Consider the following 144,179-nt stretch of genomic DNA (forward strand, 5'->3'; position numbering starts at 1 on the left):
TGTGTCCGAATTCAAAAGGGCCTGGGATAGGCACATGGAATCTCTCGAAGAGAGAAAGAGATAATGGTTACTGCGGATGGGCAGCTCTATGACCTCACAATGCAGGTGCACAGAGCCTTAGCCTTTAGGAAGAGGAGATGCAAATGTTAAGAGCCTTAGCCAATAGGGAGAGGAGGAGATAGTGGATGCTGCGGATGGGGAGACTGGATGGGCCATTTGGCCTTTATCTGCCATCATGTTTCTATGTTTTCATATACACTCCTGTCTTTTTGTCCCTTGGTGGAGACACTAGGTCCACGAAAGTCACTGTATCCTGAAGAAGAGTGTGTTGGATGACTGGGTGAAGTCAGTTTGAGAAATTTAAAGAGGCATGGAGAATTGCCTATGGAATTCCCTTAGCAAGAAAGGACTTGGGCCCTGATTCTTTGAAGTCCGCCTAATGTTAGGTGCTGATATCTAAGATGCCCTAATAGAATCATGCTTGGGCAGTGCTCAACATCATAACATATAGTCATCCCCAATTTATGCCAGGGTTTTCTATACCTAAAATTGGGTGCAGCTGTCAGAGCCTAGCGGCACCTGATTCACAAGGAGGTGCCTAACTTGAAAATACGCCCATGATCTGATCCCCACTATGCCCACTTTTAGGAACTTACTTTTTATAGAATCAATATTTTCAAGTTAGGCGCTTAACTTTTTTAAGTACCTTCTTACTTCTCATTTATAATCTTAATGTATATTTTCTTCAAACCGCTTAGAACCTAACGGATGTAGCGGTATATAAGAAATAAATTACATTACATTACATTAACTTTTTAATCAATTTTTTTTCATATTTTTAATGGTCTGTTCTTTATGAATTCATTTATTTTATTGTTTTGATTTGTGTATGTATCCTGTTAACCCACCTAAATCTTTGGATAGTGTGGACTATAAGTATAGTAAATAAATAACTTTTTAATCAAGTCCAATTAAAGCTGATTGTGAGCTGTTGAGTGTCAATATCAATACTGACTAAGCCTATTGCTCAACTGAATTAGGTGCAGATATCAGGGCCTAACTTTAGGCGGCCTTTATAGAATCAGGGCCTTATGTTAATCAGGTTTTCTATTCTGCCTTTGCCTATTCAGTTCAGTTACCAGATGCTAGGGTACACCTTGGGGGTTAGTGCCCAAGGAAAGGATCTGGGTATTACTGTAGACAATACGATGGAACCGTCTGCCCAATGTGCGGCGGCGGCCAAAAAAGCAAACAGGATGCTGGGAATTATCAAAAAAGGGATGGTTAACAAGACTAAGAATATCATAATGCCCCTGTATCGCTCCATGGTGCGACCTCATCTGGAGTATTGCGTTCAATTCTAATCTCCTTATCAAGAAAGATATAGTGGCACTAGAACAGGTTCAAAGAACAACGACCAAGATGGTAAAGGGAATGAACTCCTCTTGTATGAGGAAAGACTAAAACGGTTAGGGCTCTTCAGCTTGGAAAAAAGACAGCTGAGGGGAGATATGATTGAAGTCTACAAAATCCTGAGCGGAGTAGAACAAAATTACAAAGACTAGGGGGCCACTTGAAGTTATAGGGAAATACTTTTAAAACCAACAGGAGGAAATTTTTTCCACTCAGAATAGTTAAGCTCTGGAATGCGTTGCCAGAGGATGTGGTAAGAGCGGATAGCGTAACTGGTTTTAAGAAGGGTTTGGACAAGTTCCTGGAGGAAAAGTCCATAGTATGTTACTGAGAGACATGGGGGAAGCCACTGCTTGCCTGGTTTTGGTAGCATGGAATATTGCTACACCTTGGGTTTTGGCCAGGTACTTGTGACCTGGATTGGCCACTGTGAGAACAAGTTACTGGGCTTGATGGACCATGGGTCTGATCCAGTAAGGCTATTCTTATGTTCTTATGTCAGATTACATTAAAAGAGGTTGGGTCAATTACCCAGGAAGTTACAATGGACAGTTTGGCACAGGCATTCAATATGGTTGCTAGTACAGTTAGATCAGTACAACTATTAGGTTGTAGTTATAAATATGTAGTTGCAAGCAGGTTATCGTTGGCTCTTCGTTTTGTCCCAGGAGTTGCATTAGACAGTTAATGCAAGAGCCTCCTAAATAAGCAGTGGTAAAGGATCCAGCATTAACTTTTTTTAAATGTCCACCTGTTAATGGTGACATTGGCATACGAAAGACCCACAGAAGGGCACACCTAAGCCCATTTCTTGTCACTTCTTAGTAAGAATCCCCAAATCACTTAACAAGAGTAGAATCAAACCTCGGTTTGCGAGTAACCTGGTTTGCGAGTAACCCAGTTTGCGAGTGTTTTGCAAGACGAGCAAAACATTCTTACAAAACTTGTCTCGCAAACCGAGTGTTGACTTGATTTGCGAGCACACCCCCCCCCCCCGAGAACCGTCATCACTCCCCTCCCCCCGCTCGCAATGCACCCCCTGCTTGAACCGGCACTCCCCCCCCCCCCACGCGCGAACCAGCACCCCTTGACTGAACAACTTGAACTTACCCCCCTGTCTGGCACCGGCACGCAGCCCACAGGATGAAGATCTTCCTGCCTCTGCCGGGCCTTGAGCATGCATCTGTGCATGCTCAATGCCTTCTAATTCTCCCTCTTGCCGAGGCCCGGCAGAGGCAGGAAGATCTTCAAGCGGCACCGGCACATCCTGTGGGCTGCGTGCTGGTGCCAGACGGGGGGGGGGGGGGGGGGGGGGGGGTTATGTTCAAGTTGTTCGGGTGGGGGGGCCTTTGGGGGGGGGGGAAGCAGCGCCGCTGGCCTTGGGGGGGGGGGATGGGACATATCAAAGCGAGTTTCCATTATTTCCTATGGGGAAACTCGCTTTGATATATGAGTATTTTGGTTTACGAGCATGCTTCTGGAACGAATTATGCTCGTAAACGAAGGTTCCACTGTATATCAGAAATTTAAGGCAGTCTTGAAGACAACTTTATTTGTAGAGGCTTTTTTGAATGATTGTTTGATGAACTTTTATGAATCTGAACTATATTTTATATCTCTTTTTTGTTTGATAACTATGTATGTATTCATGTAAACCGCTTATGTGTAAGTAGGCTAAATAATTTTTAAATAAAAAAAATACACCAAAGACTCCTCCTAAAGATGTTTTATATAGTTTACATTAAAGCTCATTTCTTGTAAGCACTGAAAAGCTTAATCAAGTGAGGTTTGAGTACTGTACTTGTATATTGACATACAATGTGAACCTGTAAATTCTATCACTTACAATCCATGGAAAAAACTTGGAACTCTCTTGTTGATCTCTTTGGTTAATTGTGGATAGATGTAGTGTTGTATAATCTGTACCTGTGAACAGTCACCCAACTTCTTTGCAAATATTCTCTGGTATAAGCCAGCATATATTAGTAATTTATTTGTTCTGTATGCAAAACAAATAAAAAAAATTGACCTTTTAAAAAAATCAGGTTTTGTTACTGTTTATTTTACCTTCTTTGTGGAAACATCAGCACCTATATATTGCAAGCTAAGACAAACTAATAGCCTCGCGCTAGTGATCAGATAAGAGAAAAAAAATGGCAAAAAAAGATCAGGTGGTCCCAAGTCTTGCCAAGTTTGACATTTCAAAGTTCGCACAACACAAGTAAGTTTCCCAAAGGTATAATAGTTCATTCATTTCTTTGGTTACAGCATTCATTTAATTAACAAGCTATTATAATAATTTTACTTGAAAAATACAAGCACAAACTGGTGATAACAATGTGCATGGCATATTCAATTCATTTTGAAGTATGATGTTAGCCAAACCTTCTCTTAGAAGGCTCAGTAGAAAGAGTCCATATTTTTAGCACAGTATAATGTGTTTGCATATTTTCTAGAAATGCTTGATCCAGCATATGCAAATTATCAGAATGTATTAATTATCATTAGTTATTCTTTCACAAAACTAAGAAAGGCTAAGCTGGAGCAAATTGAGGTACATCAGCTTTAAATTGTCAGCTTGTCAAACAGATGTCTATTTTCAAAGCTCTTCTGGCAAAAATACTTTTTTTCTTTAATCGATGGATTTAACTCCTTTAGATTCTATTAAAACTATGCAGTGTGACATTGCTAGTTTCAGCGTAGGGAAAGCAAGATATTAGAACTGCTTCAACATACGATTCAAAGCAGCTATAGTGAACTTGTGACTTCATTGAAAAAGCCTGGGAAGACAGCAGCTGACACTCATCAATCCAAAGGAAGGAAAACTTTACAAAACAACATCATAAGACCCGATTTAAATGCTGCCCCCTTGGGGTCACTTGATACAGTGAGGACAGGAAAGATGTATGCTTGCTCCACATTGAAGGATACCCATCTCCATCAAACACTATTTAATGATGCAAATTAGGATATAAGAAAAAGGATTCAACCCCCACTTCCCGGAAAAAAATGTGTCAATCGGAAGTAGAAGACTCCTGGGGAAGGCTTTAATAGCCAAAACACAGAGTCTGTCGAGTCTGGATCTACAGACTTTGCTCCAAAGTCACCCATATTGTGGACCTATTACCTTGTTATGCAATACTGCACAACTCTGAACTATTTATCTTACTACTTTGTTGTTGTCAATGGTGTTATATTGCTTTTAATTTTCAAGTTGGAATTGAATCGGTCTCCTTTACTTTCTTCTGTTCAATGATTCAAATTGCCATCTTAGCTTTCTAGAAGTACAAGAAACCTTCATCACTTCTTGGGAGGCTGAGCATGATAGCTTTATTCCAGTTGACAGTTAGAAATAAGCTTTCTTACAGATGAGTGATCTAATGGAAAATGATTATCTTATTTTACTTGGGACAATTTAAATAATGTCCAGGACCAGATCAGAGATAATTCAGCAGATTTAAAAGGAAAGTGATGCAACAAGACTAGTGGAGACCCATTAATAGGCCATAGGTTTATCCTTCTTTATATGTGGAGAACCCTATACCCTGCTGAAATTTTTTATTCATTTCTTGAATGTGCATGAATCCTTATCTAGAATATATTGTAGTAGTGGGTCAGATGTTTTCCCAAATTCCTTTCTTTGAAAATAGAGCCATTGGACAATGCATTAGTCTGGGTGAATCTACAAGGAAAGACCTAGAGAAGTAGTCGCCAACCATGTTCATGGAAGGGGCTGTAATGTAAATATGAGAAAGCTCCGAAGGCCAACAAAAGATTTTAAGCATTCACATACTACAAATTTTATAAACCACCTTAACCTGCTTGTTAAGACTGGATATTAAACATTAAAAATTAATATTGATTCTACAGCACTTCCCAGTATACAGCATATTTTAAAAACTTGCTTTATTTTGAATTATCAATAGTAGTAAATTCCATAAATGAGACCCCTGAGTAACATACCTAAGATATCATTGGCAGTTACTATATCAAATGGACAAGATTGAAATTAACACATGTGCAGGATTTGAAGAACATTTTAGTCAACTGACTGCTGCAATTGAGGACTGTGGGGAGGGGGGGGAGGCTGCATGTTGAAGACCACCAGCCTTTAGTCAGATCCTGGAGATTTCCTCAATATTTTAATCAGCAACAAAGATTTCAGGTGTTAAATGTTTTTCAGAAAAAAATGAATTACAACTGGATAAATCCTTGGTAAATGTTGAGGGAAAGAAGATAAAAACATTCACAGCCAAACACAAAAATGATATCTACTTAGACTGGAGAAGCAGGTTCACAAGGCAAGAGGCAGCCTTTGTCAAGAAGCCCTTCTTTGGAGGTTAAAGCTGCAGGTAGCACATGCACTCTAAATACATTATTTCATCACTGCTCTATCAAAACAAACAAACTGTTACACACCTGCAGCAGGTATTATCCGAGGACAGCAGGCAAATATTCTCACATATGGGTGACATCATCCATGGAACCCGGCACAGTCAAAAAGTGTACTGCCACTTTAAATCATTAAGACTGCCCATGCCACACGCATGCTGGTGCCTTCCTGCCCAATTTCAACTTCTGGGACCATTATTTCAGTAAGAAAGCTAAAAAGGAAGGTGGTAGGGTTGTGAGAATATCTGCCTGCTGTCCTCATATAACACCTGCTACAGGTGAGTAACTGTGCTTTAACTGAGAACAAGCAGACAGCATATCCTCATATATAGGACTCCCTAGCTGCCAGGATCATACCTCTGAGAAGAGGGTTATTGATAACTACCATGAGCCTGGCAAAACCAAAAGGGTTGGAGGGAAGTTGGAATTGAAGTGGAGAATACATATTGAAGAACTGCTTGGCTAAACTGACTATCTCATCTGGAATGATTATTGTGTCGATGTGTGATGACTAGTGTGTGATGTGAAGGTATGAATTGACATACCTGAATTGACATAGGTGGTTGCTTTACAGGTGTCCTTAATGGGAACTGAAGTCACCTTTGCTCAAACTTTATATGCAGTAACACAGCCTTCAAGTGTCAGACCAGACTGAGAATAGCAAATTTAGAAATTAGAGGATGAACAGACGATGGCTTTTTGTCTAGTGATGTATAAAACTACTTCAGTCAGAGTTCACCTCAGTGCTAAGACCAGAGCTGGAAGGTGCAGGAGATAGTCACTGATGGTAGAGGGCATGTGATTAGATCCAGTGAGTGATGATTACACCAGACTGTGAAGTGTGTCCACTTGAAATGAAAGCAGAATTATGGAAGGTTTTCTAGAAGCTTCAATGATAGCTGACACGTGCAGATAGTGGGAACGCAATCTACTTGTTGGGAGAGAGCTACCATGCTGTGAGTGCTAACATAGATTAGGATGGAGTAGAGAGCCCTTATTCTGTGTCAACAAGGTTGGAAAGATTTGTAATGTGATGGGTTCCCTTTTGTTGAGTTATAGGAGAGGGAACCACGATTGACGTGGCCACTGAGGTGCTATGATAATCATGGTGGCCCATTCCTGGCAAAATCTGAATAGAGTTTTCCCAATCAGAGGAACTGGAGGAAAAGTGTAATGAAACATGTCCTTCCAGTCGAGAAAGAAGGCAACTGACTCCAGGCACTCTGGAGTGTAGATTCTGGAACAAAAAGTTGGAATTTTATGGTTATGGGAGGATGCAAAAAGGTCCACTTTAGGCTAATTCTGAGAATATCTGACATACCAAGGTTGAGTTGAGTGACTATTCGTGATGTTGCAAGAGTCTGCTCAACCTGTCCGCGGACATTTTGCTTTCCTGTTAAACTGCTTTTAAAAAATATGTTGTGAGAGATCACCCAGAACAAGATTTGGATCGCTTCTTGGCAAAGTGAGTGAAACCCTGTGCCTCCCTATTTGTCCATGTAGTGCACAGCTACCTGGTTGTCTGTTTGAATGGGGACATGATTAAAGGAGGCAATCTTGAAAGGTATAGAATGCACTGCAGATTGCTCAACGCTCTAGATTGATGTGGAGAGCTTTCTCATGTGGACCAGGTGCCTTGAGTATGGAGGCCATCGAGATGTGCTCCCCAGCTGAGCATGGAAGCATTGGTTATTAGTGTATTTTTTTGATGTGGTGGAGTATGGAAAAGACGGCCCCTGGAATGATTGGCCAGTGCTAACCACCACTGAAGAGATTGACAAAAGCTTGAAGTTACTTGTAGTTGTTAGGATACTTGTCCCATAACTTCAGGCCTTTGGGTCACATGTCCATTGAGGTATCCTGAGATGTAAATGGGCAAATGGAGTCACGTGAACTGTAGATGCCATGTTGCTGAGCAGATGCATCATTCTGTGGGTAGAGTTCGGGCTGGAGAGAGGAGACTTTCTGGTAGATTTGGATCAGAGTGTTGAGTCTGTATTGTAGGAGAAAGGCACAAGCTTGAGCTGTGTCCAGAACTGCTCCAATGAACTGCAAAGTTGGAGTGGGTTGGGGATAGGATTTCTCGTAATTGCAAATCCAAGAATTTCTAGGAGACATACTGTTGAAATCGTGGCTTGAGCTTCCGAGATGGAGCTTTGATCAACCAATTGTCTAGATAAGGGAACACTTAAAAGCTATGACAAACAAAGGACTGCAGCTACTACTACTTAACATTTTGGCCCGAATTCTATAAATGGCACCAGCAGTGGTAGCCACCTAAGAAACAGCCGTTGAATGTTTCTCAATCATACAACAGCGCTGTTTATAGAATCATGACTTCATGAAAGGTAGGTAAATACCAGAAATGTAGGCCAGAATTTTCAATGGGCCACAAACAAAGCCAAAAATATACTATGAACAGCTTAAAAGTCAATCTAAAAAGAATGGTAAGTGTCCCTTCAAGATCTTTGACTCTCTGACATCAACAGAAGCCATCTTAGGAGGCCCAGTCTAACACCAACTGGATGAAATGCAATTGGTGCACTACTTCCAGGAAAAGATCAGGGCAATGAGGGAGTCCTTCACTCATACCATAGAAGACAACATTGTACTAGCTCCAGCATGCCCCAATGAAGAGGAAGGTATACCAGCTGACAGAAGCTGGCTGAACTTCAACCCAGTTACCTCAAAGGTCTCAAATTGCTGGAGACTCTAAAATAAATTCCTAGATATATGTCCAGTTGCCTGGATATATGTCCCGCTAAAGTGCTGGGCCACGCTCCTCTGACTTCCTCCTATAGCTGACAGATCTTATCAATACATGCTCGAGCAAAGGAATATACCCTAAAGCCCTATTGACAATCATGCCGACAGCAATACCAAAAGCCCCAGGCCTCGATCTAACCAAGGTCAAGGGCTTCAGACCCTGGCCTGCAAAGTTGTTAGAATTCTGCATAAATGCACAACTAGCCAACTAGAGAATGACACAGAGACAAATTTTTCCCCTTCCTATCCCGTGTTTTATCACCGTCCCTGTCCGTTTCCTGTAAGCTCTGCTTTAATTGCACAAGCCTCAAATACTTATCATTTTATAAAGTGTTTGAGGCTTGTGATCAGAACGTGTTACAGGTTACATATACAGTTAACAGGTTACGATTTGCACTGGATTTATCCTAATTTGACACATACTAGGAATCTAATACCAATGTACATAGTATACAGTTTACAGGTTAAAATTTGCCTTAGTTCCAGTGCAAGTTTCTTCAATATAAGTTTTATTCTACTTGATACATACAAGGGATAAATTTGATAGTTACAGTGCAAGATTTATCAATATAAGCTTTTATCCTAATGTGATACATAATCAACACACATTAATATTTCTTTGTAATCTATCGGCCTTAAGCAGGGGAGTTAGGTGAAAAGATTTTTTTTATTGCTTTTCTAAAGTGATGAGTCCTTTTAAGGGATTTGAACTGTGAGGGCAGTTGATTCCAGTGACTCAGTATAAAGTGTAGTAGGAACTTTGGCTGTTTGCAGTTGAAGGGCACAACCAGGTGGCATTTTGGGCATATTCCATCCAGGGAGCAGTGGATCTTGTTTGGCACTTATGGAGGAAACTTAATCATCATGTAGCCCGGGGCCATGTCATACAAGGTTTTGAACGCTAGTATCAAGCCCTTGAATACACAATGTTTGGCTACAGGTAGCCAGTGAGTAGACAATCAGAAACTGGGAGACAGGGTTACGGGCTCAGATTTTTTTAGAAGTCCAATTGCCGTGTTTTTTACATGCTGGAGATGTATGTTCTTCACTGTGAAACAGTTGAATAGAGCGTTGCAATAGTCCATGCAGGAGAGGACTAAGGCATAGAGTAGTTGGGTGAAATCGAACTCAAAAAAGTAGTTCCTTATCTTTTGGAGTTGACGTAGGTAGTAAAATGAGGAAGATACCACCCGAGAGATATGGTTGGAAAGCGACAGGTTGGAGTCCAGGAATATTCCTAGGCTAAGTGCTTGGTCCTTCGCAGTTAACGTAGACGAGGCCCAGCATAGCGAGGGATGGACGTGGTTGCAGCATTCTTTGTGGATCCAAAGGAGTTCCATTTTGGAGGCGTTTAGTTGCAATTTGTTGGTCATCCAGTTTTTTTAAAAAAATATTCTGAGAAGCATTTTAGGAGTTTTGTGATCTGGACATCACGGGTTTCTCCTAACGGTAGGCATAGTTGGATGTCTTCACACCCAAGTTCCGCTCTTCTGTCGTGCACATAAACTCTTTACCCCCAAATCTGTACCGTTCCCTCAGGTTTTTGCAGCCCAAATGCATGACCTTGCATTTCTTCGTATTAAATTTTAGCTGCCAAATTTCAGATCATTCTTCAATATTCACACCATCCATTCACACCAATCTTTTGCAGATTTTGGTATCATTCACAAAGGGGCAAATCTTACCTGACAGCCCTTCAGCAATATTGTTTATAAAAATGTAAAAAAGAACAGGCCCAAGAACAGAACCTTGAGCCACACTACTGGTAACATCCCTTTCCTCAGAGCGATCTCCATTGATCACTACCCTCTGTCACCTTCCGCTCAACCAGTTCTTGACCCAGCCCATCACTTTGGGACCCATCCCGAGGGCACTGTTTATTTATTAGATGTCTGTGTGGAACACTGTCAAAGGCTTTGCTAAAATCTAAATACATCACATGTAGCGCATATCCTCTATTCAATTCTCTGATCACCCAGCGCAAACTTCAACCGCAACGATAACACACTGTGTAATGAAAAAACTGGCAGTTCACAAAATTTCTCATGACATGCTTACAGTCCTGCTTTATCTCAGAAGACTGCGGTTGAAGTTTGATTTAAAAAAAAAAAGAAAAAAAAGCAATGTTTAGCAGCACAGTCAATCCCTGATGAAGCTAGTATAGTGAAACAGATTGGGCAGATTCAAGCTAAGTGTTGGTTGATTTATGTTCTATGAATTTGGAGTGGCAATGAGTATAATTTTCTTTAAAAAAAAAATTTTTCTGAAAATCAGCACAAAAAAAGAGTAAATAAAACAGGTATTTTTATGCAAAATAATAGGTGTATTTAATTAATGAAAGAGATTAGAGCCCCAGTAAGACTCTTTACAAAGGAGTGTTTGGGTGTCTGAGGTCTTTTTATATTGTGGTATTGGTTTTGGGGTTTTTTTTTTTTTTTTAAACTTTGGCTCATAAGGATGCATTTGTGTTCACACATATTAAGTACAAATGTTTCTTGTCAATTATTATGTTATGGATATATGACAAGTTACTGCCCTTTAATACACATAAGGGGCAAACACACAGTCACAATAGATGTTAATAACCTCCTTCATATAACATTTCAGTGATAATTAAAAAAAATTAAATAAACCTAATAGCCTGTGTGCAGGGCTCTCTTATGGGGTCACGCTCTAAAACAGTGTCTCTGAATCTATGTGCCCCAAAGAGGTTCCGGATGTGCAACGAGATTCCAGAGTTTTACTTTATTTAAAAAAATGCCCTTCATACATATACACTAGATCAATGTTCTTCAACTGCCGGTCTGCAGAAATTTTCTGCTGGTCCACAGGGCCGGCGCCTCCATTGGGTCTAAGACAGGGTTTTGCAGCTGCTGGTCCACGGTGCGGCTGGTGCAGCATCTTCAGGCCGGCTCCCTGAGTGCTGCAGTGCACGGGGCCGTGGGAAAAAGTACCTGCGCGCGTCCTCCACCTGGACCGGAAGCCTTCTCTCTGACATCGCAAGGAAGGCTTCCAGATGAGGCGCGGGACGTGCACGAGAAGCCGCTGCCCATGGCCCCGTGCACTGCAGCACTCCTGTGAAGTTTGCACCAGCTTTCAAAACAAAGGTGCATTTATGCTTTCATAATCCTCTGTTCTTGCATTTCATGTGGAAATTTGCAGTGGGTGCAAAGACGCATGTGGGTGTTTGCACTTCCTTTGTGTACACGATTTCCTCTTGGGAAATATACACATGTAGAGTTGAAAATGCAACCCAAACCTGTTGTTTTCCTGTACATTTGACTGCACCGAGAGAGAACAGCTTTCAGTAAACAAGTTGATGCGTCACATAAATGCCTTTGAAAAGCACCTCGTTAATATAATTGTCTCTGGAGCTCTACTGTTCGCATTCTGTACTAGAATCTCTTGATGCGGTGAAGACCTCTTGACGAGGCCACTTGACGCAACATGTAGAGTTTGATCTATTATTTAAATGAAATTCTTACTCTGAATAAACGCCTTGTTATCCTGATTAACTTACTGCAGATCATATTAATGAAAACAAAGATTAACCAAAATTGTATCCTGACGTTCTGTCTTCTGATTACAAATGCATGAAACCTTTGGTGACAGTTCTATCATGTATAAGCATTATAAAGTCAAGCATGTATCCTTCTCTATGGTGTGTAGTAGACCTAGGAACTCTTTTATGAAAGTGTGATAAGGTTTTGCAGGGGACATGCCAGGCATTTGCTACACAGGGTAGACACTTAACCACACAGCACCGTATTGGACAGACTTGCACGGTCTGTGTCCCATTTGTGGTGATTTGGTGTAGGATGGGCTGGGGAGGGCATCAGTAGGGAACTCCACTAACTTGGAACATTAGGATGTTACTGGACAGACTTTATGGTAGATATCCTGCAAACAGGATGGTTGGACAGGCTGCAGCGAGCTTGGATGGCAACTTCAGCATTTGGAACCTAGGACAATATCAGGTGGACTCAGAAATATCAAAGAGACAAGTTAATTTAATCATGTATTTCTAATGGGTATAACTAATGGGCAGACTGGATGGACCGTTCAGGTCTTTATCTACCGTCATGTACTATGATACTCAGGGAGCTGGCCTGAGGATGCCACGTTGATTGCACCATGGACTGGCCCAAAGAGAACACTGGGGGGCAGGCCAGAAGGCAAGACACAGCATGGAGGGAGAGAGACAACGGTAGGGAGGATGCTTTTATTTTTTTATTTACTGATTGATTTACTTCTGCTGTCTGTTCAGGAAGAAATGCATTTGTTTCTTTTCCTCTGGGGTTGTACTGCTTGCAGAGTCTTGCATCTTAGGGTTTGTTTGTAAATATTAGTACTTTTAGTTTTTGATCCTGCATTTGTTTGGGGTTATCTGTTTTCTGGTAGGAATGAATGTTGAAAAGCATACCGTGTGCTTTGTGTATTTTAATTTTGTGGTTAACCATTATGTTTTGTTAATACAATTATATTGTGTGTATATATGGAAAAAATGGTATTACAATTAGTACTATTATGGGGGTGGGGTCTGGAGCAGAGATGGGCACGACTTAGGCCAGTGTTCTTCAATTGCTGGTCCACGGACCTGTGCCGGTCCACAAAATAAATTATTTTATTTCTGCCAGTCCATAGGTGTCAAAAGGTTGAAGAACACTGCACTAGGATGACATGTACGCTGCATAAGCAAGATCCTGTCAATGTTATTGAGTATCTGTGTATGTAAGGACACAACCAACCAGACAAGCATCATTCTTTGCCGTGATTGGTTCTTGAAAACTACCGTCAAGTAATTTTATTTTAATTTCTTTTATGAAAGTTATCCTAACTTGAGCAACAAAACAATCAAGGAGAAAGTTACCATTTGGATCTTATCTTTGTGAACTTGGATTTTCAGCTCTGACAGAAATCGAATTGAAAAAAAGAGATTGACTGCAGACGGTGGATAATGAAATGTGTGTTTGATTGGCAACTATCGAGCCACGTTTTGAGTTCATTTGTACTCAAAAACAAGCACATCCATTGCATTGATTAGCAATTTTATCTACTTTAGTTTCAATATTGTTACAATTACCCATACATAGCTTAAAGAAATTTAAATAAATAACTCAAAAAAATTTAATTTTTTGTTGGTTTTGCAATTTTATAATTTCAATTATAATGTGCCGAAAAACACATTTGCTCCGTTCAGTGTGCCGGAGCTAAAAAAAAGTTTGAGAGACACTGCTCTAAAATGCTGAGAGATAAAAATGAAGCTGTATACAGTACATATACCGACTGATTTTACTTTAGGAAAACTTTGTATGTGATTTTAAAGAAAAATCTGCTAAAAATTAGTACACTTGCTTCAACATACAGCAACATTTCAAGCGCTTCTCAAAAAGCTAATACCTTTTAAAATGTGATATACAGCTCTTCCTCCGTATTCACGGGGGTTAGATACAGAGCCAGCCTGCAATTTGAGCTGGCTCTGACCCATCCCACCTCCCTCCTGCGTCCCCGGACTTTACCTGGTGGTCTAGCGGTGACGCGGGGCAGAAGCGATCTTCCTATGCTCCTGCCCCATGCAGAGCCGTCATCAAAATGGCTGCCATGAGTTCCCATTGTAGTTTCAAGACTACAACAGGAACTCACGGCAGCCATTTTGATGATGGGGGGCAGGAGCATGGGAAGATCGCTCCTGCCCCATGTCACTGATAGACCACTAGGTAAGGTCCGAGGAGGTTTGGGCAGCCTGCAACTAGAAGGAAAAATAGAAGATAAAAAAATTGCAAATAATCGAATTTGCAAATAGGGAAACCGCAAATACTGAGGGAGAGCTGTATATGAAATAAAAACTATGCATAGTAAACAAAGATTTCATTGAGTGTAGCTTTTCCTACTTGTAAAATGAAGACTTATACAAATGTTTATATCACATAAATTAGTATGATATTTTTTGTACAAATTGCTACTAAGCTATATACATCTTCAAAGCAGAATCCTTATGCTTTCCATGATTAAATTACAGGTCAAGCACATTAAAAATATATATATATATATATATATCAGCAGTATGTTCAAGCCAGGTTCTGTGCAATAGTGCTGCAGGCTGAAACAGCAAATGAAACCTGCTAAGTACACAACAGATATTTAATTTTAATAGTCTACATGGCAGATTTTGCCATGTTTTTAAGAGAACAGTTTTTATATAGCTCATTTTGACGACCTCTTGCAAGATCCTTCACTTCTTTCCTATTCAACATATGCTCAATAAAAATCTATAGCAAACTGTAAAATTTCTCTGTAAACATTTAGTTTAGCAAATTCCTTATTAATAACTTTTCTGTTGTCTATAGGAAGTGTCCTAGTCCAAACTCTTGCTTCTCAGTTAAGTAAGAAAAAAAAATGTCCATATGAAACATGCACAGAAAAATGGATAGACTTCATTTAGGTTTCCGTCTTGCAGAAAACAATATCCACAGAAGCTTATCTCAATGAGAGATAGCTAAATATTCCCTGAGCTAGTCTTTTTATTTTTTGTTGCAAATCTGCATCATCACAGGATAAAGTTTCCAGATATTTAGTAATTTACAGGACTTAAGAATTAACAGATTTTTGCTTGATAAAAGACAGAAAAATCAAGTTTAACAGTTTGCTTTGGATACTTGTGACTATCAGCACTAAACGAGATAATTTACACATTGCTTGATTCATGTTCAACTTAAACAAATCCCAAACCTGAAATATTCCATATTACATATTAGGGAAACACAAAACTCTGCAATGAAGTAAATTGGAACATACTGATTTAACAGAAAGTCCTAAATTTTGTTTTGCCTGCAGAACTTACAAGGAATCACAAGTCTATTCTCCAAACACCCCAATGTGCCCCCTTCTCCCAAGCAAGGTTTTTAAGATATCTATAATGAATCATTATGAGAATGTTTCATGCCTAATCAATCTGGATATCCCAAAAACATGACAGGTAGGGAATCTCTGCTTTAATAAAAGGGCCAGTTTGATAACAATGCAGTACTGCTGCAAAAAGGCCACTTGGATGGCAACTCAGTGCCTTTATTTCTGTCTTGTCAGGACCAGGAGCTCTCAATAGAACATAACCCAAAAAGCAAGCCCAAAATTTGTCTTTGCAAGGACACAATATTAAAAATCCTTCAGAGAATCAGTAGCTGCAGCAAAGTTCATTGTACAGTGTCAGGAGGAAACAGCCAAACCCTATAGCAGTCAAAAGAAGTAGGGATAGATAAATGGTCTTCCAAAAAGGCTCAAACAGCAATTTTAGTGTCCCTTTTACAAAGCTGTGGCAGTGATGCTACCAAGGTAAATACACTGAAATCCATTTAATTCCTACGGGCTTCAGTGCATTTACCAAGGCAGCTTCGGCAGCCTTTTTGAATAGCAAACATTAAGGGTTGGATTCTGCATAGGACGCCCGGTCTCAGAAGTCGCCTAAGTGGCTTTTGAGAATTGCACACGGGCATCCTATAAAAAAAATCGCATCTATCCTAATGGACAGATGCCTAACCACCCCGATTCTCTAACTGGTGTCCGTGTCACAGGCGCCAGTTAGAGAATCGCATTGCTGCTGAGCTGATCTTGGCAAGGAAATCTCTCCGTCGCGATCAGTTTACGGCTGCAGTAGGAAGCCCATCCATCCCCCCACTGTAAAGACAACTGACAGAAAGGATGCCCACTCCCTCCTGCCGGAACCCCTGAAGCCCCCCCATGCCACCCCCCCATCCGAGACATCCCCTTGCAGAAGGAATGCCTGCTCTCTCCTGCCAGAAAACCCACCAACCCCACAGAGCCATCCCCCCAGCAGGAGGGATTCTCTGTCCCTTCTGCCGGAACTCCCCCTAGGATCACTGGCAGGAGAGATACGCAGTCCATCCTACCAGAACCCCCTCCCCCTCGAAGGCATGCCCCCCAACTTCACCAGTATCTATTTTTCATTGGCCAGCCGGAAGGATGCTTACTCCCTCCGGCTGGCAGGCCCACTTCCACAGAATGGAATACACAGGGGAGGACACACCGGGGAGGGGCCTAAGATCCTGATTGGCACAGGTGCCTAAGGCATCTCTCCCAGTGTATTCTGAGATGCACTGGGAGGCCTAAGATTCCAGTTGGCCCAGGCACCTAAGGCCCCTCCTTTGGGAGGGACCTTAGGCGCATAAGCCAATCAGGGCTTTTGCCCCCTCCCTGGTGCATCCCACGATGCATCGGGAAGTGGAAGGACCCCCATTCAGGCACCTAAGGCCTCTCTCAGTGTATTATGGGATGCACTGGGAGGCCTAAGATTCCAGTTGGCCCAGGCAATTAAGGCCCCTTCTTAGACACCTGAGCCAATCAGGGCCTTCATTCCCCCATCCCAGAGCATCCCACGATGCATTGGGAAGGGGAAGGATCGCCCGCCATTCTGTGGAAGTGGGCTTGATGGCTGGAGGGAGTAAGCATCTCTCTGGCTGGCCAATGAAAAATAGGTACTGGTGGGGTCTGGATGGACTTAAGATTGAGGCCACTTTCAAGCGAAACCACACCCTCACCCAGCCTTGGGTGAGCTTAGGCAGCTCTACGCGCCTCCCTAGGCTCACGAAAACGTCTACAGTGTAGGCTGCCTGCCTCTGGGTGTTTTTTTTTTTTTATGTGCATCCTGATTGGTTGGTTAGACAGTGGTAGGATGCCTACTGCCGCCTACAATCAGGACACCGTAGGATGCCTACCAACATCTACAATCGGAACGCCATTTATATAATTTCTCCTTAAAAACTCTCAGCTGTACCCTATAAAGATATGACAACACGGTCGTGCTTCAGGGCTCAAAAGCCTGCATCGGAAGTCATGATCTTATGATAAATGTGAAACCATATAATATAAAAGGAGAGCAAGTAGTCTGGAAACAAGGCACAGATCTTTATGGCTGCAGCGTCTGTAACTGCTGCTCCAGAGCTCCTTCAGACTAGAGCAGCAGTTATTGACACTGCAGCCACAATGCCTTGTTTGTGTTTACCAAATTGTGTGGTCTCATTTTGTATTATATCATTTATCACAAGATTAGAACTCCTGATTCGGGCCTTTGAGTGCTGAAACATGGCCCTGTGCCAAGTCACACCTTTACATAGTGTGCCTAGAGTGCTTTTTATATTGGCTATTCAATAAAATTGTCATTTGATTTTTTTCCATCCCTACTAATTTTGACTGTAGTCCAATGGGGGCCATGATTGAGGCGGTCAGAAAAAACTTCATAAAGCAATCATACTTGTATGCAATATGACATTATTATTTCTAAATAACTACATATATGTCACAATATTGTGAATTTTATAATATTCTTTAAAATATTCTTTTAAATAGTGCTCAGACCCACAACCTTCAGTGTTTGAGTGTATAAAACGAAACACAGGCTGCCATCAGACCATCATATGTTAAAATAAAGCAATCTTGTGACTAATATCTTTAAGAACTTATCTTTTCTGGTGGTAATATCACACAGGATGGTCACGTGACAGGCAGCTAAGCGTTATAAAGTGCTCATGCTTTCTTTAAAATAGCTCCTGGAAGCCCAGAAACACAAGTCCTCCCATAAATGGTACCAAGATGGTCTGATGGCATATAAAGTCTGGCCAGCAGCGTGCCAGACTTTAAGAATAAATGGGATACCTATGTGGGATCCCTACGAGGGTCGAGTTAAGGAATTGGGTCATTAGGGCATAGACTTAAGGGTCAGTAGAGTGAGCAGACTTGATGGGCTATAGCCCTTTTCTGCCATCATCTTTCTATGTTTCTATATGTAGTTATTTAGTATATTATCACAATTATAGAATATTTATGTTCCCTATTAGTAGAAAATTATTATTTCTAAAACACAGACTCAAAATATTTTTTAAACATTAAATATATATCCTGCCAAAGATGAAACATAACATATTGTAACCATTATAATGAAATGTGTCGTTACTGGCAAGATCATTTTATTTTCTCTGGATGTACCACTATAGATTTTTTTTTTTTTTGCTGTAAACAATGCTATGAAATACTAAAAATTACACTGAACATTCATTTCAGAGCAGAGAACTGGCCCACATGAAACATTACAGAATTCAATCATTGTACATTATGCAGAATTTCAGTATCATCCACAATGCATGTACATTTGCAGCTTAAATGCCAGAGAAAAATTAACTATTCTTATACCCGATGGTTTTATTTCATCGTTAATGCACATTTTTCCTCTGCATAAGCCAAAAATACTCATTAACCCAGGTTGAAAGGCTGTAATACTCTTAGTTTTTCATCCATTTTTGCATTTATGAATGACAATAAATTGTTTCACACAAAAACAAAGCAAAACAAAAAAATAAAAATGAATCTTGCCTAACTAAAAATTTATTTAAGAGATTAAATGCTCAGTTATGTGTAACTCAGCAAAACAATGCCACATGAATGGTTTGCCTAGCTTACAAAAACTATGCAATAGAAAGTGCATATTTAGAGGTCTTGTTTTGGTTGGCCGAATAATAAAATTTACATTTGGTCATCATTATTATTTTTTCTAATCTATGTCAAAAGATTAGATGGGACATATTATAAGTTTATATTATAAATAAAACATATAAGAATGCTGAATATTCTTTCACATTGAAATCTGAACCAGCTCCACAATTTTTCCACTTAAAATGGTGTGAATTAATAGCAGACTGCAGAGACACCCTGATAACATTTTGTGTTTCTTTTCAAAGTTTGTTATGTTTGATATACATACAAATAAGTTTCAAAAATCATACTTACAAAAAATAAAAATATATAATAAAAATAAAAAAAGAAATATTAAAAAACACAAAAATATGTATATATTTATAGTTTTCTTCTGGGCCCAAACAATGCATATTCACCCAACTAAGAAAAAATAAGTTAAGTTCCTAAGGGTTTACTGCCACAACATGCAGCATCCTTTCAGAGTAAAACAGTCTTGCTAAATCTGGCCTGGGAGTTGTTGTTAATGCCTCAGAACTCAAGTGTTTGTCACGAGAAGCCACATGGAAACTTCCCAGTTCACTTAGGACAACAACTCTGTTTCTGAAGACTCAGTGGAATATATATCCCCTTTCACTTCCACCCCGATAAAACAAAACAAACAAGAATTAACATTTTCAGTTATAATGTTACTGCATTATTGAGCTAGTGCAATCCTGCATAGCCTAGTCAAGATGACAAGGCACAATTTGAAACAAAGCTGACAAAGACTACACAACCTAAATGAGTCTTTGAAGGTAAATTTTAAGGCCATTCAGTGAGTTAGAGTGATCAGTTGAATTTAAAGCCAAGGACTAAATCACAGGTTATCCACCTGAAGAACAACCAATAGGCTTTTTTTCAGCTTCTGTTTTGTGGACAGAACTAAAAGAAAAAAAATAACCCTGCTGTATTGTTTTGTATAGAAAAACATCTCTCCACGCTGAGGAGTAAAGTCAATTATAATGTGCCTAAAATTCATAGAAGAAAATCAGGACTGCTTTAGTCGTTTCCGTGGAATACCAAATGGCGGATATTGTGCAGATGCTAATGCTCGAAAGGCTTCTGCTACTAAATGGGGATGGGAATGAATCATGGACTTCCAGCCTGCTGTTTCCATTATATCTGTTGCTTGACTGAAAAGAAATAAAATAAACATGTCATGCTAACCAGCTCATAAAGAATAAGTTACAAAATAAGAGACATTTCAAAGCAGAATTTTGGAAAGCAAAAATTAATCCACCAATCCATAATTAGCACTATCTTAAAATCAATTTTTACACCAAATTTTGGGGGTCTTTTACTAAGGCCCGCTAGCCGATTTAGCGCATGGTAAATCGGCTACAGCGCCTTAGTAAAAGACCCCCTTTATGAGGACACTAGAGATGGCAAATGGTTATGCTTAATATGCCACTATATTTTAAAATGACAAGAAATGTGCCCGTTTGGGGCCTTCTTTTAACTCTTTCATTTAACTTGTCTTTATGTTTTATCTTAGCTATTTCTGGTCCTTATTAGTCAAGCAGGGCAGCAATTGCTTGTGGCCATAAGCTCACTTTGAAATTCATTCCTGGCACTATCATTTTACTGACATGGTCCTTGGCTCTCCGTACACCAAGGGCTGAGGAAAAAAAAAAGAAAGCTAGTTTAATCTTCTGAAAAAAGGAGGAATCGGCATCAGTCTAAAAGACTCCTTTTGTTCTATTTAGTAGGATGTCATTAAGATTCATAGATTTTGTTTGCCTATAACTGACTGAATACAAACTTTTAATCTAAAAAATTATTTAGGCATTGTATTTCCAATACAGGATTCAAATATTTGTTAAAGAAACTGCTATTATTGCATGGACACTATCTAATATAATAAAACGGTAAGCCGCGCATGCGCACTTCCTATGCGTGCGTCCGTTTTCCGTGAGCTGTAGCACACATAGGAAGTGCGCATGCGCGGCTTACAGTCTGGCCTCACGCGAGGCAAGATAAGTGGCATGCGCGCCCTTCCCTGCTCTCCACCGCTGCCGGCCGCTAGCACCCCTGCCCTCACCGTCGCCTCCCGGCTCCAGCGGCATAGGCAGCACTATAAACACGCTGCTTCGCGCCCTTCTCTGCCGATTTCCTCTGCCGCGTCTCTGAAGACATCATCGGAGACAGACGCGGCAGAGGAAATCGCCAGTAGAAGGCCGCGAAGCATCGTGTTTAAAGTGCTGCCTACGCGGCTGGAGTCCCGAGCTTTGTCGGCAGTGGGAGGGTCAGGAGCAGGCCGGATCGACAACGGCAGTAAAAGAAGGGGGAGGGGCCGAACGGAGCAGGGAAGATAAGGGAAGAAAAGGGAAAGGGCGAGTGGGGGAAAATGCTGCTACTGCTTCTACACAGGAAAGGGGGGGTAGGAGGGAAATGCTATTGCTGCTGCATAGGGAAGTGTGGAAAAATGACTGACAGACAGACAGCGGGAGGGAGGGAGACAGAAAGAAAAAGACACAGGGCCAGGGAGAGGGACAGAAAGATAGACAGAGAAAGGGGGCCAGAGAGAGAGTCAGCGGGAGAGGGAAAGGGGGCTGCTTTGGGGGGAGGGGTGTGCTTGGGGGAGGGGTGTGCTTGGGGCAAACAGTTTTGCTCTGGGGGAAGACAGAAGGGGCCATGGAGAGACAGGGAGAGGGATAGGGGGCTGCTTTGGGGGAGGGGTGTGCTGGGGGGGAGACAGAAGGGGCCATGGAGATATAGGGAAAGGGGACAGACAGCTTTGCTCTGGGGGGAAGACAGAAGAGGGCCATGGAGAGACATTTGGGGGGGAGGTGGGTGCTGGGGGCAGACAGCTTTGCTCGGGGGGGTGGGGGGGGAGGGGGAGACAGAAGGATACAGACAGCGGCCAAGGAGAGAGAGATAAAGAAACACAGACAGACAGACACATCTATTCTAGCACCTGTTAATGTAACGGGCTTAAAGACCAGTCTTAGTATATGAATTTAAGAGCAAGTATAAAGAAAAAAAAATTAGCCATCATCTTTAATGTGATAATAAAGTTGTTGTTTTTTCTTCCAATAACCCACCTTCCTTCCTACACCCTATAAAAAGGAACTGAAGTAGTACCAACAGCTCATGTAATACAACAAAAGGGAATAAAAACTGAGGGACAAACCAGAGAAAGGGATTTCTTGACTGCACAATAAATGAATCCCAAAATAAGGGTCTCGCACACAAAAATTATAATCAATTGAAACCCTGATTTTAAAACCCTTTAAAGCACAGTTACTTACCGTAACAGGTGTTATCCAGGGACAGCAGGCAGATATTCTTGACTGATGGGTGACGGCACCGACGGAGCCCCGGTACGGACAATTTTAGAGTGATTGCACTCTAAGAACTTGGAAAGTTCTGGCATGCCGCACCGCGCACGCGTGAGTGCCTTCCCGCCCGACAGAGGCGCGCGGTCCCCAGTTATGATAAGCCAGCTAAGAAGCCAACCCGGGGAGGTGGGTGGGACGCAAGAATATCTGCCTGCTGTCCCTGGATAACACCTGTTACGGTAAGTAACTGTGCTTTATCCCAGGACAAGCAGGCAGCATATTCTTGACTGATGGGTGACCTCCAAGCTAACAAAAAGAGGGATGGAGGGAAGGTTGGCCATTAGGAAAACAAATTTTGCAAAACAGATTAGCCGAAGTGTCCATCCCGTCTGGAGAATGCATCCAGACAATAATGAGATGTAAAAGTATGAACTGAGGACCAAGTAGCAGCCTTGCAGATTTCCTCAATAGGAGTGGAACGGAGAAAAGCTACAGATGCTGCCATTGCTCGGACTCTATGGGCCGTGACAGAACCTTCCAGTGTCAGTCCGGTCTGAGCATAACAGAATGAAATGCACGCTGCCAGCCAATTAGACAACGTACGTTTAGAAACAGGACGTCCCAATTTATTCGGATCAAAGGACAGAAAGAGTTGGGGAACTGATCTGTGGGGTTTCGTACGCTCTAGATAGTAAGCTAGAGCCCTTTTACAATCCAAAGTATGCAGAGCTTGTTCCCCAGAATGAGAATGAGGTTTTGGAAAGAAAACAGGTAGAACAATGGATTGGTTGAGATGGAATTCAGAGACAACCTTAGGGAGAAACTTTGGATGTGTACGCAGAACCACCTTGTCATGGTGAAAAACCGTAAAAGGTGGATCTGCAACCAGTGCATGAAGCTCACTGACCCTCCTGGCAGAGGTAAGAGCAATAAGGAAAAGTACCTTCCAAGTGAGAAACTTGAAAGGAGAGGTAGCCAAAGGTTCAAATGGAGGCTTCATTAAGGCAGAAAGAACCACATTGAGATCCCAGATAACAGGAGGGGCTTTAAGAGGTGGTTTCACATTGAAAAGACCTCGCATGAACCTGGACACCAGGGGATGAGCTGAGAGAAGTTTTCCATGGACCGGCTCATGAAAAGCAGCAATAGCACTGAGGTGGACTCTGATGGAAGAAGACTTAAGGCCAGAGTCAGACAAGGAAAGCAAATAATCCAACAACGTCTCCACTGCTAGGGAAGTGGGATCAAGATGATGAAGAAGACACCAGGAAGAAAATCTCATCCACTTCTGATGGTAACATTGCAGAGTGGCTGGTTTCCTGGAGGCATCTAGAATGGAACGAACAGGCTGAGATAAAAGAGTATCATGAGATGTCAGCCCGAGAGATACCAAGCTGTCAGGTGCAGAGACTGTAGGTTGGGATGTAGAAGGGTCTCCTGATGCTGCGTAAGCAGAGAAGGAAACAGAGGAAGAAGAAAAGGTTCCCTGGAACTGAGTTGAAGTAGAAGGGAGAACCAATGTTGCCTGGGCCACCTCGGAGCAATCAGAATCATGGTGGCTCGTTCCCTCTTGAGCTTGAACAAGGTTCTCAACATGAGAGGCAGAGGAGGGAAGGCGTACAGGAACAGATTTGACCAGTCGAGGAGAAAAGCATCCGCTGCCAGACGGTGAGGAGAGTAGAGTCTGGAGCAGAATAGGGGCAGCTGGTGATTGTGAGGAGCTGCAAAGAGGTCTATCTGAGGAGTGCCCCATTGAGTGAAGATAGACTGTAGAGTTACAGGATCGAGTGTCCACTCATGAGGCTGGAGAATTCTGCTGAGTTTGTCCGCTAAGGAATTCTGCTCTCCCTGAATGTAGATAGCTTTCAGAAAGAGATGGTGAGCTATGGCCCAAGTCCAGATCTTTTGGGCTTCTTGGCATAAAAGGCGAGAGCCTGTCCCACCCTGTTTGTTGATGTAGTACATCGCAACCTGATTGTCTGTGCACAGCAGAAGGACCTGAGGAAAGAGAAGATGTTGGAAGGCCTTGAGGGCATAAAACACCGCTCTGAGTTCCAGGAAATTGATGTGATGCTTCTTTTCCTGGGCTGTCCAAAGGCCTTGAGTTTGGAACTCGTTCAAATGAGCTCCCCATGCATAAGGCGAAGCGTCGGTGGTGTTGACTAGTTGATGAGGAGGTTGATGGAACAGAAGACCTCTGGATAGATTTGAGGATACCAACCACCATCGTAGAGACTGACGAAGAGATGATGTCACAGATATGTGTCGCGAGCAAGGATCCGTCGCTTGGGACCACTGAGTAGCAAGGGTCCATTGAGGTGTGCGCAGGTGAAGACGTGCGAGGGGTGTGACATGAACTGTGGATGCCATGTGACCCAAGAGAACCATCATTTGTCTGGCTGAGATGGAATGTTGTGGAAGCACCTGCTGACATAGAGACTGAAGGGTCTGAAGACGATTGGATGGTAGGAATGCTCTCATGAGGAGTGTGTCCAGCATCGCTCCAATGAATTGAAGTCTCTGAGTGGGGATGAGATGAGATTTGGGTAGATTGATCTCGAACCCCAGTATTCGTAGAAACAGGATGGTTTGGTTGGTGGCCAGGAGAACTGCTTGAGCGGATGTGGCCTTGATTAACCAGTCGTCCAGGTAAGGAAATACCTGAAGGTGGTGAGAGCGTAGAAATGCAGCTACCACAATAAGACATTTGGTGAACACCCTTGGAGAGGAGGCAAGACCGAAGGGCAGCACCTTGTATTGGTAATGACAATGATTGATCATGAATCGGAGATACTGTCTTGAGGTTACATTGATCGGTATGTGAGTGTATGCCTCTTTGAGATCGAGGGAGCATAGCCAGTCGTCTTGATTGAGAAGAGGATAAAGGATGGCTAAGGAAAGCATCTTGAATTTTTCCTTTACCAGATGTTTGTTGAGATCGCGAAGATCTAAAATTGGTCTGAGATCTCCTGTTTTTTTGGGAACTAGAAAATAACGGGAGTAGAACCCCTGCCCCTTTTGATCTAAAGGAACTTCTTCTATAGCGTTCAGAAGGAGGAGGGATTGGACTTCCTGAATAAGGAGGGCAGATTGAGGACTGTTCAAAGCAGACTCTTTTGGCAGGTTTTGGGGCGGAAGAGTCTGAAAGTTGAGAGAGTAGCCGTGGCGGATGATGTTGAGGACCCATTGGTCCGAAGTTATAACTTCCCACCGGCTGAGGAACAGAGAGAGACGACCTCCTATAGGTTGAGGCAGGAGAGCAGATATAGGAGTACTGGCTATACTTTGGAGAAGTAAGTCAAAAGGGCTGTGTCTTCTGCTGTGGAGTTGGCTTTACAGGCTGCTGTTGCTGTTGTTGTCTGGGAGGCTGACGCTGTTGCTGCCGTTGACGCCTGGGTTGCTGAGCTGTTGTTGGCAATGGCCGAGCTGTGAAGCGGCGTTGATAGGCTGACTGTTGTCTAAAAGGCCTTGTTGGGGGAGGCTTTTTCTTATTTTTAAGAAGGGTATCCCAACGTGTCTCATGAGCAGACAGCTTTTGAGTAGTCGAGTCCATGGATTCCCCAAAAAGCTCATCCCCTAGGCATGGGGCGTTGGCTAACCGATCTTGATGGTTAACATCAAGTTCAGATACCCGAAGCCAGGCCAGGCGACGCATTGCCACAGACATTGCTGTCGCTCTGGATGTAAGTTCGAAGGTGTCGTAAATGGACCTAACCATGAACTTACGCAGCTGAAACAGAGATGACAAGCAATGGTGGAAAGATTGTTGTTTCCGTTGAGGAAGGTATTTCTCAAAGGAAGCCATGGTGGTAAGGAGATGTTTAAGGTAGAAAGAAAAATGAAAACCATAATTTCCAGCTCTATTTGCCAACATTGCATTTTGGTAGAGCCTCTTACCAAATTTGTCCATGGCTTTACCCTATCTGCCAGGAGGTACAGAAGCATATACACTGGCTCCTGAAGATTTTTTAAGGGTGGATTCGACAAGTAAAGATTCATGTGGAAGTTGCGGTTTGTCGAACCCAGGAATGGGAATTACTTTATATAGAGAGTCTAACTTACGTGGGGCCCCTGGAACCTTTAAGGGAGTCTCTAAATTCTTGTAGAAAGTCTCCCTCAAGATGTCGTGAAGAGGGAGCTTCAAAAATTCCTTTGGAGGTTGGTCAAAGTCAAGGGCATCCAAAAAAGCTTTAGACTTTTTGGACTCAGCCTCCAAAGGAATGGACAGAGAATCACACATATCTTTCAGGAAACTGGAGAAAGATGAAGTGTCATGCTTAGAGGACGGGTCATGTACAGCAGACTCCTCCTCATCTGAGGAACATTCTCCTTCAGAGAGAAAGGGTTCCTCTGAATCTCCCCACAGATCAGGATCCCTGACATGGGGAGAACGGTCCCGAGACTCTGGGGTAGATGGTTCTACATGCCGGGTTTTGCGCACCGATTTACCCGATCTCATCGATACCGACCCAGGCGATGTAATCGGTGGCACCGGAGCCGAAGTCTGCACCGACTGATGTTGAGCTCTCGGCTCCGGCGCAAGGACTGGCATCGATACCGATGAGGTGGAGTGAATCGGTACCGAGGGAGTGGATACCGACAGCAGAGGTTGTTCCACTATCGGTACCGGCTCAGTGCGGACCGGCACCGGAAGGTTCGGTGCCAGGATAGCTGGAAGGAGCTGTTGTAATTGCTCCTTGAGCTGTGCCTGGAGAATGGCCGTAATACGGTCATCAAGGGATGGCACCGGTACCGCTTTTTTCTTCTGCGGTACCTGCGGTGCCGCTCGACGCCCCGGAGATGAGGAGCCCGATGTCGAGGGACTCACCTCGATAGGGGCGGAGCGCTTCCGCTGGCGCCTCACAGTCGGCAGGATTGGACTCACTGCACTCGAGACCGGAGGACGCTCCAGCGGGGAAGGCTTCTTAGCCGGCTTACCTGCATGTTGGGATGTCGGTGCGGTGTCACGCGGCGTCGAAGAAGAGGGTGCTGATTGAACTGGTGCCGAAGTCGGAGTCGATGGAACGGGATCGGACATCTCGGCACCGAACAATAATCGCTGTTGTATTTGGCGATTTTTTAATGTTCGTTTTTTAAGTGTGGCACAGCGGGTGCAGGTGGAGGCCTGATGCTCAGGACCCAAACACTGTAAGCACCAGTTGTGTGGGTCCGTGAGAGATATGGGCCGAGCACACCGCTGGCACTTTTTAAAACCTGGCTGAGGGGGCATGAACGTGAAGACCGCTTCAGCCAAATCGAAGGCCGAGGCCTCGATGGTGGCAGAAGGCCCCGCAGGGGAAAAGCCAAATTGAATCAAAAAAAGAAGATTTTTTTTTTTTACAAAAATAAAAGAAAAAAGAAACAGGCAAAAGCCAAAAAGGTTTACGCGAGCGGGAAGGCAAGTCAAAAAAATTTTCAACAGCCGTTGAAAAAACGCGTCTTCTTAGCTCCGCGGAAACTAAGAAACTGGGGACCGCGCGCCTCTGTCGGGAGGGAAGGCACTCGTGCGTGCGCGGTGCGGCATGCCAGAACTTTCCAAGTTCTTAGAGTGCAATCACTCTAAAATTGTCCGTACCGGGGCTCCGTCGGTGCCGTCACCCATCAGTCAAGAATATGCTGCCTGCTTGTCCTGGGATAACATACTTTTAACTTGAAATGTATTACATTGATCCTAAAAATGCAGTTGTTATTTTGCAAAAATATATTTTAAATAAAATTTTAACAGCTTGTAATTTCCAAAAATCAAGCCATATTCTTTTAACCTGGATAAATTAGTCATTCCCCTTACAGCAGGGGTGTCAAAGTCCCTCCTCGAGGGCCGCAATCCAGTCGGGTTTTCAGGATTTCCCCAATGAATATGCATGAGATCTATTTGCATGCACTGCTTTCATTGTATGCTAATAGATCTCTTGCATATTCATTGGGGAAATCCTGAAAATCTGACTGGATTGTGGCCCTCAAGGAGGGACTTTGACACCCCTGCCTTACAGAGTAAGCTGGCTGAAAAAAAACACAACTGCCCAGTGTTCTTTACTTATTCATCCAATTGTAAGCATGAATTTAACAGCAGACATGGATTTGGTTGATGGGAAATTCATAATTGCTTGGTTTACTCCATTTTAGATGGGTTTACTCTGTAGTAAAAGTCTCATCCAACTATAATTTGCCCTGGTTAAATTTTTAAGGTTACATGGTATTGTAAACATGGATATATTTCAATAATAAGCCAGCTATAGCTCTTGGGTGTTTGATGCATTTTGAAATTCAGATAAAACAAAGTTTGCAAAATACTGATGATTAACCAGGTATGATGGTATAGTATATTTGGACCATTAAACAACAGAATGATTGGGAAAAATTGAACTACCAAATCCATTTCTACTTACTTGCTGTTCCAGTTTTTCCCGTCTTTACACCCAAGTTGTCTAAGGACACTGCATCTGTGGTTAAAGAATTACAGCATTCATACGTATAAAATCAGGTGTAAGTACACTTCATATGTGTTCACAAAAAGAAAATTACCTCAAACCATTCTTACCTGTTAATAAAATCTATTGCTTGTGCTTTCAACTGTTCCGCACAGTGCAAATCTGCAAGAATAAGAACGTCGGCAACATTTTCTACTGACAGGTTACTACATAGAGCTTCCTCACACATGACCTTTAGTCGTTCCAGTGCATACTAAAATACAAGAAAGAGAAAAAACACAAGGGCAGCAAAGGACAGAGTTTCAGGATGTTCATAAACACATCATACAATGTAAATTATGCACCCTATCTAAGATAAGGAGAAAATTGGAATTGTACATACAGTGGTACCTCGGTTTGCGAGTGTTTTGCAAGACGACCAAAACATTCGCAAAATCGGCGCCTCGGAAACCGAGCGTGCCTTGATTTATGAGCGGCCCTCCCCCATGATCCGGCACTCTCCCCCCCCCGCGATCCGGCACCCTCTGCTCGTGTCGCACCCCTCCCCGACGCGATCCGGCATTAAAAAGGCACCCACCCACCCGATCACATTTCTTACCCCCCCATTTGGCACCGGCACCAGCACCAACGCACAGGACATGCCGGTGCCTGAAGATCTGCCTCCTTCGCGCTGGGCCTTGAGCATTCGCAGATGCTTAAGGCCCAGCTCAAGGAGGCAGATCTTCGAGTACCGGCACCGGCATGTCCTGTGTGTTGGTGCCGGTGCTGGTGCCAAATGGGGGCTAAGAAATGTGATCGGGTGGGTGGGTGCCTTCTTGATGCCGGATCGCGGCAGGAAGGGGGTGCGATGCGAGCGGAGGGTGCCGGATCGCGGAGGGGAGGGTGCCGGACCGTTGGGGGGGGGGGCGCCATGAGCGGGGGGGGAGGGGGCAAAACGAGTGGGGGGATGGCGGATAACATGGGGGGGGGCCTTCATGAGCGTGGGAGCAATGCTGGTTTTTTTGGTGGGGGGGTACAGCAGCGGTGGGAACGAATCAAGCAAGTTTCCCTTAGTTCCTATAGGGAAACTCGCTTTGATATACGAGTATTTTGGTTTACAAGCATGCTTCTGAAACAAATTATGCTCGTAAACCACTGTATTTCTTTTAAATTTGGATTTATTAAGGAGTGTGTTTTGATTAAAAATTGAAATTGTGATTAATTGCACAATTAAAAGATATGCCATTTATTCCCCCCCCCCCCATCACTGCAGCTCCTTGTGATTCTGGGCAGTAGAGGGATAAGCGACTTGCCCAAAGTTAAAAGAAGTTACTTGGGAGGGTGGGGGGGGGGGGCAATTATACACAATCACAATTAAAATTTAAATAGAAATGCAATCCTAATTATAACAAATACAAATTTATACGAATAAAGGCAAAATGCTGACCACAGGCAATGTATTTTAATTATTGTGGATTGAAAAAATAAAAATTACCAAAACAACTAAATTTTCACTCAAACGCATGGTGCTATAGAACCTGTCCCGACTTTGACTTGGGCTCAGGCAGATGCTGTAATGGAATGGATAGTGTGTAAGATATGCTTGTGGAGTGTTTTGTAGATTTTTCTACACATGAGATGCCTTCTTTTCATGTGAGTCTGGATAAATCTAGTTAGATGCATATGTGATAGTTAAGGCCAAGCCCAATAGAAACTTATGAAAAGTTGGTACACAAATATAAACAAATTGAATATGGATTGCGGCAAAGGCCAGAAAAATAACATTAGAGAATAACAGAAAAACGCTAGGGGTTACCAGGAGGGCTGGATTAAGCCAGATCATAGGGGAAATCTGACTCCATTTTGCTATCTTTCTTTCTTTGTCTAAAATACTAAAGGTTTCCCGCTTAAAAAAGGCATGGGTTTCTAGTGTTCTTTGTGTGGACTGTCATGCCCAGGGGATAGTAGAAACCTCATGGCCTGAGTGAAAACAGATGTCCCTGGCAAGAAAGCCTACAGTTCTAAAATATGCTCTAACAAAGCAATGGTGGGTAATGATCAATACAGCTACTCCGGGCACCACCTTAATTCCTTCAACTGCACACCAAGTACACCAGCACACACTCAAACCTCTCAAACACACTTCTAACCACAGTGTGTGCTGGTGAACTTGGTGTTAATTAGAGTCACTTTTTTATTTATAGTACCCCTCCTGAAGAAGCCAATGGGTGAAACCTAGGTTGGGGGGCCAGTAGAATGCATGTATGCAATTGAAGGAATTAAGGTGGTGCCCGGAGTAGCTGTATTGATCATTACTCACCATTGTAAGATAAGTTATTTCTTGTTTTATCCTTGTGTTTACATTGACGTATCATAAGTTTTGTTGTTAAGGTGGGTGAGACCGTGAGCAACTATGATGGTCTCTTTACACAGCTATTCCGTGATTTCACTGGGATAAAGTTGTGGGTCTGAGTGTTCACTAAGTGCTCCAGCTGAAAGTAGCATTCAGTTAATTTAATTTAATGTGATTGGAACTATAAGGTGATTAATGATAGTGATAATTCTTTGAATGCCAGACTCAAGTTGATTAACACCAGGAAAAAAAAGGTGGAAATAATGATGGGAAACAATTCAACTACCTCATACATTATCTCTCAGCTGGGAGCTCCAGGAACCTAGGAGAGAGGGATTAAAGGAGGAAGAGAATGGGAGAAGCTATAGGGATTCAGAAAAAAAAAAAAAAAAAGATGATACTGAAGGATGAAAGAAAACAGGACAAGGCAGAGAATAAGCTAGGTCAAGCTAAAGCCATAAGTGCAGATTACTCCATTACTCTGAGTAACCTTTGTTCTTAGTCATGAAGTTATTATGTACCCTGCTGTGGTTCATTACGCAACAGTAGAACTTGGAGCAATGCTGTGCTGCAGCTCTCTGCCACACTATTTGACAAGTATGCCCAGTATGATGCTGATAAATTAATTTGATGTATAATTAACATTTGATAAATAACTTTCCGCTTAGTGAATAGTTAGTTGATGTAGTCGTAATGGTAAGCATAAGCTAACAGAATGTCAAAATACTCCAGCTTACTACCACAAAGAAGGGTGGAAGAGTAAATAAGTAGAACAGATAAGTCCTTAATACAGAATGACAACTATCCTTTCGACTGCAAAGTCTTAAAAAAAAAAAAAATAGAGTATTTTAAAAATATTCTAAAATTATGCAACAACTCAAACACAAAATAATAAAGGAATGTAATATATGCACTTTATGGGGGTGGGGGTAATTTTGTAAACATTTTCCTTTGTGTTTTTACTGGAGCTAGACCAGGATGCCTATTTTATTAAAATAAAATAAAAAATGTGCATTAATGTAAGTTATGTACTTGGGAGATCATTTACTAGCAATTAGCAGGCTTACACACCTCTAAAAAATATCAACCTAGGACTAATTCCAGTAAAAAGCACTTGGGTAACTAAGGTTATCTTTATAGTAAAGGCATGTTTTTGAACTTCTCCCATGGGCATCTTGTTATAAGATTACCCCATACATGCATGGAGAGAGCAATTTTTCTGCTTCAAAAATTAAAACACTTACTTTATCTGCTGCTGCCAACAAATTGTCAGCCATTTTATCGAGATTTGGTGCTTTTCCTGTGTAAATGAATCTCATCATCTCTTTAAATACATCTGGATCAACATCATTAATTTCTACTCGGTTCTGGTAGGAACAGCGGAATGAAAAGAAGAAATACACAATAAAAAGATTTAAACAAAATTATAAAAATGCAATTCAAATACACACTTGAACTATACTCAAAGCACAGTACATGCCTAGACAGATGGATAGACAGACACAAAATTGGCTGTAGCCCTAGGGTTGACCAGTAAAACCTAAGGTTGGAAAACCTGTGTGAATTGATGTTTTCCCCATGAATTTTATTGTACTTGATCAGAAAATAATTTTTTTAAAAATTTTAAAGCCTATTCTGGGGTTGCTCCAAAATGAACAGTCATTTTACAAAATTGAAGCATCCAAATTATGAACACCAAAAATAACAGGGACAAGGATATCCGCCTGCCAGCATTTTTTTCCGAAAATGGCCAGTCACACAGGGACAGTCTTGTAATCAATCCAGTGGAGTGTAAACCTGAGCACCCAGGTACATATCCCTCTACAACTCTTATTTTAAATGCTGAGCCATCCAGAAACAAGAAAATACCTACTGTACACCACCTCAACTGCCTTTAGGATTGCAGGTGTGAAATGTTTAGGGAAAATAGGTACATGTCTGTTTCTGGAGGACTCACATTTTAAAGGAAAAAAAGAAAGGGGTGACGTGGGACTTGAACCTGGGTCCCCTGGTTTATAGTCTACGGTACTAACCATTAGGCCAATGGTTTCTCAACTTCTTCAAGCCAAGTACCCCCACCCAGGCTCTGCCCCAGACCCGCCCTCATAATAGTACTAATTGTAATACAATTTCTTCCATTTACTTTTCATATACAGTATAATCTTGTTAATACATAATGGTAACGACAAAATAAAACAAAACAAAACAAAGTACACTGTAGGGTCCTTTAACTAAGGTGCACTAGCCGTTTTAGCGTGTGCTAAAAGCTAATGCATCCATTATAGTCTATAGACACGTTAGTGTTTAGTGTGCTCTAATATTTAGCGTGCTCTAAAACAGCTAGTGCACCTTAGTAAAAGGACCACTGTACGCAGAGAAAATGTTAATCATCATTTATATTAGGGTTTTTTTCCCCCAAAGAAGTCAAGGCAGATGACTTTAAAATATGCAATGTCATCTCAGTTTAGGAATATAATTTTTTTTTTTTTTTAGGTGGATCATCTGCCCAATTGATAAATACTTTTATAAAAATTTACTTCTGAAGTAGGCACTAAGGACCTGATTCTGTAAATGGTGTCTAACTCCTAGGTGCCATTCAGCATGGTTGTCAATGCTAGGCACCATTTACAGAATCGTCCCTAACAGTGTCTAAGCCAGGGGTGCCCACATTTTTTGGGCTTGCGTGCTACTTTTAAAGTGACCAAGTCAAAAGGATCTACCAACAATAAAATTTAAAAAAACACAAAGCACACTTGGCAGAGAAAATGTTAATTATCATTTGTATTCGGGTTTTTTTTCAGAGGTCAAGGCAGATGACACTAAAATATGCAATGTCACCTCAGTAACTACTATACAAAAATAGATAAATATACCCCCTCCCCTTTTACTAAACCTTGATAGCGGTTTTTTTAACACAGGGAGTTGCGCTGAATGCCACTCACAGCTCCCGATGCTCATAGGCTCCCTGCGCTAAAAACCACTATCTCTGTTTAGTAAAAGGGGGCCATAGTGCAAAATATACACAGCAGATATAAATTCTCAAAATGGACACATTTTGATCACTACATTGAAAATAAAATCATTTTTCCTACCTTTTTATCTGGTGATTTCATGAGTCTCTGGTTGCACTTCCTTCTTCTGTAAATCCAATATTTCTTTCTTTCTGCCTTTCTTTTTTCTTCCCCCTCCCCTTTTCTTTCTGTCTCTCTTTCTTTCTCTCTCCCTCTGCACCCCCCAAGCCATCGCGCCAATTTCCGCTTCCCCGATTATTTCTCTCTCCCTGCGGCCGCCCCCCAACCAGCCACCTTGCCGATTTCTCTCTGCTTTCCCAGGCCTGGCGCATACAAACGCTGAGCCCACAACCCTTCACCTCCAACGTTAACTCAGACGTCGGAAAGAAAGTTCCAGGCTAGCCAGGCAGCTATTGGCTGGTCCAGAACTTCCTCTCCGACGTCAGAACTTCCTTTCTGACGTCTGAGGTGAAGGCTTGTGGGTCCGGCGCTTGTACGCGCCTGGCCTGGCTCGAGAGGCAGGAAGAACAAGATTGCAATGGCAACGCAATCAACTCGCGTTGCCTTTGTGATCTACTGGTTGATCATGATCGACCATTTGGCATCCCTGGTCTAAGCGGTCTTAGGCACCAGTAGGAGTTAAATCCATAGGTGCACTGCTCTTTTTAAGCCAGGGTTTTCTTGGCTTAAATGTGTGTGCCTACTGGTGCCTAACTCACACTGGGAACATCTGGAAGGAGTGAAAATACGGTGGGCAAAACGAAAAGGAGCAATTGTAAGGGCGACAAACCTTTTTGCGAGGCAAGTAAGTAAAAGTAAGAGGAAAAGAAACAGAAACATGATGGCAGATAAAGGCCAAATAGCCCATCTAGTCTGCCCATCCATAGTAACCATTAGCTTTTATAAACTACAAAAGATCTCAGAGGAAGACAGGCAAAAATATCTGGAAAAGTTAAGAGAGGCTGGTCATGTAGTCAGGAAAGCAAAGATGCAAATGGAAGAAAAAAATAGCTGACACGGTAAAACGGGGAGACAAGACATTTTTTTAGATATATTAGTGATAGGAAGAAATGCAAAAGTGGCATTCTGAGACTCAAAGGTGAAGGGGAGAAATATGTAGAAGCTGATAAAGAACATAAGAACATAGCACTGCCTCTGCCGGGTCAGAACAGGGGTCCATCGTGCCCGGCAGTCTGCTTCCGCTCCCACCCCCCAGAAAAGGCTGAATTGCTTAACAAATATTTCTGTGCTGTGTTCATGGCTGAACCGCCAGGAGCAGGACCGCAGAAGACAAACGTGAATAGGTATGGAGGAGTAATAGACCTTAATCGATTTTCAGAGGATTGTGTTCATGAGGAGCTAGCTAAAATAAAGTTAGACAAAGCGATGGGGCCGGATAGTGTACATCTGAGGGTGCTGAAGAAACTTAGGGAAGTTCTGGTGGCTCCGCTGACAGACCTTTTCAATGCCTCTCTAGAGTCGGGAGTGGTACTGGAGAAGGGATGATGTGGTCCCTCTCTACAAAAGTGGAAGTAAGGAAGAAGTAGGGAATTACAGGCCGGTAAGTCTGACTTCTGTGGTAAGCAAATTAATGGAAACGCTTTTAAAACAGAGAATAGTCAAGTTTCTGAAATCCTGTGGATTACAGGACTGGAGGCAACATGGATTCACTAGAGATAGGTCTTGTCAGACAAATCTGATCAATTTATTTGACTGGGTGGCCAGAGAATTGGAAAGAGGGAGTGCGATAGATGTGGTGTATTTAGTTTTTATCAAAACCTTTAACAGACACAGACGTCTAATAAATAAACTGAATGCCCTTGGGATAGGGCCCAAAGTGACGAACTGGGTCAGGAGCTGGTTGAGTGGAAGGCGACAGAGGATAGTGAACAATGGAGATCACTCTGAGGAAAGGGATGTTACCAGTGGTGTGCCTCAAGGTTCTGTTCTTGGGTCTGTTATTTTTAACATTTTTATAAATGATATTGCTGAATGGTTGTCGGGTAAGATTGTCTCTTTGCAAATGATACCAAAATCTGCAATAGAGTAGACATGCTAGATGGTGTGAATAACATGAAGAAAGACCTGGCAAAGCTTGAAGAATGGTCTGAAATTTGGCAGCTAAAATTTAATGCTAAGAAATGCAAAGTCATGCGTTTGGGCTGGAAAGACCCAGGGGAACAGTACAGATAAGGAGGTTAAGAATCTGCATGACAGAGGAGTGGGACTTGGGTGTGATTGTATGCGATGATCTTGAGGTGGCCAATCTTAAGGTGACGGCAAAAGCTAGAAGGATGCTAGGTTGCATAGGGAGAGGTATGGCAAGTAGGAAAAAGGAGGTATTGATGCTCCTCTATAAGACTTTGGTGCGACCTCATTTAGAATGCTGTGTACAATTCTGGAGGTCGCACCTTCAAAAATATATAAAAAGGATGGAGTCGGTCCAGAGGAAGGCATATGGGGACAGACTTAAAGATCTCGATCTGTGTACTTTGGAGGAAAGGCGGGAGAAGGGAGATATGATAGAGACGTTTAAATACCTACATAATGTAAATGCACATGAGTCGAGTCTCTTTAATTTGAAAGGAAGCTCTGGAATGAGAGGGCATAGGATGAAGTTAAGAGGCTCTGGAGTAATCTAAGGAAATACTTTTTACAGAAAGGGTGGTAGATGCATGGAACAGTCTCCCAGAAGAGGTGGTGGAGACAGACTCTGTCTGAATTAAAGAGGGCTTGGGATAGGCACATGTTTACTGTGGATGGGCAGACTAGATGGGCCATTTGGTCTTTATCTGCCATCATTTTTCTATGTTTCTATGAAACCAGGCTCAGTGCAAATCAGGGAAGAACTTTCTAATATGCATTAAAAATAAGAGCTGGACTGCCATAAATACAAATAACACCCACCAAGAATTGTTTTATCAGCAAGGGTGTGTCTGCCTAGCTCACTTCATATAAGATCATCGATTAGGCACACCTCTTGTTGGTCCACTGGAGTTCATGTTCTGGTCAAATGGGTTATGTTTACATTTAAGTGGCTTATGAGGATTAGCCACAAACTTCTAGTTTCTAGTACACAGGATCACGGGTTTAAATCTCAGAAATAAAATGATTTAAGTAAACATCTGTTTCAGGCAATGTGGGATAAATGATGGCTGGTATTGAAATCCCATCTGTCTCTACAGATGGGAACTGCTCAGATTTACAAAAAAAAAAACCCAAAACAACAAAACACTACACCACCTTTACTTTTTAAAGAAAAGTTGTACTTTCCCACTCTTAAGTACTCAATTGGTATATCTACACATTTCCTTTCAACTGCTGCATAAAGTTACTTTACCTTTTTGCTTTCTTCCATTTCATGTTCAAACATTGCATTAAACACTGGCGAGCGTGCTGTAACCAGAGAAAGAAACATTAGCGCACTTCCATTTAACCTTACCTGTCAATGAACTGATCATAAAGAAAGGTAATAGAATGATAAATAGTACCTGCAAGAATCGATTTATGAGCTTTGAATTCTTGTCCTCCTACATAAAGGCTACAATCTGTAAATCTTGACATTTCCCATAGACTTCCTAAATCTTCTGCCAGTTGGCACTCGGGTACCTTTAGAGTATATGTATTAGATTGTCCTGATATATTTACAGAGTCTTGGACCACACTTACCTAATGAAAAACAGAATGAAAAACTTTTGACACTCCAACATCAAAACCCATTCTTCTACTACAACTTTTTATGATTTTAAATGCTACATCTAGATATACAATGGGCTCCAAACTGAAGTAAAACATTCACAGGATAATCTCCACTTACATGATTATATAATTAGATTGTAAGCTCTTCTGAGCAGGGGCAGTCTTAATTAGATTGTAAGCTCTTCTGAGCAGGGGCAGTCTTAATTAGATTGTAAGCTCTTCTGAGCAGGGACCATCTCTTATGTGTACAATGTGCAGCGCTGCATGCACCTGGTAGCACTATAGAAATAATAAATAATTGTTGTTGTTATAAAACAAAATTGAAAGTACAGACACAAAGCAGCAATGTAAAGCCAGTAATTATTTATTTAAAAAGTCTGTAGAAAACAACCTTATAAACAGTGAAATTATTATTTAGTCCAAAACACTCAAAAACTAGTCCATCGGCACTTAGGCTCCGATTCTACAGTTAGGCACATAGATTGTGCACCTAGCCGATCTAGGTGTCTAACTTATTTTTTTTAATTGGTTTAATCAGCACTGATAATTGACAGAACCATTAAAAACCAATTAAACATTTCTTTTTAAAATCTAATTATTGAGGAATCTATCGGTACCTACAAAGCAAGTAGGCGTGGTTAGGAGTGGAGTTTGGGTGTGGATTGAGTTAGGCGCCAGTAGGCACCTTAGGCACACTCATTTAAGCCAAGAAAACCCTGGCTTAAAAAGAGCAGTGCACCTAAAGATTTAACGCCTACCAGTGCCTAAGACCGCTTAGACACTGCTAGGCACGATTCTATAAATGGCGCCTAGCAACTGACTGACAACCATGCTGAATGGCACCTAGGCGTTAGACACCATTTATAGAATCAGGTCCTTAGTGCCTACTTTAGAAGCAAATTTTTATAAAAGTATGTATCAATTGGACAGATGATCCATCTAAAAAAAATGAAAAGAAAAGATTTTTATATTACTAAACTAGCCATCTGTATTTAAACAATATATGGAGACATAATAAGGAGAAACACAGCACCTCATAAATATCTACACACCATATAAGACCTTTTACTTAGGCAGCCATCTATGTTTATTGAAAGCTTCTATACTGCTACTAATGACTTGGAAGTTAATTCAGAGCAGTTTACATGAGCTTCTGTAATGGTGTTACAATACAGAGTTAACGTTTTTTTGACATGGTTTTCAATTCATACACATTTATAGCATGATCAATCATCCTACATATATACACATATAATTTATTTTATTTATTTATTTAGATTTCTATCCCGTCCTCCCAGTAGCTCAGAACGGGTTACAAGCCAACATTCACAAAGGAAAACATTTTGGACAGTACAAGACTATACAGCAACTTAAGTACAGGAGAGTGCAGAAAGGAGGGAGAATATAAGGGGGTCAAGGGGTAGTTTGCAGTTAGAATTAATATTATTTATTATGCTCATACTAAATCCTACTTATTTGCACACATAATATCTGTACCATGTTCTATGTTGTGTTCCTAATGGGTACTAGCCAGCTATCTCCTCTATGTTGCTTTATTAGTTAAAGTAGTCTGTTAAGCGGATGGTCTTTATTAGGGTTACCATATGGCTCTAGAAAAAGGAGGATGGATTAAAATATCTGGATTTTACTTCCATTGCTTTCTTGAACTTTCTGGTGTCCTTTTCTAGTCTATGGCATTCATAAAGGTTATGCTCAGGGGTCTCCAGTCCTTATAAAACTAAGAAGAAAAAGCACAGTTACTTACCGTAACAGGTGTTATCCAGGGACAGCAGGAAGATATTCTCTACATGTGAGTGATGTCATCCATGGAGCCCCGTCGCGGACAGCTTTTCAAGCAAACTTGATTGAAGATCTTAAAGTTTGCTAGTGCTGCACCGCGCATGCGCCTTCCCGCTCAGCTAGGGGGCGCGTCTTCTCAGCGTGGCCTCAGTTCAGATAGCTAGCAAAGAAGCCAACCCGGGGAGGCGGGTGGGTTGTGAGAATATCTGTCTGCTGTTCCTGGATAACACCTGTTACGGTAAGTAACTGTGCTTTATCCCAGGACAAGCAGGAAGCATATTCTCTACATGTGGGTGACCTCCAAGCTAACCAGAATGGGACGGTGGGAGAGTTGGCAATTTTAGGAAAACAGATTACGCAGAACTGACTGGCCGAACTGGCTATCGCGTCTGGAAAATGTATCCAGACAGTAGTGTGAGGTGAAGGTATGAACCGAGGACCAAGCGGCGGCCTTGAAGATCTCCTCAATAGGCGTGGACCTGAGGAAAGTGACAGACGCCGCCATCGCTCTGACTTTATGCCCCGTGACCCGACCCTGCAGCGGAAGACCAGCCTGAGCGTAGCAGAAGGACATACAAGCAGCTAACCAGTTGGACAAGGTGCGTTTGGAGAGAGGACGCTCCAACCAATTCGGATCAAATGATATGAAGAGTTGAGGAGCCGTCCGATGAGTCTGAGTGCGTTGCAGGTAGAAAGCCAACGCCCTCTTACAGTCAAGAGTGTGTAGCACCACTTCTCCAGGATGAGAATGAGGCTTAGGAAAAAACACAGGAAGAACAATGGATTGGTTGAAGTGGAAATCCGAAACCACCTTAGGCAAGAACTTAGGATGAGAACGAAGGACCACCTTGTCATGATGAAAAACAGTAAAAAGCGGGTCTGCAATCAGAGCTTGCAGCTCACTGACTCTGCGAGCAGACATGAGGGCAATCAGGAACACCACTTTCCAAGTGAGAAACTTCAAAAGAGACATATCGATGGGCTCAAAGGGAGGTTTCATCAACTGAGCCAGAACCACATTCAGATCCCAAACCACCAGCGGAGGCTTGAGCGGAGGATGGACATTGAAAAGACCTTTCATAAACCGGGAAACCACCGGATGTAGTGAGAACGGTTTCCCATCAAGCGGCTGATGAAAAGCAGCAATTGCACTGAGGTGGACTTGAACATATGTCGATTTGAGACCAGACCGAGACAAGTGCAGCAGATAATCCAGCATGGAAGACAAGGAGGCAGACAGTGGCTCCATGCGATGCATAGCACACCATGCAGAAAATCTAATACATTTCTGGGTGTAGCACTGGCGAGTGGAACTCTTCCTAGAGGCCTCAAGAAAATCTTGAACAGACTGAGAGAAACAGAAGGAGGGAATCGCGTCGAAAGGAACCAAACTGTTAAGTGCAGAGACTGCAGATTGGGATGCAGCAGTGAACCTTGACTCTGAGACAGCAGAGAAGGAAACACAGGCAGAAGCAGAGGCTCCCTGACACTGAGTCGAAGCAGGAGGGAGAACCACGGCTGTCGGAGCCACCGAGGAGCTAACAAAATCATGGTGGCGCGGGCAGACTTGAGCTGGACGAGAGTCTTCAGAATCAGAGGGAATGGAGGGAACACATAGAGGAACAGGTCCGTTCAATTGAGAAGGAAAGCATCCGCCTCGAGATGGTCCGGGGAGTAAATCCTGGAGCAGAAACGAGGCAACTTGTGGTTGAGGGGGGGAGGCGAACGGATCTATCTGCGGAGTCACCCATCGAACAAACACCTGCCGCAGAGTGGAGGAGTGTAGCGTCCATTCGTGTGGCTGGAGAAGGCAGCTCAATTTGTCTGCCAGGCAGTTCTGCTTGCCCTGGATGTAGACCTTTCGGAGGAAGATGTTGTGACGTATCGCCCAATCCCAAATCCGTGGAGCTTCTTAGCAAAGAGACAGGGACCCCGTACCTCCTTGTTTGTTGACATAATACATCATCACCTGGTTGTCTGTCTGAACCAGAACCACCCGATCCTGAAGCAAATGATGAAAGGCCTTCAAAGTACTGAAAATGGCCCAAAGCTCTAGGAGATTGATGTAACAGCGACGATCGGTGCTGGACCAGAGACCTTGAGTACGGAAACCGTCAAGATGAGCCCCCCAGGCGTATGCAGAAGAGTCCGTTGTTAGGACCCTCTGTGGGGGGGCTGAAAGGGAAACCTTTGGAAAGATTGGAAGAGAACATCCACCAGCGGAGCGACCACTTCAAGGAGGGAGTCTCCGCAATGTGTTGAGAGGCAGGATCCCGGTCCTGTCTCCACTGGGATGCCAGGACCCACTGAGGAACCCGGAGGCGAAGTCTGGCAAAAGGAGTCACATGAACGGTGAAGGCCATGTGCCCCAGCAGAATCATCATATGCTTGTCCAGAACCGTCGACTGAAGGGAGACCCTCTGGCATAGGTGAATGAGGACATCTTGCCGAGGCTGAGGTAGAAAAGAGCGGAGGCGAACTGTGTCCAGCACCGCTCCGATGAACTGCAGAGACTGAGAGGGGCACAACTGGGACTTGGGGAAGTTGACCTCGAAGCCCAGACGCTGAAGGAAGGTAATAGTCCGTTGGGTCACTGCAATAATCTCTGGCCTGGACGGAGCTTTGATGAGCCAGTCGTCGAAGTACGGGAACACTTGAAGACCCTGCGCCACCACCAACACGAGGCACTTCGTGAAGACTCTCGGGGAGGATGCGAGTCCGAACAGGAAAACTCGATACTGTAGATGGAGATCCCCCACCTGAAAGTGAAGAAATCTGAAAGAGGCCGGATGAATCGGGATGTGAGTGTAGGCCTCTTTGAGATCCAGCGAGCATAACCAGTCCCCTTCGTCCATCAGGGGATATAACGTGGGAAGAGAGCGCATGTGGAACTTCTCCTTGACCAGAAACTTGTTCAACACTCTGAGGTCCAGGATAGGGCGTAGGTCCCTGGTCTTTTTGGGGACTAGAAAGTACCGTGAGTAGAACCCAGTGCCCTGTTGACACAAAGGGATCTCCTCCACCGCCCAGAGGCGCAGGAGGACTTGAGCCTCCTGAAGAAGAAGGGGAAGTTGGGACCTGTTGGCAAGACACTCTCTTGGAGGCAGGTCTGGAGGCGCCGTCAGGAAGTGATGGGAGTATCCATCCCTGATGACGGAGAGGACCCAGTTGTCCGATGTAATCAGCTCCCACTGATGACAAAACAAGCTGAAGCAACCTCCGATGGGCAGAGGAGAAGGCTCGAGGACGAAAGGGGGCGGAGTGTGTGGTGTGGTGGTTGAAGCTACAGCCTCAGCACCCTGGGGTTGTGGGTTCAAACCCCGTGCTGTTCCTTGTGACCCTGGGCAAGTCGCTTAATCCTCCATAGCCCCAGGTACGTTAGATAGATTGTGAGCCCACCAGGACAGATAGGAAAAATGCTTGAGTACCTGATTGTAAAACAGCTTAGAAAGCCTTAATAGGCGGTATATAAAATCCTAATAATAAAACTTAAACCAGGATTGTCAAAAGGACAGCGCTAGTTTAGCCGTCACAGGGGCCTGAGGCTTTGGGGGGGCCCTCTACTGTTGTTGACGCCTGGGTGGCGGGCGTGAAAAGGCTGGCGTAGACTTCTGGGGATAGCGCCTGGGCGGCAACTTGTATGCCTTAGGAGGAGTAGGCTTCGCCTTAGGTCTGACCAAGGAGGCGAAGGAGCGTTCATGTTGAGAGAGGTGTTTGGTGGCCACCTTGATGGAGTCATCAAAGAGCTCATTGTCCAAGCATGGGAGATTCACCAGACGGTCCTGCAAATTTGGGTCCATGTCAACTATGCAAAGCCAGGTTAGGCGACGCATGGTTAATCGCAAAGGCTGTGACCCTCGAGGATAGTTCAAAGGCATCATAAGTAGCCTGGAACATATAAAGGCGAATCTGCGACAGCGTATCCTGAAGCTCGCGGAATTTGGACCGGCGGTGGGCAGCCAAATCATCCTGGAAAGACGGCATGGATTTGATGCAGTGCTTAAGATAGGATGTGAAATTGAAATTGTAATTCAGGACCCGGTTCGCCATCAACAAATTTTGGTATAGGCGCCGGCCGAACTTGTCCATAGTACGGCCGCGTAGACCTTGGAGGGGTTAGATTTTTTAAGGAATACTACACAACCAAGGACTGGTGGGAGAGCTGAGCCTTTTCAAACCCCTTGCATGGGACCGTCAGATAGCGGGATTCCATCTTGGACGGTATGGCAGGAATGGCATAACGCGTCTCCAAATTCCGGAAGAAAGTATGTTTTAAGACCGGATTCAAGGGGAGACACAGGGATTCCCTCGGTGGATGAGGAAGTTCCATCTCCTCCAAATACTCCCGAGTATACCTGAACTCAGACTGAAGGTCCAGTTGAAGGAACCTGGTGAAGGAGGAAGTCTTGGCAGAAGAGTGCCATTCCAGAGGCGAAGAGGATCTGGACTTCAGAGCAGCAGAGAAAGAGGGAGAGGCCTCCCTCAAATACAGTGCCGGCATGTCAGTGTCAACAAGCATAGATGTCGAGGACGCTCTGCTAAGAGACAGGGTAAGCGTCGATGAATGCTTGCGTTTGATCTGCCTGGAAGGCGAGGAGCCCGGGGTCCGAGGGATGGAAACCCGGGGAGTGACCCTCGGTGAGCCCAAGAAGGACGAGACCTTCCGACGAGGCTGCGAGGAGGGAGTCCTCGACCTCGACTGACTCGGAGACTGAGGAGGTACGGAAGACAGCCGAGGTCGAGACCCAGACTCGATGAGGGCCGATGCCTCGATGGACCTCGAGGCCCTGAAGACCTATCCCACCTAGGAGGAGAGTCCCTAGACCGTTTCGCAGACTGCCACTTCGAAGGCGAGGTATGCTTGGAACGGTGCCTCGATCGAGGTTGGGCGGCCGGAGAAGCCCGCCTCAAGAGAGCAGGGGAAGAATCACTCGAGGACAATTGGAGAGAGCGACGAGGCTTGTCTCAGGGCCCCTTGGCATGACGCTCAGGCTGGTTAACAGGGAGCGAAGTCGAAGCCAGGGCAAGCTGGGCCAAAACCGAGGAGATCTGCGTGGTCAAGATAGCCTTAAGCATATCCTCAAACATTGGCACCGAGACCAATGGGTTCAGTCGGAGCGGTGCAGCAGTGCACTCCGAAGGCGACCTCGAGGTAGAGTATTCCCTTAACTTGGAGGCGCGCTTTAGAGGAGGTCTCGTAGAGGCTGGCAGGACTGCACTCACTGCCTGGGATGCCAGAGACTCCGTAGAAGGTTTCTTCGGTAGCGGAGCTGAACATGAAGGAGAAAGAGGAGACTTTCCCAAGGCTGAGGCCTTAGCAGCCAGAGCAGTCGAGGTCTTCGAAGCCGAGGGGGACTATTCGGGGTCGAGGCCGAGGTTGAGACCGGGGTTGAGGTCTTGTTTTCCGGCTGATCCATGGCACCGAAGAGCTCAGCAATCTTGGCCCGCCGACATCGAAGAGCCCGAGGTTGGAGAGTGGCACAACGCGGGCAAGAGGATACACCAACGGTGCGGGTCGGTGATGGAGATGCACTTTTTAGACCTGGTAACAGGCCGAGACATAGGGAGAAGATGTGGCCGTGGCCGCACAAGGCCAGGCAGCCTGACGAAAACCAGGGTCCCCTGGCGAAATCGGTTGAAGGAAAAAATAACAAAAAGACTGTAGACGTGTTGCACAGCAACTCAGATCGAAGAAAACAACAAAAGAAGCCTCGGTGCAGGAAAGCACTTAGAATTGAACGCAGAGAAAAGACAGGGCTTTCTGGCTCCATGGAAAACTAAGAACTGAGGCCACGCTGAGGAGATGTGTCCCCTAGCTGAGTGGGAAGGCACATGCACATGCGCGGTGCAGCACTAGCAAACTTTAAGATCTTCAATCAAGTTTGTTTGAAAAGCTGTCCGCAACGGGGCTCCATGGATGACATCACCCACATGTAAAGAATATGCTGCCTGCTTGTCCTGGGATAATTAAAATTACACATTTTGAAAATTTTAAAAACCAAAAAATATTCAACCAAAATCATATTCCATTAAAAGCAGAAGCTAATACCAATAATAATCAATTTAAATTATTATAATTTTAAGACAGCTCCTCTTACAATCTATTGAATTTTTTTTTTAAACTAATTTAAAAAGATATTGACTGCCTGCTTGGTAAGACTGCTAAGATGTTGAGACTTTATATAAGATAGCAGCAGCTTTTAATGTAATATGATGTTGGTTGAATGTCTCTTTAGGTTTTAAAATTTTGAAAATGTACAGTTTATTTTTTTTTTAGTTTTATAATAAGATGAGCCCCAAGTACAACCTTATAAAAGCCATAGGCAGATGCCTATATAAATGTTTTTATATGGTGTGTGGGGTTCTTTATGAGGTGCTGTGTTTCTCATTATTATTGTGTGTCCATATTTTGTTTTAATACAGATGGTTAGTTAAGATTTTTATGATTCTCTTTTTTTTTTTGTTTTTAGGTAGATCTGTTCCATTGATATGTATTTTTATAAAAATGTGCCTCTGAAACAGGCACCAAGGAGGAAATTCTAGAAACAGTGCCTAAATTTAAGCGCTGGGTAGGAACTCTACCAGTGCCTAAATAACAAATGCTGTTTAAAATGGCAATAAAGGGCACTGTTAACATGCCTATTGGTGCCTAAATACGCAAAGATTGTGATCCCGTCTGAGACAGATAGGGAATATCTATGTGCCTTAATACCATGTTTTGGTTTATCTATCTTTAATGTTTACAATTTTCCTTGATGTATTCCTTTTGTACACTGCATAGAACCGCAAGGCATTGCACGGAATACAAATAAAAGTAAATACATGATAGAATCATGCCTTTGTAAGCGTTTTAGGCCGCCGAAAGCTACTATGGGTGTGGCTAACGCCGGAAGCAGTATTAGGCAGCCTAAAGTGTCTATGTAGACGTGATTCACGACAAAAATAGGCGCCAGAAACGTAGGCCCGGAAAACTTTGGCCTACATTTCTAGCACCTATCTTTAGCGGAGACACACACGATTGGTGGCTGCTTTTCAGATCGTTGCCGATATCAACACCCTATGGAGAATTTGGGCCTAAGTGTCGAAACATGTTGGGCCGAAGGACTACTTTTCAAATGTTTTGGACTTAATTCCACCATTTATAAGGTTGTTTTCTACAGACTCAATAAATAACTGCTGGCTTTACATTGCTGTTTTGTCTGTAGTATTTTGGGACTGCATTTGGACCTTTTATCTGGTTATATAAAGAAACTGAATCCAGCATTATTAAAGTGGGCTGGCCTAGCAAATGCCCCGTGGCTGCTACGTTTGCTGGTCGGGGGGTGAGACGAGGCGTCCCGGCAGCGCAGGAGTCAAACCACCGCTGAAATCTCTGTCGCAAGCCGACCCAAGTGCCGGAAATGGAATTCGGCGCGGAGGGACTCAGCATGGTGGCAAGGATCACAAAACCCTAAGTGCGCGCTTAGGTTTTTATTATAGAGGATTCATATGCATCAAAATCTGTGAATCGCTTCTGAATTCTGGCTTCATGTCCATCAAACAATTCTTCAAAATCACGTGTACTAATTAATCTGAAAAAAATTGCAAATATTCTCATGCTGTATGCCTCGATCCTACGTTTTGGGGGGGATTCTTCTGCATATTTTCCCTTCTACACCTTTTCTTTCTTAGATTCATTTTCACAATCTCGACATGAGAAGAATGGAAGCATGAAGCACTAAATACAAAGATGGCATAAGCGTTTGTCAGCTTTGTTTACTGGTTCAAGAAGGGCTAGTCATCTTCTGGCAGTTCTTTTAATGATACCACAACAACAACGCCAGCAGCTAAGTCAGCAGCATTTTTTGGCAATGTATAGGCCTGACTCATGCTAAATCGCACTCTAAATTATAAAAATGTTCTCATTTTTATCAGAGCTGTAACAAATAACAGTAATTTTATTAGGTACTAACAATTAAGGTATGACAAAACTAAACTGTCTATTCGATTGTAAAATTAACTTGGCTGTACCTCAGGCAGTATCGTTTGTCTATAACATAGTGCCTAGATTTAGGCACTAGAAAAGCGTTTATTTGAAGCCTATGCAATAAAGAGAAACAGAAAACTAATACTTTATAGAAAACTAGCACAAACATCAGAAAACACACTTATATAAAAGGCATAAGCACATATATTTGCCATCAAACTGTGCAAATGTATATGCCTAAACTATATAGATCCTATCTAGATTATAAAATTTTATAATCTACATGTGTAATTATGTGCCCACCCACAAAGTACATGCCATTGCAGAAATTGCTCATTTATGTGCATAAAGGATTAGAACACTAACATTTATGGTCACCTAAAACAAGAAGGCTCCTTATAGAACTGCCCTTTTCATGTGACCTTCTATGCTCTTCTAACTAGGAGGGTAATTTACTAAAGTGCAACGACATGGGTCACTAACATATACAAGGGAGGTCTGAAAAGTTTGGTTACAAAAAAAAAAAAAAAAAAAAGTCAAACAAATATTTTTTAAATTTGACAAAATCTATTTTTCCAAAGGGCTGGCAAAAGTGGACACACACTAAGACCCGTATTCTATAAACAGCGTCCCGATTGTAGGCAGCGGTAGGCATCCTACCGCTGTCTAACCAGCTGATTTGGATGCAATTTTTTAAAAATAACCTTCCGAGGCAGGCTGCCTAGATTGGAGGCGCCTCCAGTAGCCTAGGGAGGCGTGCAAGCCCGCCTAAGCTCACCTAAAGCTAGGTCTGGGCGTGGTTTGGCCCAGAAGTAGCCTTAGGCGGACCTAGGCGGCCACATGGGACCTGGGCCAATCGGAATCTTAGGAAGGAGGTTTGCCGGGCAGGAGGGACTGGGCATTCCTCCTGCCATGATTTGTGTGTGTGTGTGTGTGGGGGGGGGGGGGGCGGGGGGCTTCTGGCAGGAGAGATTGGGCATCCCTCCTGCTGGTAGTCTTCGTAGGAGGTGGGGACGGGTTGTCGCTAAACTTATCGCAGCAGGGAGATCTGTTGCTGTGATAAGCTCAGTGGCAACCTGATTCTCTAACAAGCATCTGTAACATGGATGTTGGTTAGAGAACTGGGTTCATTTTAGGCAGGCTTAGGTGTGATTCTGTATAGGATGCCCATCAGCTTCTGAGACAGGATGTCCTATACAGAATCCAGGCCTAAGTTTACAAGCCGCAATGGAGACTACGTTGAGAAATAACTGTTTTTGTTGTTTTTTAAATATTTGTTTTAACATGATTTTTTTTTTTACAAAACTTTTCAAACCACCCTCGTATTACCTAGCAGAAAACAACCCATACTAATAACATGCAAACTACAGGTAATTTGTAGGTATGTTTTCTTTAACATTACTGCTCATTTTACCTCCATACAGAACCTTAGCAAGACAAAAATAATGAACAATGCAGTATTCAATGAGCATTTTCTTTGACTGGGTGACCAGAGAATTGGACAGAGGATGTGCGTTAAATGTGGTTTATTTAGATTTTAGCAAAGCCTTTGACAGTGTTCCACACAGATGTCTAATAAATAAACTGAGTACCCTTGGGATGGGTCCCAAAGTGACGAACTGGGTCAAGAACTGGTTGAGTAGAAGGCGACAGAGGGTAGTGATCAATGGAGATCGCTCTGAGGAAAGGGATGTTACCAGTGGTTTGCCTCAAGGTTCTGTTCTTGGGCCTGTTATTTTTAACATTTTAATAAACGATATTGCTAAAGGGTTGTTGGGTAAGATTTGCCTCTTTATGGATGATACCAAAATCTGCAATAGAGTAGACACGCCAAATGGTGTGAATAACATGAAGACCTGGCAAAGCCTGAAGAATGGTCTGAAATTTGGCAGCTAAAATTTAATGCTGAGAAATGCAAGGTCATGCATTTGAGCTGCAAAAACCTTAGGGAACGGTACAGTTTAGGGGGTGAAGAACTTATGTGCATGACAGAAGAGTGGGACTTGGGTGTGATTGTATGTGATGATCTTTAGGAAGCCAAACAGGTCGAAAAGGTGACAGCAAAAGCTAGAAGGATGCTAGGTTGCATAGGGAGAGGTATGGCCAGTAGGAAAAAGGAGGTATCAATGCCCCTGCATAAGACTTTGTTGAGACCTCATTTAGAATATTGTGTACAATTCTGGAGACCACACCTTCAAAAAAAATATAAAAAGGATGAAGTCGGTCCAGAGGAAGGCTACTAAAATGGTGTGTGGTCTTCAGACTTAAAAATCTCAATCTCTTTGGAGGAAAGGCGGGATAGGGGAGATATGATAGAGATGTTTAAATACCTACGTAATGTAAAATGCACACGAGTCAAGTCTCTTTCATTTGAAAGAAAACTATGCAATGAGAGGGCATAGGATGAAGTTAAGAGGTGTTAGGAGTAATCTAAGGATACTTGTTTACAGAAAGGGTGGTAGATGCATGGAACAGTCTCCTGGAAGAGGTGGTGGAGACACAGACTGTCTGAATTTAAGAGGGCCTGGGATAAGCACGTGGGATCTCAGAGAAAGAGATAATGGTTACTGTGGATGGGCAGACTAGATGGGCCATTTGGCCTTTATCTGCAATCATGTTTCTATGTTTCTATTTTAAATTACCGCCGGATTTATTTCCAGTTCAATAGTAGAATTCAGCATTTTTCCAATGGGATCTGCTTAATGTCTTACCATCTCAGTCAGTCACCAAGTGCTTGAATGGTAGTTTGTCTGTGTGCAGGTTACAGACAATCCATACCAGTGAAGAGAAGGGAGAAAGAGGGTGAAATTTGAGTAGACGGGTAGAAAAGAAGAAAATAGCTAAATGGAAAGTTTAATATATCAGCAGTTGTAGTGAGGGAATGGAACAAGACAGGAGAAAGAAGAAATGATCAATGGACAGCAAAGAACTGCTTGAAGAAGAATTTACAGAGACAGGATAGCAAAAAAAGAGAAACTGGAACCAACTTGATGGAAATTAATCTCCAGAAAACAAATGTAATTAAATTTTAAATTTATTGACTGAAATATGTTAGCTTTGGGAAATGTGTATAGCAGATAGCTTTCTATTGTGTTCAACTGAAAAGGAAATGCATTTCGGTGTTTATTTCTCCAGTGCTGAAGTACTTGCTGAGTTTAACTTTTTGGGGTTCCCAGTTCAATTCTTGTCTACTTATTTTTGCTTCTAATTTATGATCCCTTGTTCTGTATTTGGTGAGGGTCTGTCAGCGCGATAGTAATGGCGGGTTTTGGGAGCCTGGAGGAAAGGGGATCAAAAGGGCTCTCCTTTACTTTCTGCCCCTGGTACCAGCCCCTGGTCCAACAACAGCCATGACGGAGAATGAGGGAAGCGGAGAGGTAGGTTTAGGCGGGAAGATGAGCAATTCTGTTTTAGCCATATTCAATTTGAGATGGCGGTGAGATATCCAGGTGGCAATGTCAGACAGGCAGGCTGAGACTTTGGTCTGTGTTTCAGTATAGATATTTGGCGCAGAGAGATAGACCTGGGAATCATCAGCATAGAGGTGATGCTGGAAGCCGTGGGAGGAGATTACCTCTCCAGGTGAGCAAGTATAGATCTGCCATCATTTTCTATGTTTCTAAGAAAAGGAGCGGTCCCAGGACAGAATCTTGAGGTACACCAATCGATAGTAGGAAGGCTGTGGAGGAGGAACCACCATTGCATACACTGAAGGTGCAATGGGAGAGATAGAAAGAAAACCAGGAGAGGGCAGAACCCTGGAATCCCAACAAGGACAGCGTATCAAGGAGTAGGCGGTGATCAACAGTATCAAAGGCGGCAGACAGATCGAGAAGGATGAGGATAGAGCAGAGGCCTTTGGATCTGGCCAAGAACAGGTCATTTTAAACTTTAGTAAGGGCAGTTTCCGTGGAAAACAGTGGGAAAAAGCCTGAATTAAGTTGATCCAGAATAGAATGGGATTAGAGGAAGTCCAGGTAATAGCAACTTAGATAAAAAAAGGGAGGAGGGAGATGGGGCGATAGTTGGAAGGACACATGGGGTCCATTGAGGATTTCTTGAGGAGGGGTGTGACAATGGCATGTTTGAAGGCATCAGTGACAGCTGCAATGGAGAGCGATAAGTTGAGAAAGCACAGTTACTTACCGTAACAGGTGTTATCCAGGGACAGCAGGCATATATTCTCACATATGGGGGTGACGTCATCTACGGAGCCCCGATGTGGAAGCATTTTCAAGCAAACTTGATTGAAGATTTAAGTTTGCTCTGCTGCTCCACGCATGCGTGCCTTCCTGCTCCACTAGGGGGCGCATCCCCTCGTGGTCTCCAGTTCACTTAACTAGCAAAGAAGCCAACCTCGGGGAGGTGGGCGGGTTGTGAGAATATATGCCTGCTGTCCCTGGATAACACCTGTTACGGTAAGTAACTGTGCTTTATCCCAGGACAAGCAGGCATGATATTCTCACATGTGGGTGATCTCCAAGCTAACTGAAAAGGGATGGAGGGAATTTGGCAATTTAAGCAAATAGATTTCGCAATACCGATTGGCCGAACCGGCCATCGCTTCTGGACAGTGAGTCCAGACAGTAGTGGGAGGTGAAAGTATGAACCGAAGACCACGTGGCAGCCTTGCAGATTTCCTCAATAGGTGTGGACCTGAGGAACGCTACGGAGGCTGCCATCGCTCGGACCTTGTGTCCCGTTACTCGACCATGCAGCGCGAGACCAGCCTGAGCGTAGCAAAAGGTGATGCAATCGGCCAACCAGTTGGACAAGGTGCCCTTGGAGACTGGGTGGCCTAACCGGTTTGGGTCGAAGGACAAAAACAATTGTGGGACTTTCCGGTGTGGTTGAGTGCGTTGGAGGTAAAAGGCCAACGCTCTCTTATAGTCAAGAGTGTGAAGCGCCACCTCTCCGGGGTGAGAGTGGGGCTTGGGAAAAAACACGGGCAAGACGATGGACTGATTGAGGTGAAAATCAGACACTACTTTAGGCAAGAACTATGGATGTGTGCGGAGTACCACCTTGTCATGGTGGAATACAGTGAAGGGTGGGTCCGCTACCAGAGCCTGTAGCTCACTAACTCGCCGAGCGGAAGTGAGTGCAAGCAGGAAAATCACCTTCCAAGTGAGGAATTTAGGATGGCATTTGTCTAGGGGCTCAAATGGAGGTTTCATTAGTTGAGCCAGAACCACGTTAAGGTCCCAAACCACCGGAGGGGGTTTGAGAGGAGGGTGGACATTCAGAAGACCCTTCATGAAGCGAGAGACTAAGGGGTGGAGCGAGAGGGCTTTTCCTTCCAGGGGCTGATGAAAGGCCGCAATCGCACTGAGATGTACTCGAATGGAGTTGGTCTTTAGGCCGGAGTGAGATAGTTGAAGTAAATAGTCAAGGACCAGAGGGACGGGGACTGACACCGGGTCCTGGCTGTGAGAGGAGCACCAGGCTGAGAATCTGGTCCACTTTTGGGAATAGCAGGTTCTCGTCGAGGTCTTTCTAGAGGCCTCCAATATCTCCTTGACTGATTGAGACATGGGGAGAGAAGTCAGGGGGAAAAAAACCAAGCATTCAGATGAAGAGATTGAAGATTGGGATGTAACAGCGAACCCTGACTCTGTGATAGTAGAGAGGGAAACCGAGGCAGAGGCAGTGGATCTCTGACACTGAGTTGAAGTAGAAGGGAAAACCAAGGCTGGCGTGGCCAGCGAGGAGCAATCAGGATCAGGGTGGCTTTCACCGTTTTCAGGTGGACCAGCGTCCGCAGGATCAGAGGAAACGGCAGAAACGCGTACAGAAACCTTCCCTCCCAGTTGAGGAGGAAGGCGTCGGCCTCGAGTCGGTCCGGGGAGTGTATCCGGGAGCAGAAGAGGGGCAGTTTGTGATTGGGGGGGATGCGAACAGATCTATTTGAGGCGTCCCCCACTTTTCGAACACCTGTCGTAGGGTCTGAGAGTGCAGTGACCACTCGTGTGGCTGGAGGAGGCGGCTGAGTCTGTCCGCCAGACAGTTTTGTTCTCCTTGTATGTACACCGCTCGAAGGAAGGTGTTGTTGGAGATTGCCCATTTCCAGAGGCGCATGGCTTCCCGGCAGAGCCTGTCCCCCCTTGTTTGTTTACGTAGTACATTGCTACCTGGTTGTCGGTTCGGATGAGGACCACCCGGTCGTGAAGCAGATGTTGAAAAGCTACAGCTGCGAGATAGATGGCCCGGAGCTCTAGCACGTTGATGTGACAGCGGCGGTCTTCTGCTGACCACATCCCCTGAGTGCGGAGGCCGTCCAGGTGGGCTCCCCAAGCGTACTCCGACGAGTCCGTGGTGAGTATCTTGCTGTGAGGAGGGGCGAGGAAAAGCAAACCTTTGGAAAGATTTGAAGAGTCGGCCCACCAGCGGAGCGATCTTTGCAAGGAAGGAGTCACTGTCACGGGACGATCGGTCGGGTCCCGGTCTTGACGCCATTGAGAGGCCAGGGTCCATTGAGGGATTCTCAAATGGAGACGGGAGAAGGGTGTGACATGGACGGTGGAGGCCATGTGGCCCAGGAGAGTCATCATCTGTCGAGCTGATACCGAGTCAGCAGTGAGATCCTTCGGCTCAGACTTACTAACGCCTCTAGGCGCGGAGGGGGAAGGAAGGAACGGAGGCGAACCGTGTCCAGCGTGGTCCCGATGAATTGTAGGGTCTGTGAGGGGCGTAGTTGGGATTTTGGGAAGTTTATCTCGAACCCCAGACTCTGTAGGTAGATAATAGTCTGTTGGGTCGCTGAGATAACCCCTTCCCTGGACGGGGCTTTGATCAGCCAGTCGTCCAGGTAGGGGAATGCCTGAAGACCTTGGGAGCGTAAGGTAGCTGCGACCACCACGAGGCACTTGGTGAAGACCCGAGGTGACGATGCTAGGCCGAAGGGGAGGACTCGATATTGCAGGTGCAGGTCTCCCACCTGAAAACACAAGAACTTGCGGTGAGCGGGGTGCACTGGAACATGTGTGTACGCCTCCTTCAGATCGAGGGAGCAGAGCCAGTCGCCCTCGTCAATCAGGGGGTAGAGGGTCGGTAGGGAAAGCATCCAAAATTTTTCCCGTACCAGAAATTTGTTGAGGCGTCTCAAGTCTAGTATTGGGTGAAGGTCTCCCGTTTTTTTCGGTACCAGGAAGTAACGGGAGTAGAAGCCCTTCCCCCGTTGGCCGGGGGGAACCTCCTCCACTGCTCTCAGGTGAAGCAGATCTCGAGCTTCGGAGAGGAGTAGGGGTAGCTGCGTCCGGTTGGGAGGTTGGAGAGGGACTCTGAAAGCAGGCTAAATGCTCCTTGGCGGGAGGCCGGTAAGTCAGTCTCAAAGGCTCTCAGTAGTCCAATGAGGTGTTTGAGGTAGGATGTGAAGGTGAAAGTGTAGCTTTGCATCCTAGAGGCCATCATCGCATTTTGATATAGTCTCCTGCCGAACTTGTCTAGGGTTCAGCCTTCTCGGCCTGGGGGGACCGCCGCTGAGACCCTGGAGGGGTGAGCTTTTTTCAAGGAGGATTCTACTAACAGCGACTGGTGGGAGAGCTGCGGTTGTTCAAATCCCGGGAAGGGTACTGTACGGTACTTGGCCTCCATTTTGGAGGGTACTGCTGTGACCATATAGGGGGTCTCCAGGTTCCTGAAGAAAGCCTGTTGGAGTACCGGGTTAGGCGGTAAGCGAAGGGACTCTCTGGGCAGTGATGGCATATCCAGCTCCGCTAGGTACTCCTTAGAGTATCTGGAGTCGGACTGGAGGTCTAAGTCCAAAGCGTGGCCCATGTCCTGGACAAAGCGAGAGAAGGATGGGCGGGATGTTCCCGAGGCCCCGTGCGGTGTCGGTGAACGAGACCTCCGTCGAGTGGAGAAGGATGGGGAGGCTTCCCTCGAGTATCGAGGCTCCTGCTCTGATCCACGCTCCGAGACCGGGGAAGCACTGTGAAAGTGTTCCGGGGTCGTGGATCTCTGACGTCTCGAGGAGCCCCTCGGAGACGATGCCGGGGTTCGGGGTACCGATCGATGTCGAATCGGTGACCTCGACCCGGACTCCCTCGGTGAAAGCCCGGAACTTTGGATCGGAGCCCCGGTCCGAGGGGGAGTTCGGAGGATGCGCGGGTTGGAGTGATAGCTCCGCCACCCTCATCGATCCAGTACGAGGTGTAGGTGAACGGCCTCGTAGAGTGGGGGAACCCCGGGCCTTCTTGGAGGTACGGCGGTTCGAGGTTTCTGTCGTTTTAGCACGACATTTTGCCCCGCGGCGGTCTGTGGAGGGAGAACGCCTCGGGTGTCTCGGCGAGGAGTCCGAGGAGGATGGGATGCAGCGAAGCTTGCGCGCTTTTCCCCGAGGTGGCTCGACGCGAGGCTCAGGCTGGTCTGGCACATGCGGGGTCGAGGTCGAGGCCGGTTGTAGATGGGCCATTGCAGCGGACAGCTCCGATGAGATCATCGCTCGGAGTATGTCCTGGAAAACGGGCACGGACAGCATCGAGGGCATGTCCACTGCCTCGGTGCACTCCACCGGGGGCGACCTCGTATCAGAGTATTCCCGTGTGGTGGAGGCACAGCCCGAAGGTTTGGAGGGCTTCGCCGGGGCTGTAAGCATGGGACTTCCGCCATGCGTCGCCGGTGTCCCCGAGGCTGGCTTCTTCGCTGTTACGGAACCTGAAGAGGGAAGAGGGGACTTAACCGAAGCCGAGGCTTTCTGTTGTCCCGAGGACTTCGGATTCGAGTCTCGAGGCGATGCCGAGGTATTCGGGGCAGAGGTCAAGGCCGGGGCCGACCTCAAGGCCGAGGTAGAGGGTTGGTCGGCGGCGAAGAGATCCGCCATGCGGGCTTTTCTTCGGCGGAGGGCCCGGTTCTGGAAAGTAGCACACTGGGAGCAGGAGTCGGTTGGATGAGCGGCCCCCAGGCAGAGGATGCACCGGCGATGCGGGTCTGTGATGGAAAGAAGCCGCTCGCACCGGATGCACTTTTTAAAGCCGGTCAAAGACCGGGACATAGAATCGAAACTGGCCGCGGCTCAAGTAGCCACGCGGCCACAGGGACCCAGAAGCCTCCGGGTCGGTCAAAAACGAAGCAGGAACAAGTTGAAACAAGAAAAAAATTCGCGCACAGCGACTTAATCGAGAAAAATAAGAAAAAATTGCGGTGCTAGAAGGCAGTTGGGGCAGAGCCTGAAAAAACACGACTTCTAGGCTCAGCGGAAAATTTTGAACTGGAGACCACGAGGGGATGCGCCCCCTAGTGGAGCAGGAAGGCACCCATGCGTGGAGCAGCAGAGCAAACTTAAATCTTCAATCAAGTTTGCTTGAAAATGCTTCCGCATCGGGGCTCCGTAGATGACGTCACCCCCACATGTGAGAATATCATGCCTGCTTGTCCTGGGATAATGTGACAGATAGGAGAGATGACAAGAGGGCACGATAGAACAGAGTAGGTGAGTAGGAATTGGATCGGAGAAGCAGGAGAGGTTTAGAAGATGAGAGATGATGTGTAGTTTCTTCCTCAGTGATCTCAGAGAAAGAGGAGAGGGTGGCAGGTGTTGAGGGGGGGTTAATAGAAGGAGCAGAGGAAGGGGAGGGGGGAAGAAGCCTGGTTGAGAGCTCAAGGTGAATCTTCTTAATCTTATTGTAAAAGAACTCCGCCATTGTCTCGGGAGAAATTGAAGAGGGGATAGGTGGCAAGGGTTCTTTGGAGTAGAGAGTTTAGTGTGGTAGAGAGAGGACGAGGATTGGCGCTAAGAGAAGTGATTAAATGGATATAGTATTCTTGTTTGGCCAGCGAGAGGGCAGACTGGAATGATGTCAGCATCATCACAAGAAGAGTCCCGGGCAGTATTTTCTACCCATTTTACAAACCCAAAGTGGTTCACCAGCTCTGAAGGACGAATATGAGGCTAAGCCCGAGACTCCCACTCCTCCCTTGCATGTGTTACGGGATATGGTATAGAGACACTCTTCCGCCAGATGTTTGGCATGAATTTACGCCCTCACCCCTTGAGCAGTCCATCCCAGTTAATTGGGAACAAAATTGAGGGGTTTTGAGGCAGATAGAAGCTTTTGAAAAAAGATCAATTGAAATCCAAGATGATCAGCAACAGGAAATTTGCAACACAAATGGCCCATTGAGACTTTTTGAAAAGTTCAAAAACACAGAAAAAGGGGTTTTGGAGGTGGCAGACCCGAATCCTAACCCCAGAAACGCTCAAATTTCGGATTTTCTGACCCACTCCAATTTTCCCATAGGAATCAATGAGGTTGTACTCGCAGTTCTTTACTGGTGCCTGCCTGCAGCTTTTTCAATGCAGCTGAAAAGGTGGAAAGGACTTTCTGCCTCAGATACTTCTCACGACCCTCCAAACCAAGGAATCTTCAAGCTGCCAGCCAGACTAACACTGACCTCCTCCCCCAGGGAAACTCGAAGCGCGATGGGGGTGGGAAAACATACAGCCCTGATACCCCAATGGTTCTTACATAGGGCGTCCACAACCTGTGCTCAAGCCACTAAGAAATTCGGAAAGTGAGCCGGCTCCCAGGAGAATGGACTCCAAGCTCAGAAGAAACACAGCATGCTGGCTCTCCAGGTCTACCTAAAGTTTGTCCTGTAGAGTTGCTGTCTGGCTTAACGGAACTGCGTCCTTTCTCAGGCAGAGGATCCCCAAGAATGGGGTCTCAGGGCACCAAAGCCTCAGAAAAACAAACTTTAAACATGAAAAATAAAGAAAAAAATCTAAGCAAAGCAGACTATAACACCTCTCTCTACACAATTTGCTTGAGAAAGAAAAACTGGAGGGTGCACTGGTCTACACCTCCATATGGGAGGTGCTCAAAGCAGTAAGTATTCTCACTTCTGCAAGTCCAATTCACAGGAACAGATTTATCACCACACATACAAAATCCAGAGTAGATGTAACAGAATTCAGAGTTTATTTAACTTGTCTCTGCATAAACAAGATGCATTGTATTTGAACCCTCTAAAAACCACGTCAGTTTTCTATTTGAAGCCTCTAAAGAACACGTCAATTTTGCTCCCTATATAGCATTACAACATGTAATTAAGTTATAACCCTGCCAATAAGACTTTACACATTTCTTATAAATACACAGATCAAAGTAAATTTATTAACAGCTAAAGCACCCATCATAGTTTTAAATCACTAGCAACCAAGGTAGCAGTGATAACCTGTCAATGCATATTTAACACAGTGACAAGATTTTCCACATTTCAAATTTCATAAATAGCATTACTAAGATTTCACTAAAACTATTTCAGCTGTTGGCACATTTTGATATGCAATTTTTTTTTTCCAGGAAATAACATGCTGAGAAAAAAAATTAAATCACACCAGCCCATGATAAACATTCTTATTGGCTTTATGCTGGCCAAGCAATGCATTCATTCTAGTACAAGAATGCATTAGACCAGGGGTGTCAAAGTCCCTCTTCGAGGGCTGCAATCCAGTCGGGTTTTCAGGATTTCCCCAATGAATATGCATGAGATCTATTAGCATACAATGAAAGCAGTGCATGCAAATAGATCTCATGCATGTTCATTGGGGAAATCCTGAAAACCCGACAGGATTGCGGCCCTCGAGGAAGGACTTTGACACCTCTGCATTAGACCAAACCAGTGGGTTTTCATTGTCAAGTATTCATAAGCATCAAAGATAAATCAGCAACCTGAACAATTACATTTCTGCTTTCTTAATTCCTGAACTTATACTGTTGGTCCCTTCTTTTGAGATGGCTGCTACAAGAGTCACTAATTTGAAACCAGACAAGCAAACACTCCAAAAGCCTATGCCAGTGCCTCTTAATTTATGAACAAATCTGAAAAGTTGAGATTGGTACTTTAGATTCTGGCTTTCAAGCTTCAAAACTATGTTAGGTCATATCACATGTCATCGACCAGATTTAAGAACTAGGCAAAAACATCCTTCAAGGAAACATGGAAGTATTACTATAGGGGCAAGGTTTCTGTACTGAGGTAATCTGAATATGAAGATATAAAAAAAGCAAAAAGCATACAAAAAAATCTGTAACCATGTACTAAAACTAATTAGGATTAAGTAATGGTGAAGCAAATAGGGTCATTCTATACCTAGTGATCTAAAATAAAATAGAACTAGCACAAATTTTTTTAAAAGTTTCCCAAAATATCAGATCCTTAGTTGCAATAGTCACCGAGCTAGATCCCTTTGTTTCACTAGGAACTGGTAGCATTGTGCACAGCCGTGAATAAAATGTCATTTTATCTGCCAATAAAGCTGACAATAATTGATGAAAAATACTACTTTATCGCAGTCCAGTACAACTTTTTATGCATTTCAGTGATGCTAGTATGAGCATCATGGATGCAAAAGCCTACTTAAAAGTTTTGCTCAAAATGTGCCTTAAAACTTGTCAGTTTGTCAAGACAGATTTTGAACAGTTTATCAGCAACTCCAGAGCAAATCTAAATACAGATTGAATAGCTGAATGAGAACATTCCTTCAAATTTTGCATCATTAGCACAAGGGCTGAAATTTGTAAATTTTCAGGACCAATCTATATGTATATAAAATCAAATGTGTGTGTATGTATGTATGAGCATAACTCTGTTCCAGCATAACTCTGAAACGCATGGGAAGGGGGTGACATGTAAAAATGATGAAAAACGACAGATAATTGGGATAAATAAATATCTGGGCAACACCAGGTAATCAGCTAGTTATATATAAAAAAAAGAGAGTCTGCCTATATTTTCATGAGTGACGCCGAGGTTGATATCCCTGGGCTTTATGCCACCTTGAGCCCTGACATCAGAGCACCGCCCCCGCAGCCTCAGAGAACAAGCTCTCCGCATGAGCTCGACATGTCTGAGGAGGCAGTGTTTGAGCCACGGGAGGCTGGTGAGGGCTTGTTAAAGGACCCCAAAGGGACTTTGGTTTCCTCAGAGAGACAGCCTGAGGAAGGAGGCGGAGGAGGACCGAGGCAGACAAGAGGCATGCCTAGGAACCGAGAAAGTTTTCTTTGCCACTTGTAACTTTTACAAAAGTAACTAAACTACCCAAGGTTACTTTGGATGCTTTGTGGGATCTCGTGGTAAACTTGGGAAAATCAATTGTACCACAAGTAAACGAATTATGAGAGAGAGTGAATAAACAGGCAAAAGAACTCCTCACCCTAAAACAAGATACTTTAACAACTGAAACTGACTTACAAAAAATTTCTACGGAGGTGACTTCAGTTAAAAAAAAATCCAGGAAGCATTGGTAACAGACAATATTTTCCTAAGAAATAAATTGGAAAATCAAAGTAGAGCTAATAATTTGTGTATATTGAATTTTCCCAAAGATTTCTATTGGTACTCCAATAGAAATATTAAAGAGGTACTTGAAAGAAATTTTAAATGTACCGAAGCAATCTATACCTCCTCCCTTTGTTCGGGTTTATTATCTTCCACAGAAAAAATATCAGCAACAACTTGGAAATGAAAATCAACAAGAGACCCCACTAGATGTTTCCAATTTATTGGAAATCCAAGAAATGTATAAAAGCCTTACTCTAAAGGAGAGGGGTCAGAACTACTCAAGTAAACAATGTAGACCTGCTCTCTTATTCTTGAAAACACCTTAAGGGTAGAGGACTCTATAGGCTGATTTGAATCAATAAAGATTTTTTTATATATAAAATTACTAACTTCAGGGTGTTAAATCAGTTCATGGGAACTTATGTGAGAGTTTATCTCAAGTTCAAGTTTATTAGGATTTTATATACCGCCTATCAAGGTTATCTAAGCGGTTTTACAACCAGGGTTTGATACCGCAAGTAGCACCCATAAGTGCCAAGCAGAAATCACCCACAAACATCACATTATACACTCTGTAACAATCAAATCTATAGTCCATATTAATAAATAGTTTTTTGAAGTGTTTTTAAAACATGCTAAATAGCCCAAATACCCTGGTGTTTAAACAATTAAGTTCAAGAATTCAAAAATTCAAAATTATTGATACAACATCACATCATTTGAAAAAGTTCTTGCAGTGCTAAAAATTCATGTGTCCAGTTAATAAGGCTACTGAAAAACAGAAAACTTATCTTATTCAACAGACCGCTATCATTCTTCAAGGAGTGCCAGCTGATCGCCCTACAGAGTCCCGTTTTGTGACCTTCATCAGGGGCAACCTCAGGGGCATCTCCCGTTGCAGTTTAAATGAAAGTGCTGGTTCTCTGCGGTGTGGAGACATCTGATGCTTCTCTTTCTTTTCCTGCTACATTTCTGTTGATGGTATCTCTTTTACCGGATAAAGAATGGATTTTAAGAATGTTCTTTCAAACTAGATCTAAGGAGTTTTTGGGACATAAAATCCAGATGTTTCCTGATGTCTCAACGGAGACACAAAAAGGGAGAAGACCGTTTTTGATTTTGAGGCCAGCAGTAACCAAGATAGGAGGCGTTTTCCATTTAAGATTTCCTTGCAAGTGTGTGATTAGATATCAGTCTTTGAAGTATGTTTTCCTAGAACCATCACAGTTATCCAGTTTCTTATCTCTTTAAACGCCTTGGAAGAGAAGTGAAATAACATATCAGATCCCAGCAGTAGATTTCTTGATAGGTTTATCAACGTTTTTCTTTTTATCACTCTGAATTAATTTTGGATCTTTAAATTGAGGACTTGAGCTAGATTAAGTAATTTTCTTTTTCCTTATTGTTAAACCATTGTTTGATCTTATTTAAGCATACTGCCTTAAATCTACCTTTCTATACAAGTGTTTAATGCTTAATATGTATTTGTGAAAATTATAAATAAATAAATAAATTTTAAAAGAGATTGAAATCAAGGGTTAATCATTTGACATCCTTAGATGAAATAAATTTAGATAACTACTGCGGCTCATAGAAAACATATCTGTTCTCTTTATATACCAGAATTCACTTGCAGGGGTATCTCAGGACAAAGGTCGCCCCTAACTTCACAGCCTGAGGCCTCAAAATAAGAAACTGCTTCTTTCTCTTCTGGTTAGGACAAGATATGTCTGAATACTTTCTTATTTGATTTGATGGAAAGGGAACATCTTTATATGTAAAAAAAACAACTTAAGCATCCATTTCCCATCTGAATCAATGGTAAACAGGAACTTGAGTCTCCAGGAAATTAGATAAATCCAAACTATCAGCAGATAAATTCTGCTGATTGGAATTTTGAGACCTAATGCTTTTAGAGAGAGATGGATATTTTAGAGAGAGATGGATAAGAAGGCTCAGGTACTTCCAAAACTTCATTTAGATTGCATTTAAACATAACTATTGCAGGTATAGAAAACACTTTTGGAAAGTTAATAATCCGCAAATGATAAAGAAGGGGGGATCACGAACAGATCGGAGAAGGTTATCATGCCGTTGTACCGGGCCATGGTGCGCCTTTACCTGGAGTACTGCGTCCAGCACTGGTCGCCGTACATGAAGAAGGACACCGTACTACTCGAAAGGGTCCAGAGAAGAGTGACTAAGACGGTTAAGGGGCTGGAAGAGTTGATGTACAATGAAAGATTAAGAGAAACTGGGTCTTTTCTCCCTCAAACAGAGGAGATTGAGAGGGGACATGATTGAAACATTCAAGATACTGAAGGGAATAGACGGTGGAAAAGGACAAGTTGTTCACTCTCTCCAAGTTAGGGAGAACGAGGGCACTCTCTAAAATTGACAGGGGATAGATTCCATACAAACATAAGGAAGTTCTTCTTCACCCAGAGAGTGGTAGAAAACTGGAACGCTCTTTCGGAGTCTGTCATAGGGGAAGACACCCTCCAGTGATTCAAGACAATGTTAGACAACTTCCCGCTGAACAAGAACGTGCGCTGGTAGGGCTAGTCTCAGTTAGGGCACTGATCTTTGATCAGAGGGCCGCAGCGTGAGCGGACTGCTGGGCATGATGGACCACTGGTCTGATCCAGCAGCGGCAATTCTTATGTTCTTACATCTTCTTATTGAATTTTCCACCATTTCTTGCTTGAAATGAAGACTTGCACTATCCTTAACCCAAGTTAGTGTTTGTATTTCCAAGGTTTTTAATCTGGTGTCAAAATCCTCTGATTTATTTTCTAAACTTGAAACTTTAGTTTTTAATTCCAAACTTTCTGGAAGTACAGTAGTACAAAATTGAGAAAGTTGCTGTATCTGATTTTCCAGAGAGATCTGGAGATTAGATATAGCTTCCCAAATCGACTCCATATTGAAGATTTCAGGCTTCTGTAGGGGCATAAACCCAGTGCTGAGACCCTCTGCAGGAACAACAGTACCTGTATTTGCAGTAGAAATCTTCTAAAGAGTTTGTCCTTGTTCCAGTCTCCCCACCGGCTGCAGTGCTGGCAAGAAACTCTCCTCCTGGCTCCTCACAGGGCTAGATCCACCGCCCTGTCGTGTCAGCGTGTGAGTGTCCCAATTCAGGCCCTGCATCGACAGCTCCTCCACCACCAGCTGCTCCCGTCGTCGTGGGACGAGCCAGAGGACTTCGCTCCTCCGGGGATAAGCTGACACTCTCGAGGGAGGGCTCCTGCGCCTCAGCTAGCGCATTCCCTCCTGCCAAGGCTTCCTCTGGTGCTGCGTTCGAGGGACATGCTGTACAAAGGAATCCATCAGCCCGGTCTGAGATGCAGATTCTTCTGGGAAAACCCGGGCTTTGGATTTCCTTTTCATCATAAGGCTAGGTAAATTTTCAATATAGACCGCATCGGCGTCTCCCTGCAGCCTTCAAGCCGCCATCTTAGTTAAGCTCCGCCTCCCGATCTCCTCCTCCTCCTGTAAATTATTCTTTGTTTCCTGTAATGAGCTTTCTCTGGGCAGAGGGAGTGAAACCTGTGGAAATTCACCTTTGGATATTGACTCAGTATGGACATAGCACCATGAATTAACGAGTGGTTTATGAATGGGTAAAAAGGTTTAAAGCAAGAAAAACAGGTGTAACCAACGAAGGCTGGTTTGATCACCCATCAACATTGCGTACACAAGAGCATACTGACAGGGCAGATGCCTTGATTAGAGAGGACCGATGGATAACAGTGTCTCAACTGGCTGCAAATTTGGATATCAGCTATGGATTTGCATTTGCCATAATGCATGATGACTTGGGATGCAGAAAATCTGCAAACAATGTGTTCCCAAACAGTTTACTGACCTGCACAAGCAGCAGCATGTGGAAGTATTATGGAGAGAATTGTCATCAGTGATTAGACATAGGTGCATCACTGCAACCCGGAGAGTAAAAGAAAGCATGATGAAGTAAAGGAAGCAATGCTCACCTAGCTTCAGAAGCAGCCTAAAAAAACCTTATCTGCAGGAATGCAGAAACTAGTATGAACGATACAACAGTGTCATCTTGCAAGGGGACTATATGGAAAAGTGATATGTTCAATTGTTTACAGTTACTTCTATTAAAGAAGTTAAATGCATTTTGCCTTTACTTTTTGATTTACCATATTATATTCATTATTTTGTTCCCTTTTCTATTTCTGTACAAGCATATGTTGCTCGAGTTGTAATTTTGAAATTGCATTAAAACAAAACACCCTGATTGATATAGATAACTTTCCTTGCCTGCAAAAGAAAGATTAGGTTCTTACCTTAGTAATCTTTCTTGTAGATGTGACTAGTAGTTCTGAACACTAGGGTCTTGTATTTGAACTAGCAAGTTGCTTGCAGATTACTCTGAAATCATGTTTTCAACTTCACCTCCTTCCCAGTGAGCTACTCCTGCCTCCTCAGTTTGTACAAAAGCAATCAAGTTACACTGTAATAAAAGACATAACAAGAAACATGAAAATGGGGAAAAATCCCCAACACTGCAATTTTGTTCTGCTCTGTACCAAACATAGGAAACAACATTATAACATCCAAACTTGTGCAACCAGAACTAATTATGTATAGAGCTCACAGTTACTTGCATATCCTGCTATCAAGCAGAGAATGAAGCCAGACTGCATGGTGATGATTATTTACCTATTTTCAATTTTTTTTTTTTTTTTTTTAACCTCTCAGCTCCTCAAAGATAGAAAATTCTTCAAACCCAGAACGATCCTAAGGCAGAAGGCAGGCAAAGCCCATAATACTGGGTGGGGCTTCAGGATTCCTAGACACATCTACAAGAAAGAAGATTACTGAGGTAAGAACTTAATCTTTCTAGTGCAATGGGGTTCTGAATGCTAGGGACATACCAAAGCAGTCCCCAGAATCTAGGGCAAACCCGCTGAGCCTGCCTTTAAAACGGAGGACCCAAAAGCGGCGTCTTTTCTAACTGCTACATCCACCCTATAGAACCTGATGGTATGAAGGGTAGACCATGTAGCCACTCTACAAATCTCCTCAAGCGAGACAGCCCTAGACTCTACCCAAGAGGCAACAATCCCTCTAGTGGCATGCACTTTCAATGCAATCGGTGACTATTTACCACAGCCACGTGAAGGAAACAGCTATTTTAATCCTTCTGGAAAATCGAGGCCCTAAACGCCGGTCTCCCTTTCTTGACATGACTGGTCATAACAAAAAGGTGATCTGAAAGGTGAAAGTCATTGGTAACTTCAAGGTAACAAAGAAGAACTCGCTTGATATCCAGAAATGCAACGCTTTATCCTTTTTCTTAGACCCCCACAAGGTGGAAAGCAGGCAAACAGATTTCCTGATTGACATGGAAGGACAAGACTACTTTCGGTAAAGAGGACGGAACCGTGTGTAAGGAGAGCCCTGCTTCCATGATCCTAAGGAACAGCTCCCTGCAGGAAAGAGCTTGCAACTTGGAAACCATCTCAATGTAATTGCTACCAGGAATACTGTCTTAATTGTAAGATCCAAAAGGGAAGCCTCCTGTAAAGGCTCATACGGAGCAGTACTGAGAACTTGCATAATGATGTTAAGGTTCCAGGAAGGGAAAGGGGAATGTACCATAAGGCACAACAGTAGAGCCCCTTTAATAAACCGGGTGACATCTAGGTGAGAGACCAAGAAGCCTCTCTCTCCCCTGAGCTTTGGACACAGGAAATGCCTGCTACCTGCACTTTCAGAGAACCTACTGACAAGCCCCTTCTGAAGTCCCTCCTGCAAAAATTCCAGGAATACCAAAATCAGAGCTCACCAGGGTTCTACATCCTTTACTGCATACCAGCACTGAAAGGACTTCCAGGATGGCTTATTAGCTCTGAGCAACATGGCAACGACCATGTCTGAATAACCCTTGCTTGTCAGGGCCGCCTGCTCAAGAGCCATGCCATAAGCCCAAAACATCCTTGAGGGAGAAGATTCACTGGGACCAGAGGTCTGAGGTCTTCATCCCTCTAGAGACAAACTAGGTTCGCATACCATGGTTTGAAAGGCTAAAACGGGCACTACTAGGACTACCACGCCAGGATGGATCACAATCCTGCAAATGACTCGACCAAGCATGGGCCACAGGGGAAACACATAAAAGAACTCGTTCTCTGGCAATGGCTGGACTAACGCATCCAACTCCTCACTTCTGAGCTCAGATCTTCGGCTGTAAACATGAGGCATCTTGATGTTCACCGCTGAGGCCATTAGATCCATCTGTGGAGGCCCCCCACTGCCGAACTATGGCATCGAATGCCTGTGGAAACAGAGACTATACCCCCAGGACGAGAGTCTGTTGACTGAGAAAGTCGGCCTGCACATTTTCCACTCCTGAAACGTGCGTGGCAGAGAGAGCCTCTACCCACCGGAAGACAGGTTGAGCTTCTAGGCACAATGGGGCGCTTCTGGTGCCTCCTTGATTGTTGACATATGCTACTGTTGTCGCTTTATTCAAGAAGACTGACTGCCTTGCCTTCAAGAGACTTCTCTAGTGCCTGAAGCACTAGACCAGGAGTGCCCACACTTTTTGGCTTGCAAGCTACTTTTTAAATGACCAAATCAAAATGATCTACCAACAATAAAATAAAATAAAAAAAACACCACAAAGCACACAGTATGCAGAAAAATGTTAATTATTATTTATATTCGGGGGGTATTCAAAGAGGTCAAAGTAGATGACCTTAAAATATGCAATGTCACCTCAGTAACAACTATACAAAAATAGACAAATATACCCCCTCCCTTTTTACTAAACTGCAATAGCGTTTTTTAGCGCAGGAAGCTGCGCCGAATGCCCCGCACTGCTCTCGACGCTCATAGGCTCACTGCGCTAAAATCTGCTACTGCAGCTTAGTAAAAGGGGGCCATAGTGCAAAATATAGACAGCAGATATAAATTCTCAAAACGGACACATTTTGATCACTAAATTGAAAATAAAATCATTTTTCCTACCTTTGTTGCCTGGTGATTTAATGAGTCTCTGGTTGCACTTTCTTCTTCTGACTGTGCAACCAATATTTCTTCCCTTCTTTCTGCCTCCTGCATGCTTCCTCTCCTTCAGATCTCATTCCAATCCCCAACCAACATGTCTGTCCTTCCATTAGTCCAACTTTTTCTTTCTTTCTCTCTCCCTGCCCCCTTTTCTTTTTCTGTCTTTCTTTCCATTTCCCTGCCCCCCTTTCTGTCTTTCTTTCAATCTCCCTGCCCCCCCTTTTCTTTCTTTCCGTATCCATGTCTGCCTCTCTGTCTGTCCTTTCTTTCTCTCCAAGCCACTACCAGGGCCATCGTGTAGGAACAGGCCCTCAAGCCACCGAGTTCTCCCTGTTCCATGACGCTGCAACAGGCCAGCAGCGACTGCAGAAGCGCCAGGACCACCAGCCTGATGTCGGAGAGGAAGTTCCAGGCGCTTCTGCAGTCGCTGCTGGCCTGTTACAGAGTCGGGGAAGCAGGGAGAATGCAAAGGCAAAGCGAGTCTATCGCGGAGCCTGGGATGGGCTCCACGATCAACTCACGTTGCCTTTGCGATCGACCTTTTGGGCACCCCTGCACTAGACAAATGGCTCTGAGCTCCAGGCAATTTATGGACTACTTCTGCTGAGTTAGAGTCACAAAGCCCCTGTCTGGGTGTCTGTTGCACTGACCTCACTCCCTCCAACCGTAAAGGCTGGCATCGATTGTTAGTATCTCCTAGGAGATGCAAAGAGGCATGTCCCTGGAAAGGGCAGCTGACCTCTGCCACCACTGCAGGCTGCTCTTTGCTATAGGTAGCTAAGGGAGCGGCTGTTGTAGAGAGTCTAACTGAGGGGACCAGCGAAAGAGAATCTTGGAGAGGTTTCATATGCACTCTGGTCCAAGGAACCACCATGTATTGTCGCTGCCATCAACCCTATGACCTGCAGATAATGCCACACTGTAGGAGCAGGTCTCTGAAGTAGCTCTGAAATCTGCTTCTGGAGCTTCAGTTTGCATGGCTCTGAAAGAAATACTTGGCCAAGGATGTGTCAAACAAGACTCCCAGGTACTTCAGGCGCTGAGTTGGCTCCAGCCGACTGTTCTTGAAATTGATTATCCAGCCCAAGTTCTGGAGGAGTTGCACCATTCTTAAAACCGCCAGCTCACCTTCCTCCTTGGATGGAGCCCTTTTAAGCCAATGGTTCAAATATGAGTGCACCCAAAGTCCAGCTTTATGGAGGTGCACTGCTACCATCACCATCACTTGGTAAAGTGTGAGGTTTTGTGGTCAGGCCAAAGGGGAGTGTGGAGAACTAAAAATGTTGCTTCAGCACATGAAATCTCAAGTACCTCCTGTGGGCCAGGAAAATGGGAAGAAGATAGGCCTCCATCAGATCGAGGGAGGCAAGAAATTCCCCCAGCACCACTGTGTCTATGACTGACTGAAGGGTCTCCATGCGGAAGTGCAGTATCTTCAGAGCCTCATTAACCAACTAGAGGTCTAGAACTGGTTTGCAGTCATCTGAATCTCTCTTTGGCACAATGAAGTATATGGAGTATCTGCTTGAGACCAAGTCTGCATCTGGGACCAGTTCTATGGCCCGAAGAGCCAGTAGCCTTTTTACTGCACACTGAATTTTGATGGCTCTTTCTGGCTGTCCAGCTAAAGAAGTTGCAGAGCAGTCTTGCAGGGGGGCACAGAACTTGATTTTGTACCCCTCCCATATTACGTCTAGAACTCGGTGGTCCGTGCCAATCTGAGATCAGAATGATCAAAAGCTGACAGTCTGCCCCATATCTGGGGGAGCTCTGTCCCTGGCCTGACGTCACTGTGCTTTTTTGGTAGCTGGTGAGAGAAGAAAGCCCAAGGCTTGCTGTTTCCTGCCCCCACTAAATTTCTTGGCACAATCCCTTTAACAGTCTTTTACATTATTTGGTCTCCCAAATAAGTACAAAATATTTGGAAGCCTCAAAAATTGCCCCGTCCCAAACTCCGGGCTGTCTGGGGTATGCTGTCCGGTAAGATTGTGGGTTGACAATCCATAACACTGGCTATCAGGTCATCTAGGGCCTTGCCAAAGAGATCTGCCCTGGAAAGGGAAGTCTGGTTAGCATAGCTTTAGAGGTAGCATCTCCTGCCCACTGTCTGATCCACAGCATCTGTCGGACTGAGATCTAAAAAGATCATACAAAGCATCCACAATATAATTCACCCCAGAGAGGAGCATTTGGGGATCTTCCCCATCTATCAGGTCCAAGGCCCAAGACAGGCAAGAACATGACACAAAGGAAGACGTGGCTGCCGCCTTAATCTCTAGGGCCAAAGTTTCAAATTAACATTTGAGAAGCAAGACCACCCCTACGGGACGTCACAAAATGGCTGACTATTGTGAGTTGACCCAGACTCCACACTAGTTCGGAGAAACTCAGCAAGTCCCCCACCTAGCAGTGATTTCTTTCTTACCTCTCCCGTGTGGCACAGGACATTTTGTAGTCTTCTTTGCCCTAGAGGCATTTGCGCCACGAGCCGCCCGAGTGATTCTTGAGAGTCCCCCTTACCGACAGATGCCTCCGTGCTCCACTGGTTGCAGTGGCGGAGGAGTGCTTTGGGTGTTCGAGGCGCTGTATCCCGGGGGAGTGTGGACTGCGGGCAAGGCTGCTGGTCTATTGGAGGGGATAGTCCTTCCCATTTGGTGGTCCTCCTGCTGCCTGGGTATGAGCTGCAGGGTGTTTCCTTTTTTTTTTCCCTTCTCGGAGGAGCCTGGGTGTGAGATAGAAACATAGAAACATAGAAAGATGACGGCAGAAAAGGGCTACAGCCCACCAAGTCTGCCCACTCTACTGACCCACCCCATTAAGTCTGAGTACTAATGACCCAGCTCCTTAACTCGACCCTCGCAGGGATCCCACTGGATGTCCCATTTATTCTTAAAGTCGAGCACGCTGGTGGCTCTGATCACCTGCTCCGGAAGTTTGTTCCACTGATCCACCACCCTTTCTGTGAAGAAATACTTCCTGGTGTCACCACTAAATTTCCCTCCTCTGAGTTTGAGCGGGTGCCCCCTTGTGACCGAGGGTCCCTTGGGAAAGAATATGTCATTTTCCACCTCGACACGACCTGTGACGTACTTAAATGTCTCTATCATGTCACCCCTTTCCCTGCGCTCTTCTAGAGTATAGAGCTGCAATTTGCCCAGTCTTTCTTCGTATGAGAAACCCTTGAGTCCGGAGACCATTCTAGTGGCCATCCGCTGGACTGACTCAGCTCGAAGCACATCTTTACGGTAATGTGGCCTCCAGAATTGCACACAGTATTCCAGATGAGGTCTCACCATGGTTCTGTAAAGTGGCATTATGACTTCAGGTTTGCGGCTAACGAAGCTTCTATTGATACATCCCATCATTTGCCTTGCCTTGGATGAGGCCTTCTCTACCTGTTTGGCAGCCTTCATGTCTGCACTGATGATTACTCCCAAGTCCCGTTCTTCTGAAGTCATAGCTAGTGTTTCTCCATTCAAGGTGTATGTTCTGCATGGATTTCTGCTGCCGAGATGCAAGACCTTAGACTTCTTAACATTGAAGCCCAGCTGCCATATCGAGGACCAGTTTTCCAACGTGATCAGATCATGCGTCATGCTATCCTTGAGATTGCTTTCGCTTACTGTATTACACAGTTTGGCATCGTCGGCAAACAGTGCTACTTTACCCTGAAGCCCTCGGGTCAAGTCCCTTATGAATATGTTGAAAAGGGATGGTCCCAGGACTGAGCCCTGCGGCACTCCGCTGGTCACCTCCGAAGTCTCAGAGAGGGTGCCGTTGACCATCACCCTCTGAAGTCTTCCACTCAGCCAATCATTGACCCATGCAGTTAGTTTCTCACCTAACCCCATCGATTTCATCTTGTTTAATAGTCTACGGTGTGGGACACTGTCAAAAGCTTTACTGAAATCCAAGTACACTATGTCCAGAGACTCTCCCGAGTCTAGCTTTCCTGTCACCCAATCAAAGAAGCTGATAAGATTGGATTGGCATGACCTGCCCCTAGTGAATCCATGTTGGCAGGGATCCCTTAGATTCCCCTCATCCAATACCGTGTCTAATTTACCTTTAAGTAGAGTTTCCATGAGTTTACACACTATTGATGTGAGACTCACCGGTCTGTAATTCGCAGGCTCTGCTCTGCAACCCTTTTTGTGCAGAGGAACGACGTTAGCTGTTTTCCAGTCCAGGGGGACTCTCCCCGTACTTAGGGAGAGATTGAAGAGCATGGCAAACGGTTTTGCCAGAACATCGCATAGCTCTCTGAGCACTCTTGGGTGCAAATTGTCCGGTCCCATGTCTTTGTTCACCTTGAGTCTTGACAGTTCTCTGTAAACATCAGCAGTTGTGAACTCAAAATTCTGAAATGGGTCTTCCATGCTTTGCTTTGTTTCCAGCCGTGGCCCGTGCCCTGGTGCCTCACAGGTAAAGACTGAACAGAAGTAATCATTCAGTAGTTTGGCTTTATCGGAATCTGTTTCCACATAATCCCCGTCTGGCGTTCTAAGGCGTGTTATCCCGTTTGTGTTCTTTTTCCTGTCGCTAATGTACCTGAAGAAGGATTTGTCCCCTTTCTTAATGTTCTTCACTAGAGTTTCTTCCATTTGAAGCTTGGCCTCCCTGACTGCTGTTTTGACCGATGAGGTTTGGCTTGGAGTTTCGGAGCCCAGTGTGGGGAGAGCGGAGCCCCGGAGGAGATGCGACTGTCCGAACCAGCAGAAAGCTGAGAAAATAGGGGCAAGACTGCATTGTACCAGCAGATGACTTCTGATGCAGATAAGTTGTTTTTGACCTGCCTTTCCTGAATTGAGAGCCACGGTTGATTGTGGGTTGAGAGGAGAGTGAGAGGAAGCACTGCTTGAAATTGTAAACAGGTTAAACATAAAGATCCCCTGAAGGCTTTTTGGCACTGGTGAGGCCTAAGAGTGTTTTTGAGAATTTACATTTAAATATAATTGCCACTTTAACTGTGGGAATATGGTTAACAAAAAAAACAGGCTTGACCTTAAAATGTTTACCTACCAAGCAGAAGATGTAACTGAGGTGCCAGCTGCAGAACAAAACTTAACACATGAAGAAGGAGACAACTATGCTGGCAAAAGAACTTTTAGAGCTACTAGAATCTCCCTCAACATGTTCAGCAGTGGCCAGTAAGGGGGACTTACAACAATGGATGGTTGATATGAAGCTCTCACTAGCAGTCTTCACCTCTGATATCAAAATAAATATTGATGGCCTTCATAAAAAAAAAAAAAAAAGATGATACGAGTCAGAGCCTCCAAGAATTTGAAGAGCGGGATATTTCGCATGAACAGGAGATACCAGAAATTCAACAACATTGCAAACAAATAGACCTATCAGAAGAAGAGTTACTCCTAAAAGTTGAAGATGGAGAAAATAGGTCAAGGCGAAATAACCTGAGATTCCGAGCAATCTCTGAATTGGAAGACCTTAAAGACCCATCAGCCTTTATACAAGCTATGTGCCATAAGTTCCTACAAGCAGAAAACCCAGATGCAAAGCTTCCAGCTATAGAATTCAAACGAATACATCGAGCTCTGGGACCACGTAAATCGGAGAGGCCAAGGGATATAATAGTATGCTTCCTAAGATATCCACAGAAGGAGAGAATCCTGCAAGCAGCTTGGAAAATGGGCCATTTGATGTGGAATAATGCAAAAGTGGAATTGTTTGCAGATATCTCCTCAGCGACTTTGAAATGACGCTGTGAAGTAACCAGATGCTTGCAACAGAATAATATTTGCTACAAATGGCACTATCCATTTGGGATCTCCTTTATGCTAGAAGGCAAGCTACATAAAGTTGCATCAAACTCAGAAGCCTAACAGCTACTCATACAGGCCAAAGTTTGGACTACCAAAGGAGAAAAACACCAAAAGGATCCATTACAACCTCCACCCATGGAACCGCCAAGTCAGAAATGGCACAGAGTAGAACAAAAAAAGAGATTACAGAGACAATGAGAATATTTGCTGATATTAATATTTTTATTTTTTGTTAGACAAAATAAAGATAAGAGATTGTAAGGGGATAGCTTTTAAGAAAAGTTATGGAGAGCTGGGTTACGATTAACTTTCTTCGACTCTGATGTCTGGAAATGGATCTGACATTTGGTCATATCGACTGATGTCTGGATCTAGACAGAAGACGAGAGAGATTTGGAGGGATAGGGAAAGCGGGGGGAGAAGAGGGGTGTGGAGAGTAAATGAGTTTTCTTTTTAGGATTGAGTGGATGGGCTGTGGTGGGTAAGGGGGATATCGGGGAAGATAAGGTGACCTGGGGGAAAAAATTATAAGATCTGTAAACCTAGGAAAAAAATGAAATGAAATTTGAAAGAATGTATGAAAGTAAGATAAGATTAGGAAGTCTAAATGTGAATGGACTTAATATACCTCAAAAACGCCAGTTGCTTCTAAATGAGATGAAAAGGTTGAAACTTGATATATGCTAAGAAACGCATTTACAAAAACCAGGAGAAAAGAAGTTCCATTTCAAAGACTATCAGGTGAGAGTTTGGGCCTCTAATAAAAAGTAGGAAAAGAAAACACGGGTGGGAATACTATTTGAAAAAAAATTGAAAGTACTGACAGAGGAGGAATGGAGGGATGATGGAGATAGATGGATCATCTGGGTAGGTGAATTAAATGGGGTAAAGGTGACATTGGCGAACCTTTATGCGCCAAATGACAATCAAGGGAAATTTTTTGAAGATCTTATAAGTATAATTTAAAAAAACAAGAAGAAGGATTATTATTAGTAGGAGGGAATTTTAATTTGGTCTTGGACCCTCGCTGGGATACTACGAGTACTAAAAGTAATAGAACTAAAAAAGATAGAAAACAATAAAGATTTCTGGAAGTATTAAATTTATTAGATGGATGGCGGAACATACATATGTTAGGAAGAGACTCTACTTATTATTCTTTACCACACAGAGTGTACTCCCGAATTGATATGATTTGGGTGGATAAAACCTTAGGAGGTAAGTTAATAGATGCAAAAATAGAGGAAACCAGTTGGACAGATCATACCCCATTATGGGTTGACATAACATGGAGATATACTAAAATGGGGACACAATATTAGAAATTAAATGATACGCTATTAAAAGATCCTAAGGTAGTCCAGAAAATAGAACAATCTATCAGAAATTTTTTAGATAACAACAGTACTGATCACTACTCACCTATTACGATTTGGGAATGTTTAAAAACTGTCCTAAGGGGAGAATCAATTTCTATAGCCTATTATAAGAAAAAGATCCAGGAAAAGGAGGAAAAAAAAACTAAGAGAAAAATTGATGGGATTAGTAATACAATGTAAAAAGGGAACCAGTGGGAAACAGATTAGGACCCAAATAAGAGACTCGTATGACTCTAGGAAAAATGGAAGATGAAGCCATTCAATTCAGTATAAACCACCTTAGACTTAAACATTATGAATCTGGGAATCGGGCAAGGAAAATATTAACACATCGCATTAAAGTACAACTTCAGCAAAGTAATATTACGGGCATATGATCCGAACTCGGTGATCTTCTAACAAAAGAGAAGGAGATCCATGATAGGTTTGTGGAATTTTATAGGAAACTATATACACCAGAATATCAGGGACAGGGAACATCCCTGACACAATATTTGTCTCAGTTAGAACTAAATAAACTTCAAGATTCAAAGGCTCAAAGATCGGATGAAGATATAACTGAAGCCGAGATCCGAGAAGTAATACATCAAATTAAATTGGGAAAGTCTCCAGGAATGGATGGTTTCACAGGAATGTTCTATAAAAAATTTATATCTTATGTAACCCCTTCTCTTAGCAAAATTATTTAACAATCTAAAAGATAGAGAACAATTGCCATATTATATAAGACTTGTGGGAATTACAATAATACCCAAAACAGAAAAAGATAATGCATATTGTGCTAGCTATAGACCCATTTCCTTATTGGGGATACAAAAATCATGGCCAGAGTCCTTGCTAATAGACTATCATCACATATGCCATCACTTATCCACCCGGATCAGGTAGGCTTTATCACTGGGAGACAAGCATCTGATGGGATTAGGAAGGTGCTAGTCTTGGTATGGAGGGCTAAGAGATAAAGAACAGGGTGGATGGCAGTCTCAGTTGATGCTGAAAAAGCATTTGACCGAGTCGAATGGAGGTTTACGGACGCAGTATTGGCACATAGGGGCCTTGGGAAAAGGTATAGGGATTGGATATTTATACTATACAATAGCCAATTAGCATGCGTTAAAATAAATGGAACCTATTCCACTACATTCGAACTTCAAAGAGGGACAAGGCAAGGCTACCCGCTGTCCCCCTTGATTTTTGCATTAACCATTGAGCCTTTAGCACAGAAAATCAGACAGTCTCAACAGATAAAAGGCTAGAGGGTGGCGGGTGAAGAGCAAAAGCTCTCTTTGTTTGCAGATGACATGCTAGCTATTGTTGAGGCATCTGAGAAGACTCTAACTATGCTTAAAGATATTATGAGTGAATATGGCCAATTATCAGGGTTTAAAGCTAATTTAGATAAGACGGAAGTGATGAATATTTCAGCATCAACAGAGAGAATTACTGAATTACAAAGATCAATATCCCTGAGATGGGTAAAAGGCTCTATTCGCTATCTGGGAATAATTTTGGGAGCAGATTGGACATTTTGTTCCAACAAAACTATATGCAATTGGTAAAAGATATTCTGAAAGATTTAGATAGATGGAATAAGCTATTCATCTCTTTGTTAGGACGTATGGAAGTGGTAAAGATGATGATTCTCCCTAGGTTTCTTTATTTATTTCAAGCATTACTGATAGAAATTCCAAAACAGTTTTTTTCAAAAATGGAATAAAATGATATTGAAATTTATATGGGGAGGAAAACGGCCAAGGGTCGGAAAGCAGGCAATGTATAAGTCTAAGGTGGAAGGAGGATTAGGTTTACCTTCTTTGGAGAATTATTATAAAGAAGCACAGCTGAGAGCAATAGTTGAATGGCATTCATCTCGTTCTAAGCTTTGGGTAAAAATAGAACAAGCAATGATAGATGGGAAAGAAGGTATAAAAAAGTTGAAATACTTACCATGGGTGGGAGAAAAAGATTTACTAAATATAAATAATCCTTTCAGTAAGTGTTCCCTGAAAATCTGGAAAAGTGTTAAGAAAAAACTTCTAGGTAGAGAAAAAGGTATTTTCTTCTCCTCTATATTATATGCACAAGATTTTATACCAGGTAGGGAGGGGGGAATTTTTAAGAAGTGGGAGGCAAAAGGGTTAGCATGTTTTGGCCAATTAGTAGAAGAAGGTGAGGTAAAAGCCTTTATAGATATCCAGGACCATTTTCAATTAGAAACGAGAGATCTTTTCCCTTATCTTCAGATAAAAAATTATATATTAACATATAAGATGAAGAGCAATGGAATTTTAAAGAAATCTGAATTTGAAAAAAGGTTAAGAAAACCAGTAGCAAAAGGGTGTGCTTCCTGGCTATATTAAATTATAAATGCAGATAAAGCAACCAAAGCATGGGAAAAAGATCTAGGGAAGGAATGGTCCATAGATGAGTGAGGGTAAATGCATTACATCTTTTTCAGACAGCTAGGGCTGCCACCTTGGTGGAAAATGCTATTAAACTCCTAGTACGTTGGTACACTACCCCGGTTTTAATCAGTAAATATACCAAGCAGAGTGATGCTAACTGTTGGAAAGGATGTGGCAAAAGAGGTACATTCTATCATATATGGTGGGAATGTCAAAGGGTCCAGAAGTTTTGGGAGCAAGTTTTCGAGTATGTAAGCAGACTAATTCAGACTCCACTTAAGCATAATACTGAAAGGGCATTGTTGAGAGTAAGAATAGAAGGTGTAACATTTTCTCGATCTAAACTTTTGGACTTGGCATTCATATCTGCTAGACTGACATTAGCTCAGCAATGGCATATGTTAAATGTACCTACTTTAAGAGATGTGAGGGAACGTTTAGGAATAGTGTGTGAAAAATATAGACTTTCTGCCCTTTTAACTAATCAATGGGCAAAATTTAATGACATATGGGAGAGTTATATTGAATTGGAAAAAGAAGCTTTATGAAAGAACTATCTAACCATTATGGTTTTGGAACCAGGTCTCTTGGGGGGGAGGGGGGAGACAGGGAATAGGAATGCTCTAATTGTAGCATTGATAAGATGTATTATTCTTATTAGCTATTAACTTTACGAAGTACTGTATTTTCACTCATATACTGCGCGGTCTTTCAGGGTGGGGGTGCGGGTGCGTGTTCGAGGGCGAGCGGTCCTTCGTGGTGGGGGTGCAAGCGGTCCTGCGGGGTGAATCGGACATCGGGGGTGGGGTGGGTGGGAACTATGTTAAAAAAAAAAAAGGGGGATAACACGCTCACACGTATAACGCGCACGGTTTGTAAAATCCTCCCCCCCCCCCGAGCTCAAAAACTATAAAAACAGGCTGGCTAGCCAGGTGTCCCAAAGGGCTGATCCTGCTAGCAGACAACTTCTGCCAAGCGAGTCTGCGTCTTCTCACAGGCAGAGGTCTCGCCAACTGGGAACCTCCGGGCATTGAGTCTCCAAAGAACACTGAGAAAAAATGGCCAAAAAGAATAAAACCACAAAGCTGATCAAAAACACTTCTAAGCAACTTGCTTTCAGAAAACAAAACGAGGGGGCAAAAGCAGCTCCCTAGGAAGGAGGTGGAGTTGAAAACATGATTGACAGTTTTCTGCAAGCAACTTGCTAGTTCAGATACAAAACCTTAGTGTTCAGGACTACTAGACACATTGTACTAGAAATTTGAATATACAGCATGTTTTGTCAAAAAATACATGCAAGTCTATGCCCCAAAAGTAAAGAGGGTCTCTCGTTAACATCTTTTAGTCTTTTTCTTAGCTTCTAAAATACATAGGTATGCAATGCATCATCAGATTTCTCACCTGCAAGAGATGATGTCCTATGTTTTATTAAGAATCTGCTTTATATTATACCTTTTGTTGTACCAATGTTAACCACCTGATCCAAAAGAATTTTTTTTTTAAAAAAAGCAGTGCCTTTACTAGGATGACACAGTGATTGCTAGCTAATTTTAGCATTATTTGAGTTTAAAAGAAAATATATAGCCCCTCTTTTACTAAGGTGTGCTAACCGATTAGCACGTGCTAAACATTAACGCATGCATGTTAGTCTATGGATGTGTTAGAGTTTAGCGCACGCTAATTGGTTAGTGCACCTTAGTAAAAGAGGGCCATCATAATGAGCAGCAGAAATTTTAATACAAAAGTAGACATTTGGTTAAAATACACTATTTCCAGCTTGTATAAACACACCATTTTACATCATTCAGGAAAAAATGGAAAGCAGTACCCACCTCACAAAATAATGTAAGTTTGTCATCAGGTAAAAGACCATTTGCTTCATCAAGTAAAAAATCTCTTCGAATGAATTTTTTAAAACCCCAGTCTTTGCCTTGAACAAATCGATATGCTCTTTGGCTTTCTAGTTAAAAACAAAACATAGAAAAAATGCAAAAAAACAACAAAACTAAGAATCAGGAGTGACTGATTAAATCTTGCAGAAAAGAAATCAAATTAAGTAATCTAGAAAATAAGAAATGAAAAGAAACATCACAGCCTTTAACACAACAGTACCTTCTTATTAAAGAGGGGCCAATGAAGAAAGCCACGTTGCTTCTACCGCAAAATTCAGAAGACTAAAATACCAAGGCATGTAGTATGCAATAAAACATGCATTTTTAATGCAGCAGTAATTTGCAACAATACGCCTGTGGTCTCTACCCCACCAATTGACCTGACCAGAATCCCACCACCAATATTTAAAAAGGTTTTCCCTGGAGTCTTGCAACACCTGCCCCCAAGACAGGCCCCCTCCCCTGCCTTGATATCTACCTCTCCTGAACCTAACCCTCTTCCCCAGATTTAAAAAAATTCAAATCTCTAGCATCCAGGGACACCCTCCCCCACAACACACACTTCCTGACTTTTCTCCCAGGCCGGCACACCCTCTCCTTATCATAAGTAAATGAGAGGCTGGAGTGATGACCACTCGCTCCTGCTTCCAACGCTGCCACCTTGAAAAATTGTAGCACCTGGCCTCATGCAGCGCATCCTGCCATATAAAGACGGTTTGGCTCACAATAGCTTTCTGCATCAGCCCCTGAAAACTATACCCATTATTCCTTATTGTGTACTTTTCAATATCTAAACAAAATATTTTATTCTTAGGGGTGGGGGGACATTATAAAACACAGCTACTCTTAAATCGTGTTATTTTAGCACAGAGTCTCATTGCATAGAATAGAATCGGATTATCATGTTGGGCTAACAGTAGCCCACATGGCTTCTTCCTTAAATTTAAAGGCTATCAACCAGATTTAGAATGTTCTCTCTCTTTTTTTTTTTAATGTACAGGGGAAAAAAATAATATATCAGGCTCTACATCTGTCCTATTTTAAAGTGTCACTTCTTTAACAAATCTATTCAGAATTGTAACAGTTAGAATAATTAAAAAAAACAAAACCAAAAACAAACTTAGGGCTCCTTTTATCAAGGTGCACTATGGGGGTTAGCGCGTCGGACATTTCATCGCACGCTAACCCCCTAGCGCGGCAGGCAGTTGAATGGGCGGTATTCCGCGAGTTAACCGCCTACCGCAGCTTGATAAAAGGAGCCCTTAATCTTTGGAAAACAAGGAAATAATATTTTGTAATAATTTGTCATTTAAATTACAGAGATGTCATGCCTTATTGGAAACCATGCTAATTTACTACCTTGATATTTTCAAAATATGAGCAGGTTAAGAATGAGAGATTATCTGGAAGTCACAATATATAAACAACTTCAGTTTTAAAAAAAAGGATTGTTTTTAATAATCTGTTTGCATTGCAGCAGCCACAGTGCCCTTCCAACACATCATGAAAACAGAGTCAACTTATAGCAACAGCCAACTTCATTATGCAGAGAAAGAAGAAACTAAAGAAAGGCTATACCAGTACAATCCTCTCTTATTATGTTTTTGAGGCTAGAAAGAGCACAACCCACCTACAAAAACATTATTTTCCTTACTAGCGCTTTTTCGGGACAAAGTTCTTTATTCTGCTTTTCTGGCTGTTGATTCAATACGTGCAAAAATTACATATATAAATGGAAGAAACTCGATCAGACAGGAAAGAAAAACAAGCAGAAGCTTAACCGTAAAAGTCACAAAGAAAATATAGGGCTCCTTTTACAAAGGTGCGCTAGGGCCTTAATGCATGCAATAGCGTGCGTTAAATTCCCAAGCGCGCTAGCCACTACCGCCTCTTTTTTAGAAGGTGGTAGATTTTCGACTACCACGCGCGGTAATTTTGTGCGTGCGCTAAAAACCCTAGCGCACATTCGTAAAAGGAGCCCATAGTGGCTTAAACATTCCTGAACAGTCATAGTGAAAAATGCAAAATAAAATAGTGCATTTTACTGGAATAACAACATTTAAGAAACAAGTACTCGACTCCTTCAGTTAAGGGCACGGAACAAACAGGAGAAAATGATACCGAGGAGAGAATTAACACACAATCATCTATTTTATAATGCAAAAACAGAAAAGTGTATCTGTGTGTGTCTCCATATACTGTATATACACACACACAACCACACAAATCAACGGATCTTTCTATCAATGCTTTCAACCCATTTCCTTGTGTTACAACACTTTGGAAATGAATCACTCAGGGGGTAATTCATCAACGAGCGTTAACAAACGCTAATAGGATGCACTAACGTAGTCAGCGCTCACTGATGAATTCCCTCCTTAGTGGTAGAAAATGGCTTAATTTTCCTTTTTTTCAATTAATGGCTATGTGCTAATGTTGCCATTAATGCGCAGCCATTACATAAACCTAGTACAATGAGCACTTACCAACATCTATTTTGTAGGTATCAGGGAGTCAAGTGCTAATCTATTAATGCACCGTAATGTAGCTGTGTTCACTGATAAGTGCAGAAATGCCCACTCTCTGTCCCTCAGACACACTCCCTCCACAGAATAAATAAAAAAATCATTTTTTAGCACTCAATTGGTGCATGCGGATTGCAAACTTAACACAGGATATCTGGGCATGCCCCATGATAAAGACTTCTTAAGTCGGGAAGCACACGCTAGTGCTTACTACAAGGACCCCTAAAATTTCACCCCCACGGAGTGTAATTCTATAAAGGTCCACATAAATGACCAAATCACTGTCCTATAAGCACGTGTGTGCACACAGCTGTACAAATGGCAAAGTTCTAGTAGTTTGAAAATGAGTGCACAATTATGTACAGAAGTTTCAGAATAATGTACTTTTATTTTTTAAGCAATCCAGGTACAATAACATATCTCAGCACTGTAACTGGTGTCTAAGGTGGTCACACCTAAAATACACACATCTGGTCTATGTTAGCATTCTATAAAAGGAAAGTAGGTACTACTTTTCTTTACAGATTAAACTCCAGATAGACTCCCCTTTATAGTATCATCGTCAGAGTCGGATAAAGACTTTGTGAAATCGGGCTCTCGGATACCAAAAAGCTTCCTTCATTCCAAAGACAATTTTAAGATGAAGATTCTGAATATTTGTTTCTCCAATATTGCATGAGACTCAGTGCAACATCTCTAGTAGAAAGCAGGTTTTAAACTCCCCCTTCCATATTTGCAGGTTTGGCACTCGCAACTTCAATTATTTATCCCCCTCTTGGACCTCACTACAACTTACTTTTTAAAGCTTCCACAACTTATTTAGGGCCGATTTTGACCCACCGCCGCCTCTCTCTTGCCTCTCGTACCCCTTCACAACTTACTTTTTAAAGCCTGGTGGTCTAACTGTGAAGCAAGGCAGGAACAATCTTCCTACGCTCTGACCCCTTGAAGGCCCTTGAGTTCAGGAGGTGGGAGGAAAGGGTGGGTCAGAGTCAGACCTCAAGCTATGTGCAAATATTCCTTATTTGTGGGCCGGCTTTGCCCCTAACCCCCGCAAATATGGAGGGGGAGTGTACTTTACACACAAATTTTGATTTAAAAAAACAACCAAACAAACCAAAATACCAGCTTATGCCACCTTTGTTCCCATAACAGAAAAATACTCTATCCATTAGCCTGAACAAGAGGATTCCATTTTAAACCTAAAATAATGCTTTTGCTAATATTTTGCTTCCATTTAAAATCTAGATGCTAGCATCAATTTAGACCATTATATTTAAAACTACATAAACCATACTATGTGAACAACTGATGCCTTGGCTTCTTGAAGATAAATTTACAAAAATCTTTTTTTTTTTTTAAATGATAAATTTGGTTGATAAAAAGTCCATAAATATTATGGAGATATGCATTCTAAACTATTCTGCAACTAGTCTAGAGCTAAAGAAAATTCAAAACTAATATAGCAAAAAGAATCTATTGGGGCTTCCAGTTTAAAATCAGTCTTTATTAGCAAGATTTTCTATTCTATTAAATAAACCACAGGCATTGTTAGTTATTTATATCCTCTTATCAAGCTGCGCAGTAAATGCTCCAATACTCATAGAATTCCTATAAGCATCGGAGCACTTTACTCGCTGGCCCATGCCAAAACCTCTAGCGCAACTTGGTAAAAGGGAGGATTAGTAAACAGGCCTAGCCTTAAGCATGTTTCAAAACAAGCCCTGAAGATTTTACTTACTGAGAAAAGAGAGACAGGGGAGATTCAGCCGTTCAAATACTTGAAGGGTATTAACGTAGAACAAAATCTTTTCCAGAGAAAGGAAAATGGTAAAACCAGAGGACATAATTTGAGGTTGAGGGGTGGTAGATTCAAAGGCAATGTTAGTAAATTCTACTTTGCGGAGAGGGTGGTGGATGTCTGGAATGCGCTCCCGAGAGAGGTGGTGGAGAGTAAAACTGTGACTGAGTTCAAAGAAGCGTGGGATGAACACAGAGGATCTAGAATCAGAAAATAATATTAAAAATTGAAAAGGTCCGTTTTGGACAGACTTGCACGGTCTGTGTCTGTGTATGGCCGTTTGGTGGGGGATGGGCTGGGGAGGGCTTCAATGGCTGGGAGGGTGTAGATGGGCTGGAGTAGGTTTTAACAGAGATTTCGGCAGTTGGAACCCAAGCACAGTACCGGGTAGTGCTTTGGATTCTTGCCCAGAAATAGCTAAGAGGAAAAATTTAAATTGAATCAGGTTGGGCAGACTGGATGGACCATTCGGGTCTTTATCTCCCGTCATCTACTATGTTACTATGTACCAGACCTCATCTTCAATTTTTAACATTCAGAAATCAAATCCCAGACTGAAATGTTGGATTTTGCAAGATTACATTATGTATGTAATAATCCAAATAATTTAAGCCCTAGCGAGTCACAATTTCTGCTTCCACTGGGCCACTAATAGTTCCACAATAGTATTATCAAAACGTCTCACAGTTCACCACCTTCATTCATCACAAAACAAGATGGACTTAAAGCAGACAGTTGCGCATAACCCTTAGAACATCTTATACAAACTACAAATGTTTTATACACAGGTATCTTTGAAATTTCGTTATTTGAGGTGCAACCTACCCATGGCTTTTGTTTCTTCCCTTTTAGCATTTAGGAGAGAAAATTTGAATTTTGCTCTGACTTCACTTTTTGGACAGCTGACTAAAAGTAAATATAACGACAGGTAGTCTTTGCTTTCATCATCTAATCCTTTTGGATTTACTCTTAGGCACCTGAAAAATCAACAGAGAAAGAAACTTTTCAAAAGCTAGACATCATAACAGGAAAATATGGACGATGGAATGTGCAGAATCTGATAGGTTGTATTTCACTTTATAATTACATATGCTTATCCAATACAGTTAGAGTGAATTCTATAAATGGCACTGAAAATTTGTCACAGACTTTGGCATTGAAAACTGCATTTAACTTCAGGCACAACCATTTATACCAACTAAATTAGGAACAGATCTCCCTTATTTTGTATCAGTGCACACAAATTACAGAACGCCCCCGATCCACCCAATACCTTCCATGGCCACACAAATATGCACACATAATTGATTCCAGTTAGTTCCAATAATTGTTAGAAGCCCAATTATTGGTGATAATTGGCTCCTTATTCCATTAAATTGCATGCATACAATTTTTAGCACCATTTATAGAATTCAAGGGTATATAGCAAAGGGAAGATTAGGTACTTACCTTGTTAATCTTCTTTCTAGTAGATAGGAACATCAGTCTTGAACCTGAGAGTTGTGTACCTCTGATTGCAAAATCTGGAGTAGAAAGCCTCATTTACATTTCTCTGCTTCGCCTCCCTTAGTTCATATCTAAGCAGATGGTCAGCACTAGAGAAGATAACAGGTAAGGGTACAGGGATTCTCCTCGAGAAACAAATTTGTTCTGCTCATGGTAACGGAGCCCACTAGGTCCAGGTGATCCTCGACCTGGTACTCACCAACGGGGAAAGCGTCTCAGAGGTCTCGGTAGGAGATACGTTAGCCTCCAGTGACCATAACATGGTATGGTTCAACCTTAGGAAAGGCTTCCCTAAATCAATCACAAAAACAAAGGTACTCAATTTCCGGGGCACCGACTTCGCACGCATGGGAGATTTCGTCCATCAGATGCTGCAGGACCAAGCAGAGACCGGTAATGTGGAAGCTATGTGGTCGTCCCTGAAATCATCCATACACGAAGCAACTACCGTATTTTCACGTAGATAACACGCACCCGTGTAAAACGAGCACACGGGTATAGCGCGCGGAAAACACAAATTTATGTACAGAAATTTTTGTATACTGCGCACACCCGTATACCGTGCATGCTGCCCGACTCTCCAGTCGCCCGCCCCGACTCTCCTCTCCCCCTTGAAGTCCTGTCCCCACCCTGAAAGCCTGATGCCCCCCCCCCGACGTCCGATTCATCCCCCCCCCCGAAGGACCGCTCGCACGCACCCCCACCCTGAAGGACCGGGTTGGGCCCATGTGCCTTAGGCCCCGCCCCCAGGAGGGACCTAAGGCTCCCGGGCCTATTCTGATTGGCCCAGGCGCCTTAGGCCCCACTAGTAGGCGGAGCTTTGGGACGGATGGGCCAATCCGGCCTCATTCTGTCGTTGGCTGCCTGCCGGACAGGCGGGTTTGGCTCCCGTCTGTCTGGCCAACTACAGAAAGGTACGGGGAAAGGGGGTGGGGGTGTCGTGGGGGTCGGCCAGGGGGGTCGCGGGTCGGCTGGGGGGGCGGTCGGAGGTTCTTGGGGGGGGGCGGTCGTTGGGGGGAGGGGGGTTTGCGTCGAGGGCAGGAGGGCCTGGGATCCCTCCTGCCCGTAATGTAATGCGGGGTGGGGTTAGGGGGTCGCCGTGGCCAGGAGGGTTTGGGCTCCCTCCTGGCCCGAACAACTAGCGGGGGGGGGGGGGGGGGGTCGCCAGGGCCAGGAGGACTTGGGCTCCCTCCTGGCCCGATATTGTCGGGGAGTTGGGGAATCGGCGGGGCAAGAGGGCTTGGGCTCCTTTTTGCCCCAATCGTGTCGGGGAGGGGCAAGAGGGCTTGAGCTCCTTCTTGCCCCGATCGTGTCGGGGGTGCCGCGGTTGGCTGGGGCAAGAGGGCTTGAGCTCCCTCTTGCCCCGATCGTGTCGGGGAGTCGGCGGTCCTTCGGGGTGGGGGTGCGGGTGCATGCGAGCGGTCCTGCAGGGGGTGAACTATGTAAAAAAAAATTTGTACAACGCGCTCACGCGTATACCGCGCAAGGGTATGCACGGTTTGTAAAAACATGTATAATGCGCGCGTTATATGCGTGAAAATACGGTAGTCGCTACATAAAATCAGTAGATAAACGGCAAAGAAACAATAAACCCCAATGGTTCACTAAGGAGATCTCGCACCTCGTTAAGGAGAAGAAAAAAGCATTTCTTTCCTACAAGCGTACGCAGAAAAGAGCAGCTAAAGTAGAATAATGAAATAAACTTGAAACTTGAAAACTTGAAACTTGAATATAGGACCAAGTCTGCAGCGGTCAAAACGGCAGTTAGGGAGGCCAAACTTCGAGTGGAAGAAACTCTGGCAAAAAACATTAAGAAAGGGGACAAATCCTTCTTAAGGTATATTAGCGATAGGAAAAGGAACACGGACGGGATAGTACGCCTTAGACAACCGGACGTAAACTATGCGGTAGCGGATTCCGAAAAAGCCGAACTACTAAATGAATACTTCTGCTCAGTCTTCACCTGCGAGGCACTGGGACATGGACCACAGTTAAAGGCAAAACAAAACGCGGAAGACCCGTTTCAGAATTTTGAGTTCACACCAGGAGGCGTCTACAGCGAACTGACAAGGCTCAAAGTGAACAAGGCCATGGGACCGGACAATTTACACCCAAGAGTGCTCAGAGAATTGAGAGATGTTCTGGTGGAACCGTTGGCCGTGCTCTTCAATTTCACACTAAGTACGGGGAAAGGTCCTTTGGACTGGAAAACAGCTAACGTCGTTCCTCTGCATAAAAAGGGTTGCAAGGCAGAGACTGCGAACTATAGACCGGTGAGTCTCACTTCAATAGTGTGTAAACTCATGGAAACACTAATTAAGCATAAATTAGATACGATCTTGAATGAGGTGTCTCCGGGATCCCAGTCAACATAGATTCACCAAGGGTAGGTCCTGTCAATCCAATCTCGTCAGCTTCTTTGACTGGGTACAAGAAGGCTGGACTTGGGAGAGTCCTTGGATGTTGTATACCTGGACTTCAGCAAGGCTTTTGACAGCGTCCCACACCACAGGCTGCTGAACAAAGATGGAATCGATGGGGTTAGGAGAGACACTAACTGCATGTGTTAATGATTGGCTAAGTGGCAGACTTCAGAGGGTGGTGGTTAACGGTACCCTCTCTAAAACATCGGAGGTGTTCAGCGGAGTGCCGCAGAGCTCAGTCCTGGGCCCACTCCTCTTCAACATATTCATTGGGGATCTGACTCAAGGGCTTCAAGGTAAGATAAACTTATTCGCTGATGACGCCAAACTATGCAATATAGTAAGCGACTGCAATCTACAGGATACTATGGCGCATGACCTGCGTACATTAGAAAGTTGGTCCTCGACCTGGCATCTGGGCTTCAACGCCAAGAAATGTAAAGTCATGCATCTCGGAAACGGAAATCCATGCAAAGCTTACACCTTGAATGGAGAAACTTTAACCAGGACTACAGCAGAACGAGATTTAGGAGTAATCATCAGTGCAGACATGAAAACTGCCACTCAAGTGGAGAAGGCTTCATCTAAGGCACGGCAGATGATAGGTTGTATCAAGAGAAGCTTCGTCAGCAGGAAGCCTGAAGTCATAATGCCACTGTACAGAGCCATGGTGAAACCTCAACTGGAATACTGTGTGCAATTCTGGAGGCCACATTACCGTTAAGATGTGCTCAGAATTGAATCAGTTCAGCGGATGGCCACCAGGATGGTCTTGGGGCTCCAGGGTCTCTCGTACGAAGAAAGACTGAACAAATTGAAGCTTTACACTCTCGAAGAACGTAGGGAGAAGGGAGACATGATTGAGACATTTAAGTACATCACGGGACGCGTCGAGGTGGAAGATGATATCTTTCTTCTCAAAGGACCCTCAACCACAAGAGGGCATCCGCTCGAACTCAAGGGAGGGGAGTTTCGTGGAGACGCCAGGAAGTACATCTTCACGGAAAGAGTATTGAGCATTGGAACAAGCTTCCAATGCAGGTGATCGAGGCCAGCAGCATCCCAGACCTTAAGAATAAATGGGATACCTATGTGGGATCACTACAAGGGTCAAGTCAAGGAATAGGGTCACTAGGGTATAGACTTGAAGGAGCGGGTCAGTAGAGTGGCAGTATAATTAAGGGGGTCAGTAGACTTAAAGGGGTGGGTCAATAGAGTGGGCAGACTTGATGGGCTATAGCTCTTATCTGCCGTCATCTTTCTATGTTTCTATCACAACATTTAACATGAAATCATGAACTATTTATAACATATAATGAGGTGGAACAAACAAGCCACCTACCTTAGTGCAACAGTTTTTGAGCTTTGAAAGATACCTACTGGTGTCTTCAAAATAGAAAGGATCTCCCTATCCTTGACCTTGCTGAACAGAGAAAGGAAACAAGATATCCAGTAATACTGACATGTCTGTGACAGCAAGCAGACTAATGAACATCTGACAGGGTAGGCTTCAAGACTGATGTTCCTATCTACAAGAAAGAAGATTATCAAGGCAAGTACCTAATTTTTCCTTCTAGTACAATAGGAACATCAGTCTTGAACCTGTAGGATGTATCCAAGCAGTCCTCACCATCTAGGGCAGCCCAGATGAGCCTGCTGAAAGTACTGAAGATCCAAACACTGTATCCAATTTGGCTGCTATATCCACCCTATAAAACTTTGTGAAAGTATAGGGGGAGGACCATGTGACTGCTCTACAAAATTCTTCAGGGGAAATTGCTGTATACTCCACCTAGGACAGTGGTCTCAAACTCGCGGCCCGCCAGGTACTATTTTGAGGCCCTCAGTATGTTTATCATAATCACAAAAGCAAAATAAAAGTTTATTGATCCTATGTCTCTAGCTATAAATTACAATATTATTATTAGGACTTGGCCAAAAGGAAAGATTTATAAACTATAAACCTTGTAACCCATTCTGAGCTACTGGGAGGATGGGATAGAAATTGAATTAAATAAAATAAAGAGTTTTCCCTCATGCAAAATTGTCATTTCTTTAATAAGACATTAACTATTTTTTTTTTCTGAGGCCCTCCAAGTAACTACAAATCCAAAATGTGGCCCTGCAAAGGGTTTGAGTTTGAGACCACTGACCTAGGAGGATGCTATACTCCTAGTGGAATGTGCCTTTAAGGATACAAGAGGTCACTCTCTGCTTGTTGGGTTAGATTTGCGTCTTTGCGGACGATACCAAAGTCTGCAAGTAGACATTCCGGGTGGTGTGAATAATGAAGAAAGACCTGGTGAAGCTTGAATAATGGTCTGAAATTTGGCAGCTAAAATTTAATGCTAAGAAATGCAAGATCATGCATTTGAGCTGTAAAAAACAGAGGGAACAATACAGTTTAGGGGGTGAAGAACTTCTATGCACGATAGAAGAGCGGGACTTGGTTGTGATTGTATGCGATGATCTTAAAGTGGCCAAACAGGTTGAAAAGGTGACGGCCAAAGCTAGAAGGATGCTAGATTGCATAGGGAGAGGTATAGCCAGTAGGAAAAAGGAAGGTATTGATGACCCTGTATAAGACTTTGTTGAGACCTCATTTAGAATATTGTGTACAATTCTGGAGGCCGCACCTTCAAAAAAGATATAAAAAGGATGGAGTCAGTCCAGCAGAAAGCTACTAAAATGATGTGTCATCTTCGTGATAAGGCCTATGGGGACAGACTTAAAGATCTCAATCTGTATACTTTGGAGGAAAGGCAGGAGAGGGGAGATTTGATAGAGTTGTTTAAATACCTACATAATATAAATGTGCATGAGTCGAGTCTCTTTCATTTGAGAGGAAACTCTGCAATGAGAGGGAATAGGATGAAGTTAAGAGGTGTTAGGTTCCAGAGTAATCTGAGGAAATACTTTTTTACGGAAAGGGTGGTAGATGCATGGAACAGTCTCCCGGAAGAGGTGGTAGAAACAGAGACTGTGTCTGAATTCAAGAGGGTCTGGGATAGGCATGCGAGATCTCTCAGAGAAAGAGATAATGGTTACTGTGGATAGGCAGACTAGATGGGCCATTTGGCCTTTATCTGCAGCTATGTTTCTTAATAAAAGCTGAAGAAATGACTATACAAATCCATCTACAAATTGTTGCTTTTGAAGCCAGCTGGCCCCGGCAGCTAGTACCCACCAGCACGGAGATGATCTGATAGTCGAAACTCATTTGTTGCTTCCAAATAATGAAGTATCACTCCTCCGAGAACATCCAGCAATTTCAGAACTTTGTCACTCTTCTTAGACCTCGAGGGCATGAAGACAGGCAACCGTACTTCCTGGTTGATGTGAAAACTCGAGACTGCTTCTGGCAAGAAAGAAGGGACTATCTGCATCAATATCCCAATCTCCGAAAATCTGAGAAAAGGTTCTCTGCAGGATAAAGCCTACAGTTCAGACACCCATTGTACTGATGTGACCACAACTAAAAATGCAGTTTTAACTGTCTGGTCCATCATTGATGCCTTTTCCAAAGGCTCATACGGAGCTTTAGTGAGAGCCCACACAATGATATCAAGACTCCATGTGAGAAACGATTGACATACTGAGAAAATGTGTCCCGCTTTGTCCTGCAGTGAGCTTCCAAGCACCTGTGGCGCCAGGAAGATGGCTCTCAGCTCCAATTGGTTGACCACTTCCTCTGTGAGGAAGCCCAACATCTCTGTGCTAAACATCCCTCACAATGTGCTCCCCAACTGTCATCAGAATTATCCATGTGGAAATGTGAAGCAGCACTCCCTGGGATAGCGACTGTGGCTCCAGTCACCAGTTCAGACTGCGATGAGCTTCTGGTCATTCAAGGTACATCTGCAACATACCTGTTTGCAGGGACCAACAGGATAAGAGCGCATCCTGGAGAGAGTGTAAATATGCCCTCATCCAGGGAAGCACATCTATAGTTGCTACCATTGACCCCAGCAACTACAAGTAATGTCAAGCTTTCGGTACTGGCCTTTCCCAAAACTCCCTGATCTAATGCATGAGCTTCATTCTGTGGACTTCCAGTAGAAAAACTATGGCTTTCCTTCATGCTGAACCAGATTCCCAGATACTCTAGGAACTGTGTCAGCTTCAGGTGGCTTTTTTGGAAGTTTATAACCCAGCCCAGGCTCTGCAGAAGCTAGATCACAGGCTCCACTGATGCCCTTCCTTTGGATTCGGATAGAGTTCATATCAGCCAATAGTTCAGGTATGGATGCACTTGTATCCCCTCCTTGTGAAGGTGTGCGACTACTATGACCATCATCTTGTGAAGGTGCATGGCCAGCACAAACGGAAGGACTGAGACTGAAGTGCTGTTCCAGGACATGGAACCTCAAAGAACTTCCTATGGGACCTGAAAACTGGGAATATGCAGATAGGTGAGAAATTCCCCTGGTGCCACTGAGGCAATGACCAACCTTACCATTTCAATGCGGAAGCATGCTATGTTCAGAGAAGCACTGAACAACCTTACCATTTCAATGTGGAAGCGTGCTATGTTCAGAGAAGCACTGACCAACTTCAGACCCAGAATCAGCTCCAGTTTTCTGAGTCTCTTTTAAACACGATAAAGAATATGGAGTATCTGCCTAAGCCCGATTTTTCGTCCGGGATGATTTCTATGGTAGCTAGATCTAATAACCTCTTTACAATTGCTTGGACTCGACTGTCAGCTTTCTCTGGCCTTCCTACTGGAGAATCTACAAAGAGATCTGGAAGGGGATGAAAGAACTTGGGCTTGTAGCCCTCCTGAATTATTTCCAGTTATCAACAATCTGAGGTGATCCTCGCCAAAAACCTCCCTCTTATCCTTGGAGGTATAGCTCCAGACTTGGCATCATAACTGCTTCTTGTGGAACAGGATCCTGATGACTGGGGATGCTTGGCACCCCCAAATCTCTGTTTCGAGTCTTGAAATGATCTCTGGATCGAAGGTCCTCCCGAATACAGGCAAAAGTGTCTAAAGCCATGAAAATGACCTAATCCTGAACCCCTAGGGGCCCTTGGCCTGCTGTCTGGTAAAGACTTTGGTTTAGTTTATGATCCTGCACGCTGGCCATTAGATGAAGACCCTTATCAAAAAGCAATTTGACCTTTAAAAGTCAATTTTTCAGAGTAGTCTTAGAGCAATGGTTCCCAAACCCTGTCCAGGGGGACCCCCAGCCAGTCGGGTTTTCAAGATATCCCTAATGAATATGCATGAGAGAGATTTGCATATCTGTCGCTTCCATTATATGCAAATCTCTCTCATGCATATTCATTAGGGATATCTTGAAAATCCAACTGGCTGGGGGTCCCCCAGGACAGGGTTTGGGAACCACTGTCTTAGAGGCTGAATCTCCTGCCCACTCTCTGATCCAAAGCATTCTCCCCTAGCCCCAGAAACCTTTAAAAACCACTTCTGGAGACCAGCTCCCTTCTCACCCCCAATTTTTCTCATAGGCTATTACAGCCTGTACTCACTGTGCTGGGAACTACTTAGGCTGAAACTACAGCCAGAGAACTTCTGCCTCAGACAAACATGGAGAACCAGACATCTTGCTTCTTGTGACTGCTCCTCAGCCCTAAAAGTCACAACCTCCCATTGGAACTCACACGCAAAGCAAGGAGGAGGAAACAGAATTAGCACCCAATCCTGGTGAAAAACCACCAAAGGGCTACTAGGCCTGCGCTCAAGCTCTCTGCAAACAAAACCTGGAGTGAGCTTTGCTCCCAAGAGAATGGTCCCTGAGCTCTAGAACTATTAGTGCAGGTGCCCTGCAAAGCAGGCTGCTTCTGGACTACAGACTTCTACCCTTTAAGTCTATGTCCTCTTGCAGCCAGAGATGTCCCGTAACTGGGATTCTCTACAGCACCAAAATCCTCACAACTACTTAACAGCCAAAATGAAAGGAAAAATGAACATGAGTAGAACAGACAGGCTCCTACCATCTCGCACTTAGAGATGATATATAAAACTGATATATTACAGGACAGCCCAGAGTGATGGGAGGTAGAGCAGAATAATACAAATTAAGTTCTCTACTCCAGATCTCGCGGTCAGAGGTAGAAAACCCACAGGTTCAAGACTGATGTTTGTATTTCACTAGAAGCACAAATGTAAGACTATAAGTGTGTGTGTGTAGCATAAGTTGTAGTAAATTAACAGCAGCCCATATTGATAACTTCCTCCCTAAATGTTATTAAACATATAAGGGAAGATTATATGAAACATACGAAGAGGCCTGTTTACTAAAAGTCAGATGCATAAAACCCTGGCCATGCAAGAGAAAACACTGCTTTTACAGTAATTCTAATGTATCGATCAATGTTCAACACAGACAGTGTGTAAATTATATACATGCTGTTAATGTTGAGCCTTGGTAGTAAAAGGGGGAGAAATGTGTCTGGCGCTACTGGCACAAGAGATGAGCAGTAGGCACAGCTCTTGTGTGCATGCGCAGTAGAGTATACAGCTGTGGTCTCCAGAGCTCTGAACAAGGCAAAAGCAATACACAAGGCCAAACAAAAAAACAAAACCAACTCCTTCACAAGAGTTGCAGCTGAAATCTTTTGCTATGGAAGTAGTTTGTAAGTTTTCTATTTTGGGGGTTCTATGCAAACTTTGAACACATCTGTTAAGCATAGGACACATACGCACATGGCCTTGTATCCCACGCACGCCAAGATTATACAAATGCTGGCAGAATGCTCTACCAAGAAGTCACTTTTATGTTACAACAGCTCCAGACTTGCAGGAAAATTTTCAGCGCTAAAAGGTAGGTGTTCCTCTCTATGTATTATACAAAGTGCTCACTTTAATACTAATGAGCTCATTGTAATGCATTTGTATAGGATTGTCAGAGGCTGCTACTGCGAACAATAAAAGCCACTCAAAACACCTTCATTCTTTAGAGGATGAAATAACTTGAATGCTAGACTGGCTACAATTAGTCTAAATCAAACCTTACTGGCATTGTAAGCTATAAGTATCGGAGCCTAAGTAGGTAATGTGGGTGTTAGAAATAGTTTGCATTAATGGCTACCAGACTAAAACTAGTCAGCACAGTAAAAATCCTTTGCTGCTTAGTGAGAATAGGGACAGGATACAGGCAGATCATGAGCAGATACGGGGAGTGACCAGCCCCAACAGTCAGTGTGTGGGATCTTATGTTTATGATTCAAATTTTATATACTGCCTAATTGTGGTAAAAGTTTAGGAGGAAAGGGAACTCAACTAAATACAGTGGTACCTCGGTTTTACGAGTGCACCGGTTTGCGAGTGTTTTGCAAGACGAGCAAAACATTCGCAAAATCGGCGCCTCGGAAACCGAGCGCGCCTCGATTTGCGAGCGCCCCCCCCCCCCCACGAACCGGCACCCTTCCCCCTGTGATTCGGCACCCCCCCCCCACCGCGACCTGAGGTCCCCCCTCCCACCCGAACCCTCTTCTTACTTTAGTGTAGCCTCCGCACCGGCACCAGCATGTCCTGTGCGTTGGTGCCGGTGCCCGAAGATCTGCCTTCTGTGCTGGGACTTGAGTATGTGCGCATGCTCAAGGCCTGAGAGTTCACGTTCTCTCGAGACACATAGGCTTTGCACTTAAGATGCGGTTAAGTGTAAAATCTCATCACACTTTAATACACAGGACACAAAATCATTGCATTACATTATAGCTCTATATATACTCCGCATTTACCTGTAAAGTTCAATGCAGATCACAATAAGATAATCCAGCTCAAGTTAGATACTGAGAATATACATAGTCAAAAGAATATATAACCACTTACAGTTAAACATTTAATCATGTAAATATCACTTAAATATAAATGTTTTTAAGTGTTTCTTAAGTGTTTTTAAGTGTTTCACTGTTTGTTTCTAGACTAATTTCTGTTGGCAAAACATTTCAAATCTTTGGAGATTTGTAGGGATCATTGGAGAATGGACACATTTGTATCTTAATTATCAATCTTCGGAATCTTGCCAGGTATTAGTAACCTGAGTTGGCTACTGTTGGAAACAGGATACTGGGTTTGATGGACCTTCAGTCTATCCCAGTATAGAAATTCTTATGTTATTTAGGCTCTCTTCTATCAATCTGCGACAGCAGTTTTTAGCACGGGGAGCCAAGCTGAATGGTCCATGCTGCTCCTGACACTTATTGAGTTCCTATGAGCGTCGGGAGCAGTGCAGGCCATTCAGCGCAGCTCCCCGTGCTAAAAACTGCTTTCGTAGTTTGATAGAAGAAGGCCTTAATTAACCATTTGACCAACTTTTCCCAGAGGAAGAAAATGACAATAAATGTGAGTCGTAAAGGTACATATACAACAAAAATATCATAAAACATGTAAGCAAAAAAAACCCAACAAAACCTTACCATTTCATTTTATCATTTGGACCAGATGAAAATGTTGAACTTTTCAGAACCTCTCCCATTTCTTCTCGGCAAAAACTAAAGTTATTTATAGTCCACATGTAGGAGAATTTGACAACTTTAACCTGGGGAGAGATTTACAAAACAATTAAAATTAGGTAATTTTGGGGATTAATGTTTATCTTGTGGAACCTGGATACCTTAGTATGAATGCTTTAATCACCATTTACTCACATGTCTCATTGGACAAATTAGGGTTAAACACAACAAGGTTTAAATAGATTTATTTCCTCTACCACAGGGGTGCTCAATGTCAATCCTCAAGGTCCACAACCCAGTCAGGTTTTCAGCATTCCACGATGAATATGCATGAAATCCATATACATGGAGGCAGTGCATAGAAATTGAACTCAGGTACATTCATTAGAGAAACCCCCGACTAGGTTGCAAACCTCAAGGACCAACACTGAGCACCTCTGCTCTACCGTAACGCAGAGGCGTAGTGCACAAAATAATTTCAGCATATTAAAGTCTTATTATATAATATGTGCTTATAAAATAGTCTCACACATGGTATTTTAGATTGAAGGGACAAAAATAACCTATATTACTGGTTAAACTAATTAGCTCCAGGCATAATGTACAAAGCAGGCACCAGTGGGAAGCAGTCTAATCCCAAGTCTCAAAAAGGCTGTGTGTGGCAACAGCTGTCATGATGCCAGCCCAAAGGACTCAGTTCCCTAAAAAGCTAGTTAAGCTGTGGGAAATTAATTAAGTTCTTACCCAGCTCAATCCATTATCTTGGAGATCTCGATATAGTATCCTGAAAACATGAGCACTATATATACTAGTCTTATAGCCCGTTACATTAACGGGTGCTAGAATATATATGTGTGTGTGTCTGTGTTTATTTCTTTCTCTCTCTCTCTCCTTAGCCACTTTCTCTATTTCTGTCTTTATTTTTCCTCGGCTGTCCATCCATTCTCCCTTCCTTTTACCTTCCCTGTGTCCACCACCACCCCTTCACTGTTCCCCTTATCCAGCAGCAGCCCTTCTCCCTTTTTTTATCTCCCCCCCCCTGTCCATCAGCACCTCTTTCCTGTCCCCCTGTCCAGCAGTAAGCCTCCCTTCCTTTTCTTCCCTCCCCCCCCTCTCTTCCCCTGTCCATCAGCACCTCTTTCCTGTCCCCCTGTCCAGCAGTAGGCCTCCAATTTGGCTTTTTATTTTTTTCTCTCTGACTGGTTGTACCTCCATGTGCTACTATTGTGAGTAGCTGTACTTTCATGATACCCTTCCGGTGGTTCCCCCTATTAATCCCTATAATTTTTGTGTTACATTGTATATTCTTTTAACTCTCCGCATATCTCATTGGAGTAGGTCTTTCTTATTATTTCTTTGCATGCAACTCACTTGCAATTTGCATGATGGCTTTGCTTGAATGAACCTTGGTACACCAATTATTTTGTAGCTTTTCCACACCCTGCTGGTACCCCGGTTGTTCTGGCATACCACAGTAACTCGGCCAGGCCTCCCTTACTTTTTCTCTCCCCCCACCCCCGTCTGTTCCCCTGTCTAGCAGCATCCCTTACCTCGCATGTGGCCTCTGCTGACAGCTGCCGTGGCCTGCAGCCGCCATAAGCCACCGCGGCCGACAGCCTCCGCCTAAGCGCACATGCGCACTCCTACCTGCGGGGCCCTACAGCACACAGAAAATGGAACACGCAGGTGGGAGTGCGCATGCGCGCTTAGGCTTTTATTATATTAGATAGATATATATATATATATATATACACACACACATACATGAGCAATATATATATATTTTTTTTTTTTTAAACAAAACTTTCAGCTGACAACTCAGAGGTACTGGGCATTGGCCCATGAAAGTCCCAAAGGCACCTAAAACTTAACACAGCCAAGAAAAAGCTCACCTCCCTCTTCCAAGCCACTTTCATTTCATCCTCTTTACTATATATGATGCTATTCTTTGAGTTCCCTTAGGTCATCTTTAACTCTTACCTTTCTAAGCACATCTGCAAAACCTCTAAATGTGTCCCTTCTGTTCTCAATATATTACTAAAACCAACTTGTTACCTCAAAGGTCTGCTGGAGTTATTTCACCATCAGTCCATTTAAAATTCAGTAGCACAACTTATTTTCCTCACCATTAAAATCCACCATGAGTGTTCCCTATCAGAGAAATAGTAGTAAAATATAATCTCTTCTCAAGTCACTATATTTAGCTCTTACTCACACTGGTAGAAATGTTAAAATTTCTTGTATTCACAAATATATTTGTTCTGCTGCACTTCATTATTTCCTTTCTATAGTTTCTCCATATACCCTTCCTCCCAAAATGTGTTTATCAGGCAAGATAAACATATCTATACCCTTCTCTGCCATCAGCTAATCTTATTGTCACCACAATGAATGCCTAGAACTGCCTTCCTGAATGGATGCCTAATATTCCTTGTCTGAAAATGTTATTAAAATCCCTCCCTTATACATAAGGAAGCCTCTGAAGCATAATTCCAAGGACTTCCAATTGTGGCTTTCTTAATTTAATAATTTCTTAAATAGTGTGCCTTATGAATGCCCCAAATCCCAAACACAATGTTGTCATGGCAACTAAACATTTTATTATGGTTCATATATATCGGCATGCCAATAACTTAGCAGGATGCTCAGAAGAAAGCAGCATCAGCAGACTACAAAGTCTAAGGCAAAAATGACATGCAAGTGCCTGGGCTTGGCCAACAGAATCAGTGTTTATGCAGGCCAATGTGAGATGTGCTCATGTTTGCCTACAGGAGGCATTTTCTTCATCAGGGAGCACAGTTACACTTCGGAAGCAGGAAGGGTGGATGAGAAGGGAATCTACGTATAGGATGAGAAAGAAAAATGTTATGGAGAAAGGAAGTCAAAGAAAGACCAGTTGAAGACATGCTGGGGGTGGGGGGGAGAGAGAGGCTAATGGAAAGTATTAAGACAGAGAGTAGTGCAGATATGGCAGGAGGATTGCAAAAAGGGTAACAGGTGGAATAAGGTCATGATGACAAATAAAGCAGAGGCAACTTCCTCAGGCTCAGGTATTTAACAAAATTGTCATCATACTGTTGATGATGCACTGGCAGGACCAGGGATCCATTGGCTGTGCATTAATGGAATTGCATTAAGTCCAGGGGAGAGGGGAATATTGGTATTTGACCTCCAGGTAACTTAATAACATGAAGAATCCCTTCCATCTATATAACATGGTGGACACCAATGGTAAACATCTACACAAAGAAATAATCATTAATTACTCACATACCCAAAGGATTGTAATATCTTAAATTAAATAACTACAGGAACGTCTGACATCATAATGGGGCTGGTACTTAAAAGTTTTCTCCCATTCTGTGATTATAGAAAAAAAATGTTTTGCGAATCAAGCTACAGAGTATAATTTGCTTTCCCTGTAGAACAGCAAGATCACAGCAGAGGAAAACACTGCTGTAATAAACTATTACCCAAGGTCCAATTCAGAATTTAATTCTATAATTTTCACGGATGAAATTGTCTGCTCAAGGCAGAGAACGTAACTTGCACTTCTTTATTTACCTGCGTGTAACACCAGCTTTCAGCCACAGGTCCATTGGACATTTCTCCAGGTGGCGAAGGAGTGGGCACCCTCGACATCGCCACCTTTTCCAGACTTTCATATACCCAAAGCCAGCACTTCCCCCTTCCAACTTCAGTTCTCTTCCTGCACAAACAGAGCCATAGAGGTTATACAAAGTCGCACGCACTTGCCCGCTCTCTCTCTCTCTCTCCCCCCCCCCCCCCCCAGCGCCCAATCTTCACGCGCATTCAAAAAAACCACCAAGGACCCCCGCGGTGCTGCACCTCTTCCCTTCCCGGTCCAGCGTGACTCCCCCCACTTCTCCCCTTCTCCTTCCCATCCACAGTCCGGCATCTCTCTCATTCTTAAACTTACTCCCTACCACCGCGTCCTCAATTCAAAACTTACCTTTTAGGTCACGGCAGCAATTCATACAAGTTGCCTATTGCCGGCCCCAGAGCCTTCCTGCTCCGGCGCCCCGCCTCCCCTCTGACCAGACTTCCTGTTTCCGGTAGGCGGCACGCTGCAGAGGAAAAGAAGCTGCGTCAGAAGTGGGCGGGGAATCGGACCAGGAAAAACCCTATGGGGGGTTGGTTGCGGCCGAGCTCGGTGAAAAATTGCCGCGACCTGAAAGACAAGTTTGCAGGGAACGGAGTGACGCTGGACTGGGGGGGGGGGGGAGGGGAGAGAGGCGTCGGCTTTCTTAACGGTGCTTGGGGAGATTCTGACACGTCGGCCCCTGGCTTCGACCTTGTTGACGTCCCTGGTTCAGCGCTGGCCTGGTTATGCCTGGAGGAAAGATGTGAAACTCGTCCTTGGACATTCCTCTCGTCTAGATTAAGCGCGGTTTGTGATAAGTCTTGCTTGTGTCAAGCCTGGGAAGCGTCTCTTAGATCCTGCACTTGCACTCAAGTTTATTATGCACACCTGCTTGGACATGCACGTGAACTGGACGTTCTGCCATTGACTCTATAAATGCAAGACCTTTCGGTGCCCCGTGAAGCTTTGTTTTACTGTTCTTGCAGTTTTTAAATGAATATTGAATATAATCTCATAAAGCATTTTTTAATGTATGATGCATGGGAAAGTAACTCTGTGACTATAATATGTATGTATAAGTACGTGTATTTTTGTTTGCCTGGAGGTGTTCCGAGGGTTGCTTTGGGCAGAACTGTTACATACCTTTGGTTTTTTTTTAATATAAAATAGGCATGTGCCTGTTTTAGACTGCAATGCATTCAAATTGTACCGTATACTGCAGACATTAGAAAAAGCAGAAGAGATCAATCAAAAAGTAATAAGCTTTCCTAAACATTTTCCTAGGAGATATTTTTGTAGGACCCTCAGGTGATGCTAACAATCCAAACTTGTTTTATTAAGACCTATAAGGGACTGGATACACAGACAATAAAACAAGTTTGGATTGTTAGCATCACCTGAGGGTCCTACAAAAATAGCTCTTAGAAAAATATTTAGGAACAGCTTATTATTTTGTTTGGTTTGTACATGCACATATTGTTGTACCTTCCTAAAATAAGGTGCGGCTTTGTGTGATAGTATTTGTGTACTGCTGGAGGAAATATTTTTTTCGCTCGGAGAATAGTTAAGCTCTAGAATACATTGCCAGAGGTTGTGGTAAGAGCAGATAGTGTAGCTGGTTTTAAAAAAGGTTTAGACAATTTCCTGGAGGAAAAGTCCATAGTCTGTTATTGAGAGAGTCATGGGGGAAGCCACTGCTTGCCCTAGATCGGTAGCATGGAATGTTGCCACCCTTTGGGTTTTGACCAGGTACTAGCGACCTTGATTGTCCACCGTGAGAACTGGCTACTGGGCTGGTCTGACCCAGTAAGGCTATTCTTATGCTCTTATGTTGTAGGAGCTTTTTCTATAAAAATAGTTAAAACATATAACTTATGTTTATAAAATAGAAGTGGAGATTTGATTTTGTGTGGTTGTTTTTTTTTGTTTTTTTGTAACCGCTATAGAACAAGAGAGCAAAGGGGATGTGCCCAAGATGGTGTTGGATTTCTTACTGTGCCAAAGCTTAAAGGGGAACAAACAGTCACTATAGCTTAAATGAGCTACTTTGGAGGAAAGGTGGTGAGAGGGGAGATATGATAGAAAAGTTTAAATACCTATGTGACAATACACATGAGACAAGACTCTTTCAATTGAAAGGAAGCTTGGGAATGAGAGGGTACAAGCTGAGTCGAGGTGATGGGCACAGGAGTAATCTAAGGAAATACATTTTTACAGAAAGGGTGGTAGATGCATGGAATAGTCATCCAGTATAGGTGGTGGAGACAAAAACTGTGAATTCAAGAAAGCATGGGACAGACACGAGGGATTTCTTAGAGAGAGGAGTAAATAGTGAATGGGAAGACTGGATGAAGTTTTGCTCATCCTGCATTTACCTAGTCTTTACAGGAGAGCAAGGAATAGGAAAGCAATACAGGTGGCGATGACTGCTCAAGTGAGCAAAGCAGCCCTGTTTGGTTTAGAGGTGTAGGTCTCGCTAAGCCCCTACTAGGGGAATTTGTTTCGGAACTTCTACTTCAGAAAGAGTAACTTCTGGATCTCCATTACAGACTCAAACTGCTTAGAAGACTGGACAACAGCAGATGGATTTAGATATAGGGACTGAAGCTGTTTCAGCAGAAGTCAGTTTAATTCCAACTTTGGAAATACCATGGGAATCACTCTTGAATCAATCTGGATGATGCTTGAAGCTTTACAGAACATTTGTGCATACTTTGTTTCTACTACTGTGGCAAATTCTGCTCAGTTAAAAGAAAAGGAAGAATGCATTTTATTTCAAGAGAGGTCCTTTGATATAGAGCACACTTTCTCACAGAGAGTACAAGTTTCTTTGTTAGAACATTTTCTATCTTATAAGTTATTAAAAGTTGTATCTTTAAAATGTGTTTATTAAACTTTCCAATTTATGAAGGTAAGATCCCAGCAGGAAACTTTTTAAAGATTTCACCTGTTCAGTAAATTTATTAGGGGTAAAACAAAGAAGTTAAGAGATTGCGACAAAAATTCCAGCCTCGATTGGGGATGCTTATCAATAGAATGATATTGAATGATCCAGAAAGTATTAAAAGGAGATGGAAAGAATATACAAAAAGGCAATGAGGATAACATTGAGGAAATTGAACTGGAAACTAATTCTGAAGAAGAACCATATATTTTAAAAGACAAATTCATAACAATAAAAGCTTAATTGAAAATAAATCACCTGATATCAATGATATTCCAATTGAATTCAAGGCTCAGAAGGTGCTATCATGGCCCTCATTCAACTGTGTCAACAGATTTGGAAGTAAAAAAACATGGCCAAACGATTAGAGATCTGTGTTCATACCTGTACTGGAGAAGGTGACACCATGGACTGTAACAACTACAGAATGATTGCATTCATTTCACATGCCAGCAAAATATTTCCAAAAATAATACAACAAAAGAGCTACAATCGTATGTTGAGCAGAACCAACCCAAAGTTCAGGCTGGTTTCAGAAAAGGTCGAGGAACAAGATACATTATTGCCAGTGTTAGATGGATATTGGAGAAGAGCAAGGAATACCTAAAAACACTATACTTTTGCTTCATCGACTATCAACTGTGTGGATCTTGATAAACTATGGAGAACTCTATCACAAATGGGAATATCCAGATACATAGCTGATAAAGAGCCTCTATGAAAATCAAGAAGTTGCAGTGAAAACTGAATATGGCAACACTGATTGGTTTCCAATGAAACATGGCATCAGGCAAGGATGCATCTTGTCACCTAATTAACCTTTATGGTGAAAAGCCATCTTCAGAAAAACAAATTTGTAAGAAGAGAGTGTTGGCTTCAACATTAGTGGCCGAAATATAAACAACCTGCGCAATGTAAATGATAAAACGTTCATCACTTGCAGCAAAGAAGACATGCCGTATCTACTAAGAAAAGTCAAAGCCGAAAGTCATAACCTGGGATTAGAACTGAACATAAATAAAAGATCATGAACATGGAAAATGATCAAGATTTTCAGCTTGAAGACGAAAGAATAGAAATTGTAAAGGATTTCAATCTCCTGAGCTCTTTCATAAACAAAGAAACAACTAGTAGGAAAGAAATACTCCGCAGAATAGCACTTGGTCATTCTTCAAAGAAGGCTCTCAACAAAGTATTCAAAGGAAAGTAAATTACACTCCAAACGAAGATCAGACTTGTTCATGCACTCATTTTCTCAGTGGTGAATTATAGATGCAAAAGCTGTACACTGTTGAAACAAGACAGAAAGATGATTGACTCATTTGAGCTTTGGTGCTAGAGAAGTATTGTTTGCATTCTGTGGGCCATCAGAACTAATAAATCTATCCTGGAAAAAAGTAAACTGGCTATGTCACTCAAAGCTCAAATGATGAAGTTATTACAGTCTTATTTTGGTCACACCACCAGAAGAGAAAGATCATTGGAGAAGGACATCATGTTGGAGAAGATCGAACGAACCAGGTGAAGAGGGTGACCTGCAACCAGATGGCTGGACATGTTGAAAATAACCATGGGGATGATGATGAAGGACTTTACTGGACTAGCACAAAACCAATTTCTTTTTAGTCTCCCAGAAGAAGTGTGGAGATGGAGACTGTCTGAATTCAAGAAAGCATGGGATCTCTTAGAGAGAGAAAGAGATAATGGTTACTTCAGATTGTAAGACTGGATGGGCCATTTGGCCTTTATCTGTGTTTAGATCTGTAATTCATCAAGTCGTCAAGACTCAAACACGAGTCAATAGCACCTAACTAATTAAAGAACAAAGAGTAGACTAAATGAGTATATGAGCAAACAGAAATTTAACCCCCTTTTTTTTTTTTTACTAAACCATGGTAGAGGTTTTTACCGTGGCCTGGAATGCTAAATTCTTTAACGCTGCTCCGACGCTCATAGAATTCCTATTAGAGTCGGAGCATTTAACACTCTGTGCTACAGTAGAAACCTCTACCATAGCATAGTAAAATGTAACGTCCATCAGAGGCAAAACTAGAGAGAAAAAACAGACAGCAAGCTTTTCTGTAGTGTAACAGCTTACCAAACAATCCAGAGTATTTAAACACAAAGATTTGCAGGAGCTGGTTAAAGGAATATTGCAGCAGGACTACTACAGAATTTTTGTACAAGTGAGAAGTGTATTCTTTAGGCCTGATTCTGTATAGGATGCCTGTTCTCAGCAATGGCCTAAGCTTCTTTTGAGAATCGCACACCAGCATCCTTTACAGAATTACGTCTGCCCTAGGGGACAGATGCCCAACCCCACCTAACTGGCCCGATTCTCTAACTGGCGCCCATGTCACAGGCGCTGGTTAGAGAATCACGCCTGATCCTTTCCCATCAGCTGTTTGTCCCAAGGGAATCCTCCTGCCCTCCAGCTGCAATCAGCAGAGGGGCTGCGGTCTGGAGCCCCTGAACCCCTCCCACAAACTTGGCTGGCAAAAGGGATGCCAAATTCATCACCATCACCCCCAATCCCCCACCCGCCACTGTCCGCAAAAGGAGGGATGCTCAATCTCTCCCGCCGCCAACCCTGAATCCCCCATCAAAGTCCCCCGGCAGGAGGGATGCCCATTCCCTCCTGCCACTGTCCCCTTTTATCCCCCAAACTTCCACAACACCCACCTGACACCTGATATTCCCCAACACACCCTGATACTCCCTCACACCCAAACATCCCCCTGACACCTGAACCCCCTCCCGTACCTTTAGGAGATGGCCGGCAAGAAGGATATGCCCACTCCCCTTCATCGTCAAGCCCGCCTCTTCCAAAGTGGCAGGCCTTCCCCTTCCTGGTGCATTCTGGGATGCACTGGGAATGGCTTAAGATTCTGATTGGTCAGATGCCAACGGCCCCTCCCATGGGCCTATAGGTGGGACCTTAAGCACCTGAACCAATCAGAGCCTTAAGCCCCTCCCTGGTGCATCCCAGAATGCACCGGGAAGGGGAAAGTCTGCCATTTTGGAAGATACAGGCCTGCCAGCAGGAGGGCGTTTGCATCCCTTTTGCCGGTCATCTAAAGGTACAAGGGGTGATGGTGGGAGTAGTCAGGGGGATGTCAGGGTGTGTTGGGAAATGTTGGATGAGTATCAGGTGGATCTTGAGTGTCGGAGAATGTAGGGTGAGTGGTGGGTGTGCTGGGGAATGTCAGGTGGGTACTGGGGAGTGTACGGAGCTTGGGAGATTGACGAAACTGACCTCAGGAGGGAGTGGGCATCCCTCTTCCTGCTGACAGTGTCGGGGGTGGCAGCGGGAGGGAGTGGCATTCCTCCTGCAGACAGTCTCAGTTGGGGTTCGGGGGTGTCAGTTGGAGTGGGTATCCCTCCTTCCGGCCAACTTCACCGGAGGGGGGGAGTTCCCTGCCGCAACCACTCAGCTGATCGCACAGTGAGATTTTTTGCCACGATCAGCATAATTGCCACATCTATTTGAAATATAGACTAGCTTTATGTTGGCCTATATTTCAGGCTCCTATTGAGGTCTTATGGAGACACCTAGGGCTGCTTAAGCTCACCCAAGGCCATTCCTGGTGAAACTACACCCAGCCTTGTGTAAGCTTAAGCGTTCCTACCTGTCTCCCTCAACCACGACAGATGCCTACAGTGTAGGTGGCCTGCTTTGGAGTATGTTTTATTTTTAAAATGTGTGTCCCGATTGGCTGGTTAACGGTAGGATGCCGTTTATAGAATTTGGCCCTTTGTGTTTTAATACATTAAATTTCTTTTTGTTCTATATATTCGTTTAGTCTGCTCTTTGTTCTATCCCTGAATTATCGTAGATCATCCACTTCTCTTACGTCCCTCCAGCAAATGTATTATCTTCCAATGGCTACTAAGATGCCATGAGTTCAGAATCAAGTGAACTCAATGGAAGAAGACTTCCTTTGCATAGTTTGAATGTTACAGCTATTTTGGAAACATCACAAGAAGAATTATCTCACAGAGCAACTTGTCTCTTTTGTATTTCTGTGTAATAAAGAGATCTTATTGAGACTATTTTAGAGCTACTAAGATGAGCTTCGGTGGTGACAGAGTTCATATATTTCCAGATGTATCCCATTGGACACAAGTAAAAGAACATTTCTTCTTATGAAACAGGAAGTTTTGTTTATAAAATATCAGTTACATTTTCCATGAAAATATTTTCTTAAGCTTAATACTGTAACTTATCTTTTTTTTTTAATCCTTCACAATTGTGCCCTTTTTTAGGAGGGGGGATCAGAGAGCTTCAGTCATTGTACCATAGATTCACTGAACTTGACTTCTTATATATTTAAGAGGTGCACTACTACCTTTCTTTTGTTAATTTTCAAATATCAGCTTCTCTTGAGTATTGGTGACTTGTTCCTTCCCACCCCCTTTTTTGACTAAAAACCTCTTGTTTAATTTTTCTTATCTGTAATTTCCTTAATTGATTTGTATTTTGATGCATTTCTATACAAAGCTTTTCTGTGTGTAAATTTTCAAATTTCATGAATAAATAAAATTTAAGTACGGCATTGTAAAACTACTTTCTACATATGTTACTTAAGCACCAAATGTTAAGCCAGTAAAATTATCTGACTTTTAAGAATGTTCCTCTCTTAATCAGAAAGGAACTCCATGGATATTTAACAGCTGCCCTAGCCTAGTGGGTGATGTGCCATGGTTAACTAGACAAAGCCCCTGTAATGGAACAGTTATACTTTTTTATTTTATAATAAGACTAGGTGAAATGTCTCTAGAGTATTACTGTATTTTTCACTCCATAAGACGCACCCACTTCTAGAGGAGGAAAAACCAAGAAAAAAAAAATTCTGTACCAAATGGTGTGCCCTGTACCATGTCTCCCCCCCCCCCCCCCCCCCCGGTGGTCTAGTAGTAGGCTGGGACAAGGTACAGGGCACATCTAGTGGTAGGCACATCTAAGGTAGGCATGTCTAGTGCCAGCCAGCTCTCAAACCCCCAGATAGTGTCAAGCCAGCCAGCCCCAAGGCAGCCAGCCAACCCACCCACAAGCCAGCCAGTTCCCAGTCAACCTAGCCAGCCAACCCAAAGGCAACCAGCCGGCCCCAGTCAAACCAGCCAGCCAGCCCAAAGGCAACCAGCCAGCCCCCAGTCAACCCAGCCAGCCCAAAGGCAGGCCCTCACCCCTACCCCCTCCGGTACCTTTTTTGGCATCCCTGCGGTCCAGCGCGCTTTCTGCACTCCTGCCTGGGTTCCGCTGCTCTCTTCCCTCAGCAGTGCAGGAGGCAGGTGCGCGATTTTTGCGTGCCTGCTTGGTCCCTCCCTGCGCTCCAAATGGCTGCCTTAATTTTAACTTGACTGACAAATCTTTGCTAATTTGTTTTGTTGTGTTCTGCAAATCTACTTTCATTTTCCTGGGTCCCATGTTGTAGAGCTACTTGCCCGAGTCTGTAAGAAGCCTGGTTCTTTTCTGGCCTTTAAAAAGACTTTAAAAACTAATTTTTATGAGTTGTTCTATAATTAGTTCCGTTGAATCTTGTGGGTCAAAGTTTAAGGTGATTTTATTAATATTTTATTTAATATGGTTTGATCGTGTCTGCTTGTTTGATTTTATCTTTTCATTTTTTTATGGTGTTCTTTTCTGAGTATTAGTTTGTACAATGCTTTGATATTTTATTGAAAGACGGTATATATTGGTTGTTGGTTTTTAAAAAAAAAAATAAACCAATTTGTTGTTATTGAGTTCTATGCAGGCAATGAAATTCCTTTTTATTTGACCAGTGGAAAAATTTCCAAGCATCAGGCATCATGGTCAACTTTCTAGGTGTAAGGTTTTTCATCCTTGCTCATAAATAGCATCAGATTTCAAGTTTGTTAAAATGGAGAGTTCTTGGGTGTGAGTTGGTTCCTAAAGTACATGATTTCAAGATAAACTATTTATTTGAAATGATGTAAGTTTTGGCCGAAGGTCACAGACTGAGGAAGCAATGCTTACTTTGCTTCACACCATCTTCCTGCACTGAAATTCCATTACAAAAAGAAAGGGACCTATTCCATTGACACAGTGGGAACACAAGACATAGATTGTGACTTCTAGTTTGCTTATATGCAGTGGTGTAGCCAGATGGCCAATTTTGGGTGGGCATGAGCCCAGATTGATAGGGCACAATATTTTATTTGTCCCACCCCCACTTATGTTTTTATTCAATTTGTTTAGCCTATCCTCTCAAAGGAGATCAGAACGGGTTACAAATTAGGTATTCGAGAATGTTCCCTATCTGTTCCAGTAGGCTCACAGTCTAATGTACCTGGGACAATGGAGGATTAAGTGATTTGCTTAAGGTCACAAGGAGCAGCGCAGGGTTTGAACGCAGGGTGCTGAGGTTGTAGCTCTAACCACTATATCACACTCTCCTTCACCCCTCCTCTGGCATCTTGCAACTCAAAATATAAATACTTTAGCTAATGAGGATTCCCAAGCTCTGTCAACTGAGGACTTTATCTTAAGGTAGCCAGAACTCCCTTTTGCCAAGTTTGAAAGGCAGCAGCAATTTCTCTGAACCACTGATGTCAGCACCCCACACATGCATCATTGTCGGTGACTGAAGGATGGTGCTGCACATGCAGAGGTTGGTAGAAGAGAATTTTGGCCACTTTTAGAGAAGGCCCTCAGCTGACAATGCTTGGAGATCTCCACCAGCTGAAGGAAGGGTCAAGGCTGGTGTTAGACAAGCCATTACTATCATTCTGACAGACTGTCCCCAAATACAGAATGAGGGATCCCAAAAATTGAACTAGGAACCCCAAGAAGTTAAACTTATCATGTATTGCAACATTGGAGAAATAAAAACAAAAACAGAAATGCATTTATTTTACTAGTGAACACAATATAAAGATATCTATGCAAATTTCCAGAAGCTAATGTATGTCATTTAATACATTCAAAATAAAATATTTTTTTCTATCTCTGTCATCTGCACATTTTATTTTTCCATAATGTTTCCAGTTTCTTTTCTACTTTCATGTTTGCTGCTAATTATTCAAGTGGCTGATGTCCTTTTTTTTTTTTGCCTCTCGTTCCATTCCCTCGTTACACTTACCTTTGACATATTGATCTTTTCTTTTTAGTTCTTTCCTCTTTTTTCTTTACTGCTTCTCTGTTCACTCAAATCTCTCTTCCACCCTTATGTCTAACTTCTCACCTTTTCCTTACGCCCCGGTTCCAACGTATCTTTTTTCATCTTCCCCCTCCCCATGTGACATCTCTTCCCCTTGTCCATTTCTCTTTTCCCAAACCATGCAGTATCTCTTCTCCCTCCTGTCCAACATCCAGCATTTCTCACTTTGTGTTCAATACCCCATGCAACAACTCCCTCCTACCCCACGTCCAGCAATTCTTTTTCTTCTCCTCCGCCTCATCCAGCATCTCTCCCTCCTATCTCAAGTCCACCAAATCTTCCTCTTTCTTTCCCTCCCTTGCATTCCATCTCTTCTCCAACAATTCCCCCTTTCTTTCCTTACACCCAAAGCAGCATCTCTCCCTCACACACCACATAATCCTCTCCCTTTCCTCTGTCTGATCCTTGTCTTCCCCCCCCCCCATGTCACAATTTTTTCTACTAAAGGATTGCTGGCATTAATGCCCATATGCTGCCTGTGGCTAACCCAGAAGCCTCACTTCTCTGATAATGCTCAGTCAGACAGGAAGTTGCATCAATGGTGAGGCGGCACACAGTAGAGGGGAGGCTTCCAGGTTATCTACAGGCACTGTGTGAGAATTGCTGCCACTGCTGGCAACACTTTGCTAGAAAATTTGTGAAGGGAGGAAGCTGCAACCCAGCTTGTTTCTCCATGTCAGGGCTACAGAACTTCTAGGTGGGTCTGAAGCAAAGTTAAACGCACATGCTTATGTGAGTGTCATCTGATGAAGTTGAAATATCCCATAGCCTTTCTTACAATTGGCAAGGTAGAGTTTCCTATCTGTGCAAACAGCTGGTGCCCATTACAACAGTTCGCCTGCAAACATGCTTATGAAGTAAACCCAAAACAGAAATTGGAAAGGGCCATGGAAGCACTTCACTTAGTTTCGCTTCGGTGGAAGTTTTTGCCGAGTTTGTCAGTGTGCAATTATCCCAGAGTTTTTACAGGCCTATGTTTCCTATCATTTTATATTGCGGTTTAATTCAAACCTTATCAATCCTGGACCCCTGAAGAAGATGTGTTTACCAAAACACGGACCGTGTCGGGTCCTTAGGTTTGTTTGAAGGGTGGTAACATTAACCGTATTTATATTTGATATAATAAACATAGCCTGCATCTTGTACATTCTGTCTGCATCTTTTTTTGTTTTTTGTTTGTTGTCTCATTTCCACTGCAGTTTCTGTTGGATTTTTTCTTTGTTTTTTGTCCTTTTCATAAAACATATCTTCAATATTTATTAAAAAAAAAAACAGTAACAATTTAGCAGAAGTGCGTTTCTGGCAGTTTAAATTCATAAGCCATCCATTTAGAAGGAAGCTGGATTTTAAGTGTAATAGTTTGTGTAATTATCTAGAAATCCAGCAATTTTTATATAGTACTAGGACATATATCTATTGTATTTTTATTTGAGTTCAATAATATTTTTCCTTTTAGAATGCTTTCTGTAATTCTGGAAATGATGAACAAGAATAGATATCTCTGGAATAAAAAAAATTGCATTGGCCTTTTTTCAAATGAGTTCATCCCTTCGGAGGTGTGAACCATCAAAGTCAATGTAGTGAATGACAAATGAGTATCAGTGGCAGATATGCCTTGAAAAGGGAAGGAGGGGAGACAAACTTTATGGAATCAACATTATGAAAATAATGGCATCTATGGCAGGCATTCTTGCCTTCTCAACACAGATGGATGATGTATGTGTTTTCTTTTATATTTATATAATTTATAATTATTACAATAAAAGGGCTCCTTTTACAAAGTGCAGTATGGTTTTCTACCATGGGTCAGCATTCTATGAGCATTGGAGCATTTACCTTGCCAGCCTGCAGTAGAAGCTTCTACCACAGCTTTGTAAAAGCCAATGTAAGCTTGTACAGAAAAATACTAAATATACAAGCATAAATGAAATCACTTATGGGTCCTTTTACAAAGCCGCGCTAGCGGTTTTATCGCAAGCACTGGATAAGCACACGCTAGACAGAAATCTACCGCCTGCTCAAAAGGAGGCGGTAGTGGCTAGCGCGTGCGGCAATCTAGCACACGCTATTCTTCGCATTAAGGCCCTAGCGCGGCTTTGTAAAAGGAGCCCTTAATGAAAAATATATCTCAATAGCATATATTAAGCCAACAGTAGGGGGAAATCAAGAACAAAATTAAGAAGAAATTAGTAAGTCAACAATTAACAAAAAAGTACGGTCAAACCTTGGTTTACGAGTGCACCGGTTTGCGAATGTTTTTCAAGACGAGCAAAACATTTGCAAAAACGGCGCCTCGGAAATCGAGTTTGACTCGGTTTAGGATGGCCATTATCTTCCACCTACTGTACATTGGTAGTGGAAAGCAGTCTCCAATGGTGCTGAAGGCCCACTCCACTCGCAGTATTGCGTCATCCTGGACAGAGTCTAGAGCAGTCTCACCTGCAGAGATTTGCAGGGCAGCCACTTGTTCTAACCTCCACATGTTTACTAAGGCCTTCTATCAAACTATGATAGCAGTTTTTAGTGCAGGGAGCCGCGCTGAATGGCCTGCACTGCTCCCGACACTCATAGGAACTCCATGAGCGTCGGGAGCAGCGTGTGCTATTCAGCGCATTTCCCCGCGCTAAAACCTGCTATCACAATTTGATAGAAGAGGGCCTAAGTTTTATAGGATAGATGTCTCAGCTGGTCTGGACACCATCTTTGGGTCTTCCGTGCTGGCAGCAGGCTCATCTGTCCCATCCTAGGAAGCTAGTACTGTTCTGATACATCCCGCTGACTAGTCCTGTTGCACAAGAAGGAAAGATTAAGTTCTTACCTTGCTATTGTTTCTTGTAAATAGAAATGGTAGTCTTGATGCCTGCCCTGTCAAATGTATAATAGCCTGCTTCTTGTTTCAGATATGCCTGCTTAGGCAGATGCCTTGTTTTTCTCTTTTGCCCGGTAGGGTCAGGAATGAAAAGGAATTCTTTCATAAGAGGCTCATTTAAAATACTGAGCAACAGAACTATTGATGTAGGCACAGGTAGGTAGCCCCTTTTGTTTCTACCTTTTTTGTTTTGGTTAGTAGTGGTTTAAAAGAGTTGTTTAATGTTTGTATTTAGAGCAGAACAGACTTATGTGCTTTTGGGAGTTTCCCTGTACCCCTCTCTTATGTTTGCACTCTAGGACTCGCTAGAAGCTTTGTTACCGACTGAGGTAGTGGAGCTCATCCCAGAGTGATGGGAGGTAGTTAAAACTACCATTCCTGCTTACAAGAAAGAAGATTAGCAAGGTAATCTTTCTTTTTGGGGACTCTGCTAGGCAGTTATGATAAGAACATAACATAAGAATTGCCGCTGCTGGGTCAGACCAGTGATCCATCGTGCCCAGCAGTCCGCTCCCGCGGCGGCCCCCCCAGGTCAAGGACCTGAGCCCTAACTGAGTCTAGCCTTACCTGCGTACGTTCTGGTCTAGCAGGAACTTGTCTAACTTTGTCTTGAATCCCTGGAGGGTGTTTTCCCCTACGACAGCATCCGGAAGAGTGTTCCAGTTTTCCACCGCTCTCTGGGTGAAAAAGAACTTCCTTACATTTGTACGGAATCTATCCCCTTTTAATTTTAGAGAGTGTCCTCTCGTTCTCCCTCCCTAACTAAATATGGGCTAGATGGACCCTTGGTCTGACCTAGTAGTACAACTCTATGTTCTTACTATGCCCAATTTAATGTTTCCTCAGATGACCATACAGTGGAAACAGATTCCTGTTTAAGTAGTAGCTTACTGAGTCATCCATAATTTTCTCAGTAAGGAATATGTTGCAATAACTAAGCTAAAGATAGTATATTAGTGATCATTACCATTAAGAAAAATATTAATGTGCAAACTATGCATCTCATTTCCTTGTGGAACTTGCATCTCCCCCCTTGTAAAAGAATGAATGAATCTGGAACCACTCTTGTCATGTTCACTAACTTGTTAATTTTAAAACATTTGGATGCATTGCATTCTCTTGGTAGATCTCACTAAAAGGTAGGAAAAGAAGGTTACTCTCACCTTAGAGTGCCAGAAAGATTTGCATAATCCACAGCTCAGGAACCTGGGGGTAAATAAGCCTGGATGTTTTAAATTTAGTACCTGCTGCTTAGGTCAAGTTTGGTTGGAAATGATGCTGCTGAGAAGGCTAGCCCAAGAAGTTCTTTCTGAAGATGGGGTGAAGCCCTGGTCAGGAAATCACTGCTTGTCCAGGTAAAGAATCTGCAGCTGCTGCTGTTGAAGCCTAGGTAAAATGTAGCTCAAAGCTATCTCCAGTTTCTAGACTCTACTAGTGTGACAAGGTGGTAGCAGGGAGGGAGTGCCTGGATGGAATGGAAGAAACAGGAAAAGATATGTTGCAAGGAGATAAAAGAACAATCAGAAAAAAGGAAAAGAAGATAAAAGGAAAAAATTAAAAGCAAACTAATTAAAAAAGCAAAACAGAAAAGCAAAATGATTAAAAAAGGAAGAGTCCCCATTAACTACAAGCTTTTGGATAGGTTCCAGATTCTGAAAATATTTTCTCTCTTTCCTTGTCCTACTGCTAATATTGTAAATGGTTTGATATAGTTGCCCTGCTCACCTCCAGCAACCATATTGCCAGAAACAGTATGGGCTGTTATGTCATCAGCGACTCCAGCAGCACCCAAGCAGAAACATAATGATTGTAAATATTTTCATGCAATTTCCTAGTTAAACCAAAGCCATTTGGGCCTACCTGAAGCAAGCAAGTATAGATTGTTTTCTTGCAGCTGGTGCTAGGGGATATTGGTTGAGAAAGACAAATATGCAAGAATGGTGATGGCAGGAGACACATTTCAAGGAGTTCAAAGCAAGCTATATATGCAGGGTGTTCAAAATGTTTGAGTATGCTTCATAAAAGTGGAATTCAAGTCGGAAGATGAACAGAGTTGTTCGACTCTGGTTGGCAAATAGAGGAGTATTCAGACTACTGAGACAGCAATAATGTCAATGTGACAAGCCAAAAACAAATATTTTTACCAGTTGGTTAGTGTATATGTTTGTTGAAAGGTGAGGAGTCTGACCTATTTGGGACACAAAAATGAGTGGGGGTTTGCTGAATTGGCCTGTTCTGGGGTTGAGCAGTTAGTGTGAAAAGTGAGTTTGTTGGTAAGTTGGGGTTTGTTTAGTAATGGTTTATTGTGTGTTCAACCTGAGGGGAGGTCAGATCACCTACCTTAACTCATTATGTATATTTTTTTTCTTTTATGAAGTAGTTTGTTACCAGATGTGTGTGGGAAGTTCCTAAAACCAAAGTTGTTACCTGTTAATAAAAGAATAGTTCTGATCCACTTTTTTGTGTCATATTTTAAAGCAGACTCCCCAAACCTCAAAATTAATTAGATCACGAAAACTTCTGGGAGATAATTTCAAGTTGACAAGTTGTTTGCTTAAAATGTAGTGTTCTAGCCTAATAACAATAGAATAATTACAATACTAATCATTTTAGATTATACAGTATAAATAACATTTAGAACTGATAAACACATTTTAAAAATCTTTTTTCCTCTCACAGGCTTCATGGGACAGTGAATGGCTTGTGGAGCCATTGCTGTTTTGATAAAGGACTTAAGAAAAATCATTCTGACCTGTCAGAAAGCATCTTAAATGACCATCCAATGGCAGGGTAACTTTTATAGGCAGGATGACATCACAATAGAGAAGTACTTTTGTATATGTTTGCTAGGGCCAAACTCTTTCAAGAAGGAAACTGGATAGAAGCTATTTGATCTGTGTCGTTAAGCAGCTATGTTTCGGAATGTACTAATGCTGGAGACACTGATTCCACATAAAACGAATTGTTACTATGCAGTTCAAGAAAGAGCTTAACTGGAGGTCGCTTGATGCAGATACACTCCTGGGCTCCCAAAGCTTATGCTTTAAAGTTATAACTTTTTTTTCTCCACCTTTGGCTTTGTTTGCTGCTGGTGAAAGAGCTGGGAAAGCGTTTAATCCCAGCAATATGGCGAAAGCAGACCTCTGAGATCAAGCGCAAGAGAAAAGATGATGAAAAGCTGAACACTACAAAATAGGTAGGCCCTGGTAAGGAAACAAACATGGATGTATTGTCTACTTTGGATGCAACTTACAACATTTTTATTATTTATTTATGTATTTATATACTATTTATAGCCTAAGTGGTTTATATTCAGGTTCTCAAGCATTTTTCCCTATCTGTCCTGGTGGGCTCACAATCTATCTAATGTACCTGGGATAATGGGGGAATAGGTGTCTTGCCCAGGGTCACAAGGAGCAGCATGAGATTTGAACCCAGAGCCTCAGGGTGCTGAGGCTGTAGCTCTAACCATTGTGTCACACACTCCCCTGTGAGGTGATGGAAGGGCTGTTGGAGAAAATCACTGCAAGTCCGGACTCTATGTTGGTCCTCAGTCCAGTTGGAAGAAAACCTTGTTTCTGTGGTGGAGAAACAGGATGAGTTTCAGAACAGAGGGTGACACATTAACTTAAGAGACGTACTTAAGAGTATTCGTGAAGAAGTGAAAGCTCTGATATTGTACAGTTCCTGGCCTACCAGATTCCTACCTTGTTCAAAATGGAATGTAAGAGGAGCTAGATTAATTTTTACGGGTCAATGGGCATCGGGCTCACTGTCCAAAGATAGCAGCCAACCATATGTAATCGTCTTGCAGCTCCATCGTTTTGGTCACAAGCTTAAAATCGTACAAGTAGCATGGTGGATAACAGGCGTATTGTAAAGTCAATAAAATATATTCTTTCCAAGACATCTCACAAGAGCTACAGAGCACGCAGGCAAGTTTTGCTGACATAAAGAACTGAGGAGCAGAGGTCTGGAACGGGCATTGCTGTATCCATCTCAGCATAGAGTTCAGCATGATGGCAAGCCTGTATTTTTTGGGCCCAGCAGAATTATCTGAAAGCTATATATTAAGTCTGGATCAAATGTCCTACAAAAGTGGTGCCATTGGTGTGTTTGCAGAATTGCACAAAAGAAGAACAGACTCTGGAATACAATGATCTTGATGAGGCGTTTATTATGACAGGTAAGATAAAAGTACAAATCCAAAATGAAATAATCTTCACTTCATGAATAACTGACATGTAGTGTGATACGGAGCCTACATAGTCCGTGTTTTGGCAAACAGCCTTCTTCAGGGGTCCTCCACCTTGTTCTCCTCTCGACTCCTCCCCCTGGTGTACAATGTCAGAAGAAGGCAGAATTGCAGCCATGTCAAAAGTAAGTACTGGAAATGTAGGCCAGGGGTTACAGTGTCTACTTGTGATGAGAATTGCATATAGAGCAGTGCCTATGTCTACTTCCAGTGCCTACTTTTGATATAGATGCCTCTATAGACAGGACTTGGATGCAGTGGTGGTAGTGGGGGTCCACCCTAGGTTCTGTCTTACTAGGGGCACCATCACCCCTCCTCCTTTGCGCCCCCCCCCCCCCCACACACTGCTCCGTCTATCACACGTGCACACCCCTTGCCTTCCCCCATAGCTTTTTTACTTCTCTGGAGTAAGCAACATTGCTGCCCAGGTTGGCATCGGTGCAGTCTCTGATGTCACTTCCGGGTCCTACGCCTAGGAAGTAACACCAAAGGGCAAACCAACACAGACGTGGGCATTCTGCTCGCGTCACAGAAGTTAAAAAGATATGGGGAATGAGAAGGGGTGCACGGCAGGGAAGGGCGGGGTGGGGGAGGGGCACCACCGCTCTGAGTGCCTCTCACCCTTGCTACGCCTTCTTGGACGATGTTTTTTGTAGGCGTATAAGGAATTCCTTCTAGTATGTAAATTCACACAATGCATGTTTAATAGTTTGCAAATATAATGCACTACTTCCTAACTTAAACACCCCCCCTTTACAAAGCAGTAACTGCCCTGAAGCCCATAGAGATTTAAAGGACTTCGGGGCTTTTGTCCCTTTGCTTTGTATAAGGGGGCTTGTGATGGTGGTGGGGTTAATTTGAGCTTACTTAGGGCTCCTTTTACTAAGCTGCGCTAGTGGTTTTAGCGCGCGCTGCATTGCCATGCGTGCTATGCTGACGCCACCATTGAGCTGGCATTAGTTCTTGGCACTTAGCGCGTGCTAAAAATGCTAGTGCACCTTCGTAAAAGAGGGGGTTAATTTCTTAGTGATAAATCTGGAGGGCAGGCTTATTTTGTTAGCTATGCCTTTAAATTTGCATTGCTTAATGTTTATGGGCCTAAAATAATAGGAGTTTTACATGTGGTTAAACAGAATCCTTAAAGCAGCAATTTCTAGCCCTGTTATTGGGAGTTCGATGGGAGAGACTGGAATGCTTATTTAAACCTCTGGCTGGACAGATCTGACTTATTTCAGGTGGGCCTGGCTCTAGTTGATGGCTCACAAAACTTAACCCCTCTTTTACAAAACCACTCTAGCGTTTTTAGCGCTGGTGTGATGGTAACACCTCCGACGCTCATAGAATTCTGTGAGCATAGGAGCTGTTACCGCTACAACCAGTGTTAAAAACAGCACAGTTTTGTAAAAGGGGAGGTTACATCAGGATCATGGTCTGAAGGATGTCTGTCTTTCCCCTCCATCTTGGGTCAGGCTGATTTTGTGGGAATGATGGGGAATACTATTTGGGCTTTTCACACATATAACCTGGAGTCTGCTTTTGACAGCTCCCCTCCTACCAGTGGTGCCCTCCCCTCCCCCACCCACTGTGTGAGCACCCCTTCCCCATGCCTCGATAACTTTTCCAGCGCAAGTGGTATCACCAGCTGGCTGCCTGCATTGGCTCTCCCTCTGACATCACTTCCTAGGCGTGGAACCCAAAAGTGACGACATAGGGAGAGCTGATGCTGGCATGGTCAGCAGGTTGGAATTGCTGCTCGTGCCAGTGAAGAGCTAGAGGTATGTTGAGGGGGAAGTGAAGGCGGGCAGAAGAGGGGGAAGTGAAGGTGGGCAGAGGAGTGGGAAGGAGCAGGAAGAGGGCAGAGAGGAGGATGGGTTCTGGCGCCCCCACCAAGATAGTGCCTGAGGCAGACCGCCTTCCCTGCCTCCCCTTGCTATACCACCACCTCCCACCATCAACCTGCTGTGCTGGGTGACACTATATGCATATAGAGGGCAATTCTAGAGTTGTCCCAAGGAAGCTCAGAATGGTTTACATGAATTTATTCAGGAACTCAAGTGTTTTTCCCTGTCTGTCCCAAAGGGCTCACAATCTATCTCGTACCTGGGACAATGGAGGGATTAAGTGACTTGTCCAGGATCACAAGGTATCAGAGGCTATAGCTTTAAACACTGTGCCACACTCTTCCACTTTTCCTTATATTGTTGATATGTACATGTAACCAGACAGCCAATTTCTCTCCAGCAATCCTAGTATTCTTTCTAGGTGATAAATGAGATCTACCAGCTATGCACTAGGCAGGCAAGATACCAGTCTTCACGCTTGTCAGCCATCTAGAAGTCTACATTCCTAATGACTGACTTGCCAACTACAACAGCTGTCATATCCATTCCCTTTTGGTCATGTGCCCTTGGAGACACTTCATTGTTTCTTTCAAATGTGTTAGTGAATTTAGAGCTTATTGAAAGCTGCTATAATTAAGCACTGAAAATTAAGTGATGCAGTCTCAAAGTATGGTACAAATTTTGAAACTGATTATGATGATATCATTGTTTGGTTGGGATATTTATTTATTTATGTATAGTATTTATACACCGCTTGTTTATATTTATTTTTACACCGATTCTGGAAGAGATCAAACCAGCTATGTCACTTGAAGCCCAGATGATGAAGTTACGACTGTCTTATTTTGGTCACACCATCAGAAGAAAGAGATCACTGGAGAAGGACATTCATGTTTGGGAAGATCGAAGGAACCAGGCGAAGAGGGTGGCCTGCAATCAGGTGGCTGGACACTTTGAAAACAACCATGGGTATGATGTTGGGGGACCTTTCCAGACTAGCACAAAACCGCTTTCTTTTTAGATCCGCAATTCATTGAGTCGCTATGACTCGAGCACAAGTTGATGGCACCTAACAACAACAGAAAGTAGCAGACAAGAATTCAAGTAAAGAAGACAAGGCTCCCCACCAATAGGACTGGACTCTGATGTCCTCTTAGGTTACAAAGAGCCCCTAACCCCCAGACCCCCCCCCCCCACCCCCCAAATCAGACAGGCAGAATGGAATACAACTGCAGTCTGTTCAAGATACGACTACGAACCCGGGGAGACAAACTGTCCAAATAGGGAGACCAGATATGAACAAAGTCTCCGCACTATGCACCAAAGCTGGGATACGGCGAAGAGCCCGAAGCAAAAAATCAACCCCAAGCTCCCGCCCCAAATCCCTCTGCCAAGCTGCCAGCACAAAGGAAAAATCCCACGGGGTCCAAGAGCCCCAAGCTGTTTATGATATAAACCTCCCCCCCTCCAAAAAAGCCCGAAAAATAATCCCAAAATCTAAAGAAAGAGAACTCTGAGGAAGGGAATTTTGTGCTGTATGGTTTGTTTCTTAATAAAAAACAGATTTCAACTAACAACAGAAAAGAACAAGCTCCGAACCACATAGGGAGGAGCGATGACAAATCGGCCGAAGTCTTGGGGCCAATCGGCTAGCTGTAGGGAGGGGGGTAGGGGTAGGATATATTAGGGGTGAGCGGAGGGGAGGTCGCCCCTTTGGATCCGGCTTCACACGAGGCGGACGCGGCTCCCCTTCTGCTCACCAATTTTTTTCCTTACCAAATTTCCCTTACCGGCTTTGGGTTCTTCCGGCGGCTGGAGCGGCTCTCCTGTTGCTTCCTACATGTGCGCCCCACGTGTGACAGCAGTGGCTGGCCCAGTTCCGATGCTGACGTCTTGGGGACAGCCTTGCTGCTGCATCCTGGATTGCTCATGTTCCTCCGGCCTGCAGAGGCGCCGGCAGGGTAGCGCTGGAGCGCTCCTGTTCCCCTGCAGAGCTTGGCCGTACAACTGGTGAGCATGTGCCGACCGGGAAGCGGGGAGGCAGGTCACCATCGGCCACGTGGCGCACGAGCGATCAGCTTGGCCGCCGTTCTGCCTCCGATGCCGAGAGAGGCCATCCCAACCGGGTGCCCTTGGCGGACCAGGCCCGACTTCCGTCCGGGGGCCGGCTTCTCGGCGCTGGGGGGGCTTAAACACTGCACAGGCGGCCTATGAGCGTTGCTGGCCCGTCTGTGCCGCAAACCGCTGTGGCCGGGAGCGCCCATCCCAAAATTGCCTCCGTTGCAGCGTGCACTCTCAGTCGAGACACGCACGGCTCGAGCCGACGCGGGCGCGTGGGAGCAGATTGGGGGTAGTCTTCGGCTACAGCGGCAGCCAACTACTTGCCCCAATGCGTCCAGCACCCATCCTGCTGCGCCGCAGCAGTGGTGGTCAGCGCCGTCTCACCTGCTCAGCGTGAGCAATCCGGCGGTGGGGGAGGAGGGATTTGTGTCTCCGACCTCTAGCGGCCACGCGGCAGCAGGCCGCGTCCTCCGACAGGGCCCATCACTGTCTCCCAGCCCCCCTACTCCTACCCCGAACCAGGCGCCCATCTCCTGCCGCGGCGAGGCAGCGGTTGTCCGCGCCGTCTCACCCGCTCAGCGTGAGCAATCCGGCGGTGGGGGAAGAGGGAATTGGGTCTCCGAGCTCTAGCGGCCACGCGGCAGCGGGCCGCGGCCTCCGACATGGCCCATCGCTGTCTCCTCTACCCCGAACCAGGCACCATAGCGGCCTGCGACTCCACGCGGCCGCACTAGGCCACGCGGCATTCCCTTCCGCGGCATGAGGGGGGGGCAGACGGGCATGCACCGCGGCCTCCGCCCAAGGCCCCATCTAAGTCTCCCGGCTGCCCTACCCCTACCTCACGCGGCCAGTGACCCAGATAGCGCTCCAGGCACCCAGGGGGCTACCAGTCGCGGCCGCATGTCTCGGCGCCTAGCCAGCACTGCTGGTTCGTGTATGGGGACGGCCCCGGCTGCCTCTTTCGCTAGCAAGTTGAGGGTCGCCGGGAGAGTGCGGGCCATGCTGCTGGGCGAGGGTACAGCGCCCACGTGGCCGCTAAGCCGGTACCTTCCATGTTGCTGTCCCTGCCTCCATACAGTGGCATTTTTGCAGGGTGCTGTCCCTGCCTCCATACAGTGGCATTTTGCAGGGTAGGCACTCAGCACAACAGAAAGAAAACAAGCCAAAAAACAGAATAAGCCTGTGGAGTCGATGATCTTGATATAAAGGTTTATTAAAAAGTCTTCACAATTAAAGAAATGCGGATCAATTACGAATCCATGTAGTACACAATGAAAGTTTTGTGGTGTGGACCCAACATGGTCCATGTTTCGGTCATAAAGACCTTCTGGGGTCCAATCTGATACTGCTACAAAATTTAGATATGCTGAAAAGCATTCAAAGAACTGTGAACTGTCTGCAGCCAGCCACTTTGTTCCTGGGTCCCACAGCTCTGTGTGCAGGGGAAAGGAGGGGATTGTTACTTGCCAATGGGGAAAAGTGGGCATCTCTCCTGCTGCAGAGGGGGGTCTTGCCGTCGTGTTTGTTTGCCGCCACTGTTGCAGGGAAAGGTTGTTGTAATGCAGCGGGAGAGTGGGCATCTCTCCTGCTGTTGCTTTGTTTTTGTTTTGGGATTTGGGGGGGTTAACGGCGTTGACATAATTATTTTTGTGCATGTGCTCATCAGTGATGGGCACATGCAAATTCAGAAATCTTCGCTGCTGTCCACCGACCTAATTTGCATGCGCGATATTTTAAGAATGTCTCAGGTTTTATAATTCGGTATCTAAATGGCTGCATTAGCATACCCTTTATTGAATCACAGCTCTTTTTTTGTAGCTATTAAGCTAACATGTTAAAAGCAAACGCTTATCATTCACAGCAAAATGTTGATTCAGTTTCCAGTAACGCTGAAACAAATCATGGTAAAATGCATTATTGTCTTCAAATTCCAGCCATTTACAATAAAAATGGCGGAACCAATATAAAAGTCAATAGCAGCGTTAATGGATTGTGCAACTAGTGCAAATCGTGCAAAAAAAATTTTTTTATAATGTGCTGAAGTGCTATTAATGTGCTGATTAAAGTGCCATGTGCTTTTTGCTTCAATGCCTGGCCCCCCTATTCTTCGTCAGGAGGGGTCTAGGTGAAAGCAAACTAACATTAAAAACATTTCAACAATAAAATAAATACATGCCCAATCTTACAACTGAATCTTGTATCAAATGTCAAACTTCTCTACTATCAATATAAAGTTTATTGAACATATCTTCTCAGGCAAGCTAAATCGGGGAACGACACCGGAAGAGGAACTGGCTGAAGTTACCTAAGCTCCCGGATTTAAATACATACGCACTCTCTAATACACCCATCTGGCCAAAATGCTGCAATTAAGACAGCGGAAATGCATTAGCATACCGTCATTTTATAACGTGGCCTTAATTCCCCCATTGCCCCAGGTACGAGTACATTAGATAGATTGTGAGCCCGGCGGGAGAGAGAGGGGAAAAATGCTTGAGTACCTAAATAAATTCATGTAAACCGTTCTGAGCTCTCTTGGGAGAACAGTATAGAAAAAGGAATAAATAAATATTGCAGTTTTGAAAAAAAGAATATTGAATATGATCTCATAAAGCATTTTCTATGTGTGAGGCATGTCCTGCATGTGAAAGTAACTCCGTGACTATAATATGTATGTATAAGTACGTGTATTTTTGTTTGCCTGGAGGTGTTCTGAGGGTTGCTTTGGGCAGAACTGTTATATACCTGTGTATTTTATTTTATAAAATAGGCGTGTGCCCATTTTAGAGTGCAAGGCATTCAAATTGTGGTATACTGCAGACATTCATTAGGAAAAGCAGAGGAGATCAATCAAAAAGTAATAAGCTGTTCCTAAATATTTTCCTAAGAGATATTTTCGTAGGACCCTCAGGTGGTGCTAACACTCCAAACTTGTTTTATTGTCAGTGTATCCAGTTCCTTATAGTTCTTATTTGGAGTGTTAGCACCATCTGAGGGTCCCTGCTGAAACCTGCCCCTGTGTTTGCAATACAGGGGGAAGGTCACCTGAGGTTGCAGACAAAATGGAGGGGCCAGACAGAGAAAATGGCGAAGTTCCCGCCAAAAATGCTCCCTCCATGGCCTGTAGCGGCTGAGAAGGCTGAACAGTCCCAGCCGCTAAAACAGGCAAGTCGGCATCAGCTGTCAAAAAATCAGCTGAGAGGGAATCTTTCGGCGAATCCCTCCGTGGGCGGTTGGGGAAGACTGGGCTTCCCCACTGCTCCCAGCCGACTCGCGAGGCACCATCGGCGGGGAGCTCTGGGCGCCTGCAGCCGCTGCCGACGGAGCTCCACCACCTCACCGACCCAAACCGCCGAGTTCAGGCCGGCCGCGAGTGCCTCGCGGCTGGACCTAATTGTGTCCCCCTCCCCCGGAGGTCCCTGCTGAGGGTCTAGCGTGGTTTCAAAAATGGATGTTTTTCCGCCTCCAACTTATGGGTGTCTTGCGGAAAACATCCAATATCAGACTTAGACACACTATTGAAAATGGCCCTCAATATCAATTAAATTCATGAACTTTTGAAATACTTAAATTGGCACACATTTTAAAATATTAGATTGCGGTCTACATACATATGTGCTTGCATCTTACTTGCATGTTAGAAACTGGGTTGGTTTAGGTTCATGTATACTCAGAATTACTCCGACTCATAGAAACTATATGAGCATTGGAGCATTTAGCACTCGGGCCATGGTAGAAACCTCTACCACAGCTTAGTAAAAGGGGGGGGGGGGGGGTTAATCACTTTTTACTCTCTTTTTACTAAGCCGCAGTAAAGGTTTTGACCACAGGATAGAGCGCTAAATGCTCTGACACTTCTCCGACATTCAAAGAATTCCTATGAAAATCTCAATAACAACTGACTCCCCCCACCTTCAAAAAGTTCAAGGTTTTTACCTAAATATTAGATCTATTAGGAATAAATCACAATTGGTCAAAGACTGGCTCGAAGAGACAAACCCTGACTTTGTCCTTTTAACTGAAACATGGCTGATCTCCGATAATGACATCATCATACGCGAGTGTCTCCCACCTGGGTTCAAAATCATTTCTCTGCCCAGAAGCAGGGGAAGAGGGGGAGGATTAGCCATCATTGTTAAAGACTCATTTGAATCCACCATCTTAGCTTCGAAATCCTCAGTTGATATTGAAATCCTTTCTTGTAAACTGGTCAGACCAATTAGAAGAGGCCTTAATCATCATGCTATTCTACATTCCTCCCAAGAAATGGTCCACTGCCAATGATACCTTCTTTGAATTCTTCCTTACGAACTCAACTGCTTGTCCCTACAACCTACTGACTGGTGACCTAAACATCCACCTAGAGCAGTGTTCTTCAACCTTTTTACACCCGTGGACCGGCAGAAAAAAAATAATTATTTTGTGGACCGGCAAACTACTAGGACTAAAATTTTAAAACCCTGTTTCCGCCCCATCTCCGCGAGCTCGGTCCCCACAAATCATCTGATCCCATCCACACAAGCCTCAGTTATGATTTTATATTGAATGTATTTTATTAAAGTATAAAAAGAAACAATATTCTTTACAATTGTCATTTTATAAATACAAATAATTCAGAGCAAGGATCAACAAACCCCTATCTCCCCTCACCTTCACATATATCCCCTCTACTATCAAGAAAACTGAACAAGCCAAATTATTACAGAATGCTACACAGAAATATCATGCTAACAGAATACTGCAGTCACACATGACAGGAATAGTTTTAGGGGAGTGCAACTAGGGCAACTGCCCCCTGGTCAGAGAGCGCCCTAAGCCAGCTGGAAGCTAAAGAAGCACTGCCTGGGTTTTGCAGTCCCCAGTTATATCTAACACCAGCTCTAGCAGGATATATATTTCAAATCTGATATATTCTAATCACAAAATAGAAATAAAATTATTTTTTTCTACCTTTTGTCGTCTCTGGTTTCTGCTTTCAATCTTCTTTTCACTCTCTTCCTTCCAGCGTCTGCCCTCTCTATCTCTTCAATCCAGCATCTGCCCCTTCCATCCACTGTATGTCCTCTCCCCCTTCCATATGGTATCTGTCTTCTTTCTATGCCCCTCTCCCCTTTCCATCCAGCTTGTGCCCCCTCTCTCCTTTTTACATGATTCATTCCAGCTTCACTGCTCTCTTCATTTTTATCTCTCCTACACCAGATCTATCATCGTCCCTCTCTGCTTATTTTTCTGCTGACCCCTTCCTATCATCAATCTCTCTACTTTTTCATGCCTGTGTCTCCCCTTCCCCTCTAATCTCTCTGCCAGCTGTTTCCTTCCTTTTTTCATTCTCCCTTCCCTCCTCCTCCTGTCCAGCAGTAACTCTCTTCCCTTCCTCCCCTCCCAACAGCATCTCTCCTTCTCCCTCTTCAGTAGCAGCTGTCCCTTTTTTTCCTTGCCCAGCAGCTTCCCAGATTCCTTTCCCTCCTCCCCTCCCAGCAGCATCTCTCCTTCTCCCTCTCCAGTAGCAGCTGTCCCTTTTTTCCTTGCCCAGCAGCTTCCCAGATTCCTTTCCCTCCTCCCCTCCCAGAAGCATCTCTCCTTCTCCTTCTCCCTCTCCAGTAGCAGCTGTCCCTTTTTTTCCTTGCCCAGCAGCTTCTCAGATTCCTTTCCCTCCTCCCCTCCCAGAAGCATCTCTCCTTCTCCCTCTCCAGTAGCAGCTGTCCCTTTTTTTCCTTGCCCAGCAGCTTCCCAGATTCCTTTCCCTCCTCCCCTACCAGAAGCATCTCTCCTTCTCCTCCCTCTCCAGTAGCAGCTGTCCCTTTTTTTTCCTTGCCCAGCAGCTTCCCAGATTCCTTTCCCTCCTCCCCTCCCAGAAGCATCTCTCCTTCTCCCTCTCCAGTAGCAGCTGTCCCTTTTTTCCCTTGCCCAGCAGCTTCTGATAGTGGATTTCTCCCCTCCCAGCAGCTCTTACTTCCCAGCGCAGCGATTCAGGAAGGCAGCCTCGGGTCCTTTGTTGGGTCCCGCCGCCTCTGAGGAAAGAGGAAGTTGCATCATCAGAGGCAGCTGCGACTCAGCAAAAGCCCCGAGGCTGCCTTCATGAATCGCTGCGCTGGGAAGTAAAGGAGAGCTGCAGAGAGGGGAGAAAGCCACTATCGGAGGCTCCCCACGATCTCTCTGGCCCTGCGCCAACTTCAGATGTTGATCTTGCCGGCCCTGTGACCTAGGGCATGTAGAGCAGGGTGACGCCAAAGAACTACTTCCAAAGACCTAGTCTGTCCCAAAATGCTCTGGCACCAAACCACTTGGACCGATATTCTATGGTCGGACCACCGTCTATGCAATTTCCAATTCAATTGGCAAGCCAAATGCTCCCCAACCATACCCAAGGAGACAAAAAGGATTAGGAAAATGACAGCCACCAGAGGCTTGGTAAACCCAGTGGAATTCTGGTCACACTACGATATCTCGTCAGATTCAGACTCCCTCTCTGTAGACTCTTGGACCAATACGAGCACGCAGATTCTAAACAAGATGGCCCCCATCAAATTAAGAAAAACAAGAAATAAAAACCTGGATGGCTGGTTTGACACCAAGCTAGGAACAGCAAAAAGAGAATTACGAAAACTGGAAAGACAATGGTTAAAATCAGGAGATAACAAAGAAAGAACAAATTGGAGACAAAAATTAAAATAATACAAAAAACTTATAACTACAAAACGCATGAATTTTTATGCAAAAAAAATAGACTTTCCCAACACCAAGAATCTATTTAAACTAGTTAACAATCTTTACGATATACAGACCTTTTCCCGCACCACTACAGACTCTCCACCATCAGCCGATGTGCTGGCTGAATTTTTTAACAACAAAATCAATAACCTAAGATCCAACCTATTGGCCTCCACAACCAACCATTTGAATACCCAGTCACCCAACACATTGACGAACCCAGGGTAGACATGTACTGGAATAATTTTTCTATCTCCACCTGGAATCAATTCTGCAAACTCCACTCGAAATATGCCGATTCGTACTGCAAATTAGACAGTTGCCCACCAAATGTCATGAAAGCTGCTCCAGTCACCTTCAAAGCCAAGTTACACGATTGGCTCTCCTCTATTACTGTCTGGTACATTTCCCAAGGAGTTAGGTCAGATACTAATCACACCAATTGTAAAAAAAATCCGAAGGAATCTATCAAGTTGACATTGAATTACAGACCCATTGCAAACTAAATTAAACTAAACTAAACCTTAAGTTTATATACCGCATCATCTCCACATTCGTAGAGCTCGGCACGGTTTACAGGAAATGGTATAGAGAAGGAACTCCAATGAGGGTTACAGAACAGTATAGAGAAAGTTTAGAGGGACTTAGTATAACAAAGAGGAGGAAATATTATATTTTTGAGAATAGCCAAGTTTTCAAATGTTTTCGGAAAAGTTGGAGGGTGCCCAGATTCCGAAGTGGGGTAGAAAGGTTATTCCATAGCTCTGTGATTCTGAAGGAGAGGGATGTCCCTAGTTTTCCTGGATAGGATATGCCTTTTAATGAGGGGGAAGGATAGTTTGAATTTTGGGGTGGATCTGGTGATGTTAGGATTCGAGAAATTCCAAGATAGTGGGATGAGGGGAGGAAGGATGCCATGTAGGATCTTGAAAGTTAGGCAAGCACATTTAAAGTGGACCCTAGAGACTACTGGGAGCCAGTGAAGTTTGGACAGGAGTGGGGAGGCATGGTCAAATTTACTTTTTGCGAAGATTAGTTTAGCCGCGGTATTCTGAATCCGCTGAAGTCTTTGAAGGCTTTTCTTTGTTAGGCTTAAGTAGATGGAATTACAATAGTCCAATCTGGAAAGGATGATGGATTGTATGAGGACAGCAAAGTGTTGTTGATGGAAGCAGGATCTCGCTTTCTTCAGCATGTGAAGGCTGAAAAAGCATTTTTTTTACCAAGGAGTTGAGGTGATCATTGAAGAATAGTGTAGAGTCAATGATGATGCCCAGAACTTTGCTAGAGAACTCAAGCTGCAGTGTGGTATCAGAGGACAGTGGGATGAGGGTGGGTAGTGTGACAGGGAAGCTCCTGTCACCAGTTTAAACCCGGTTTTAAACCCTGCCATGCAAAGGGCTGCTCCTATTCCTAAGCCCAGGAAGCTGCCCATTAACCCTGTTCCTATTACAAAGAGCCAACAGGCAGGGCAAGGCAGAGAGAGAAGGGCAGAAACCACAATATCTGATTTAGGGCACTATAATCCCTTTTATAATTCCTTGGGCAGTTCTCCAGTAAAGCCTCTGGTAAAGAAAACTAGCCCAGGAAGGGTTAAGGAAAGGGGCGGAGCTGTCAGGCAAGATGAACCCAGAGGGAGAGTGGGAAGGAGCTTGCAGCATAAAACCAACACACCTGGGAACACTCAGGGGAACTCAGGAACTGCAAGAGAGAGACGTGCCGTGCAGAGCAGGAAGGAAACAGCTGGGAGTTTTCTTTCCCAGTCCAGGGCTAAAGAACAGGCTGTCCTACAGCCCTCACGAATTAACAAACTTCTGGCTCCCAGGCAGAAGCCCAAGGGAGGAGAAAGGCTTCCAGAGCAGGGCTGGCCGGTAGCTGCCCCTGAAGGGAATTCCTATCCAGCCTCAGAGAGCGGGGAGTCCCTAATGGAGATAGAGATAGAGGTCTCTGAAGGAAGTGAAATGGAGTGCAGTCTGGCAGCCTGGGATCTCCTGTCTAATTACAGTCAATAAGGTAATGAATGGGGGAGGGGAATGAAAGTTAACGTCTTTCTGTGCAGCTTCTTTCTCCCTTAAGCAGGACTGTAAGGAAGTGTGAATGGGTCAATTAGAGCCCGAGAGATAGGCCTTGCAGAGAGAGTGAAGGAGGTGGGAACCCTAATTAACTTCCAAGAAAAGTCTGAACGGGACTTCAGTGACCTGACGTTCATAACCCTGAATAGGGGAACTTTTGGGTGGGGACTTACACCAGTCAGAAAAGGGTGGATGGTTCCCCAGCCCCTACCCCAGGAGCATATGGGTAGTGGGGGCATGGTACTTCAGGTGGGTCAGGTGGGAAAAGCTTCCTGAAGTATCCACAGGCACAATTGGTGAAACTGAAGGAGGAAAAAAATGTTTTTGTTTATTTTTGGTTTATCTGCCTGAACAGCAGTCTGGACTCTCTTATAAAGGAGAAGCATTGCTGATGTATCATTTGTTTCAAGTCCACTCAGCCAAGAGGGACTATTTGAGACCCAGTGCCTTGAACTGGGGATAATAAAAATAAAAACCTGAACTTTACCAAGGGAGCAGTGTATGCTATTTTTCTACTGTGATTATCCAGCGGGAGTCCTCCAGGGAGCGCTCCGTCCTGCGCCTGGGGCGGGAGCCGGATTGCCAGTGCTAGGCTTATCCCTGGCCCCGCCACAGTAGCTAATCTAATTTTGGGCCGAGCCAAAGTAGTTTTGTTTTGGACTCGTTCAGTTTCATTTGTACGGTGAGGGCCCAGGATTGGAGGTTTGTTATACATGAGGATATGTTCTCAGAGAAGTTGATGAGGTTCGAGTCGGTCTCAAGAAGGACAAGGATGTCATCAGCATAAGTGTAAAGTGTTTCCAGGGGGGAAAGATGGAGGAGTTTCAGGAAGGACTTATAGATGTTGAAGAGAATAAGGGATAGAGGTGAGCCCTGCGGGACTCCACAAATCGGTTTTCAAGGAGAGGATGAGGTGCCATTCATATTAACAGTGTAAGAGCAGGAGTGTAAGAATTTTGAGAACCAGTCTAAGACTCTAGAGTTAATGCCAATCTCAGAAAGTTGTAAAATAAGAATATCATGATGGACGTCAAATGCTGCAGAAAGGTCAAATTGTAGAAGAACAGCAAACTTATTACGAGAATGAAGTTGTTGAACCTTTGAGATTAATGAGGCCAATAGGGATTCGGTGCTGAAGTTGGGTCTAAAGCCATATTGGTAAGGAAGGAGAATGGAGAATCTCTCTAAATAGGATGAGAGTTGGGTAGATATGATGGACTCTAGCGTCTTGGTCAGGAGGGGAATATTTGCTATTGGGCGGTAGTTGGAAGGTGAGGAGGGGTATAAGTCAGCTTTTTTCAGTAGTGGGGACAGGGCAATATGTCCCATTTCTGCAGAAAATAGGCCTGAAAGTAGGGCAGAGTTTATAAGTTTGGTAAGTGTTGAGATGGCCTGTGTGGGAATTTTCTCATATAGATAGGAGGGGAATGGGTCCAAGGTGCAGTTGCAGACTTTCAGTTTGAAGCAGAGTTTAGAGACCTGGGATTCAGATACATGCTCAAAGGCAGTCCAGGATCTGTCAACTGGGATAGGGTTGGAGACAGTTAGGGTAGGTTTGGAGTCGGAGGGCTCCAGGGAATTGTAAGAGACTGCTGGTGGGAAGGAGCATCTTAAGGTAGTGACCTTTTTTGTAAAGCTGATGGAAGGCTTGGAAAACCAGTTTTTAGTATCGTACCTGGATAAATTCAGCATACTTCATAGCAACCAATCAGGTTTTCGTTCCGGGTTCAGCACGGAAACAGTTATCGCTTCATTGATGGATTCCCTCCTGAATCTATTCAGCCAAGGTTCTAGTGCACTAATCTTTCAGTTAGACTTGAGTAGTGCCTTCGATTTAGTTGATCATGCCATCCTAATTGATTGCTTGGAGACAATTGGACTCACTGGTAATGTATTAAAATGGTTCCAAGGTTTCTTGACCAAACGATCGTACCGAATCCATAGCGATAATAATCAATCCTCCAGCTGGGTAAACCCATGCAGAGTCCCACAGGGTTCCCCCCTATCCCCCACTCTGTTCAACATTTACCTAGCCTCATTGGCGAATCTACTGCAAAAACTAAAAATCAAATTTTACATCTATGCCAATGACATCACCATAGTCTTTCCTCTAACAAGCCTGACCCTGAGACGAGGAATCATCTAGCATTAACTTTAAATCAAATTGAATCATGGAATACTGAGTTTAAACTGAAACTCAGCTCTGAAAAAACCAAATTCTTCCTGGCAAGCCCGAATGACAAAATCAAAGATACTTCAATTTCCCTGAATGGACAGAACTTCCCTATAGTCCACACCATAAAAATCCTGCGAATGACGCTGGACCGTTATCTCACTCTAGATATTCACACAGAGCTACTGATCAAAAAAGGCTTCTCGACACTATGGAAACTAAGAACCATCAGAAAGTTCTTTAACGCAGCATCATTCCGCTTACTGGTGCAATCCTCCATTTTAAGCCTGCTCGACTATTGTAACATCATTTATTTGGGATCTCTCAAGAAAACCATTCAAAGACTCCGAATCATACAAAATTCAGCAGTGCGACTGATTTTCGGTATAAAAAAATGGGATCACATAAACCCCTACTATCAAAAACTCCATTGGCTGCCCCTAGAAGCAAGAGTACTGTTTAAATTTGCCTGCCTTTGTTTCAAATCCATTCTTGGTTTGGCCCCCCTATACCTGGCCTCCCATTTTAAATTGGACTGTTCCACCAGGCCTACATGCAGAGTACATATGTTTAGCCACCCAATAATAAAAACCTGCTGACACAAAAGATTCCTTGACAGAACTCTTGCTTTCCATGCAAGTCAACAGAACGGCTGGCTAGGTAACATCATCAAGCACTCCTCATCCTACCTTAACTTCAGAAAACTAGTCAAAACCAACCTGTTTAACCGATTTGTAACTAAGAACTCTTAAATAGAGAATGACACGGTGGCGGTTTACCCGCGGCCACCGCATTTTAGCCACGGGTCACCCGCCGAAAACGGGGAAGAAAACTAGCAGTCGCTGCGGCGACGGGGACAAGGCCATTCACCGCCCACGGGGCGGTGAATGGTCTTGTCTCCGCAGTGAGGTATCAAGGATCGCGCGGTCCCCGCAGCCACCGCCCGCCCGCCCGTAGCATTTAGCCAGCTCCCTCCCTCCACCTCACCTTAAATTTCGAGTTTTCCGGCTTCCTTTTTTCCGAGCCGCACGTGTTCAAAAATCCGTGCACGCGCGGCTGCGCGAGTCAATCAATCTTCTCCTCTGACGCAACCGGAAACAGGAAGTTGCAGGAGAGGAGAAGTTTGATTGACTCGCGCAGCCGCGCGTGCACGGATTTTTGAACATGTGCGGCTCGGAAAAAAGGAAGCCGGAAAACTCGAAATTTAAGGTGAGGTGGAGGGAGGGAGCTGGCTAAATGCACGGCTTTTTGAACGCGTGCGGCTAGGGAAAAAGGAAGCCGGCAAACTCGGAACGAATATAAGGTGAGGTGGAGGGAGGGTGGGGGCTGCTGGACCATTCTTCATTACTTTGCCATACTAATTCCATTCTATGTTAGGTGCCACGGACTCAGATTCGAGTCCTAGCGATGATGAGTTAAAGATCCCAAAAGAAGCCAACTTCTAAATCCAGTGGTTAGAGCTACACTACACTCCTTGTGACCCTGGGCAAGTCACTTAATCCCTATTGCTTCTGACACAATGGGCAGTTCCAAAGACCAAGACTGGCCAGTGTCAAAGACAGGATGCTGAGCTTGATAGACCCTTAGTCTCCACTGTTTTTAGTGATCAACAAAGTTCTATGTTTCTATAATCACCCTAATTCTGTTATCATTGGACTAGATATTCAAAATGATTTAAATGGCCAGGACAGGCTCCTGGCTGTTCAAATCATCTGTCCAGGGCTAACCAGGCATTTTCAATCTTCATGTTCAGCCCAAATGGTGTCACACAATTCAGCAAAAATACCCAATGTTGTTCCTCATAATTTAAATATTGCTCATAGAAGGAACAACATTGGGTATTTTTGCAAATGGAAGTTGGAGGGTTAATTCCCTTGAAACAGCCAATTGAGTGAAACATGAATTCATGCTGGTTCACAAGATAGGTTGAATTTGTTTTGAATTTAAAAAGAAAAATGATCAATGAAGAATACTATAATGGCAAGAAAATATAATGATAAAACAGCAACTAATTTTGCCTATTTTTATATATTAAAAAAGTACTACATAAGGTGAATGTCCTTATTGCTGTCTGTTGTTCTGCTGAGCAATGGCATTGAAACAGCAAAATGCATTTATTGCATACTTGTCCTCTGTCGGAAACATTATGGTGGTATATTAGTTGTGTTAATAAAAATTTATAAACAAAGCCCTGCCAGCTGAACATCTCTTTCTCTAGTTCAGCAGCAGGAACTTTGATTTATAAGAATGGAATACGAGTACTAAGGCTTATATGGATGCTGCGGGGACGGTGACGGGGCGGTGAATGGGATGGCAGTGGCGGTGACGGGGCGGTGAAAGGGATGGCAGTGACGGTGACGGGGCGGTGAATGGAATGGCGGTGACGGGGCGGTGCAGAGGATGGTGGGCCGGGGACGGGGTGGTGACGGGGACAGATTTTTTCCCCGTGTCATTCTCTACTCTTAAAGCTTTACCCCGGTATTCTACTTGCGACTCTTACTCTGTCTCTCTTCCTCCCTACAAATATTCATGTATTCAAAGATTTCATTGTTATTTTTTTTGCTGGCTGTCCAGCTCTTCTTATTGTAAACCGCCTCAAACTACTTTGGCTTTGGCGGTATATAAAAATAAAATTATTATTATTATTATTATGAGCATCAGAGCATTTCGCACCCCCAGCCTCGGTAGAAACCTCTATTGCAGCTTAGTAAAAGATGGCCAGTCGTTGTCTAAAATTGCTCTGCAATTTTAATATTGAAACATTTTTTTAGCTTACCTCAGAAATTTGAATGGCTTCAAAATCATCAATACTCACAGAAAAAAATAATAATAATAAATAGTTCTCACTGTTATAATCTGTGAAGTATTCTCTACATCAATGATTGTATAAGTGTTGGTGAAATTCCTTCACCTGGCTTTCTCTGAAATCTTTTCCTTATAAAAAAAAAATAATAAGATTTTTATGTGGAACATGATAGTTATGGCCCTCTTTTACTAAGCCACGGTAGAGGTTTCTACCACGGCTTGAGGCATTAAATGCTCCAACACTGCTTCAACGTTCATAGGAATTCTATCAGAGCAGTATAGGGGCATGTAGCGCTCCGGGCTGCGGTGAAAACCTGTAATGTGGCTTAGTTAAAAAAAAAGGGGGGGGGGAGGTTATATTTGTTGAAATGCTGAGTGAAGGCATTTTGTTTGTTTGTTTTATTTCTGGGAGTCTAGTGACTTTATTGCTTTTTTGGTTCATTTTGTATTTAACAAACCCATCTAAGTGAATATCTTTCCTTCATCTATTCTACTAGTATAAATCTGCATTTTAAACACAACATGATCAAAAGTTTTCAAACCTGTAACAGTTTACACTGAAACAGAGATCGAAAGAGACCCTCAAGTTACTTCTTATGAAACCTTGTTTTAATCTTACTGTACATGGGAGCATCTAAGAGTTTATAATATAAATATTTCATGTAGCAAACCTCTAGACTCAAGTCTTTAATTGGACCTGTCCTATGGTTTACTGCTTTTCTGCACAGACAGCACTTTCTGATGATTTATTTTGTTTTAATGTGCTCATACTAGTGACACATAATTAGTACTACAGTAATAGAGTGTCACAAGACTGAAATGTTTCTATTACATGGATCAATGCCTGAATCGTTTTCCATGTTTCCAATTTAGAATATATTTTTCAGTTCCAAAGTGGCTGAAACCAGGAGAAAGCTTGATGAGATACCGATTCTCTATGTATATTTTGCAGAAGTGAAATGGTTGCTGCCATTACCCCCCTCCCTTTTTTTTTTTTTTTTTTACTAAGCCATGATAGAGGTTTCTACCATGCCCTAGATTGCTCCCATGCTCATAGACTTCCTATGAGCGTCAGAGCATCATCAGAGCATTTAGCGCTCCGAGCTACAGTAGAAACCTCTACTATAGCTTAGTACAAGGGGAGGGGGGGGTTAATTATCTGTTAAGGTTTGATTTTGTGGCTTTGAGGAAGCCTTGTCTGGCTCAGCCCTACTGTTAAACAATGATGCGTAAAAGCAGACTCATAGCAAGGCTTTGTTTAGGGTTCAGTAGAAACCTCATAGAAAGATTTTTTATATATTGTATATACTCGAATATAAACCAGGATTTTGGGGCTCAAAAATTGGGGTCCTGGTTTATATTTGAGCCACCGTCCCCTCCCAGAATTATTGCAGGCCGCCACCGCCAGGCTCTGCACCATGCCTCCCTCCCTGCCCATCGTACCTTCGCTGCCGAACCCTGGTGGTCCAGAACTGCAGCGGGCAGGAGCAAGCTTTCCACGCTCCTGCCCCACTGTTAACCAACTGCCGCAAGATCGGGTTTCTTTGGCCAGTGAGCGGCACCAAGCAGGAGCGCACTTTGGCTTTTTCTAGGCTAGGGATGCTGCAAAGGTAGTCCTTGGTGAGACTATGAATGCTGCCCATCCAGCATCCCTAGCCTGGGAAGCAGAAAATCTGACATGAGACTCAACCTAGGTCTTCCAACTACACTTTCACTAAGTCACTGGGTTGGCCCTTTCACAATACCTAAGAATGTAAGACTGGGACAGACCAAAGGTCTATCACGTCCAGTATCCTGTTTCCAAAAGTGGCAACCCAGGTCACAAGCACCTTTCAAAATCCCAAAAAGTAAAACATATCCTAGAAATAAGCTGTGGATTTTCCCCAAGTCAATTTTAATAATGACTTATGGACTTTTCTTGTAGGAAATTATCCATCACATTCTCTAGCAACAAATTCCAGAGTGAAGAAATATTTTCTCTGGTTTGTTTTAAATCTACTACTTAGCTTCACTAAGGGGTAAATTCTGTAAAGCACGTCTACAGTTAGGCTTAGATGTCCGGCTAAACACAATTCTACAAAAGTTAGATGTCCTTTATAGAATCTCCTAAGGTATGATCTTCTCGGGTATCATATCACATGTCAGGAAGAGGCATCTGAATAGAAGCTGCTGTAGCTCAATGGGTAAAAGCCCAGTTCTCATTTTCCAAAGGTTATGGGTTCAAATCTTCACCCAGCACATATTCCTATTTTATTAGTGGCATTCTACCTTCCAGGTATCATGTTATACTCGTAATAGGGCACGCAGGCAGGGAAGGGCCATAGATGCATATGTTGCACCTTTTCTATATGGACAACATATACAGGGGCCGCTGAAAAGTTCTCAGACCAACCAACAAAGTTGGGGCAGATTCCATGAAGGGCTATACACTTACCCCCTATTTTACTAAGGTGCGCTATGTGTTTTAGCGTGTGTTTAGTGCACACTAAATATACGCATGCGCTAATTGCTAGCGCATCCATAGACTAACATGCACGCATTAGCGTTTACTGTGTGGTTAGCGCACACTAAAATGAGCGCACCTTTGTAAAGGAGCCCCTTAGTCCAGTGATTTTCCACTTTTTTCATTCTGTATTTTTCCGACGGAACAAAAAAAAGTCATTGTAAACTGAAAGTTCTCAGTCTGAGTTATTGAGATTAATCTGAATTCCAAGAGAAAATAAAAAGTTACTAAGAATAAATTTGCAGTGAAAGCCTGTAGGCTGTCACCTTCTATAACAGAGATGTCAGACTTCATCAGAATGTTAAATCACATCAAAGGCAAAATGTCCGTTGCCGGTTTTGTTCATCTTATAGATTCCAAATTGGAATGTCTTAATTGGCACAATTTGAAACTGTCATGACTCATTATTTGGAATGTGTTGGATGATCTTGACTCCTTGGTCAATATTTAGGCTTTTCTGGAAAATACTTTCTATGACTGCCTTTCACCACGCATCCATGTTCTGAACAATCCTATACATTCAGTAAAACTGAATTTTACATTTTAATAGTAGTTCTAGAGCAGTGGTCTCAAACTCAAACCCTTTGCGGGGCCACATTTTGGATTTGTAGGTACTTGGAGGGCCGCAGAAAAAAAAGTTAATGCCTTATTAAAGAAATGACAATTTTGCATGAGGTAAAACTCTTTATAGTTTATAAAACTTTCCTTTAACAGTTAAAAGGAAAGATATATAAACTATAAAGAGTTTTACCTCATGCAAAATTGTCATTTCTTTAATAAGACATTAACTATTTTTTCTGCGGCCCTCCAAGTACTCTATTTTTTTCTGCAGCACTCACATTTAAAGTTCAATATCTTTTCTTTCCCAAAACTGGCACATTTCAATCACTAAATTGAAAATAAAATCATTTTCCTACCTTTGTTTGGTAATTTCATCAGTCTCTGTTTGCACTTTATTCTTCTGACTGTGCATCCAATACTTCTTCTCTTCTTTCAGCCTCCTGTATGCTGTAAACCTTTTTAAAATACTAACTAGACTGAATATGTTCTTCACTTTCTAGCTATGGTATTTGATTGTACTTGCCACCATTGTAATTTTTTTGTTCCTCCATTTTGAAATAGTCTTCCCCATGGTTTGAGGTTAGAACCTGTACATATGTAATTTCAGGTTTAAAAGCTTTTTTTTAGAAGTTTTTCAGGATCCCCTAATTATTTAATATTGAATACTAGCTGATGCCCTGGCGTTGCACGGGTATTTAATTATAGCAATAACACTGTAAATGGATTCAAATAAAGATACTTTATAGTGGTGAATGAAAGTATTTTTTTACAGCTTAATAAAAAGTACAATATTCAAATTATAAAGTGAAATATTTGAGAAAATGAATACAATACAACTAACGCAAAACGTGATTATAAACAACAATTTTAGTTTCACCTCCTGGAGCAAGAACATATAAATTCTTGGGTGAACCCACCCTTGAGCAAGCAAAATAGAGTGGTGGGCCGTGAGACCCCCAGAACATATCACCCCAGGTAGTGAGGGATCTGCATACCAAGTTTCGTCCAAATCGGTCAAGCTGTTTTTGAATTACAGTGAGAATGGCAGCTTTTTACATATTTTCCATTGACATGAATGGGTGAAATCTGATTTTCTGTTTGTAGCTCCGCCCACGTGTGCAGGAGGGCCGCGAGACCCCCAGAACATATCAACCCAGGTAGTGAGGGATCTGCATACCAAGTTTCGTTCAAATCGGTCAAGCCGGTTTTGAATTACTGTGAGAATGGCAGCTTTTTACATTTTTTCCATTGACATGAATGGGTGAAATCTGATTTTCAGTTTGTAGCTCCGCCCACGTGTGCAGGTGGGCCGCGAGACCCCCAGAACATATCACCCCAGGTAGTGAGGGATCTACATACCAAGTTTCGTCCAAATTGGTCACAGTGAGAATGGCAGCTTTTTACATTTTTTCCATTGACATGAATGGGTGAAATCTGATTTTCTGTTTGTAGCTCCGCCCACGTGTGCAGGGGGGCCGGGAGACACCCAGAACATATCACCCCAGGTAGTGAGGGATCTGCATACTAAGTTTTGTTCAAATCGATCAAGCCGTTTTTGAATTACTGTGAGAATGGCAGCGTTTTACATTTTTTCCATTGACATGAATGGGTGAAATCCGATTTTCTGTTTGTAGCTCCGCCCATGTGTGCAGGTGGGCCACGAGACCCCCAGAACATATCACCACAGGTAGTGAGGGATCTGCATACCAATTTTTGTTCAAATTGGTCAAGCCGTTTTTGAATTACTGTGAGAATGGCAGCTTTTTACATTTTTTCCATTGACATGAATGGGTGAAATCCGATTTTCTGTTTGTAGCTCCGCCCACGTGTTCAGGTGGGCCACGAGACCCCCAGAACATATCACCACAGGTATTGAGGGATCTGCATACCAATTTTTGTTCAAATTGGTCAAGCCGTTTTTGAATTACTGTGAGAATGGCAGCTTTTTACATTTTTTCCATTGACATGAATGGGTGAAATCTGATGTTATGTTTGTAACTCCGCCCACGTGTGCAGGTGGGCCGAGAGACCCCCAGAACATATCACCCCAGGTAGTTGGAATTACTGTGAGAATGGCAGCTTTTTACATTTTTTTCCATTGACATGAATGGGTGAAATCTGATGTTATGTTTGTAACTCCGCCCACGTGTGCAGGTGGGCCGAGAGACCCCCAGAACATATCACCCCAGGTAGTTGGAATTACTGTGAGAATGGCAGCTTTTTACATTTTTTCCATTGACATGAATGGGTGATATCTGATTTTCTGTTTGTAGCTCCGCCCACGTGTGCAGGGGGGCCGGGAGACACCCAGAACATATCACCCCAGGTAGTGAGGGATCTGCATACCAAGTTTTGTTCAAATCGGTCAAGCCGTTTTTGAATTACTGTGAGAATGGCAGCGTTTTACATTTTTTCCATTGACATGAATGGGTGAAATCCGATTTTCTGTTTGTAGCTCCGCCCACGTGTGCAGGTGGGCCACGAGACCCCCAGAACATATCACCACAGGTAGTGAGGGATCTGCATACCAATTTTTGTTCAAATTGGTCAAGCCGTTTTTGAATTACTGTGAGAATGGCAGCTTTTTACATTTTTTCCATTGACATGAATGGGTGAAATCCGATTTTCTGTTTGTAGCTCCGCCCACGTGTGCAGGTGGGCCGCGAGACCCCCAGAACATATCACCCCAGGTAGTGAGGGATCTGCATACCAAGTTTCGTTCAAATCGGTCAAGCCGTTTTAGCGTGATCGCGGCACATACACACATACACACACACATACACACATACATACCTCCGATTTTATATATATAGATGGACTATCTGAAATTGATAAACCATAATATTCCTCGCTCAGTGCATTAGGCTTTTCTTTTAGGTATCTTTTTTTCAGTTTCTTTTAAACCTATTCTTCTCTATCCTATTTTAATTGATTTTACAGTATTTTTTTAAACTTTACTTTTTACATTAAAAAATTTACAGAAAATTTTAAACTAAACTAGTTTATCAACTCAATGTACACGTTTTTATTTATTTATTCAAATATGCCAGAAGATACTAAACCTTTAATAACTAGGGCTTATTATATTCCAACTTCTACCTATTTTTATTCTTTGCTTTAGCAGGAGACCATTCATCTAGATCAGCCTGCACAGTACTTAATAACTGTTGGATTTCAGAATACTGTGTTAGCATTGCAAAATAAATACCCTTTTTGGCAGCAGAGAAAGTGTAAGTTGCGTGGTACAGATCTGCAGTATAACCAGTTGTAGCAAGTAAAAGCTGACTGGAAACTCTTTGCTCTGCAGATACAGTCCCAGCTATTGGACACGCATCATCTAATGTATCCCTCCTGCGGTGAACAGAAATGGCTTGCCAGGTGGTTGTCATTGTTTCAGTGGCAGTGTCTGTATTTTGCTATGGCACACAGTTTACTGCATTTTTGTGGAAAACACAGAGTCCTAGTAATCAGTCATATAAACACAATTGTTCTAAGCGTTGAAAACATTTGCCCTTAGGGAAGGTTTTTCAAAAATTCATGTGTTTATTTATTTTAGGATTTATATACCACTTATAGCCTAAGTGGTTTACATTCAGGTACTCAAGTATTTTCCCCAATCTGTCCCAGGGGGCTTGCATTCTATCTAATGTACCTGGGGCAATGGGGGGATTAAGTGACTTGCTCAGGGTCAAAAGGAGCAGCATGGTATTTGAACCCACACCCTCAGGATGCTGAGGCTATAGTTTTAACCACTGCACTACTCACTATTGTTAGTTTAATATTTCCATGATGTAACTTGTACATTGCTTCATTTTCTTCCAACGATTGGAAAGTTTAGAAAATTAAATAGTAACCCCAAATTCAGGAATAGCTTAACAGAGAAGGGTGTCAGCATGCTATGGCCCATGTGCCATAAGGTGGCACACCAAGATGTTTTGTGTGGCAGGTGTGGTTAGTTTGCTGAACTCCCCATGTTAGGATCCCTGTGCATACTCGGTTTATGATCAGATCGTGCACAAGGTGTGCCTGTGTCATCAGTTAGAAGTGCCACCACCTTCCCCACTATATGGGGAGCTCAGGCAGAGCTCCCCATATTTTTATGGAATCATCAAGGTATGCTTCTTTATGTTTTTTATTGTTTTAAATATTACATTACATTAGTATTTATGGATCGCTAATATGCCCCAGAAGGAGTTCAATGTGATTTGCAATTTAGAAGAGCCTGGCCATATCCAGGGATTTCATTATTTCATTAGGGTTCATGACACAGATAACTTATTGGTTTGTGTTTGTATAGGCATATGATTATGGCATATGGTTTGTAGAGAAGATTGGCTATATCCCGTGTTGCAGTCTTGATATTTTACACGTTCTGGTATGGGTGTCACTTTCCCGGTTTGTAGAGAACTTGGTCATCTATTGAAATATATAATTTGGTTTCTGGTGGTCATAGTCTGTTTGTGTGGGTGTGTGAGGAGGGGGGGTGAGTAAAGTATTTTCCAAATAGATAGTTGTTTAGGCCTTTATGAATGTTTTAGTGGGAAGGGGTATTCCATAATTGTGCTGGTAAAGGATCCCACCATTTTGCTGCCAGGAAGGTTATAGAGTGAATAGTTTTGTATTTGATTCCTCTAGAATTTGGGAATCTTATTCTCATATGGTTGCCGATCAAGTTGCATTTGTCTATGGGTGGTATCTCGATTAAATTCAACATGTAGTCTGGTGTTTCACTATGAAATATTAAACAGATCAATGTATATAGGCCAGCTGTGTGTATACACTGCGCCTTCACCCCCCTATACAAAACTGCGAAAGCGGTTTATAGCGCCGGCTGGCACGCTGAATGCTCTGTGCTGCTTCTGACACTCAGAGTTCCTATGAGCAGTGGGAACAGCGCAGAGCATTCAGTGCACCGGCCTGCGCTAAAAACCGCTTCCACGGTTTTGTAAAAAAAGGGGGGGGGGTAAATTAGGCATCAGTAGGTGCCCTACCAGCACCTAACTTAAGTGCAAAATGCTGTTAAAAAAAATAAAAGCATTTTTAAAAAATGTAGGCGCCTATTGGCACCTACAAAATACATCCACCTGCACCACGGCTTCGGAGGCACATTATGGCAGCTAACACTACTGTAGGCATGGCTAATGCCAGAAGTAGTGTTAGATGTTATAAATCGCCTCCGTAGGCATGATTCTCATGAAAGGTAGACACTAGAAAAATAGTCCTTGAAAACCCTGGCCTACATTTCTGGCACCTACCTTTCACGAAGCTGCGATTCTACAAACAGCGCTGGTGCGTGATTGACACGTGATCAGTGTCCATTTTATAGGATTTGCCAATACCAGTGTTGTTTTTAGAATCTGGCCCATAGTTTAAAAATACACGTTGCCTCAAAGTAGAGAATGACACGGGGACAAATTTGTCCCCGTCCCCAAAGGAACTCAATTTCCCCTTCCCGTCCCCGTGAGTTTTGTCCCTATCCCTGTCCCTGCCCCATTCCTGTAAGCTCTGCCTTAACTGCACGAGCCTCGAACATTTATGACGCGACAGGAAAATGAGTTCCCATGGGGACGGGGAAAAATTTGTCCCTTTGTCATTCTCTACTTCAAAGGGGAGCCAGTGGAGTTTGAGGTTCAGGGCTGTCACTTCGTCACATTTGGTGGCTGAGAAAATAAATCTGGCTGCTACATTTTGACTGGTTTGTAGTTTTTTTTCGTATATTTTCTTGGCATCTTTACAGATCTTTCCATTTCTGCTCACTCAGAGTCAAGGATCTCTTTTATATCCCAATCTACAATCTCTGCGCCTAACAGCTTAATACTTCTTGGTCTGACTCATACAAGCCATTATAGTTTCTTCTAGAAAACCTTCTGCTCAGCAATGCTAACAACATAAGTGGACATACTTCAATATGTGTTGTAATCTCCATCACCAGGATGCTTCCTCCTCTTCTCTTCCTTGAGTGTTGGACTATCTTCTCCATTTATCCACTTCTGAGCTTAGGAGGTACTTTGATCAGGCCTAACCATGAAAGATCAAGTGGACTCCTTAGTTAGAAAGGGCTTTACTCTCTGGAAGCTTCGATCCATCAGAGCATACTTCGACGCTTCATCATTCAGAATTCTGGTACAATCCCTTATACTAAGCCTTCTTGATTACTATAATATCGCCCATCTGGCAATTTCCCAGAAGAACATGCAGAGACTGCAACTGGTGCAGAACACGGCGTTCAGGTTGATTTTTGGGTTGAAGAAGTCTGATCACATAACTCCTTCCTACCGACTCCTGCACTGGTTGCTGATGGAGGCACGTGCAAAGTTTAAACTGGGATGTTTCTGCTTTAAGGTTCTATCTGGTTTATCCTCTAAATACATAACTGACCTCTTCTCCTTCTCAACCAATAGACATAAGAGAAGCTCACACCTGAAGTTTGTCTCCCCACCGGTTAGAGGATGTAAATTTAAAAGACACCATCAACATCTTTTCTCTTATCAAGCAGCATTATGGGGCAAAGACCTGGAAAAATT

At 43.5% G+C, this 144,179-nt stretch overlaps 1 protein-coding gene across 4 annotated transcripts; it reads right to left on the reverse strand.

Annotated features, from left to right (window-relative positions):
* Positions 1-18,526: 18,526 nt before the first annotated feature.
* On the reverse strand, positions 18,527-100,528 carry SPOPL (speckle type BTB/POZ protein like). 4 transcript variants are annotated; one of them, XM_033947016.1, is made up of 11 exons: positions 100,391-100,528; positions 99,640-99,784; positions 96,040-96,161; positions 84,548-84,699; positions 79,337-79,464; positions 37,636-37,813; positions 37,485-37,540; positions 32,378-32,500; positions 28,912-29,054; positions 28,760-28,813; positions 18,527-20,225 (listed from the first exon to the last, which is right to left on the reverse strand). In XM_033947016.1, the coding sequence occupies exons 2-11, from the start codon at positions 99,715-99,717 to the stop codon at positions 20,081-20,083; spliced, it is 1,179 nt and encodes a 392-aa protein (XP_033802907.1). In that variant the 5' UTR covers positions 99,718-99,784; positions 100,391-100,528; the 3' UTR covers positions 18,527-20,080. The 4 variants fall into 4 exon arrangements, with proteins under 4 accessions (XP_033802907.1, XP_033802906.1, XP_033802908.1 ...); XM_033947015.1 differs by lacking the exon at positions 100,391-100,528 and adding an exon at positions 100,049-100,169; XM_033947017.1 differs by lacking the exon at positions 100,391-100,528 and adding an exon at positions 100,016-100,031.
* Between the last annotated feature and the right edge of the window lie 43,651 nt (positions 100,529-144,179).

Source organism: Geotrypetes seraphini, chromosome 5 (assembly GCF_902459505.1).
Source record: "Geotrypetes seraphini chromosome 5, aGeoSer1.1, whole genome shotgun sequence".
In the NCBI taxonomy this organism is placed as follows: domain Eukaryota; kingdom Metazoa; phylum Chordata; class Amphibia; order Gymnophiona; family Dermophiidae; genus Geotrypetes; species Geotrypetes seraphini.

What these genes read in the sequence shown, in the direction of transcription:
- SPOPL (XM_033947016.1), bottom strand. Translation starts at nt 99,717, where the DNA reads ATGTCGAGGGTGCCCACTCCTTCGCCACCTGGAGAAATGTCCAATGGA. An exon ending in TCATAAATCGATTCTTGCAG is followed by an intron (nt 37,541 to 37,635) that starts GTACTATTTATC and finishes CTCTGGTTACAG; the next exon opens with CACGCTCGCCAGTGTTTAAT. An exon ending in GCAATAGATTTTATTAACAG is followed by an intron (nt 28,814 to 28,911) that starts GTAAGAATGGTT and finishes CTTTAACCACAG; the next exon opens with ATGCAGTGTCCTTAGACAAC.